General features: G+C 47.6%; 22 protein-coding genes, 2 long non-coding RNA genes and 1 other non-coding gene across 27 annotated transcripts; 12 read left to right on the top strand and 13 right to left on the bottom strand.

The window, feature by feature from the left end:
• Positions 1-1,643: 1,643 nt before the first annotated feature.
• On the top strand, positions 1,644-3,675 carry LOC100828083 (protein translation factor SUI1 homolog). Its single transcript, XM_003568128.4, has 5 exons — positions 1,644-1,802; positions 2,544-2,653; positions 2,916-3,127; positions 3,218-3,271; positions 3,355-3,675. Exons 2-5 carry the CDS (start codon positions 2,617-2,619, stop codon positions 3,397-3,399), a joined length of 348 nt encoding a protein of 115 aa, XP_003568176.1. The 5' UTR covers positions 1,644-1,802; positions 2,544-2,616; the 3' UTR covers positions 3,400-3,675.
• A 1,721-nt stretch (positions 3,676-5,396) lies between these two features.
• On the bottom strand, positions 5,397-6,568 carry LOC104582625 (glutenin, high molecular weight subunit DY10). The gene has a single exon (XM_010232907.3). The coding sequence runs from the start codon at positions 6,351-6,353 to the stop codon at positions 5,469-5,471; it is 885 nt and encodes a 294-aa protein (XP_010231209.3). The 5' UTR covers positions 6,354-6,568; the 3' UTR covers positions 5,397-5,468.
• Positions 6,569-7,260: 692 nt separating this feature from the next.
• LOC100844760 lies at positions 7,261-11,053 on the bottom strand. Its single transcript, XM_003566030.4, has 3 exons — positions 10,223-11,053; positions 9,207-9,311; positions 7,261-9,109 (listed from the first exon to the last, which is right to left on the bottom strand). Exons 1-3 carry the CDS (start codon positions 10,571-10,573, stop codon positions 7,550-7,552), a joined length of 2,016 nt encoding a protein of 671 aa, XP_003566078.3. The 5' UTR covers positions 10,574-11,053; the 3' UTR covers positions 7,261-7,549.
• An 8,453-nt stretch (positions 11,054-19,506) lies between these two features.
• On the bottom strand, positions 19,507-24,113 carry LOC100827773 (B2 protein). Of its 3 annotated transcripts, none has more exons than XM_003568127.4 (6): positions 23,956-24,113; positions 21,560-22,175; positions 21,354-21,454; positions 20,623-20,706; positions 20,434-20,544; positions 19,507-19,959 (listed from the first exon to the last, which is right to left on the bottom strand). In XM_003568127.4, exons 2-6 carry the CDS (start codon positions 22,152-22,154, stop codon positions 19,918-19,920), a joined length of 933 nt encoding a protein of 310 aa, XP_003568175.1. In that variant the 5' UTR covers positions 22,155-22,175; positions 23,956-24,113; the 3' UTR covers positions 19,507-19,917. The 3 variants fall into 3 exon arrangements, with proteins under 3 accessions (XP_003568175.1, XP_014754967.1, XP_010231208.1); XM_014899481.2 differs by having other exon boundaries at positions 21,560-22,171; positions 23,956-24,110; XM_010232906.3 differs by having other exon boundaries at positions 21,560-22,190; positions 23,956-24,109.
• A 3,644-nt stretch (positions 24,114-27,757) lies between these two features.
• Positions 27,758-31,147, top strand: LOC112270622. Its single transcript, XR_002962928.1, has 3 exons — positions 27,758-28,098; positions 30,052-30,171; positions 30,913-31,147. It is a non-coding gene; the product is annotated as an uncharacterized LOC112270622 (long non-coding RNA).
• On the bottom strand, positions 28,814-31,285 carry LOC100844160 (probable serine/threonine-protein kinase PBL7). Its single transcript, XM_014898257.2, has 5 exons — positions 30,810-31,285; positions 30,292-30,473; positions 29,978-30,167; positions 29,473-29,864; positions 28,814-29,308 (listed from the first exon to the last, which is right to left on the bottom strand). The coding sequence occupies exons 1-5, from the start codon at positions 31,252-31,254 to the stop codon at positions 28,994-28,996; spliced, it is 1,524 nt and encodes a 507-aa protein (XP_014753743.1). The 5' UTR covers positions 31,255-31,285; the 3' UTR covers positions 28,814-28,993.
• A 1,734-nt stretch (positions 31,286-33,019) lies between these two features.
• LOC112271258 lies at positions 33,020-33,158 on the top strand. Its single transcript, XR_002964248.1, has one exon. It is a non-coding gene; the product is annotated as a small nucleolar RNA Z247 (small nucleolar RNA).
• Positions 33,159-39,520: 6,362 nt separating this feature from the next.
• LOC104582624 lies at positions 39,521-39,773 on the bottom strand. Its single transcript, XR_002964085.1, has 2 exons — positions 39,662-39,773; positions 39,521-39,554 (listed from the first exon to the last, which is right to left on the bottom strand). It is a non-coding gene; the product is annotated as an uncharacterized LOC104582624 (long non-coding RNA).
• Positions 39,774-47,729: 7,956 nt separating this feature from the next.
• Positions 47,730-49,135, bottom strand: LOC104582623 (19 kDa globulin). Its single transcript, XM_010232904.3, has one exon. It carries the CDS (start codon positions 48,651-48,653, stop codon positions 47,955-47,957), a length of 699 nt encoding a protein of 232 aa, XP_010231206.1. The 5' UTR covers positions 48,654-49,135; the 3' UTR covers positions 47,730-47,954.
• A 3,201-nt stretch (positions 49,136-52,336) lies between these two features.
• On the top strand, positions 52,337-53,888 carry LOC100826228 (peroxidase 1). Its single transcript, XM_010232903.3, has 3 exons — positions 52,337-52,720; positions 52,809-52,994; positions 53,092-53,888. Exons 1-3 carry the CDS (start codon positions 52,514-52,516, stop codon positions 53,677-53,679), a joined length of 981 nt encoding a protein of 326 aa, XP_010231205.1. The 5' UTR covers positions 52,337-52,513; the 3' UTR covers positions 53,680-53,888.
• A 2,224-nt stretch (positions 53,889-56,112) lies between these two features.
• LOC100826852 (peroxidase 1) lies at positions 56,113-57,618 on the top strand. Its single transcript, XM_003568125.4, has 3 exons — positions 56,113-56,418; positions 56,533-56,718; positions 56,810-57,618. Exons 1-3 carry the CDS (start codon positions 56,209-56,211, stop codon positions 57,395-57,397), a joined length of 984 nt encoding a protein of 327 aa, XP_003568173.1. The 5' UTR covers positions 56,113-56,208; the 3' UTR covers positions 57,398-57,618.
• A 1,541-nt stretch (positions 57,619-59,159) lies between these two features.
• On the bottom strand, positions 59,160-60,639 carry LOC100826540 (peroxidase 1). Its single transcript, XM_003568124.4, has 3 exons — positions 60,328-60,639; positions 60,037-60,222; positions 59,160-59,936 (listed from the first exon to the last, which is right to left on the bottom strand). Exons 1-3 carry the CDS (start codon positions 60,523-60,525, stop codon positions 59,346-59,348), a joined length of 975 nt encoding a protein of 324 aa, XP_003568172.1. The 5' UTR covers positions 60,526-60,639; the 3' UTR covers positions 59,160-59,345.
• A 2,185-nt stretch (positions 60,640-62,824) lies between these two features.
• Positions 62,825-64,727, top strand: LOC100825914 (peroxidase 1). The gene is made up of 4 exons (XM_014898331.2): positions 62,825-63,170; positions 63,272-63,457; positions 63,549-63,714; positions 63,831-64,727. The coding sequence occupies exons 1-4, from the start codon at positions 62,928-62,930 to the stop codon at positions 64,259-64,261; spliced, it is 1,026 nt and encodes a 341-aa protein (XP_014753817.1). The 5' UTR covers positions 62,825-62,927; the 3' UTR covers positions 64,262-64,727.
• Positions 64,728-65,172: 445 nt separating this feature from the next.
• LOC100843250 (traB domain-containing protein) lies at positions 65,173-68,713 on the bottom strand. Its single transcript, XM_003566027.4, has 9 exons — positions 68,132-68,713; positions 67,728-67,775; positions 67,522-67,581; positions 67,035-67,121; positions 66,848-66,952; positions 66,117-66,230; positions 65,829-65,929; positions 65,613-65,724; positions 65,173-65,457 (listed from the first exon to the last, which is right to left on the bottom strand). Exons 1-9 carry the CDS (start codon positions 68,702-68,704, stop codon positions 65,332-65,334), a joined length of 1,326 nt encoding a protein of 441 aa, XP_003566075.2. The 5' UTR covers positions 68,705-68,713; the 3' UTR covers positions 65,173-65,331.
• Positions 68,714-69,133: 420 nt separating this feature from the next.
• LOC100842947 (scopoletin glucosyltransferase) lies at positions 69,134-71,086 on the top strand. Its single transcript, XM_003566026.4, has one exon. The coding sequence runs from the start codon at positions 69,220-69,222 to the stop codon at positions 70,702-70,704; it is 1,485 nt and encodes a 494-aa protein (XP_003566074.1). The 5' UTR covers positions 69,134-69,219; the 3' UTR covers positions 70,705-71,086.
• A 253-nt stretch (positions 71,087-71,339) lies between these two features.
• Positions 71,340-72,743, bottom strand: LOC100825293. Its single transcript, XM_003568120.4, has one exon. The coding sequence runs from the start codon at positions 72,663-72,665 to the stop codon at positions 71,625-71,627; it is 1,041 nt and encodes a 346-aa protein (XP_003568168.1). The 5' UTR covers positions 72,666-72,743; the 3' UTR covers positions 71,340-71,624.
• A 1,909-nt stretch (positions 72,744-74,652) lies between these two features.
• LOC100824986 lies at positions 74,653-75,268 on the bottom strand. The gene has a single exon (XM_010232901.3). The coding sequence runs from the start codon at positions 75,174-75,176 to the stop codon at positions 74,871-74,873; it is 306 nt and encodes a 101-aa protein (XP_010231203.2). The 5' UTR covers positions 75,177-75,268; the 3' UTR covers positions 74,653-74,870.
• A 1,864-nt stretch (positions 75,269-77,132) lies between these two features.
• On the top strand, positions 77,133-79,376 carry LOC100824683 (22.3 kDa class VI heat shock protein). Its single transcript, XM_003568119.4, has 2 exons — positions 77,133-77,557; positions 78,536-79,376. The coding sequence occupies exons 1-2, from the start codon at positions 77,239-77,241 to the stop codon at positions 78,784-78,786; spliced, it is 570 nt and encodes a 189-aa protein (XP_003568167.1). The 5' UTR covers positions 77,133-77,238; the 3' UTR covers positions 78,787-79,376.
• Positions 79,377-84,049: 4,673 nt separating this feature from the next.
• On the top strand, positions 84,050-85,809 carry LOC100842640 (scarecrow-like protein 32). The gene has a single exon (XM_003566025.3). The coding sequence runs from the start codon at positions 84,366-84,368 to the stop codon at positions 85,626-85,628; it is 1,263 nt and encodes a 420-aa protein (XP_003566073.1). The 5' UTR covers positions 84,050-84,365; the 3' UTR covers positions 85,629-85,809.
• A 252-nt stretch (positions 85,810-86,061) lies between these two features.
• Positions 86,062-87,436, top strand: LOC100842329. Its single transcript, XM_003566024.4, has one exon. It carries the CDS (start codon positions 86,221-86,223, stop codon positions 86,968-86,970), a length of 750 nt encoding a protein of 249 aa, XP_003566072.1. The 5' UTR covers positions 86,062-86,220; the 3' UTR covers positions 86,971-87,436.
• Positions 87,437-90,233: 2,797 nt separating this feature from the next.
• On the top strand, positions 90,234-90,974 carry LOC104583132. The gene is made up of 2 exons (XM_010234875.1): positions 90,234-90,597; positions 90,643-90,974. Exons 1-2 carry the CDS (start codon positions 90,234-90,236, stop codon positions 90,972-90,974), a joined length of 696 nt encoding a protein of 231 aa, XP_010233177.1.
• A 13,934-nt stretch (positions 90,975-104,908) lies between these two features.
• LOC100841725 (probable indole-3-acetic acid-amido synthetase GH3.4) lies at positions 104,909-107,533 on the bottom strand. Its single transcript, XM_003566023.3, has 3 exons — positions 107,036-107,533; positions 106,043-106,950; positions 104,909-105,956 (listed from the first exon to the last, which is right to left on the bottom strand). Exons 1-3 carry the CDS (start codon positions 107,377-107,379, stop codon positions 105,319-105,321), a joined length of 1,890 nt encoding a protein of 629 aa, XP_003566071.1. The 5' UTR covers positions 107,380-107,533; the 3' UTR covers positions 104,909-105,318.
• A 7,824-nt stretch (positions 107,534-115,357) lies between these two features.
• On the bottom strand, positions 115,358-119,133 carry LOC104582622. The gene is made up of 7 exons (XM_014898552.2): positions 118,897-119,133; positions 117,340-117,513; positions 117,088-117,258; positions 116,868-116,949; positions 116,412-116,479; positions 116,199-116,247; positions 115,358-115,748 (listed from the first exon to the last, which is right to left on the bottom strand). The coding sequence occupies exons 1-7, from the start codon at positions 119,131-119,133 to the stop codon at positions 115,645-115,647; spliced, it is 885 nt and encodes a 294-aa protein (XP_014754038.1). The 3' UTR covers positions 115,358-115,644.
• Positions 119,134-121,693: 2,560 nt separating this feature from the next.
• Positions 121,694-124,510, top strand: LOC100841119 (transcription factor bHLH123). The gene is made up of 7 exons (XM_003566021.4): positions 121,694-122,659; positions 122,779-123,046; positions 123,144-123,287; positions 123,482-123,547; positions 123,724-123,789; positions 123,932-123,994; positions 124,148-124,510. Exons 1-7 carry the CDS (start codon positions 122,460-122,462, stop codon positions 124,295-124,297), a joined length of 957 nt encoding a protein of 318 aa, XP_003566069.1. The 5' UTR covers positions 121,694-122,459; the 3' UTR covers positions 124,298-124,510.
• Positions 124,511-125,891: 1,381 nt separating this feature from the next.
• Positions 125,892-129,249, bottom strand: LOC100824188 (NAD(P)H dehydrogenase (quinone) FQR1). The gene is made up of 3 exons (XM_003568117.4): positions 129,030-129,249; positions 126,839-126,932; positions 125,892-126,640 (listed from the first exon to the last, which is right to left on the bottom strand). Exons 1-3 carry the CDS (start codon positions 129,194-129,196, stop codon positions 126,143-126,145), a joined length of 759 nt encoding a protein of 252 aa, XP_003568165.4. The 5' UTR covers positions 129,197-129,249; the 3' UTR covers positions 125,892-126,142.
• Positions 129,250-134,924: the final 5,675 nt, after the last annotated feature.

The following is a 134,924-nucleotide window of genomic DNA, read 5'->3' as shown; positions in this document are numbered from 1 at the left end:
AAGTTTCCTACACATGCCGACAAATTGTAGGTAAATGTAAATACCCTCATGTAGTTGTATTGCTGTAAGTAAAAAATGCGGGAACGGAGAAGATAGAATGAGCGTGGAGAAGATAGAATGGGCCCTAGGATGGGAAATATCGTGATCCTCAGGATGGCCTGCTCGCTAAGTACTTCTGTGCTTGTGGCATGGGCCTAAGATGCACAGCAGCCCAGTTGCATTGGGTCTTGGCATGGGCGTGTTATCAGTTATAAAAAAAAAGGAAAATTAGTTACGTTACAGCTCACTTGGTACCCATCATTTGAGCTTAGAATTCATGAATTTATTTTGAATTACAGAAACGAACTTGTTTGGTTGGCACAGAATTGGCCACGGGAATTCAATCTCAAATTCCATGAAATTGTACTATAACCAATCCCAATTCCTCTCCAAAAGTCATTATTTCTCTGGAATTGTCTCTCACTCTACAGATCCATTTGGTAGACAAACATGATTTTTGAACAATGAATTCAAATTCAACCAAATAAAATCTTATCAAAAATTGGATTTCATTTCATTTCAACCAAATGAAATGAAAGGATGGTTACCAAACGGGCTGTTATAGAGTATCGATGGACATGTCTTGTGCTGGTTTTGATGATGCAGCGATTCATTGCAGGTACGTCTGGATGATCACATTCCCGATCAAAAAAAAATTAGGGAATTTTTTAACTTCTTTGTCCTCTTCCCTAAATGTATGAAACCAAGAGCCCATTCCCTAAACCCAGAAAAGCTTGCGCGGGAACAAAAAAAGCCGTACGGGCTTTTCCATCTTGACCCGACATCGTGCCGCCGCCCTCCGGCCGCCGCCTGCGACCTATGGCCCTAGAGGCCTATTCCGTGACCACCCCCACCGCGCAAGATGACACAACCTAATTCTGGACCGAAATCGAGGCCAGTGACCACTCGATTCCGGGCCAGAAGCCACTGATCGTTGCCTCTAATTCCGCTGCGTTGCTTATTGGTGCCGCCACCTCATCGAGGGGCACCGTCGTGTCTTCTTGTATGTGTCGACGAACTACCGGTGTCCTGTGTCGTTGTCCGGCAGCCTCCCAACGACCAATGACACAAGAAGAGGACGTAGGGGCTCGGGCACTCTCAGGTGAGAGGCCGCGCCGCAGGGGCTCACGGGCAGCGCGTCTGACAACAGCTCGCTGGGGGCAGGGTGGTGGTTTGCAGGTGTGTGTTGTGTCACGCACAGGCAGAATGACAGGAGGAAGATGAAGGCAAAAAACAGATTAATTGGCTGATATGTGAGTCCCGCGATTGGGAGAAAATATAAGAGACAACTTAAGAACCTGTTGGACATGTACACATTTTTGCAAAAAAAAGTTCTCTCTCCTCTCTTGAGAACTGGTTTTAGAAAATCAATTTTAGAGAACCTGTTAGAAGGTTCAGATGGTATAACTGCGGTGAGTAAGCTGCCCATTGTGATAGCAATATTACAAATATTTTTGCTACAGTACAAATGCCGCAACACGTTCATTCTTCATCCAACGACGCTGAATAGTTGTTGAAAAGAATTTGAGCCCTCTCCTGATATAGTTGTTGAAAAGAAAAGTTCGTCTGGATGGGTAGGCAGTAATCCAGAACCCTAGAGCCGTGTACGGCCTCTGTTGACAAGGCGGTTTACCGGATTATACGTTTTCTCCTTCCTATAACTGGGCGACACCTCCTGCGGTCCGGCCCATAGTTCGTTCTCTCTCGCTCTCCACTCTCCTCGCGTCGCCTCCCTCTCGTCCCGTGCGCTCGACCAGCAAAAGGTAACCATCCCCTTTCCCGGTTTCCCCCCTCCCCGATTAAATCCGTGCGCTAGCCCTAAGATTTGGGGATTTCTAGTACTTCTACCGCGTCGCGTCACGAAATTTCGATCGATCTGCTCTTCCACGGTTAGTGATTTGGGGAAGTTGCGGATCTCGGAGTTGGTCGGGTCGTGGGGAATATTTTTCTATTATGCGGGCGTGGATTAGATGCGATTTGTGTTGGATTTGGTTCTCTCGTCTGAGGAAGGGTAGATCAAGACGCGGCTGGTCTCTTTGTAGTAGCTGAATTCGGTGAAATTTTCATCGCTGATGATAAGAATTTTGGGGGAAATCTACCGAACTCTGTGATTTTTCCCAGATTTGGTGGTGAGACCCTGTGTAGCCTGATTTGATCCGATTCGTTCGTTTCCGTTGCTGCGGATGCGATGATAGGTGGATTCCTCGTCTCTTAGCAGTCGGGAAATGGTTAGATGTGCAGTATCCGTGTACCGAATTATCTTCGGAGAGATCATCTCTATTCATCTATTTCCTGAGGTCGTCTCTATTTAGGAATTCATGAGCCTCGGATCTATCAGTCTGCTTTGGCCGATAAATTTGTCGTCTACTATTCTGCGGTCATGTAGGACTATCGAAGACCTGCTTTGCTTTAAGACTGTACTTCCCAGCTAGTTATTTTTTCTTCCGAACATTTGTTCCTCCCTGAATGGTATGACTGTGGGACTGATATGGTGATTTTTGCAGCGCCCATATAAAAGACCAACAAAGTGAACGCTTGATCTGTTCGGTGCCGGTCAAACCTCAACAACCAAGTTTCATGTCTGATCTCGACGTTACGCTTCCATCTGCCTTCGGTATGCTTCCATACATGTTCTGTTAACTTCTGAAGAAGCATCTCTCTGAAAAAGGAAAATAAGTTCTTAAGAAGTAAATATCAGTCTGAACATTCAAGTCTGACATAGTGACATAACATGTTATTTTGAGCGTCCCAAAATTTGATTGGTCAGTAAGCTCTGTTTATGGTTTTGTGTGTAATCTGTTCCTCTTTCAAGATACTATGAGTTTGCTTGTGCATGAGCTCTCTCATGTTTTCTGATATCGTGTCTTTGTTTGTAGATCCGTTTGCTGAGGCAAATGCTGAGGATGCTGGTGCAGGTCCTGGAGCAAAGGATTACGTGCATGTGCGCATTCAGCAGCGAAACGGCAGGAAGAGTCTGACAACTGTTCAGGGCTTGAAGAAAGAGTTCAGTTACAACAAGATCCTCAAGGATCTCAAGAAGGAATTCTGCTGCAATGGCACAGTAGTCCAGGATCCAGAGCTAGGCCAGGTATGATACGCACGGTGGTGCTTTAATAGTTCTCAATTCTCAATTCTCTGCTGATGTTGGCGTGCTAATTAAATAGCTCACTGGCTTCAGGTCATTCAGCTTCAAGGTGATCAGCGTAAGAATGTTGCTACTTTCCTAGTTCAGGTATTGAAGCTTTCCACAAGATGAACACCTTTTGTCATTCTGTTTAACATTTTTTGCATCTGACGATTTGATCCTCTTGCTAGGCTGGGATTGCGAAGAAGGAGCTGATCAAGATCCACGGCTTCTAAGCAGCCTATAAATGCTTGTATGCATTATATTGTGTGCTACCTGTGATATTGCTGGAAGCCTTGGAAACTTGAACCTGTGATATTGCTGGCTATTACTTTCATCTGTAGTGAAGACATAAGGATATTGTCGCTGTTAAGTGCTTCTTGCTTGATGCAAGTTGTGTTGTCAGACGTCACCTCATTATACTGTACCCGCATATCAGTATGGTGTGTTTGAAATGTTGCCGACTAAATTATATCATCTGCCATTTGACTATAGCTCTTGAGTTTGGCCCATGTTGTTCCTATTGTCACTAGTTATTTAGTTTGTTTGCTGTTCAATTTTCTTTCTGTTACCACTGATTTTCCTGTGCTCCTCGGAAGCGTGAAAGCTTGTACAACTGCCCGAAAAACCATGGATCACGTCGTGTTACTGTCTTCCTGCGCCTCCAAACAGGATAGGAACGAGATCAACCTAGTGTTCAGATGAGCCTGTACAAACGTGCACACTGAAGTGCTTTTCAGGTCCGGTGAAAGAGCGGCATCCGACATTTTATTGAGAGCGTACCATTCAATAACCCTGATCTTGTTCTGTGGTGACTTTTGTATTTGATGATCTCCATAGTCTGGCAAAAGAAGACCCTTCCCGTCGGTGCTTCTCTGTTGTTGAACAAACTTCACCAGAGATAAACCAGTTCACAATTTTCATCGCAGTCTGTTCCGCTCACTGGTGCGCCTGCTCCACGAAAGCCATTTCACTTCCATCTGGTGAATGTGGATAGTTTGGCCCATGTGTCATTGTGGATTTCACGGGATTTCTATAGAATTTTGAGAATTGTAGTTCATATTTTAATTAGAATTCACAAAATTCACTCAAAATCTTGTGAAATCCACCTGTGCCAAACAATCCCTTAGGTTATCAGCAAATCTTCAGTTCAACAAAAGATCATGGTCATATGTAGTACTGACTCCGTTCCATAATTCTTGTCGAAATACTACATGTATCTAGACGTTTTTTAGGAATAGATACATTCATTTTTGGACAAATTTGAGACAAGAATTATGGAACGGAGGGAGTAGGACATAGCAGTATATCCGAATTCAACAACAAATTAAAACAGAGAGAAGTAGCCATTTATAAGAAGATAAATATGATTAAATGGTGCACTGATTGAAAGATACTACATCCGATCCTAAGTTTTTGTCGTGGATTTGTACTAAAACCACGACAAAGATTTAAGATCGGAATACTGCTATTACATCTGATTACACTTAGGTTGTAAAATTTATAAGCAACCTAAGGGGAAAAAAAATAGCGGCAATATCACACTGTCAATTAAGTGCAGATAACGACTATCTCCATTCGGAAATCTGATGCTGCAATGAATTTCAGATCAGGCACCCTCATCACTAGGCAAGATCGCTTCAGAAATGGGGTAGTTGTATTGTGTGATTACGCATACTATATTTTCCGCTTCAATGCTCGACGCAGCTGGAGTTGCTGGACCCTGCGGCCGTTGATTCTCGAGTCCATAAGCTATACCTTCTACTTCAGGTTGTGTGCTTCCGGTGCACCTTGTGGCCATTCTCTAATCTGATCGATGGCAACGAGGCTGCTCCTCTTTCCGTCAGAGGTTCGGACATCATGTTTGGTTAATTTCTCTGTTTAACCGTGGTTAGTTCATTTGGAAAGGTACTGATATCAGTTTGGCTGTCCGAGCAAGTCCAGTCTTGCGGCCGTCTGGTTTTCTAATGCGAAATAGGATCGCTTTCGTTGGCTGCCCGCGAGCTGAGAAATGTAGCACGTACTCCATCCGTCCCATGCTCAAATTTGTTCAAATATGAATGTATCTATACGTAAAAAAAATATAAATACATGTAACAGAAAGTCACTGGAACGGAGAGAGCATATCATATACTCCCTCCGTTCCTAAATACTTTTACACTAAAACCACGACAAGTATTTAGAAACGGAGGGAGTCATTCCATTATTCATCCATTTTGGGTTCTTAAGTATGTTCGCACGAAGAACAGTATGGCAAGACCACACTTTGCTTTTATTTATCTACCTATCTCTAGGATAGGGTGCATTATTTGTGAAAACTGTCTAATACTGGTCGCAAGAAGGCTCCGCGCTCCAGCCCGCACTGCGCCGGCAGCTGCGCCGCGAGCTGCTGTGCCCTCGTCAGCCTCTCGCGGGCTATTTCCTCAGGCAATCCGACAGGAAGAATTCCTCCGATTGGCTGTTGGCGGGCGATGAGCCGGTTCTGGGTGTGCCGGCTGGGACAGCCATGGTGCACTTGTCCTCCCACCTGCGGTGGCTGCTGCTCTGTGGGCTCGCCGGGGGCAGGGAAGCGCTGCCCTGGTATCTGCGGCTGCTGCTTCGCGGGTTCGTCGGGGATGGGGTAGCGCTGCCCTTGTACATGTTGCTGCTGCTTCGCAGGCTCCCCGGCGGCGGGGTAGCACAGCCCTGGTATCTGTGGCTGCTGCTTCGCGGGTTCGCCGGATACGGGGTAGCGCTCCCCTGGTATCTGTGGCTGCCGCTTCGCGGGTTCGTCGGATAGGGGGTAGCGCCGCCCTGTTATCTCTGGCTGCTGCTTCGCGGGCTCGCCGTGGACTGGGTAGACCTGCTGCTGTCCTATCTGTGGCTGCTGCGCGGCCTCAAGATCCTGCTCGTACTTCCTGACGATGCTGCGGACGGCGGCTTCACGGCAACCGCTGCTGATTTGCTGGAGCTGCTGGCAGCACCACATCTTCTGCTCCTGCGGGATCCATGGGGACGGCGACGGACGCTGGGAGATGGCGGGCACCATATTCAGCTGCCGGTCAACGAACTGCTGGCACAGCTCGAGTGAGCTCTCTTGGAGCTCACGCTGACACTGGCACTGCGTGCTCACTGAAGAAGACTCGCCATAGGCTAAGGAGATGGCCACCATGGCCGCGACGACCGCCGCGAAGAAGATCAACTTACCCATTTCTTTGGACTGCTAGTAAACCTCCCTGTACTTGGCTTAGTTTGTTCCCGCTGTTGTTTTGGTGATGATGAGATGGTGGAGATGGGCTGTGTATTTTTAGGACGAGGGAAGGCTCCGGATGATGGTTGTGTGCACGACGAGCTTAGTGTGATTTGGAAGAAATGCAAAAAAGAAGAAGATTAGTTTGAAAAGTGCAGGAATGCTTGGAAGAGAGATAAAGGGATAAGGAGGATTTTGGAGCTTGCCCAACAGAATTATGGACGGTCTGCTAAAGCTACACAATCTGTTTTGGTTAGATGACGCTTTACATTATCTCTCTATCAGGCTCTCACATGAAACTTTATAAGATTGTTCTAGTGTCATGTTGGAGAACAGGGGAAGTGTGCACACTTGTATGCATCCATTGTTTTTATGTGTAAAAGAAATTTTTATGTGTTCTAGAGTCCTGAGGAAGATGTGTTTGTTTTGATCATTACTTTTGCAAATCTATGTGCACTCAAAGCTTCAAGCATATTCAGTAGTGTGCTCGGGAGCACGTAATTAAACAATCATCTTTTCAAGAGCTCCTTTGAGGTTTGTTGCTATCATGTGTTTCTACTTCCAAGTAACGCAAGGCCATGATGTGACACGGGATATCAATCCTTGCCGTTATGCCCTGTCTAGGATACAGGAATTTTAGCGAAAATTCAGATTGAAATCGTTCGATTCAGTAACTTGATCCTAGGTTTTGGAGCATCCAAGATGCCAGTATGGGAGGGGTACACACGGATTTCACAATAGATGCCTGGTCAGTTCAGGTTCAGCAAATTTTCATCATACTAGCATATAACATGTCCGATTTCAACAACAGATGCCGAACTTGGGTCTCAATGAAATTTGGGAACGGGGGCTGTTGCCCCTGATCATCTAAAAAAATTTCAACAACAGAAGCGGGCAGAAGTAGAAATTTATAAGATACTATAAACATGACTAAATAGTGCATCGATTGGAAAAATACGACTATTACATCTGATTACGACTAGGCCGTAAATTTCTAAGAGGCTATTAGAAGTTTAGAACATCAATTAGATACAGCCAATGATTAACAGCCATCAGAGGGGCAATGCTGCAATGATTTCCTCTTCCAGATCAGGCACTCAAACCAGGCAAGATCGTTCTATGTTCAGAATTGGGGTATAACGTGCAAATGTGCCATGCTATATCTTCTGCTTCAATGCTTGACGGAGCTGGACCTTGTGGCCGTCGATACTCGAGTCCAAAAGCTTGAACTTCAGATTGTTCTGGTTGCGTTTCTGTGAACCTTGGGTCCATTCTACGCGCCCTTTCATTGCACGAACTACATGAGGGTTTACCAACTCTGGACTCCACTCTCCTACGCTCGGTGAAACCGTGCACACTCCACTGCTCTTCAGGTCTGGTGAAAGAGCGGCATTCGACATCCTGCCGCTTGAGAGCCTACCATTCAATAACCCTGATCCTGTTCTGTTACGACTTTTGTCATTTGATGATCTCCATAGTCTGGCGAAAGAGGACCCTTTCTTTCGGTACTTTTCTGCTGTTGTTGAACAAACTTCACTGGTCTCACTATTCGACCTGCAGTTTTCACAATTATCATCGCAGTCTGTTCCACTCACTGATGCACCATTTCCTCCACCGCAGCCATTTACTGATGGTTCACTTCCATCTAGCGAATTGCTTGAGCCCCGCTCATCAACATGGCTAACAGTCTCCCATCCACTGTCATCTTCCTCTTCGTTTCTGGCACAGGGTTGATGTGTATATTTCTTTGCTGGTTTTTCCAAGAAGATGTCAGTTTCAGGACTCACTGTATGGATTTTTGTTGCATGACTCGCGGGGGTATCTCCATTACACTGCCCAATTTCCTTCTCATCAGTATCTTCCCTCTGTTTGAGTTCCTCAAATACAGCGAAAATGTCCTCTGAAGGTGGTGGTGGTTTGTAAGAGAACTCCTTAATATCATGAACCTTCACGGAGCAAATTGCTTCCCTGAGCCTTTCTGCATCTCTTACTGTTTCTTTATCAACACTATTGCCTCCGTGGAAACTGAGGAAAGCCTCAATGACAGACTGCAACTCGCTCAGCTGTGAGTACTTGCTGTCTAGTGTCAACTTTGCATCAACAAGCTTCATCTGCACCCTCTCTTCACGCCAAACCTCCGCCATCTGCAACATCTTCCTTTCTTCCTCCACCTCATCTCTCATCTTCATCGATTCACTCTTCAGAGCCTCAACCTCAGCTTTGTCTTCTGCAATCTCCTTTGCTAATTCATCACACACCTCCTCCATGAGCTCCCTGGCCTTTCTCTCCTTTTCATAATCTTGTAAGTACCGCTTTGCTGCTGACTTCAACTCAGACAGCTCACTGGCCAACTTGGAATTAATAATTTCTACCCTTTGTCGATTCTTCCTCTCCCGGTTCAGAGCCTCTTTGACACCATCAAAGATGTCTCGAACCTTGTCATGCTCCCTGCTCCTCCAGGAAGCCTTTTCCTCAGAAAGGTTCCTTAGCATGAGATCAAGCTTCTTCTTCGCAGACCGACTCTCAGCTTCAAGCTCATGAACCCGGTTGTGGGCCTGCATAAGCTCTGCTTTGAGTGCAGCAATTTCTGCATCAGCAGCCACTGGATAATGGTCAAAGGAATCATAGTCAGCATCCCTAAATGTGTCCAGGCACCGACGGTCCCACTTGGTTGCCACTTCTCTTTCAATTCGAGGTGATGGAGAGTAAGCTCCCACCTAATTTAGGATTAAATGCATTCCATTAATAAGACAGGATCAGAACGGAAGGTGTTGGATTATACTCAAACTAATAATTCGTGAACAAGCAATATACCTCATGCTTGATGCCATTGCCAATAGGCTTACTCCCTGTCCTGCCTTCAAGGAAAGCTTTATAGTAATTGCAACGATCTGGTGTATGCAGAGGCTTCGGGCTAGGCTGCAAATTTATTCTGTTTAGCTCACAACCGATACTTAAAAACTAAAAATAAATATTATTACACACTTACAGTGTGCTACAAAATTTACACGCCCAAAATGGAGTTGTTCAAAACCATCCATTTCATGGTCTCCATTACAAAATTGCACTAAACACAGCTATATTTCGGGTCCACGAGAAACCTAATAAGAGTCCTTTAGATGACAATGGAAATATCGGATGTCATATCCCTGGGACCAATTGATAGAGATACAGCAAAATCAAAGCAATCTGGCATAATAAGGAACACCAATTGGATCAACACAGGAAATGGACTTGCTAAATTCTAGCATAAACCCAAAGAAATAGCTATTCCAAATTGACCCACGGATATGGACCCTGCTATCTCTCCCTACACAAAAATCCAAAATTTACTTAATTGGGTCGATAACTTCCTGAACATTCCCAATTTGCGATGCAATAGGGAAAAATGGCAGAATTACACGATGAAACTCCAAGTCAATATAAGCTGTGAGTTTAAGACACTACATTTATGCCCAACATTAAAATCCCACCTCCAGCTCAAATGCTCAAGCAAAATTGCCCCTTCATCCGTCTAATTAATGTGCTTAATAACAACATTGTGACAAAATTGGCACTAAAATCCCTTCACCCATGGATCCGCAGAGACGTAGCTTTCAGAACAATCCAGCGCAGAACTTTTAGAGAAGTTCCAAGTTTCTCACATTATATGACGCGACCTCCGAAAGAAGGACAAAAACGAAGACCACAAAGCACCAAATCACCCAATCCCCAACCACCTCATCGCTGATTCAGCCAAAGCACGGCCACATGAAAGTATGAAACCCTAGAACGCCATAGATGTGACACCACCACAGGAAGATCCACACTGATCTCGAGATGAAGCCTACCTCGAACCGTCGTCGCGCCTCCCCAGACTCCCGCGGCGGCGGCGGCGGCGGCACCTGAGGCGGATGCACCCGCCACAGCGCCGCCGCGATCTTCCTCACGGACGCGGCGGCACCGACACCGCGCGGCGGGACGGCGTCCCCGGGCCACCGGAGCGGCGGGGTGGCCGGCGGCGCGGCGGCCGCTCGGCGCGCGGAGGCGAGGGACGGGCTCTGGACGCGCAGCCGCCGGCGGGGGCGGGGGCGGGAGGCGGGGGAACGAGCCGCGGCGGCATGGGCGCCCGGCTCCTTCGATCTGGGCGGGGACATCGCCTGCGGCGGCGGCCGGCGGGGGCATCCGCCAGAGCGCGCCATGGCAGCGGGTAGCGTGCGTCAGTGGGCGGGCAAGGACGGCGGCGAGGCCAGTGGCATTACCGTGGATAGCGCGGGCGGGCGGTGGAGACACGCGTGCGAGCAGAGCCCTCCCGCGAGATCCAGTACCCGCAGCAGCAGCTAGTAGACAGTGGTGCCCAGTGGTGGCGTGGCTTTGATACGACTGGTACTCCAGCAGTTAGCAGTGGTACGGGTACCCTGTGGAGAAGGGAAAGGGGAAAAGGTAAAGAGATGGAATTATTTGTCTCTGTTTCTTTGCTCCTTTGGTTTCGTGAATCGAGTCGATTTGATTTGATTGTGAACCCTTGAGTTCGTCGGCATGTGACGGTGAAATGGTTTGGTGGTTGGATGAGAAAATTGGAGTGGTTTGAGCAAGTCTTGGCATTGTAGGGGAATTATATATAAGTGAGCGATTAGACTTAAGAGGAAAGGTGCGGTTAGGGCTTTCACCGAGGCACAATTGTGGTTAGATACTATGAGCAATGAAGTAACGGAAAATCTAGCTACCAAACTGTCGCTTGTCGGCCATCATCCGATTTCTTGGAGGAGGAGGTTGTTTGGAGCAAAAATGTCGAAAGTTTTGATCAGACTCTTAAGGAATCCATCAGTGCGGCAACGATGCTCTATCGTAACCCCGGCGACCGGTGATGGTAGTGGACTACTAGATCTGACAAATGGCATCGAAGATATGGAAAGAAAGACAGATGAATTAGCAAGTTCTGTTAAGTGGACATTATGGATGACATGCATCGAGGATTCAGTGAGATACTCGTGGTGATGGCCCGCAAAAATTTGTTATTACAAGGTAGCATAAAGCCTAACTCAATGAAAATCCCCGCGTAAATAGTACAACCATCAGGGAAACTTGCGAAGGTGGATGGAAGAGAAACAAAATACATCATCAAGAATAAGAGTTAAGAGAGGCGATGGGTGGAAATGATTATAGGATAGAGGAAGGAAATAGGCAAAACAATGATGCAAAAGAGGACAGTGGCAAGGACTTGGGCATAATGAATTAAATGTTCCTTTTTATTTGAGCCGTTGTTCTTTTTTAGGCAAGATTATTATGACTAGCTTTATTAAATTTAAACCATAATTACATCATCCACAAGAAAACTAATTGGGAAGAAAGGGGTTTCATCGAAACAGCTACATGAAGGTTTATACTCAAAACAATACGGATTATTAGTTATCCCCTTACGCACCATTTGCTTCTCTCTGCCAATGATTAAACTCAACCTTCCTAGTCACCTCCAGCCATACCTCTAACCCCTGATTTTGCCTTAATCCACCAATTCTTTTTCCTGAAACAACCATTGATCACCTCCAACTCCAACAATCGATTAAGATTTTCTAAGGTATACCCTGCCTCTGCCTTCTCTGCCCATGGACAATGCCACTCTCTGTTGACCTAACCATCATGCCTCCACCGGCCATCTGCCACCTCAGACCATCCCTCTGACCTCAGAGTAGGGTATATGGTTCTTCTCCAACTCTGCTGCCATACACCCTCCTCTCCACCACAAATCTTAATCTAGAAACGCCGAATTCTTTCTTGGCGACCCGTCTTTTAACTCACCTTGGCTGTCCGCACCACGTGTCACCCCGTCTCCGGCTCGGCGTGGTTGACGTCGATTAAGACTTTTAAAAAAAAAACTCAGTGGACTGCCGTGCAACAAAACCGATAAACAAACATTGTACAGCATCGTCGTGCATACACAGGGCATATATAGCGGACACGCCGACGCCGTGGACATGGCCACGCTAGCTGTCTTTGCACGTCGTGTCATGTCGAATTGCTCGTCGAAAAAGAAGAGTTAAAATGGCAGAAGGAGTTTGATACACGCCGATGCACACCACACGTGGTACGATGCAGAATATGGGGACTCGATCGTCCCCTGCATCTGCGTGGTCCTCTGGAACCCCTTTGCTACAGGAGCATTCCTTGGAGCAAAGCCGCAATCAACGTTACATAAACCAGCGTCTGGTGCCAAAGCTACGGCGACAGCCGTAAGCCTACAAGGCTACCGCAGCCTAACGTCGTGGCACATGGTTTCCACTCCTCGGCCCGGCCGGTCAGCTTCAGGAACGGAGACGCTGATACGATCGAGTTCTCAAATCATCAACAGACGTGCCAAGCACCTAACCCAGCTAGCTGCCCGGCGCCCCGGCCGGCCGCTGGTCACGTACACGGAGCTCGTGGCATGTCCCATTTTACTACCAGTACGTATACTCCGTTCTCCACTGTGTTTTTTTCCCGCAGATGAGCAATGTGTTGGCGATTTCCAACCCTCGTACAGTAGAGAAGTGCATGTATCTTTTCTCGCCTGGTGCGGGCGACGGGGGACATGGCACGAGCACGGCGGTGTGGGGGCGGCGTTTCCTTTGGCGCGCGGTCCTGTACTGTGCGCCGTCGGTGTTGATTGGCTGTTTGTGCTCGCGTAAGTTACGGTTGGATCCAACGACCCATCATCGTCGGGTCAAGAACCTCCGCCGATGCACGCGTAGATTCGGACGTTGGGTGTCAAACGGACGAAGGGGGCAACAATTTTATCGTTTCGCAAGGGAAGCGCACGAACGCTGATTCAGTGGAAGACTGGGGCCACGTGGCTCGCGATTTTACGGGAGTATTGATACTTCGCTCGTAATTCTTTCCGGTCACAGATTTGTCAGTGGTGCCGAGAATGGGGTAAGAAACTTAGTTTAGGACATGTAATCCGTGCAATGGTTGGTTGATAAGAATAAGATTGTTTTATCTTATATGTTACATGTCATTTATAAAAGATGGAAAGATAATAAATCAGGTTGCATAATAAGTTATCTTTTAGTGTTATACTCACTCTGATCCTAGATTATTGTTGGAAATTTGTCCAAATATGTATGTATCTATTCTTAAAAAACGTCTAGACAACGAACTGAGCATATCTCAGGTGGTCTGATTTCTTGTGGTGGAAACAGTCACCCAGGTTTAAGTCTTAGACTTGATATGAGTGTCACATTTCCTGGATTATTGCAGGATTTAACCGGCGCTATTCTTTCAGTGGTAGGTGACGTACTTCTCAAGAACTCCCGGATCAGTCTTTCGGAGGTGCTCATAGGGGTAGGGTGTGCGTGTGTGCGTTCATAGGGGTGAGTGTATGCGCGTGTTGTGAGCGTCTGCGTTTGTACTGTGTTCTAAAAAAAGCGTCTAGATACATGACATATTTCGACAACAATTTAGGATAGGAGGGAGTATCTTCAATTAATGTTTAAATGGATAAAATTACTAAATACGGAGTAAATGCTAAGAAAATATGAAATCTAGTAGTACTATGAGAAATTTGTCTTATCTTTCTTGTGAAAAGATCATCTCTTAATTAAAAACCGGCTTGTGCCTTTTCTTCATCGAAGTATCTATTTCTGAGTCGCCTAAGAAATAATTATTTCTCAGTCGACAATCGTAGCCATCGGATGAAGATTTTCTTATACATCGGACCTACATTAATCTTACACGAATCTTAATGATTGATCAAAAGGTTGTCATCATCGACTAAGAAATAGTTATTTCTCGATCGCCAAAGAAATAGCAAAACTATGTCTTCATTCATATCTCTTGCACATCAGATTTTATTGTACGTGGCATCGTTAAGAAAAGGCTGACGCCACCTCATTATACATGCCCTAATTCACTTTCACCGTGGAAGGCCATATAAGTGTTAAAGTCACATATGTATACTTTTCATTTTTATTTATACATTTTTGCCCAAGGTACAAAAATAATACTCCATATTTATTTTCTTGGAAAACTTGCAATACCATACATAAGGCTTGAACTTTTACACTTGTGAATGTCTTCAGATTTTCCATTTTTATATTCATTGGGTTTGCAATCTTCCGGTGGGTGTGCTTAGCACTTTTATTGAGAATGTCATGCCCCAACATTTTTTTAGGTAAGTTGAGCCGCAAGTTGTGAGATGAAAAGTGCAAAGAAACCCACGCAATCATACCTGCCTGCCCACCCCCTTTCTAGCATGATGTTCAATACAGGGAACCCATGCCACAATAAGAAATGATTCCCACTAATGCCCCGCCATTTGCAGCTCTCGCTCACATATCGTTGGTCAAGGCGACCATCATCACGCAACCACGTGCATGATGACACTTGCACATAATCTGCAGCCGGGACATGATATCTTCGCTTAAGATTAGTTGGAAGTTAGAGCTACTAACATAATCTGCAGCTGCAGGGCTTAGAATTGAAGGGGACTGCTAGCTGCAGGTTTTTCAGAAAGTTCGACAGATCTCATCAGTGAGTGTCTTGCCGGGATCTGAGAGCCCTGTTTAGTTTCTTGGTTGGAGCGAAGCAGCAGCGGGTTCAAAGATGGTGAAGTGAGCTCAAGCAGTGCATGTTCTTCTGGCTAGCCCTGTTGTTTTCTCTGAGCTGAACTTTGATCAGTGTGTGATGTACTCTGATGCTTTCTGGGATCGCGTGATGATTAATGCTGCATGGGGATCTCATCAGAAGGGCTTTGCAAAGCTTGAGAAATCTTTTCTCGAGACGGGCAAAGCTTAAATCTCGATGCCCGAGTCGACTATCTCAAACAGGAAAAAGAAGACTAATCCTGACAAGGTTGCAGCAGCACTTGCACTCCTGGTTGCATGGGTGAAAAATGATCACATTGTTTTAACTTTTATGGTCTTATCACTAATCTCTACTAACATATTGGCATATGTGAGCTGTTACATTGCCGGCCTATCAAATATAAATCCACATTAATTTTGACCCAAATGGTCAAAATAATTTGAAAACCATGTGAATTACGTGTTGTCTTATCTCAAAAACTCCGTATTCCTACTTTGGTACTTCCTCCGATTCATAATAAGTGTCTTATATTTAATACAAAGTTAGTATCCAAAAACTTATTATACTTATTATGGATTCGGAGGGAGAGTACTGTGAGATTCTTTGATTTTTTCTCGCAAAAGAATGATTCTTTGAGTTTACTCGTATGCATAACTTCAGCATCCTCGACTTGCGTGATTAGATGAAAAGCGGTTATTCCATGCGAAATGATAATTTGTGTAATACAGGAACAAATCAAAGTTGAAGTGGCGATGGTTAGTACTCCTGCGTAATAGCTAGGCTAGGTTCATCACTGTACGGAATGTACATGTAATACCTAATAACAACCGGTTTTCATTGAGATATGATCGTACTACTACTGATTTTGGATCTGAAGATCTACTTCCTGAAGCTACAATTTTGTAGCAACAGGATCCAGTAGAGTAGTAGTACCAATAAAGAGCCTGATCTTTCTTTTGTTGCTATAACTTGCTTGCACCACATCATCTGAGTTCAAATTTCAAACTTGAAATGCAGCAGTAAGAATGAGTACCTGTCAGTGTACTGATACCACTAATGAATTGGAATAATGATCAATGCTCGAAGCATCAGATGCTGATAAGCTTAACTAAGAAAAGGTGCAGGTTCTTTACCAATTTGGTGACCCTTCCTGGAATAAACAACAGCCTGCCTATTTCAGATGCCACAGGATCGACCGAACAATCTGTTCGTGTGAGCAATAAACTATTGGCGTTTGACATTCTAACAGACAGGAAATGACCAATCAATATATCTTTTGAATCAATACAGTTGTTAAAACTCCAAGGAGGAATCGAAGTAATTAATGGCAGGAGGCCTAATTCAATACACCCCCTCCCCAAACTCAGAAAAGTACGATGGTTTTTTTAAACTTTTTTTTTCTTCCTGCTCTTTACTTCGTCCTGCCTCTTTTCTCTCGAGAGAAATATCCGTTGATTCACGAACTGCTTCGACGATCCCTCCAGTTAGAATGTTCGGAATTGTGTCTTCTATAACGCTTCGAAATTTCATCGCGATCCAACGGTGAAATCTCCGGCCAATACCAAAATACCGAGTGTTATTCGGATTTCTTGAAGCCGTGCGTGATAGTACGATGTTCACATGTTTTCCTCTGATTCGTGCAATGTTTCAACGATCCCTTCGGTAGGATCGTGTAGAATTTTGTCTACTATTACAATGTGAAATTTCATCGTGATCTAACGGTGGAATCTCTAGGAAATTTCGAAACATCGAGTGTTGTTTGAAATTCTCACGACAGTGCGGGACCGCAAGAACATCCTACTTGTTCGCACGTTTCCAGACGCCTTGAGAAGTGTTTCGCCGATCCCTTCGGTGGGATTGTGCGGAATTGTGTCTACCACTACAATACTCCCTCCTTTTCACAAAGAATGACGCCCACGCTTTTCGAGGTCGAACTTTGACCAACGATTAGACCAATTGTATGTAGATTATATGTTACAAATTTTATATTGTTGGAAAGGTTTTTGAAATACGAATCCAATGATATAATTTTTGTAACACATAAACCTTAAATCATTAGTCTAATTGTTGTTGGTCAAAGTAAAATCTTGAAATGCGTGCGTGCCATTCTTTGTGAAATGGAGGGAGTATGAAATTTCATCGCGATCCAGCGGTGCAATCTTTGGAAATGTTCGAAACACCGAGTGATGTTTGGATTTCTCGTGTCCGCGCAGGACAACACGAACATCTGAGTTGTTCGCATGTTTCCCTCTGGCTCAAGAAACTTTTCGCTGATCCGTTCGGTGGGATTGTGCAGAATTGTATCTACTACTATCTCGTGAAATTTCGTGAAGATCTAACGGTGAAATCTCCAGCAAAATCAAAAACACCGAGTGCTGTTCGGAACCAAGCGGAAAAGTGAGAAGGATATATTGTTTAATCTCCATCATGCCTTTTTTATGAAGGGGTACGGAGTGATCTGAACCGTTCTTGTGTTTTTGTAAGAGGAGGGGGTGTATTGAATCAAAGGTGTAATGGCAGACGAGATTATCCCAAATTATGAGCCGAAACCAGCTAGTATCTCAGCTATATGCCAGGTTGGAACAATGCAATTGCAAGTCATTACTGGGCATAGCGAGTACACTACAGTAATGTAGATTCTCGAATTCTCAATGCAGAGAGAAGTTAAGAAGCAGCCAGCCATGTTCATGTGCCTACCATTTTGCCTGTGCCAAACCACAGAGATGGGTGTCAATCAATGGAACTGGAAAACTCGCAGATGCAGACGCAGTATCAGAATTCATGCTTCGATCTCTGAATAATGAAGCATCTGAAGATTTCAGGACGGCGTCCTATGAAGTCAGGATGCCACAGCATGGTATTAACGACGGGTCAGTGACAGCACGGATCAACCAAGGACTAGTGGATCGAATAAAGCGCGAACCCGATTTGAACCTTACAAAAATTCAGATAAAATTAAGGCACCAGTACACTAACTACTTTCATTACCACTTGAATCCTGCATTGATTTCATGAGCTTGCCTCTGCCTATTTAATCTCATCCAAAGTTTAACCTGCACTATAATTCTGGAGTGTAGTAGTACAGTACTATATTCATTCTAGAGTATCATCTCACGCAAACCAAGGTCAAAACAACACATGCACATGCAGTATTAACCACACTACTAATCCGTTGATTAATCAGGCGTGCCCGCATGCGCCATTGGATCCAATCCAAAACATCATCGAAAGCTGTTTGAGCTTTGCAAAAACCCTGGCGTTTTCAGATCCCCATGCAGCATTCATCCTCACAGGCTCACACGATCCCAGAGAGCGTCAGAGCACATACCATACCGATCAAAGCAGAGAGGGGGGCAATAAGATCTCAGCCAGACTGGGATCGGATCTTCTGAAAAACCTGCTGCTCCTTTATCTATCTTTGCAGTAGAACGGCCGTCTCTGTGTCGACATGATCTGGAATTCTGAATGGATTAAATATGCACTCCAAAATAGTACGCACCGTAATCTGTTTTTCTTTTAGCGAACGCACCGTAATCTGTTTATGCTTCAGACATGAGATGCTAGTACCCTCTTGGGCTTTTCTCTTTTCACCGTTTGCATGCCCACGTGTTCTATGGACCAAATGGGCTTGCAAATCTTGTTTGATCCTTTCAGTTTCAGGCTTTCAGCCGACACAAGAATATTGAAACGGGCTTCATTTCTAACTTCACTGGTGGTCTTTTCAGCCCATCTTGAGTCATGCTCACACTTGCTAAAGAGAAGACAGGAATAAATCTCGTTCTACTCAAAATCGAAAATTTGCATAATTTGTGTTGAGAAATGTCCCTAGTTCTGGTAATTTGTGTTGAGAAACCGAAACTTTTGGAAAGTAGTAGGTGCACCAAAGCTCATAGTAGCATTTTCCACATATTATGTCCTACAAGTAAAAAAGCAAAAGAGCCCTTGAACTGGAAAGTTCTCAATATTTCTTATTTTTCCTTCCAAAGGCCATCACATTAAACTGAAAATGACGGCCAAAGCTTATCTGTGGACCTCAGGACCCCACTAGTCGTCGTATTTGTTTTGAACTAGACCTCCCAAAAAAAGATGGGTAGACAATCACATCGTGGTTAGCAATCTCAATTGATATGATATAACTCAGTTTGGCATATCACGGTTGTTCAATGGTTTACAACCACCGCTGGTGAGCTTTCGAGTGCGGCCATGACACCCACTGATGAGCTCAGCATAAATGCAGGTGGCTTCAACTGACTCAACATGCTGAGACAGACCTGCAGGAAAACAGGTGACACTACAATGCCTGCTTGGCCTAAGTTGATGAGAGCAGTTGAACTGATGCAATCGATAGTTCCACGACATGTCAAGGTTTGGTGTAACCTACAGCACAAGTGAACTAATCAACTAATCTATTTTTTCAAACAAGTTCAGTTCATCTTTCAGCTGGGTGCGTCATACATTCAGCTAGTCATTTTTGTGCAAGACGTACAAAATGTGACTTCTAGGCACAGCAAAGCCGGCCAAACTGTCGGCCATTACAAGCAATAACAAATCATAACAATGGAAGGGTAGCATCTGAGTCAAACGCAAGGGTTTAACTTTTAAAACTGGCAGAACAAAAGCAGCATTAAGTTAAATGCAAAGGTCTTAACTTCCCAAGGTACAACACAAACACACACCCAACATCAGATGCCCTCACTTTGGGGCATCATGTTGCATTACAGTATCCCCCATCTTTCGGGGTTCCCCGCTGGGTATTACTGCGACTACAATACATAAATAGCAAAACATACACATCACCAAGATTACGGACAGCACGATACAGACAGGCTCACATCTTTAGAGGCCTTCCCATGTACCAGGTCCTTTGGGGAAAATGCAACCAACAACAGCTTGCGCTTCATGAACAAGAACATCGCGAACTACCTTCCACGACATACAGGGATGATATTTACTAAAACCACAAAGCAACCACCTCTGCAGCGACTCAGACACCTTCGGTCTTGCACAGGTCTAGCAGTGACAGTGTCTGCAGAATTGGGACAAGAATGTTCAGTTAAAATGTCACTTTTTAGAAATACCGTTTACCCTTTCTTATGCAAGCATTTTACATGAAATGTAACATCAGAAGGAGATTCACTATTGGGGAAAAAAGGGTAGGCCCAAAACATTTTACTTTGAGGCATGTCTAGATCTACTTATCCTTGAAAATATCCACATAAATAGATAATGGAAGGCATGAAATTGCAGACTAGATGAACACCATCAAAGCCAGAGTTATGCTCGTAAAGAAAAGAGACAACTGGGCACACTAAAACATGATCGGGCATGTTAGCAGTAAAATTAAACCTAAACAACAAACAATAATAATTATCATGGCCAACAGCATAAACTGCAAAAGTGCTTCTACAGTTCCTCTGGAGATAGCTGTCATTGCATTTGCATGACTCAATAACATATCACATAACAGCATAGACAAACCATGTGAACAACAGCTATATACCTCTGCTATGGAGAGCTCAAGGCGAAATTTAGGACCATCATAGTGGTGCAAGACTGGCCTAAAAGCATCCTCTTCCAAAGCCTTGCAAATCTTTCTGATGCGGATCCTCACCTGATATGTTGAAGATAACTTCAGAGCATGAAAACAAAACCTGAAGGTTCATAAACATACGCCAACTTTGGTCATTACCTGAGCTGGGAATCTGGATTCCCCTTTACACTTCTTATCTTCCCAAGCAGTGGGATCAATGTTAGATCCTCCAAAACTAGCAGCCTGAAAAGCAAAATCTGGTTAGAACACTGAAAGACAAGTCCACAACCTGCTAGATTTCAATTGAGGCAAATGTGCATTTCGAAAATGGAACTTAAAGAACAAGATACAATTCTTAGGTGGCATCGGCAGCAATACAAATGCATGTTTGGCTAGTAGGGTTCTAAATCCTGGACTGCAGGTTCCAACTTAGTAGAAACAGTAGGGCAGCAACAAAAATGAAGGATTGTAACTTAACAAGGAAGCATAGAATACTAGTACATACTACCAACCTGCACTGACACTAACTATAGTGGCCCATTAAAGAGTGCAATGTAACAGAGCCATCAGAAAGTGAGATTGCCTGGAATTCATGATTCTTGGTTACATATGCTAAAGTATCTAGACCATCAGAAATACATTTCCTATTTTAAATGTTGTTTCAAGAAAGTACATATGTAGGCATAAGCATAAAAACAAAGAGAAGGGCTAGACAGCTTAAATAATCCATCTAAAATGGAAGAACACAGTGAAAGCCTGGTATTTATTTTGGTCTCTAAGCTGCATAAATTTTTATCTATTGATACAAGCATTTACGCATGACAAACAAACAACTTTTAAGAAGTTCATACAGAAACCTGTGATTATCAGAAAATCAAATAATCACACACCTCAAACACCCCATGGAGCTGATGGGTAGTGTAATTGTAGAGGAAAAGAGGTAGACCAGGAGTAATAGCCCGGACTGAATCACGATATCTTGCTGGCAAACCTGCAGAAAGTAATAAATGTTGAGATGCTATATAAAAAAGTAACTAGTAATATTTTTCCAAAACGATACAAGAGATAATTTACAAGGATATATAGTAGCACAAACCAAAAAGCTGCCTCTTAAGATCCTCCTGCATGGTATCATTGTTGCAGACAAAGATGTATCCACCAAGAACTTCATTCCGCGGTAGCATCTCACTTGTTGGCAATGTTTTGAAGCGCTTGTCAACAGAACTGTTGTTGCTGTTGCTTCCATTGTTGTTGTTACCACCATTGTGTTTGCCATTTGCCTCTTTCCCATTTGGATTATTTGAATATTTGTTCACCCCAACATTCATCTTGAACGCATTTGCGTTACCATTGCTTCCCTTGGAGTACATCGGATTCATGTTATAGGCCATGTTGCGGAAAGGGTACTTCATGGCAGCCTCATTCATCTTGAGATCATTCATCTTAAGGTCTAGGTTCATGAAGCCAAGATTGAGGTGGTCCATCTTGTTGTCTTCTTGGTGGTAGGGTAGCTTATCCCACTGCTTCACATCAGTGACAGTGTTCATGCGTGCATAGTCAAAGTCATTCATCCTCTCAGCCTTTGACTTTGTTATCTCAGCCAACTTCGAGGTCATGAGAGACCATTGCCGGTCCTCTGCCACCTTTGATTGCCCACGGAACTCATCTCCAAGATGCCATAAGTTGTCCATAGCTCAGTTCAAGCTCTCTGCCTTTTGCAAGAAAGACTTTAACATATCAGTTATCAGTACAAGATCATCCTTTCCAAAATTAAATGCACAGTGGGACACAATGATATTGCATCAACATATCTCCATGCAACATAGAATTTCAAATAATTTTGTGCAACAGTTTATGCTATACATAAACACATTGCAAATATGAAACTTTAGAAGCTGCTAACTAACTTTAGGACCACATTAGACCACTAGTTAATTGCCAAGCTACAAAAGCAAAAAGAAAAAATTAAGTATAGTGACAAGTTTGAAACTGAACTGATGGATCAGACAAACCGATATTACACTATTTTGACGGAACAAGTTTCCAGGAAATTGGCTCTTGCCTTTCCTTCCCATTAATTCAATTGCTGAGAGTACATTAGGTGTACTTGTGTTGCCTGAACTGTTCCGATGCAGCAAAATTTCGATTCCATTTCCCACCCCATTAGTTTCTACCGCTTGATGTAAATAAAAAATGTGCCAGTGCCTTGCTAATCGCCTTATGGTATCTACATCTTACAACCCTAACTACATGTGCATCCTTGCTGAATCTTTATTTTCTCATTTATATCATGCATCGATAGTGTCACACACGACCAGATGATCCATTCCTTCTCAGTTTATCCACGCATCAAGATGCCCACGAGGTGGTGTAAGCAATCTCACAGTCGTAGGCACATAGCAAAAGGGCAAGGGATTAGTTTCTGAACTGAAATTTCGTATCTTGATTGCTGTATGTTATGTATAATTGTTAGCATAACGATCGTTGATCTTTGTATAAATAACGGACTGCTCCTCTCAAAAAATAATAATAACGGATTGCTTACTGAATAAACCAACTGAATTGAGCAAAATATCACTTTGTCAAACCATCCTGATTGTGATTTTAATTTGGTCAATTTGATCCTAATAAACTTATATTTACAGCTCAGTATAGAAAAAAAAAGACCAACAACCAAGCTAGGTGGGTATTTTTTTCAGACAACTTGATGAGAAGAAAAAAAACACAGATCAATCATTTAAGGGCGATCACCCCGACGGTTGAGCTTCAACAGCAACAAGCTGTCAGAAACGCCCCCTGCCGCCTTCCAACTCCTATCTTCCCCACTAGCCCATTGTACTGCTGTCATGACGATAACCCTCTTCTCGTATTCTGCTCCCGTGCTTGTGCGGCTACCATCACTGATGAGGGCCACCGCTGCTGGCGTAGGATTAAAAAAACAGCTACCGAGCAATTTCTGGAACTGTAAACCGCACTTTGATAGATCATAACAAGGTTCCAGTTTGAGAGGAGCCAAAATAGCTAACATTCTATTCAACAATAAAATAGCTTTCAAATCAAAATTGCAACAATTACCTAGATCATAACAAGGTTTCTACTACAAAAAATGGAGCTTCCACTGACCCAACTCGTGTTTATGACCAGTTCCAACTAAAACCGAGCTTTCTACCACACAAATCAGTCTTTCGACCATGCAAACAGAACATTTTGGTACACAATTTCGTCAAAGAACCCCAAATCACAACTTTCAAATAGATCTATCGGGGGGTTCACATTTAAACACAATTTGGTGGAACCCTAATCCCGAAAGCCCAGATCTGCTGCACCGGGCGGGCGGAGGCGCCGCGGGGTGCAGGGGCGCCGAGCGTAGGCGGTGTTGGGCGGAGGATTCCTGGATCCTAACGGAGAAGATGGGGAGATGCGGTTGGGCTGTTGGGGAAGAGCTAAGGAAACAGCGATGGGGAGATGCCGTTAGAGGAGATAGTCGCATACCTTGGTCGATTTGGCCCAGAATTTCGACGGGAAGAAACCTAGATTTGGGGACGAATCAACAACGCTGCGAGGAAGAGAAGAGGAGACTTGGCTGGCTCCCACTTTGCTCCGCCCACAGAGTCCACCGGTCAGAGAAGGTGAGAGGAGATGGAAGGTGAGGTGTCCTCCATGATTTATAGACAGTGGTAGAGAAAAGAGGCCTCCAAGTGCGGGCAATTTACCTATTGTGCCACTGGTGGGGCTGTTTGCTTTGGTTGGTGGTCGGCCTCCATGGTGGTTGTTTCTTGGCTGGGTCGAGCGGATGGCAGTTCAGTGGTGGTACTTGCTAGAAAATACTGGAAACTGTGGTTGGGTCGAGTGGATGGCAATTCAAGGCGGCAGTCATTTTTCTTCAAAAAGGCATACAATTGATGTTAATTACGTTTAATTTATGATGAATGATTCATTTACATATGGATTTGGGTGGTTTTTATAAGTTTTATATTGTTTGTTGTCATCGATATATTTACATATGGATTTTGTGTGCTTTGTATGTTATCTAACCAATAATCGAGATTGCAAGCTCGCATTCACAGAAAGGAGATAACATCAGAAATCTCTGCCAACTTTTCGTTGAAAGTGTTTCTATTCATATGTATGCAATACATATATGAAATATGTATGTGGAGTACGGTAGGAAGGTGGAGAACTACCTCTCTGTGAGGCGACACGTGACTCCGCCTGCCAAAATACATGTATGTATTAAAAAAAACAAGCAATACCGCTATGAGTAGATAGATTGATAAAGATCGACAAACAAATACGTCACCGTTAGATAGATAGATAGATAGATAGATAGATAGATGCTATTGTCGACGTCACATCCGAGTCAGACATCCGAAACAAACAGTCACCACCGCTATATAGATAGACATATACAATCAGTCCAAGTAACACCGCTAGACACGTAGAGATCCAAATCTAGATACACATCACCACTGAATAGATAGAGCCACCGCTATGAGTAAGTGCGCACTACAAAACAAAGATCTTCGAGAGAGAAATGAAACATGACAAATTAGACCGACGAAGCATCGTACACATACCCAGTTATGACATGTTTGGGTAACTAAACGAGGATAGAAAAGGACGTCTTAGACTCCACCGCTGTATTTCCCTTTTACCCTGACTCTCTTACCGTGTCACGTTTGACTTCCACTGTTTAAATACCACATGTGTGTCGCCCTTTTGCATTGCTCTTTTCTAGTGTTTGCTGCCATATATATGTAGTCATCTCACCTTTACGACAGAGGGACCTATGAATTGGCCAAAAGGGATAGATAACAAGCGGCTTCCGCCAAAGAGCCTCTAAAAATGGAACCCATTAGGGAGGAATCACGTTGAGTAGGCACCGCCCGTTATGTGCGTGGTGGTCGGTCCGGTCTACATTCATTCGCGAACATCGTGCATAACAATTGTGTAACATGCTAAAAATGTCGTTAGGATCATAGTTAGGAAATAGTAATGCTTATTAGCAATTAGCTTCTTTGTTTTGGCTTTGTTTTGCCATATCTAAGAGTCAGAGTAGTGTGAAGATAAATGCACCAGTGAATATATTCCATCATATTGTAGGTAAATCCAACTAGAGTGCCGGCCCCTGCTTTCGGGCGACACACAGAGATAGTATTGCTTAATTAGTTTCTACTTTTGCTGCAACGCGTGCATTGCGTATCCATATCCACATACACGATGTGACACTGCATGCAATGCAATGACTCAATGACAATATGTATACGTGCATTTATATAAACTTCTCCCAAATAGGTAAGCAGCCAAGTAAAGTAGGCGCCCTTCAAATTTGAATGCGAACAGCATATATAGGAGTAAGCTGCAGGTAATCGATTTTATATATGTTCTGTTATGGGGATCGAAGAGGTCGGTTTCTCTCACCACTACGCGCCGATCGAGTTCCAGCATGTGTTGAGAATGCATGATGCCGCTCGGCTCTGCAACAAAGGGCCGCACGGCCGTTCTCGTAGATTCCATTTGTCAGCGAGCAGTGACAAATGGAGCACATGGGGCTGTTCTCGTCATCTCCCTGTGTACCGTTTTGTTTCCATTGTTTGAATTTTTGAATTTCGAATAGTGCCCTCTCGTAAGATTCCTCAGTCTTTGGACGGCTTGATTAATTAACAAACTAGGAATATTAATTAATCACCGGGGAATATATACAAAGATCTGCTGGATCCATTCAATGATTCACAGGCTTCCTGCTGTTTCAAAAGAAAAGGGTACATATATAACGGATCACAGGTTTCATCACTCTTGCAAGTTGGAGCACATCACAACCAACGTACTGTACTAATGTGTACATATATATACTCCCTCGATGGATTAGATGTAATGCAAGTGGAGTACTAATCGCATTAGCCAAAGCTATTAGTACAATAAATTAGGATCACATGGATGGAGTGGCCATGTGCAGCGCTTAATACAGTGGGTGAGTACTACCTCCTCACATGAATTAAGTACGGCATTGACCATCACTGGTTCCGAAGGATTCATGTGGCTGCTGCTGCTGCTGGCGGTGGCACATGCATCTGCATCATGTGAAGGGCATAATTAGCGGCGTTAACGTACATACTACTGGAGTGTACCATAAATAAAGAGGATTATGAATACCTATTATTCAATGGGCATTGCAAGGACACGAGGAAACAACGAGAATCCGATGCCAACTCTCTCCCTGAGGCTGATCATAGATCGACAAAGACGTGAGATATTTTTTGCCATTAGGCTGGAGATTTCTTGAAAGGTATTGGAGATCTTTTTTAATACCGGGGTGCAAGTCTAAGTCTGAGAATTAATACTACTTCCTCCGTTCCAAAATAAGTTACGTGTATTTTTATAAGAATTTGAGTAAATTTCGCAAAATCACAGTTTTTTGGTAGTCGTGTCGCTGAACCACAGTTAACAAAAAACCTTTCGCGGAATCACAATTTTTTAGTCAAGTTGTCTCACTCAGCCCGAAGACCAGGTGATTTCGCGGTTTTGCTTGATTTTTTACCGGTGGGGCCCACCTGTTGGACGCTACGTCGGCCCTGAAAACTTGCGGGAGTGAGAAGGAGGCTGAGGGTTTAATCGCGGGCTAACGGATCAGGTCGGGTTGGGCCCAACGTGACGTACAACAGGTGGGTCCACCCGTAAGAAATAAAGCAAAACCGTCAAACCACTCGTTTTCGGGCTGACTGAGACAATTTGACTCAAAATGTGTGGTTTTGTGAACGGTTTTCTGTTAATTATGGTTCAGCGACACGACTGACACAAAAATTGTGATTTTGTGAAATTTACTCTAAGAATTTCTACAAAATCAAGTCAATTATTTCGGAACGGAGAGAGTACAATTATGCGGATAAAACAGTTGTTAAAAATAGAGGGCGAGATAGAGACGGAAATTTATGTACGGAGTACGATTTTTTTAAAGGGATAGAGACGGAAATGATAATCGGGCTGTACGTCGTCATGGGTACCACAAAGCTAGGCTGCGACGCGAAGGCGACGTCTCCTCTGTGTTTCGTGCTCCAGCTTAACTTGGTGACAGCTTACGGTGAGATGTCCTTCTTCCTGCAGCCGCCACGTAGTTTTCCAGCCGTAATTTTCCGATGACAGGCGAGCAGAAAAATAGCAAGAAGGAAAAAAAAAACAGCGCAGAAGAAAGGCCTATTGCTCATGGGCCAGGACAGTTTGAGTTCTCGACTGACGGGCACGGGCCTCTTAGATGGATGGGCCGTCCTGGTATTTTGGGCAGCGCAGCCTTCGTGCAGTAGGTCCAACCACATCATCACTACGGGGCCACCTCTTGGCCCCGCCGCCACTGGCAGCGCACCGGCCGCCGGCAGGGGACCAGATCAGCTTGCTTGTCTCCTCCCCTCGCGCCGCCGGGACAGGGGCACTGCGAGGTACTGTTCCTGCTCGTCGTGGGGGTTACGAACTAGCTCGATTACTGTCTCATTTTTTCCTTCTACCGGCGCGCCGTTTTGGCGGGTGGCCCAGCCATGGCCATGCAGCTCGTCCTTGTTCGCCGGGGTCGCGGTTGCGGCGTTTAGGTATTGCGAGTTGGCTTCCCGTCTCTCGCCATCCTTGCTGCTTCGCCAGCCCTAGCAGGTGCGCTCTGATTTTTCGCTACTGTACTGTGCTGCCAATCCAATGCTGGTGGGGGTTTGGTACTTGAAGCAAGGCAGCAGTTGTGGTGTGATCTTTTACTGATGTTGGGACTTATGCATGCCTGGACTAGTATTTGTTTGATCTGGGATTTTTTGGTCTTGCCATTGTTTATTGTTTTGGATTGCCATACGCCTGCCAATTTACTGGAATTATGTGGTTAATTTCTGATCTAAAAGACTAAAACACATCTTGAAGAGGGACAGCTTTTTTCGGAGAATTTCCTAGCAAAATACTGATCCTGATGTTCATCTGTAGCCTCTTGATGCTAATGTCTGCGAAATGGTTGAGATGGGTGCTCTACTGCTCTGTACAATGGGAATGTGTCTTTCTAGCAGCTTCGTTCTTAAAATGGGAATGCTAAAAATTTACGATCAGTTATCATTAAAGATCCATCTTAAGAATGGAAATATGGCACCACAGCTTTTCTCGCACCACAATTATGTTTGGTAATAGTGCGACTGTAGTGGTTGGTATGTACAGACATGCACCATTTCATCTCATTTTATGAACTCAAATGTGCAATCTTTGAATACCAATTCTATGTTAATTTTGGTATTCTCCGTGCAACTGAAACCATTAAACGTCCACAATTGCAGTTTACCATCAATCACTGCCTCCATTCTTCCACCAGAAATCTCTCTATGCTGCAAAAAGGTTGATTATGCCTAATCGAAGAACATATGTTAATCTCATTCAGGAACATGATATGTTGTTACATCCTTCCTATATAGGCTGTACGTTACAACAGAGATATCATCTATTTCTCCTCCATCTGGTACCTCTACAAACCTTGCTGGCTTGATCCACCATCTGCTCGCTCATCTCAGAAACCATTTCAGTTATCTTCTTCTGTTTTGTGCTGCGATTTTTCTTCACCACATTCATGTTCTCTTCGGCTAATTTCTTGGTCCAAAAAGGGAGCTGATATGGGTAGAGGTTCGATGTCATCTGGGGGATCATAGTTTGGATCGGCAAGAAATGTAAGCGCCGTCACCACATCGCTGATTAGCGGGCGACTGCTTGCTTCTTCTTGTAGGCACATTGATGAGATTGCAAGTGCCTGGTATAGGCCTTTCAGGGGGAACCTATTGTCAAGCAGTGGATCAGCCATCTTGATAAACTTCTTCTTATCCTTGAAGAGAGGCGCCGCCTGCAGATATACATAACACTTAGAAGAACAGCATCTTAATCCCAAACTGTATGGCAAATCTTTATATCGGAAGTATGAACTATTTACTTGGTTACAACCGAATATGACTCCTAAATTGAAAAATCTCAAGGTTATTTTCTTGGTCAACTAGATGTAAATCTCACCCAATGAACAAGAATTTGCTCACGAGTCGGCTTCGTAGTGTCGATTGCTCGCCTCCCAGTGATGAGCTCCAACAGAACTACACCAAAGCAATAGATGTCTGACATCTTTGTTAGCTTGCCAGACATGGCATACTCGGGGGCGCAGTATCCATACGTGCCCATCACCCTTGTGGTGACATGACTTTTGTCGCCGACAGGGCCAAGCTTTGCCAGGCCAAAATCTGACAACTTTGCATTGAAAGTTCCATCCAAGAGAATGTTTGATGCCTTGAGATCACGGTATATCACCGGTGGATTAGCTACCTCATGCAAGTACTCGAGGCCTCTGGCAGCATCGACCGCAATCTTCATCCGTGTATGCCAGGACAGGGGCTGAGATTTTGGTGTAAGATCTGCAGAATTCAAGTGCCAAACGGTATACTGTTATAAAAGTGCGATCATAATTTCTGGTCTTGTAGTTCTGCTAAATATTTTTGAATACAATAACATTGTCGTTCTATATTACCTAGAAGATGATCTTGCAACGATCCGAGGGGCATATACTCATATACTAGAATCTTCTGGTCACATTCGGTGCAGTAGCCAAGCAAGGTAACAAGGTTTGGGTGATGAAGGAGGCTAAGCATCAGCACCTCGACGAGGAATTCACGGTTTCCCTGCAACCCGTCCTTGTCGAGCTGCTTAACTGCTATGACCTAGGTATGTACATCAGTTATTTCGGAAACATGTTGTCCCTGTACGTAACATTGCAATTTGCATCTTCGCCTGCCAAGTTAATGTAACATAGAATAGGAAGCTGTGAGAAGGAATGCTTGTTACCTCCATAGTCTCTGAATTGTATCCTCTATACACCCTTCCAAAGCCACCTTCTCCTAGGAGATTCTCTGGGCTGAAAGAGTTGGTTGCATCAGACAATTGAAGGAACGTAAACACCTTGCTAGGAATGTTGTGGTTGCCGATTCGTAGTATCTCCCCTGCTGCAGCCCTGGCCTTGGGACTATCTGCGTGTAACACTTCCTCTCGGTCAGAAATGCCCACTTAATCCGTTTGTTGTACAAACATGAATTATAGGTAAGAAATTAAAAACTGAAAGTAGGCCCAATTCCAACTAGTGGGCAATGGACAGACAAACTTTCCTGAGCATTATTAATCCTTCAGTTCTATATGTTTGAACAAAAAATTCTCACCCCCATATTTTCAATTGAATAGTTGAATGCCCCCGATATATATCTGTGTTGTGCAGATATTGATCGGTATCTGCATTGCTGAATTTAGTTTCTCTGAAAAGATGGACAGTAAGATGATGGAAGGCATGACCAGAGAATTGAATACATTACTTTTGAGTGAAATCTCTTTCACAAGGGTCGCTAATTGTTCGTTTTTCGGCTTCTTCTTTTTCCAAATTCTGTTCTTGAGCCATTTGCTCTTATCCATCTCCAGGCTCGTTGCTCCATTCTTCCTCTTCTTGTTCGTCTCCGACGTCAATGGCTCCTCAGCTTCATGGGCAGTCTTGCCACCACCGCCACGCCCCCACCCCCACTTCCTCTTTGTTTTCTTTGTCTCTGAAGTTGATGTCTCTTGTGCGGCCTCCTTCTTCTTCCTCCTGCCGCAGACGCCACGGATCCACGAGCAGCAGCCTGCGCAGGTCAGAAGGCTCCTGCATTTGTATCTCACGGCACAAACGCCACGGATCCACGAGCAGCAGCCTGTGCAGGTCAGAAGGCTCCTGCATTTGTATCTCACGGCACAAACGCCACGCACCCAGGAGCAGCAACACCCCATCGAATCGCTGGATCGACGCGAGAGTGGGCGAGCACCCTCGTGCCGATCATTACGGTTGCCGCGGGAGCATTTTCGCAGGCAAGACGAAGGCACGGCACGAGGCAGAGGTAAGCGCGCAATTGATCTTCCGATTTCCTTCTCTGCACCAGCAGGTTTCGTTCCACTCCTTTCTTTGTGGATGTGAATTGGGTTGCTTTTCTTTCCCTTGGAGGCTTTGGATGATGAAAGCTCTCAAGCCAGGAAACCATTTTTGGTCTGTTCGTTTCTCCTTTTAATTGTTGTTAGTTTTAGCCTAGTACTAGCCTTGCCACACCCTGTTTTTTCGCATGCAAGGTGGGGAGTCCCTTCGCACTCATTGGCTGACAATGAGATGAGAAACGCAGCCTATATATAGCACCGGCTGGTTTTTCTCTTTGGGAAGCATTTCATTGTTCATCAATCTTGGGTTCTTATTGTACTGGTTTCCAAGCAACACAAGTGAGGCGACACGCCCACATTTATTTATTTATCTAGGCTATGTTTCATGCCCAAGCAACATGTAAGTTGCGGCAATTTTAGCCTAGTAGTACTGGCCGGTGGATTCCGCCGCTGCTCTCCAGCCGCATATCTGCGGCAGCTGCGCCGCCAGCTGCTGCGCCCACATCAGCCTATCGTGCGCAGCCATGAGGTCGAGCTGTGCCGGGCTGTAGTGTACATTGGACGCCCCCTGCTTTTGCCCTGGCTGGATGGTTATCCCGGGGAGAGCGATTCCATCAGCTTCTGTCGTGCGGCATCTAGATCATGTTCGTACTTCCTGACAAAGTTGTAAATGGCAGCGGCACGACAAAAGCTGCCAACGACTCCGAGCTGCTGGCAACATGGAGCCACGTCCCCGTCGCCAAGCTCAAATTCCACGACTCGCCGGCATGCGTCCAGCGAGCTCTCTTGGAGCCTACGCTGGCACTGCGGGCTCGTTGCGGCCTCGCCTTGGGAGGCGGAGACGGCAACCAGGGCCGCGACGACCACTGCAAAGAAGACCAACTTAGCCATTTCTATGGTCTGCTTCTGTTGAAAGTAGTTGTAACTATCGTAGAATATCTTCAGGTTGTTGTAGATGTTCAGGTAGTTGTAGATGTTCTCCCGGTTAGTTCAAACCGTGTGAGTTGTTGAGGTTGTTGTAATCTAACTCTGTAATCCTTATCTCTTTATCAATATATAAGCATGCGGCCTCTAAGGAGGTAGATACGCTTCACCACATCGTGTTTTACATGGTATCAGAGCCTCCTCCTCCATAATGACGAACGATGCATCCTCTTCCTCTACCGGCGCAGCCATGCCCTCTCTCTTCGGGCAACAGGTGACGGAGAAGCTCACGAGGGACAACTTCCTGTTGTGGAAGGCCCAGGTCCTCCCGCAGATCCGCGGGGCGCAGCTCGACGGCTACCTCGACAGCACGATAGACCTGCCGTGCAAGACCATCCCAGATGGGAAGGACAAGGACAAGGAGGAACCTAACCCCGCTTATGGGTTGTGGAACACTCAGGACCAACAGGTCCTGGGCTATCTGCTCGGAACTCTCTCTCGAGAGGTCCTAGCGCAGGTGGTGAGTCTCACCACAACCGCCGATCTATGGAAGGCGCTGAACGAGATGTTTGCCTCGCAATCTCGCGCGAGGATTATTCAGCTGCGTGGACAGCTGAACCAGATGCGGAAGAACAATCTTTCCGCCACGGCGTACTTCACCAAGATGAAGAGCATCACCGATGAACTTGCCATGGCAGGCAAGAAAATTGATAATGATGATTTGATTTCTGTGATCTTAGCAGGTCTAGACGCCGACTACAACCCGTTCGTCTCATCCGTCTCCGGCAAGGTGGACGAACTTTCACTGAGCGAGATCTATGCTCAGTTCCTGGCGTTCGAGGCACGCCTGGAGAGCCAAAATCCGGCAAACCAGTACCAGCCGTCCGGCAACGCCGTGATTCACGGCGAACGGGGTGGTTTTGGACGTGGCGGTGGCGGCCACAACAATGCTGGCGGTGGACGTGGACGTGGAGACCACAACTCTGGAGGTGGTCGTGGCGGTGGAAACACTCACGGCAACCAGGGCGGCAACAACAACAGCGCTGGCAAACCTCAGTGCCAACTGTGTGAGAAGTTCGGCCACACCGTCCTCAAGTGCTGGAAGCGCTTTGATCGCAACTTCCACGGCATGTCCGAGAAGAATGCAGGCTCCGTTGTTGGGGGCTACGGCGTTGATACCAACTGGTACGTCGACTCCGGTGCAACCGACCACATCACTGGGGAGCAGGACAAGCTGGCGGTGCGTGAGCGGTACAACGGCCAAGATCAAATTCATGCGGCCAATGGTGCAGGGATGGATATCAGTCATAGAGGTCATACCACTATTCGCACCCCTAATTCCAATCTACAATTGAACAGAATTCTTCGTGCTCCTAGTGCTCGTAAAAATCTAGTTTCTGTTCATCGTCTTGCCACTGATAATAATGCCTTCTGTGAATTTCACCCTAAATCTCTCTTTATTAAGGACCGGGAAACGAAGAAACTCCTCTTCCACGGCAGATGTGAAGGAGGCCGTTATCCTTTGAAGCCCATCAATCCTTTGCAGGCGTTTGGAGTAGCCAATCCTTTCCAGGCTTTTGGAATAGCGAAGTCGTCCATCACTCAGTGGCATAGTCGTCTTGGTCATCCTGCATCTAGTATTGTTCAGCAGGTCCTTAGGGAGAATAAAATTCCTTTTATCAAAGAGTCCAAAAAAGCGTCTGTTTGTGATGCATGTCAACAGGGTAAAAGTCACCAGTTACCCTATTCTAGTTCGTCGAGTGTTTCTCGTTTTCCTTTAGAACTTGTGTTTTCTGATGTTTGGGGTCCTGCACCCACATCTGTCGGTCGTAATGATTACTATGTAAGTTTCATTGATGACTATAGCAAGTTTGTGTGGATTTACCTTCTCAAACACAAATCTGAAGTTTTTTTAGAAATTTCATGAATTCCAACAACGTGTTGAAAGGAAATTTAATAGAAAAATCATCTCAATGCAAACTGATTGGGGTGGTGAATATATCAAGCTCAATGATTTCTTTCAGAAAATTGGCATCTCACATCTCGTGTCCTGTCCACATACACACCAACAAAATGGTTCTGCGGAAGCATCGGCACATAGTTGACGTTGGTCTCTCTATCCTAGCTCAAGCTTCTATGCGATTAAAATTCTGGGATGAGGCTTTTCTCACAGCCGTCTATCTGATAAATCATACTCCTAGTAGAGTCATCAACTCGCTTACTCCTATGGAACGTCTGCTAGATGAGAAACCTGACTATAGCTTCTTGCGGATTTTTGGGTGTGCATGTTGGCCCAATTTGCGCCCCTACAATACACGAAAATTATCTTTCCATTCCAAACAGTGTGCTTTCCTAGGATACAGCACCTTCCATAAGGGGCACAAATGTCTGGACATTTCCACCGGTCGGGTCTATATATCATGAGATGTGATCTTTGATGAATCTGTGTTTCCGTTTGCCAATCTTCATCCCAATGCGGGTGCTAGACTCCGTTCTGAAGTTTCTCTTCTGCCACTAGTTCTTCTTAATCCCATATATCTAGGGGGTGCAATAGATGGTATAGATCGTATGACTAATAATCCTGCAGGTGCTACTGATCCTTTGGGTAGCGATTATGTGCACGACGGCGATTTTATGCCAAACAACAATAGCGCTGGCGTCGAGGAGGATTCTCCCGCCTCCGGGATTGGTGCTGATTCGGGAGCAAGCGAATCGCCCGCGGGATCTGTGCCCAATCAATCGGTGGCAGGCGAAAGCGTGTCCGGCGGTGGGAATCTTTCCCCTTCGCGGATCTTCTATGCCGGATGTGGCTCATGGTGATCCCGTTGGATCTCCTGCGCCTGCCACACCGCCCTCGTCCGGATCTTCTGCATCGGATGGATCTCCTACACCACCGCCACCGCCGCCATCACCGCCATGGCTCCGCACCAGGCTGCAACATGGAGTAATCAAGCCGATGAAGCCTACCGATGGAACTATACGGTATGGTAAGCATGGGTTTATGTGCAGCACCGACGGGGAACCAATGACGTTGCAGGATGCGTTGGATAATCCAAAGTGGCGGTCGGCAATGGATGAAGAATACTCTGCGCTAATGAGGAATCAAACCTGGCATCTCATACCCGCTGGTCAAGGTAACAATGTTATTGATTGTAAGTGGGTATATAAAATCAAAAGAAAATCTGACGGCACAGTTGATAGATACAAAGCTCGTTTGGTAGCCAAAGGTTTTCAGCAACTGTATGGAATTGATTATGAAGATACCTTTAGTTCGGTTGTTAAAGCTGCTACTATCAAACTTATTCTCTCTATAGCTGTGTCCGGAGGATGGTGTCTTCGTCAACTTGATGTTCAGAACGCATTTCTTCCTGGTGTTCTGGAGGAGGAAGTGTATATGAAGCAACCACCAGGGTATGAGTTTGTGCAAGTTGGATAAGGCCCTATATGGGTTGAAGTAGGCCCCAACAGCCTGGTATGCTCGGTTGAGCACAAAGTTACAGCAGCTTGGCTTTAGCCCTTCCAAAGCTGATACCTCTCTGTTCTTCTTCAATAAGGAAAATGGCACAATTTATGTTTTTATTTATGTTGATGACATAATTGTGACTAGTTCGTCAGGAGATCCAGTTCAGGCTTTGCTCCGTGATTTGCGTGTTGACTTTGCCCTTAAAGATTTGGGTGACTTGAGTTTCTTCCTTGGCATTGAGGTAAAAAGAAGCAGGGAGGGAATTGTTCTCTCTCAAGAGAAATACACCAAGGATCTGTTGCGCAAGATGGGAATGGAACATTGTAAACCTGTCAACACGCCTATGTGTACTTCTGAGAAGCTGTCCATAGCCGAAGGTGCACCTCTTGGGACAGAGGATTCGAGCAGGTATGGAAGTATTGTTGGTACATTGCAATACCTTACATTGACTCGGCCGGATATCTCCTTTTCTGTCAACAAAGTTTGCCAATTCTTGCATGCACCAACTGATATGCATTGGACAGCGGTTAAATGTATCTTGCGTTATCTGAAGTATACACAGGGTACTGGATTGAGCATCAAGAAATCGGACTCGAGTTTGGTGAGTGCTTTCTCTGATGCAGATTGGGCTGGGTGTCCTGATGATCGACGTTCGATGGGTGGTTTTGCAGTATTCTTTGGCAGTAATCTTGTTTCCTGGAGTGCTCGCAAACACGCCACAGTGTCACGGTCAAGTACCGAGGCTGAATATAAGTCTCTGGCCAATGCTACGGCTGAGATCATATGGGTTCAGACTTTGCTAAAGGAACTCAAAATCAAGCAGCCATAAGCAGCCTCTCTGTGGTGTGATAATCTTGGAGCAACTTATTTATCTGCTAATCCTGTGTTCCATGCAAGGACTAAGCATATTGAGGTGGATTATCACTTTGTTCGAGAGAGAGTATCACAGAAGCTCCTGAATATTCGTTTTGTACCCACTGGTGATCAAGTGGCGGATGGGTTTACAAAACCTCTGTCAGTTCGGCAGTTGACAGCCTTTAGGCACAATCTCAACCTAGATAGGTTTTGATTGAGGGGGAGTGTTGAAAGTAGTTGTACCTACCGTAGAATATCTTCAGGTTGTTGTAGATGTTCTCTCGGTTAGTTCAAACCGTGTGAGTTGTTGAGGTTGTTGTAATCTAACTCTGTAATCCTTATCTCTTTATCAATATATAAGCACGCGGTCTCCAAGGAGGTAGATACGCTTCACCACATCGTGCTTCCGACAGCTGAAGCATAAGGAACATGTTTCATTTGATCAATCTCAATTTGGTTTCTGGGGCATTGAAATGTCCCAAACTTATCGCCCTTGACTACAGGAGCAGGTGAGGAGGAGCACTTGTGCATATTGTATTTCTTCAGTACCCTCTCAAAGTATGCTTTCTGTGATAGTCTCAATGTGCATTTAGACCTATCTCGATGAATCTCAATGTCAAGGACATATGAGGCTTCACCGAGATCTTTCATATCAAAATTGGATGACAGAAAATTCTTGGTTTCATATAGCATATCCTTATCGCTACATGCCAACAATATGTCATCCACATATAGGACTAAAATTGTGAAGCGATTGCCTTTAAATTTGACGTATATGTAGTTGTCCACAACATTTTCTGTAAAACCAAAAGTTCTAATGACTTCATCGAACTTGAGGTACCATCGTCTTGAAGCTTGCTTCAAGCCATAGATCGAAATCTTTAGACGACATGCTAAATGTTCTTTCCTTTCCACGACAAAACCTTCCGGTTGAGTCATGTATACATCTTCATTTAAATCGTCATTTAGGAATGCCGTTTTAACGTCCATTTGATGTAGCTCTAGATCATAATGAGCCACTAATGCCATAACGATTCTAAAAGAATCCTTGGATGACACGGGAGAAAAAGTCTCGTTGTAATCGATTCCCTCTCACCGTGTAAACCCTTTGGCGACAAGCCTTGCTTTAAATCTTTCGACATTCCCTTTGGAGTCATATTTAGTTTTGTAGACCCACTTGCGACCTACCCTTTTAGCTCCATCGGGAATTTCTACCAAGTCCCAAACATTATTTCTGTCCATAGATTTCAACTCGTCCTCCATGGCAGTTACCCACTTAGACGAGTTTTCGCTTTTGATCGCCTCCTTATATGAGGATGGGTCCTCCACCTTTCCAACATCATTTATATCCTCACTCATAAAAGTGACATAATCATCTAGGATGGCCTTCTTTCTTTCACGTTGTGATCTACTCACAGGAGGTGATGGTGGAGGGTCATTTTCTGGTTGAGGATCCTCATTTTCTTGGTCTCCAGTTGGCTGGGAACCTTCTTCGGTTTCAGGATCTCCATTTCGTTGAGTGCCTGAGCGACGAACCTCGGGTTCAACCTAATATTTCGTATTGGGAGATAAATCTCTTGGATGGCCGGGGATGGGACACATACCCGTTTCTCCTCAAGATCAATTTCCCTTATTTCCGTGACTTCATTAGTCTCAAAAAATACCGCTTGTCGGGTCTCTACAAATTAGTGGTGTGACCCGGACAATAAAAACGGTATCCCTTTCCCCTATGAGGGTATCCAATAAAATGGCAACTTATCGTTTTTGGATCTAATTTCTTAAGTTGTGGATTGAAAATTCTTGCTTCTGCAGGGCAGCCCCACACACGCAAATAGTTTAAACTCGGCTTCTTTCCCGTCCACATCTCATAAGGTGTGTTCGGTGCTGACTTTGTTGGAGCGAGATTTAATATGTGCGCAGCTGTCTTTAGAGCCTCCATCCATAGACAAACCGGCAAACTTGCATGACTGAACATACTTCGCACCATATCCATGAGTGTGCGATTGTGACGCTCAACCACACCATTTTGCTGAGGTTCACCAGGCATTGAATATCGGGCAACAATCCCATTTTCAGATAGAAATTTTGCAAAAGGTCCTGGAATTTGCTCATAAGGAGCGTGCCTTCCATAATATTCTCCCCCACGATCAGAACGTACAACTTTGATCTTTTCATTCAATTGATTTTCAACTTCGGCTTTAAATATCTTAAATTTGTCCAAACCTTCCGATCGTTCGCGTATGGGGTAAATATATCCGTAACGGGAAAAATCGTCCGTGAACATGATGAATGAATCAAACCCGTCTACAGACTTAATATTTAAGGGTCCGCATATGTCAGTATGAATTAATTCAAGGACCCGTGAGGCTCTTGTAGCTCCCTTCTTAATCGTTTTTGCGTATTTTCCTTTAATGCAGTCAATACATTTGTCTGCATCTGAGAAGTCTAATGGGAGAAAAATTTCATTTTTAATAAGACGTTACATTCTCCCCTTCGAAATGTGGCCTAAGTGACGATGCCACAATTTTGAAGAAGTATTTGTGTTTTCCCATTTCTTCTCAGCATTACATTCATCATTCAAAACATTAACATCGCTCACATTTAAAACATTAACCAAAGAATTAAGCATTAACATATATAATTTGTCTCGTCTGACACCGAGGCCAACATCATTATTACAATGTTTGATAACGCATCGTTGATTTCCAAACAAACATGCAATAGAAATATCGTCCAAGCAAGAAACTGAAATTAAATTCCTACTCAATGTAGGTACGTAAAGGACATTATTCAAATGTAGATGAAAGCCGGTGTGCAGCTCCAATGTAAGAGTCTCCACGGCTTCAACATCGGCTTCCTTCCCATTGGCGACTTTAATGCTTCTTGTTTTTGCCTTTATGGTGCGGATCAAACTTAATCCCTGCAAGGAGTTTGCAACATGAACGGTTGCACCTGAGTCAATCCACCATGTATTTCGAGAAAAATCAACATACAATGATTAATCAACGAAAGTAACTTCATCGTTACCTCTCTTTAACATCCACTTGAGGAATCCAGGGCAATTCTTCCGGAAATGGCCTATCTCCTTGCAAAAATGGCAAGCATTCTTCACATCTCCAGTAGAGGTGCTGGCGGCATGACCCTTGCCCTTTGGAGCAGACTGAGTATCATTTTGAATGAATTGCTTCTTTGGGGCCTTTGAGGAAGATGCCTGGCCGTCATGCTTTCTCTTGGAAGAGCCAACATGAAAAGCCTGGTCCTTTGCCTGTTTCATGATTCTCTGTTCCTCCTCAACAACTAGAGGAGTCATCTCCGCGAGCGACCATTTTTCTTTCAGGGAATTTTAATTGATCTTAAACTGATCAAATTCTGGAGGGAGAGACTCTAATATCAATAGGATTAGGATATTTTCATTAAGGACAAACTCCAAAGCCTTAAGCTTCGAAGTTGCATTCACCATCCTCAAGATATAACCTCTTACATTTCCTTCAATCACATGCTTCTCAAGAAGCTCTCAAGAATATACCTTTTCTGAACTTTTGAATTGTTCTTCAACTGCTTTAAGAAATTCTTTAGCAGTGCCCTTGTCAGGGAGAGCCCCGATGATATTAGGGGAGATTGAAGTTTTCATAACAAGAAAGGCGACATGATTTGAATTGTCCCACTTCTCCAGCTTTATTTCATAAGCTTTCATAAGTTCATCATACCTAGCAACTTCAGGAGCTGCAGGCTGAGGTTTCTCTTCCCTGAGAGCATAATCGAGTCCATTGACCCCAAACTCATTTCGACATGGGACTTCCAATTCTGGAAGTTGCTCCCCGTTAGTACCTCAATGTTGTCATAACGCATCAATGTAGCGGCTGTCATTATAACATAAGAAAATCATAAGTTAAATTGCATGATTAAAAATTTACGTTGGTATATTAATAAACATGCAGGAGTATACAATTCTAAGTCATATCACCGTTGGGCAGAAAAGACAAAGAATTGTAGCAAACATAATGTGGTAGCTCATAAATTAAAACAACGTTGGTCATAATTAATATTAGAGCCAAAATTTTACCAAATTAGACATCAAAAATATACATTAGAATTTTAATCATTAATTGATGCCTAAAAGGTAAACATCGTAGAACAAATAAAATATTCTAAATGAAGTATCTCTCAAGATGGCAATGGATAGTCAAAATGTTGATATCCATGGATATCCAGCCCATGGATCGGGTTTTCGATCCATGTATATCCACGCATGGATACCCGCCAACTTGTGGAGCGGGCACGGATATCATATTTGATCCATGGATATCCATGGATATCCGGTATTTATTAAAATAAATAAATTACTGACATGTGGATCCACTGCTCGATAGATGTACTCTTCCGTTACTGCAATAAAGTACTCCCTCCATCCCGAAATAATTGACGTGAATTTGTATATCGTTACTTAATTATTTTGGGACGGAGGGAGTATTTTGTAAGTTTATATGTAAGTTTATATGGTCTTTTGGTTAATATAGATTATAAACCGGTGATCGGTCATCCACGTAAGTTTCATCTATTAAGGTATTTATTCGGGCGGGGAGGACATATACACCTATACCCCGAATAGTTGATAGAATATATAGTTGATAGAATATCATTTGATTTGAATATGATTCAAAAAAATATATTAATAAAAAATTAATATAAGTAATCAAAAATAATGAAAAATATTAAATCTTAAGAGCCATCGTTAGCATGTATTAGGCATATAAGACCCATCATCAGCATCCAAGATCACAAATGCATGGGATCCTATGATTTATGGTGTGCAGACGAAGAATAGTCAAGGAAGCAGACAGTAAGGCTGCAGTGTGTCGTAGACACTATCATTAAAACACAAGACTACTCCCAAGATGAAGGAAGCCACGTTCGTATGCAACCAAAGAAAAGTGGCAGGCCAAAAGACCCCTTATCACCATGCATGCATGCATCCAAAGGCTATAAAAGAAGCCTAGGACCTATAAAGACCTATAAAGGAGATGCATCATGGACATGGAGAAAGGTGAGGTAAATAATGCAAGAGAGCACTATTTGAGCCAGCCATGGTGCCTATATAAGGAGGCTCTTTGCAGCATTGGAGGAGACACAACCATCGAGCACAACACAAGCCTTCAGAACAGCAAGTAGTTCAGGGCAGTTAGCCAGAAAACTATCTGCTTTCTAGTAGTAGTAGTACCACTTCCCACTGTAATAAAGCCTGTATAATCAAGGCATTTGTAACATAAGACTGGGAAGGTAGTAAGGTAATTTCTTTATCTTTGTGTGAACCCTTCGGGGGTTCCCGAAAGGGAAAACCGTATATAAGCTATATTGTGAAATGAAGTAGTTTTGTTTTTCCCTCGGTCTTTTTAGCATGTTTATACGGGTGGGTGCTTATGCTAGGGATCCTATAGGAGAAACCTCTGCGTGTAGTTCTCTGTTAAGCCGTGTGTGTGTGGCGTTGAAATGAGAACCTTGTAACCGTAGAGAAGTGTTTCCTTCGGGTGGAACTGCCTGGGAAGACGATAAGAAATCACCCATATAAACCTGACTAAAGACGCTTAGGGAAATAAACTTACCTACTCCTGAAGCAATATAGTAATAAATACGGTGAGTACTGAGTAGGATTATTACATCACTGCGAAAACCGTCGGTAGTTCCGTTGGCCTCACCAGCCTTATAAGATCCTGCAAAAGATAATCATAATTTACCATATAACCTAATATTAGCCGAAATAATTTGAATATTAATGTATCTAATATCTATTTATATATATTATTCGTGGTGAGGATATTGCATGGATATGGATAATCCATGGATACCCGGATACTTGGTGGATATGGATATGGATGTTGTTTTGCATCCACGGATATTTTCGTGGATGGATAGTTGGTCCGGCGATGGATATGGATATGGATTTGGTCGACCCGTCCAGACCCGACCCGTTGCCATCCTGAAGTATCTCGTTGGATCAACCTCATTTAGAATAATTAAGTGTCCAATTTCAGTCAGCAAGAATAAATTTCGGCTATTTTCCATTAATTAACAGTGCAAAACATATTTAAATGAACATCTTTTTTTTTGACCGAGAAAACGGCAGGAGAGGCTCCTACCGCACAAGTATATTAGTGGTTAGAAAGGAAAAAAGAGAAAAATAGCAGCACTGTGAGGACAGCCCCTCAGGTTACAATGCAAGTTGCTGGAGAAGTTGTTCTAGGTTAGTTTGAAACAGCTCTTTAGTAGAGCGATAAACTAGAAGCTTCAGCTCAGCCCTAAGAAGGGCTCTCCAGGTGGATTTCAGAGGAATGGTGTTGTCAAAAAGCTTGGCGTTGCGTATTTTCCAAATGGCCCAAGTCGCTAGCACGAGGATCTCCCAAAACAGCCCACTCCGCCAGGTTGACTTTGCATGAAGGAGACGATCCATCAGGGTCAGATTCATTCTCCAATGAATGCCAAAATCATCCTAGCAGTCCCGACTGAAGGGGCACGAAAAAAAGAGGTGATCAAGATCCTCTTCCGGCGGCGAGGGGCAAAGCAAGCAGTTCCACCCAGAGTTGATGGTGTAATTCCTACGCCTCAACATGTTCCTGGTATTTAGCCTATCCATCACTAGAAGCCAAGCAAAAACCTTATGTTTCATGACACATTTGGATTTCCACACCTGCATCAGGACCGGGTGCTTCGGCAAAGTGTCAAAATAGTGATTATAACAGCGACCTCCTGAGAAAGGTTTCTGCCAATGGTAATGCCAAGCATCAGTATCATTAGGCTGTAGAACAATCTGCTCCAAATATTGTCACAGGTCCGTAAACTCAGCAAAAGCAAGAGCCGACAGGGGAGCTTGCAGCGAAGATGCATGCGGCATATCGGCCAGGAAATTCTGAACAGAAATGTCCTCCTGGAGTCGGGTAATCCTCGGACAGAATGTGATCATTCCAAAGATCTTTCCAGAAAGAACAACTGTCACCGATCGAAACAACGCAATTAGAGAAACCTCTGAATATAGGATTCAGCTTGAAGATGTCCCTCCACCAAAAGGAGCCGCAAGGAGCAACAGCATGGGGAACTGCAGAGGTGTAGTATGAATTCCACAAGAGATGGACCCACGGCAGATCACGTTATTGTAAAATCTATCAAGGTGTTTCAGAAGCAGGGCCTTGTTCTGAATTGAACATCTTATAGGGTAAATACACAAGCAGTTTGATCTCAGCCAACTCTGAGATGCGTCAACGGTCTTATCCTGAGCACATGGCGCAAAGTAAAGCAGCGCTCCTTTATCACGGGAAAGCAGTCGTTGCTCACGTCGCGCTGCCAGGCGACCGCACAGTAAAGCCCCGAAGAAGGACCGATGACGAAGGCCGGCACGTGGCTACAATGCGCGCCGCCTGGTGCTAAGAAAAGTAAAACTGTTTTGTCCCCTGCCGTGCAACCTGGAGGGAACCATGGGGCGTACCCGACGGGCCCCATAGAAGATAGGGTTAGCTTTTGGCCCACATGTCAGTGTGACATCGGCAGCCTATAAATAGGAGCACCACCCCTCACAGAAGAGGGGTCCTTCACTTAGTCATCTAGGGTTTTCCCCTTCTTCTTCTTCTTCCTCAAGAAACAGCTCAAGGAGCTTCTTTGTAATCCTCGGTATCTCGGGAAATACCACAAAGCAGGAGTAGGAGTTTTACCTCATCTAGAGGGCTCCGAACCTGAGTAAAACTGTGTGAGTTCTTGCGCGGTGCATGGTTCTAATCACGTCCTCCCTCCTCCGGTTCCTCCATCGTCCATCGGCCCTAACTTAAGCCATCTTATACTATCTGCCGTGACACCACCACGACAATGATCATTAGGTTAAACCTAAACATGCACTGGCCATCAAAAGAGCACTAACAGAAGAGAGATTAGAGAAGATATAGTCATACGTGCGATGGAGGAGGACGCCATGGTCGGAATGCCGTAGAGGAGGTAGTCGTACGATGGAGGTAACGGCGTCCCTCCGGCCTGTATCGGCACTGGGTCTTCCCGAGCACTCCAGCGTCTCCCAGATCGGTAGGGTGAACAAGAGTTGTTGGGATTAGACGAGATCTCACGCGAACTTAGGTCGTGGTGAGAGGGCCGGCTGATCCCCTTTTATATGGCACTATGTGACGGGGGGCCAGAACCATGAGTTGGTTATCGCCCCCGATCAGGGCATGATCAGTTCGGGATAAGGCTCACCAACGTTGGTTCGTGGGCCTTCCCCTGTCCGTTTGTTTTGGTCAAAGCCGAGATCAACCAACAGGGCTGGGTTTTTATAGGACGAGGCGAATGCTCCAGACGGGTGGCTGTGTGCACGGCGAGCTTAGCATGGTTTAGAAGAAATGCGATTAGTTGGAAAAGGTGCAGGAGTGCAGTGCCCGGAAGAGTTAAAGGGCTAAGCCGCTAAGGAGGATTTGAAGCTAGCAAAACAGAATTTTGGACGGTCTGCCAAACTTATATAATCGGTTTTGGCAAGATGAAACTTCACACTGTCTCAGCTCTCACATGGACACTTTTTATGAGATTGTTCTAGTGCTCTGTTGGAGAAGTGTGCACAGTTGTATTTTATCCATTCCTTTCATCTATAACAAAGCCACTTTATTTTTTTGACGGGAATGGCAGGTGCACTGCTTTTTTAATTAAAAAAAGGCACTCCAGGATTTGGGGTTTTGCGGATGACGAAGTGTGCTGCTCATTGTTATTACAAATCTGTGTGCACTCAAAGCCATCCTGAAGCATGCGAGTAGTAGTGTGCACGGAAATATGCAATTTGACGATCATCTTTTCAAAAGTTCCTTTGAGGCTTGTAGTTATCATGTAGTTTCTAGCTCCTTTTGGTTTTATTGTTATCGTGTAGTTTCCACATCCAAGTAACACAAATCCATGCTGTGACGCACGATATCAATCCATGCTGCGATGCACCGTGTATACTTTGGTCCAGTTTTGAACATAGATCAGCATCCTCTTTCATTAACAAATCTCAGTTATAATATTTGTCGGGGCCTTCTAAAATGTAGGAATCATGAAACATTTAGCCTGTTTGGTTGCTGCCCTGACCAACATGTCTGACAAATTTTGATGCCTCAAAATACCCTGAGAATTTGATAATCTAAAGCCTGGCCAGGCATGAGCAAAATTAGTTGTTTGGTTGAAATCATATGACTGAGGCAACACGTAAAGTGAATATTAAACATTCAACTTGAAAAAACGTAAAACAGAGGAATACGCTTTGCTCAATCCCTTTCCCTTTCCCAGATTGATTTCAGTTTCACGATTCACCAACGGAATCACCTCATCTCATCTCGTCCTCTTTGTGAAATTAACAAGCACAACTCTTCAATTGCAGCCACAACATGCGGAACTGACCATGAGCAACACAAGAGCAAATATGTTACACGGTACGGGGATACGAATATGGGGATACGGATACGGAGATACACGAAAACGGCATTTTCTAAAATTCACTAACGGGGATACAGCAAGTGTATATATAAAAAGTTTAAAAATGCACATGTATACTATATTATATAGGGTAACAAAATTGAGATGGCACTGGATTTGATCGCTTGCATGCAGATGTGAAGGCGCCAAACCTCCCGGTACGCTGCATGGCATTTGCACCTACCGTATATACCAACCACCTGTCCTCCCCTTTCCTTAATTCTCTTTTTCTTTTCCTTAATTCTCTGCCCATCCCATCTAATTAGCAGTCGGTCCCAGCTTCCCTCTCTCCTCTGTACGTCCCCTCCAATCGATCCTCTTCCCAGGAACCTGTTCATCTCTTCCTGGCCGGCAGTAGGTTTGGCCGCCGCCGTCCAACTCCGGCGACCACATCGTCCCGCGTCCGCCCCTGCCGCCACGGAGAGCTCTGTCCCGAGCTTCTCCGCGGAGAGCTCCCGTCCCGGTGATTTTGCTGTGATTTTTGATTTTGATTTTTGGTGTACCATGTGAATTTTTATTTTGGATCCATCGTGTACCATGATTTTGTGTTGTGATTTTGGAGTACCATCATGTATCATGTGATTTTGGAATATCATCATGTACCATGTGACTTTTGAATCTTTGTGGTTTCCTATTTAAATGTTCGTGATTTGATATTTGAGTACCATCATGTACCCATGGTACATGACGAGGTACTAGTTATTTATGAATGTTTGTGTTCTAATTTTGTCCCGGTACATGATGTAATTTATCGTTGATGTGGTACTTGTTAATTGTATCTGTGATGTACCTTCACGTACTCATCATATACCTTCATGTACTTGTCATGTGCACGAGGTACTTACAAATTGTTAAGGTAAATGTGATGTACCATACGATATACCCGTATCATAAATTCATGTATAGGAGATATTTAAAAACTGTTAAGGTACAATACATATATCATAATGTACTAAATATGTACTTAAAAAATATGTCATGTACCATAATATTCTTAAAATGGGAGAGAGAAAGAAAAAGAGCAAAAGGTTGTCAGTGGTTAGACTGTTAAACCTCTCTAATTTAAAGTGGAGAGAGAGAAAAAATGAGACAAAAAGACAAACTTATGGCTAGCAGGGTGGGTGCAAATGGTACAGAGGGCACCGCCTCCGCGTTAATGTGAAGGCAAGCTGGCCGCCGAGGAGAACTCCGCAGCTTTGCGTTCACGATCTGCAACACCCTAATGCGTGAGAGTCGATGGTGCACTCGTGCACTCGTGCGTGAGACTCAAGTAGGCTTCCTAATGGGCTGCGGAGCCAGTAGTAATTGGCCTGCTGATGACCCGTGTGTACCCCAGCCCTTTTTTAATTTTTTAATTCGGAAAAGTGAACTAATCGGGAAACACGAATATCCCATGCTATCTCCGCGTATCCCCGTTTTATGCCGTATCCTGCACAGATACGGCAGGTCTTGGACGTATCCATGCAAGCAATCATGCGGACATAGATTAATGGATACTGCAAGCGCAAAACTCCAATTGATCATGGGGCTTTGGCATCCAAGAAGAAAGCCATACATGCATCCTTACAAGAAGCTGAAGGGTCGTAGGCTGCAGTTACCACCATGGTCGGAGGCGGCGGCTGCACCGCATCGTCGCAGCGACGACAACAACGACAGGACTTGGAGGCGGTGACAGGGGCATGAAATCGTTGTTGTCACACGAAGAAATTACCGGGTGTGTACGCGCCCAGTAAATCCCCATTTCATTATTCAATTCCTTATTACTAGTGCCACATGCAAGAATGTGACCACACTTATATACTACACTACGATCAAAGGCGCTCACACACAGTGCATGCATACGAGTCGGCTGCTAGCTAGTATAGCCTAGCTTAGTGCTGGTCATCGACTCATCGGGGGAGAAGACGCCGCATTCCATGGGCTCGATCTGGCACATGGTCGGCAGCCCTGCCATGTATCGCCGCGCCTTGATCAACCCCACGCGACTGACCTTCTGCTCCGGCTCCTGCTCCATCAGATCCCAATCATAGATCACTGATCCTGCCCGACTGATCCCAGCCGTCCCGCCGTAGACGAGCCCCTCTCCTCCTTGCTGACACCTCGCCGTCTCACCGGCGCCGTAGAACCCGCCTTCTCCCTGCCGCCGCTCATCGCCGCAGCGCCGCCCTGCTTGCCCTTGCTCTTCCGTCATGCAGCCAGGAGATGAGTAGTGCGACCCTTGGTCCAGCGGCGCCGGCATGCTCTGCTCGTAGCCTCTCACCATGCCGCGGATGGCGGCGCAGCGGCACGGGAGGCTGACGGCCTGGAGCTGCTCGCAGCACCGGTCCCTGGCGCCCCACTGGACGCCGGCGAGGCCCCCGGGCGCGCGGCCGGTCAGATGCCGGTGCAGGATCTGCCGGCACGCGTCCAGCGGGTTCTGCTGGACCTCGAGCCGGCACCGCGCGTCTCCGAGTACACCCTCCTGCTGCTCGGAGGACGACGACATGCCTCTTCCTTGGACGACGGAGAGGGACACCAGGAACGCCGCGAAGAATAAGATGAACTTACCCATATTAGTTTTCGCTGCTGGTTTTGCCTGATTTCCTTTCTTGTTTCTGATGTTCTTGGTGGTGACCGATCAATGAGATTATATTGTGTTGTGGCGATAGAACTGGCGATCAGTGTTGGGTTTTATACACAGTGATGCATATGTTAGAGGACATGGTTGTGTGCACGGATGCACGCACGCTGAGATTGGGATCAAAAAAGAAGAAACGTGAGAGGGAGAACAAGGGTTAGGTGAGGAACTTTGAAGATTGAAAAGGTGCAGGAGCGCAAATGCTTGGAAGATTGAAATGGTGCAATATGGTTTGGAACTTTGAAGATCGCAAATGCGTTTGTTTTCTTGTAGCGTACATGGTTTGTTAGTGGAAGTATATGGAGGTGTCTGCCTACAAAGTGTGCCATACTTGTGTGTATCGGTTGATGAACTAGGGATTATGGAAATGTGAAGAAGACAAAGGTTTGTTAGAGGGGAGTGGGATGGTTTGAGTGACAAGCTAGTGAACTAAATTGGAGCTTGCTAAACAGACTTCTGCTGGCAGAGTGCACGTAATTGGGCTTGAAAGTTGCCTTTTAGTGCCAACCTTGTCTATCCGCAAAAAAAAAAAAGTGCCAGCCTTGTCATTGTATATGGATGTGATCAGCATGGAACGTCTTTTGCTCTAGTCATGATGATGGTGCCAATCATTTCTTTACTTATCCATCTTCTAATTTGCAAGGCTTTACAGAAACCGTGCACGTCTTTTTTTTCGAAGCCAAGACGCTGTGTCTATTCCTTGTACTTTTGTGTACCTATCGGTAGTCTTATCTCTCTTTTTTCACGAGGCATCAATGTGTGTGGGATTGGACTTTTGTTGAAAAGCTCCTTCACAAGCACTCCTGGCTCATATTTGTTGGATATGTTCATATAGGCCATGGCCCAATTTGTTACTCCGACGCTCCGGCCTTGCTGATTAGACAGATAACTATATAGGCCATGGCCCAATTTCTTGCTGATTAGCCCATATGCAAATACCTCGTAGTGACGAGTCTCGTGGCCCAACCTGGGAGAAGATCGATCTATGAGTTGTTTAAAAAAACACTTTTGAAGCGAAAGTAGGCTATCCTCGTCTAACAGACTAGTACTTCTAGCACTTGGTCAAAAAAAGACTAGTACTTCTAGCATGAAACACGTGAACTGAACTAGCATGCTCAGTGCTCTGAATGTTAAAACTAGCAAGATTTAGTATTTGGTATTTCAGAAACCACGGTTCCAGGCATCTATCTAAGGATGCAAGTCGTCTCGCGAAAAAAAAAAAGAATAAGAAAAAGTAAGATCCAAGTGAGATCTCACATGTGTCTCGTTTCTAGAACAACTTTCAAATTTCAAGTAATATTTCAAAATATCAAGTCCTTGATAGCTTAGAAGCGGAACATAAGCGGGATCTTGTTGCATTCGTACATCCAGCAATACCTACGTCAAACCCGGCATCCTGATCCGACGGTTTTAAAATTTGATGTGGGGTCTCGCTAGCCCTTTTTTTATGCTTGCTAGAAATAGAAGACAATTGTCGGATAGTGACGAGATTGAGATGTGCAACACCTTGGTCGTCGAAGGTGAAATCACAATCTTCGATGCGAAAGGAGCTGTCGAGCTTACTCAATGTTGGGTTTTCTTTTTCGTTCTCGTTGGTTGCGTGGGCACATTGGCGTATGCATAAACGTGAACATAATAATTTAAACACAAGTGAGAACCTATCATTAGTTGGACGATTAGTGTGGTTATGCTCCGAACCCATAGGGGATCAAACTTTAGATTTGATGTCTTGTTTTTCAGATGACGCACCCGTCGACGGTGTGACTCCGGTAGTGACTTGGTCGATCTTAAAACGTTCGGTAAGCCCGTGTTGTGGTATGCATGAGTGTGTGCGTGCGTAATCATTGTTTTTCTCAAAAAGAAAACGATGACTGGGGTCATGCCCTGCCCTCGGCCCTTCGTAGTTCTACGGTTCCACCGTTTTGTGGTTTTCATGGCTGGCAGAGTAACACACATTAACACGCTCCGACAAAGACTCAACTAGGAGAGGACCCAAAGTCCAAAGCCAGCATTTTCAAGAACCCCAATCGCTTTAATCATCTGCACTCGAAAGGTGAAATCTCCCTGTCGATCCCGCAGCCGATTGCCGCAGAATTCGCGCGTAGTATATCCAGGCAAGCAAACAGGGGGTCGGTCGGCCGGGCCGGCCACATGCATGCCCCGGCCGGCCCCGTCATCAGCTACTACAAGCTTTGATTAGAACTTAAGAATCCGGAGCTAGCTGCCACCGTTCAAGGGACAGCTCAGCTCCCCTATCAGTTCATCCCAGTCATTCATTTCATCCCCCATTAATAATGCTCGAAAACCTTGGAGCTCTAGCTGCCCCATGTGGCCTCCTCGATGCCTTTGTGTGCTGTTGGTGCCCCCCTTCCTACCGTGTACTGTGGCTGGCCGGCCGGCCGGCCATGCAGATACGGCCACATTCCTTCCTGGGCCATTCATGAAAGGGTGTTGTTGCATGCGGCTGGCTGGCTGGTGATTATTGATTCAAGCGTCGACGCCGCCCGGACTGCCGGTGTCATATAATTGGGGGAGAGCTTGAGCTTCTCTTGCCCCGGAATCCCGCCGCACATGCGTCCATCGGCTTCTGCTGGCGCTTGCGTGCAGTCTTGGTTGTTGCTTGCTGTACTCTGGTCTTAAGCTTTCAGGTGAAAAATTCGAGCTGGATAGAACGTTCTCCTCCCTTCCCTCTGATGATTGCAGCAGAATCATGCAATTACAGTTTTGATCTACTTGGCTCCTGGCTGGCCCTCCGTATGTATGTATGTGTGTAGTTTACACTGCTGTTCTGTAGACGTACAGTCCTCACTCGTTAATTAGCGTTTGCGTGCGATGAAGGGCTTCATCAGGTGTTAATTGAGATCGAGAAGGCTGCACTTGGACTCCACTGTATGCTCCGACGGACCGAGCACCCAACAGATGAACAAACCAACGGTACTTCTGCTTAAAGCAGAGGGAGCATGTGCTTGATTTCCGCTCTACTACTCCTGTTCTGCCGCAGACTTTTCTTTTCCTTCTTTCCCTGCAAATTTGCTTCAAGACACCACATGCATGACTGGTACGTCCTACCGGTTATTTTTCTGCAAACAAACACCCAAAAGAACATACCGGCAGCGGTAGCGACAAGATACGAACTAATTAATCGACGTATTCATCTACGTAAATATTGTATGCTACTAGTACTGTACAACATATGAGACGAGACAGGAAAAAATACTTAATAAAGCGTATGCGGCGCGTACTGAAACAATAAATGAGATTTCAACTGTTCAAGAGGACAACTCTACGGATGACGCATGCGTTATTTTTCCGTCGATGCGAACTACCAGTGGGTGGGCATTGACAGACACAGACACTCGCCCGGCGGAGCTAGCCTCTGCTCCTTGCTTGATTTTTTTTGTTTGTTTGATTGGAACTTGACAACAAAATGATCTCCGTGACTAATAACTGAACTGACGTTTATGTGCTTCACACACTGCAGGGCTGCCTGCCTGATACGCTGGCCCGTGCTGTGTGTACGTACCTGCTACAGAAATTAAAAGAGATTCCGATGAAGTGCGAACGACGACGAACCACTCATGCAGGGAGCCATGCAAAACTAAAGCAAGCTGCTCCCCGAAGACAGCCTACCCACATGCACGCGTTGGCCGGGCACGGAGCACGGTCCTGTCCGCCGCTATAAATTCTTGGTAGCCGATTCCGTCCAGCAACAACACAGCCGCGATCAAGCTAGAGCTAGCTTCTCCTGATTAGCCAAAGAGGCGAGTTTGACACAGCTGAAGCTTCTGGTGATCATGGCGTCGAGGGCTCTGATGATGGCGCTGCTGCTCGCGGCGGTGGCCGTGGGGTGCGCCCGGGCGCAGCTGCAGGAGAAGTTCTACAGCGAGACTTGCCCCAGCGTGGAGGAAGTCGTCAGGAAGGAGATGGTGAGGGCTCTCTCCGTGGCGCCCAGCCTCGCCGGGCCTTTGCTCAGGATGCATTTCCATGACTGCTTCGTCAGGGTAAGCAACGTGCATTCGCCATCGAATGTTCAGTGGCCGGCCGTGTATGTTCAGTGGCCTGAGAATTGTGAATGAGTGATGAATGCAGGGTTGCGACGGGTCGGTTCTGCTGGACTCGGCGAACAAGACGGCGGAGAAGGACGCGTTGCCCAACCAGACGCTGCGCGGGTTCGGCTTCGTCGAGCGGGTGAAGGCCGCCGTGGAGAAGGCCTGCCCCGACACCGTCTCCTGCGCCGACGTGCTCGCCCTCATGGCCAGGGACGCGGTCTGGCTGGTCAGTAGCACAACCCACATTGCTTTGATGACATCCAACATTCCAAACTGTGCAACAAAAATTCTCAATGCTGCTCGATTCTGTTCTTTTTTTCCAGAGCAAGGGGCCATTCTGGGAAGTTCCTCTGGGCCGGAGAGACGGCAGCGTGTCCATCTCCAACGAGACCGACCAGCTGCCACCCCCGACCGCCAACTTCACCGTGCTGACCCAGCTCTTCGCCGCCAAGAACCTCGACATCAAGGACCTCGTGGTCCTCTCCGCCGGGCACACCATCGGGACATCCCATTGCTTCTCCTTCTCCGACCGCCTCTTCAACTTCACCGGCAGGGTCAACCCGCAAGACGTCGACCCGACGCTGGACTCGGAGTACATGGCCAAGCTCAAGGGCAAGTGCGCCAGCCTCAACGACAACACGACGCTGGTGGAGATGGACCCCGGGAGCTTCAAGACCTTCGACCTGGACTACTTCACCATCGTGGCCAAGCGGAGGGGGCTCTTCCACTCCGACGGCGCCCTGCTCACCAACGCCTTCACCCGCGCCTACGTGCAGCGCCATGCTGGCGGCGCCTTCAAGGAGGAGTTCTTCGCCGACTTCGCCGCCTCCATGATCAAGATGGGCAACGCCGACGTGCTCACCGGCAGCCAGGGCGAGATCAGGAAGAAGTGCTCCGTGCCTAATCAGTAACTGAGGTAGAAAAGGGCCCGTTCACAGTATGATCGACTACGGGTTTGACGATGATTTTTCTGTTTGTGACCATCTTTTTCCGTGTAGATTATGTCCTTTCTCCCCGCCGATTTTCTGTTTATTAATTGATTATTTTGTTACATCCGTGCATGTAAAGTTTGCTACAACAACTCACGATCATAATAAACTTTGTTTTTTCATGTTGCGAATTGCGATATATATATGGTCCTGAGTTGACATTTCTAAGGATCAAATCCCTATAGCGTTGTGTTTGCTTCATGTATTATAGTATTGCTCTGCCTTTGTTGGTACCTCGTTTTATATCGAGGAGCAAATCGCAACAAACCTTTCGATTACTAATTTGCCCTTGGAGTTAAAGTGACGGCGAGTGCTTTTAGATTTGTACAAAAGTTTGAGCAAAAGCATAGAAGCGTTTTTGTCTCTAGCCAAGGGCGAAGCCAGAAAAATACACCATTGGGGTCGCTCTTTAGAATTCACTGGTGTCATTGCATATTTTTAAGAGCATCTATCCATTTCTAAGAAGGATTAGCAATTGGATATATGCTAGCTCCGCCCCTTCATGTCTCTAGCACTTTTATTATGAGAAAACAAGAGAATAGTTAGCAGCAACAGCTGCTGCCAGCAAATTAAGATTTATATGCTTGCTAGTCAGTACAAACAAAAACATCTAAACATACAAAATAATATCTAAATACCTGTATTTTGCTACGGATAAAACAAATTTGACTATTCACTATAGATAAATTAGACTAAAAACCACTATTACTACTCCATCCATTCCACAAAACAAACTCATATATATTTTTTCTCATTTGTTCCACGGTACACCTCACTTTTCTCTTGACTCCCGCACCTAGCCACTCACATCCATTTAATTTTGATTCAATAGGAATGGTTAGGCAGTAGAAACGAGAGCTTCCTTGATCCAAGTGAACAAATCTATATGAGGTGTATCGTGGAATGGAGAGAGTATATATTAGTTGCACTGTCTAGTAATCATCACCGTCTCAATCTTTTGCAATAGGTTTTGTCATTTGAATTAAAAGAGGGTAGTTCTTTTAAAATGTAGGGGGATGTGAGCATGGGCGCGAAAGACCTTCAAGCTGAATGAAACCGATACAATAATGATCTCATACTTGGAATTTTGGAAGTCGAGACAAACTCCTCTAAATGTTTTTCCGAACATGGACTTTTGAATTTATTAAATCAACAAAACTTTATTATGAACATGTGCAATTGTTGTATTGGAGAAGCAAATCCCTAATTAAAATTTTAATTTTGCCTTTTCAATTTTTTGAATTTTTAAAAATTAACCTTCTATTTGCTTGTTCACTTTTCACCACATGACCTCCTCTTGTGGTTAAAACGGCCCTTTAAGTGCCACATCATCAAAACCACTCCTGCAAACCGTATTGACTCGTTTTACTGTTTAAAAAGGTTAAGTATACCTTTCGTTCCTCGACTTTTGCGAAAGTGTAAACTTCATCTCTCAACTATTTGTTGGTACTAATTATATCCCTCCATTTTTAATACCAGGTAAACTTCATCTTCTTGCCGATTTAGGGTGGTTAAACCGGGTTTCCACGGTTTGACCTGATGTGATAGATTTATGATTGGTTTTTCTTTCCCACGTGGCCGCGTCTTGTGGCAATTTTCATGGACTTCACCCTCCAATTACATGAACTGTGGTTAGGAATGAGTGTTATGACACATGTAGTTGGATTGTCAACAATGCGAGGATTATGAACTGCATGAGGCCCACCGGTCTCTTTTTTGTCTGATAGGTGCTCGGAAAATTTCACTAAATGTCGTGTATGCTCTTATAAAAATGGAATGAGTGAGTACTATTTTTAGAAAGAAAAACTCTGTCGGGCTCTTGGATCAGGACTTCGGCCCAAAAATCAGCACCTAGGACAGGGCCCAGTCGTGCTCGGGCCAGGCCACCTGTGATCATTTACGGGGTAGATGGTGTACAAACACTCTGTACTACGGGTAGATGTTAGTACAGAGTCTACAGACACTCAAGTATACGGGGCGGGAAGGGATAGCATCCTGGCACCAATACAAATATACGGATCAAGAGATTTCCATCTCCCCTCTACGAACTACCAGTAGGTGCTAAGGTGCATTGACTCTTGTCCGGAGCCTTTGCTGATTAAAACTCGGCAACAGCAGTTCGTTCCGTGACCAATTAGTTAACGAGAGAGTTGATCCATTGATTTGCTTCCGTCTGGCTGGCCTTGGCCGCCTCCATTATACGGTGGCCCGTGCACCTGCTACACAAAAGATTCCCGCAAAGTGCAAAAACCAATGAACAAACCCATAATTAAGCCACGCGATTTACCTGCTGTCTGGGCAGACAGCCTACCACATGCAGGCGTCTGGACACTCCCGGCCGCTATATATTTCTTCCCTGGCACCAATTCAGCAGAAGCAGAAGCAGCAGCAGTCCAAAGCAACGTTAGCTTCTCCTGATTTGGTAGCTAATCGAGCTTCTTGTCGTGGAAGATGGCGTCAAGGGCTGCGATGATGCAGGCGCTGCTGCTGGCCGCGTTGGCGGTGGGGAGCGCGCGGGCGCAGCTGCACGAGAAGTTCTACAGCGAGTCGTGCCCCAGCGTGGAGGCCATCGTCAGGAAGGAGCTGGTGAGCGCGCTCTCGACCACGCCTAACCTCGCCGCCGCGCTCCTCAGGATGCACTTCCATGACTGCTTCGTCAGGGTAAGTTTACTAAGTACTCTGTCCAGTTTAAGTTCTAAACCCAAAATATTTCAGAGGCCGTTCCCTGGCCCCTGGGCAGTCTCCTGATGTGAATGAACGAATGTATCAATGAAGGGGTGCGACGGGTCGGTTCTGCTGGACTCAGCGAACAAGACGGCGGAGAAGGACGCGGTGCCCAACCAGACGCTGCGCGGATTCGGCTTCGTCGACAGGGTGAAGGCCGCCGTGGAGAAGGCCTGCCCCGACACCGTCTCCTGCGCCGACGTGCTCGCCATCTTGGCCAGAGACTCAGTCTGGCTGGTGAGTGTTATCGTAGTACTAAGCAAAGTTGCAAATGACAATATGTACATGTATTGTATGTAGCTTAATGCTCTGCTCATGGTTCTATCAGACCAAGGGCCCATTCTGGGAAGTTCCTCTCGGGCGGCGAGACGGCAGCGTGTCCATCTCCAACGAGACCGACCAGCTCCCACCCCCTACCGCCAACTTCACCGTGCTGACGCAGCTCTTCGCCGCCAAGAACCTCGACGCCAAGGACCTCGTCGTCCTCTCGGCCGGCCACACCATCGGGATCTCGCATTGCTTCTCCTTCACCGACCGCCTCTTCAACTTCACCGGCAAGGTCAACCCCACCGACATCGACCCCACGCTCGACACGGAGTACATGGCCAAGCTCAGGGGCAAGTGCAGGAGCCTCAACGACAACACCACCGTCGTCGAGATGGACCCCGGCAGCTTCAAGACCTTCGATCTCGACTACTTCACCGTCGTGGCCAAGCGGAGGGGACTCTTCCACTCCGACGGCGCGCTGCTCACCAACGACTTCACCCGCGCCTACGTGCAGCGCCACGCTGGTGGTGCCTTCAAGGAGGAGTTCTTCGCCGACTTCGCCGCGTCCATGGTCAAGATGGGCAACGCCGACGTGCTCACCGGTAGCCAGGGCGAGATCAGGAAGAAGTGCTCCGTGCCTAATCATTAGTTTACAGAGCAAGTATGGGCTGGCAAAAGGATCTTGATTTGTGACCGTCTTTTTTTCCTGTAGATTTACTGTAAAGTTTCAGTTTTTTTACTTCCTTACCCATCTCCCCACTCCCCACCCCAAATTTTCTGTTTGTTCAATTGATTGTTTTGTCACAGTTATGTAAAGTTTCCACCAAGAACTCTGGATCATATAATATATTTTGTTTTCTTGTTGAAATATAAAATTGCCGGATCACTGCTGGCTCTGTCTGAGCAGATGCAATCATGCAGTATCCAAATTGCAACGGATACTAAAGTGGATTGATTCACTGCACCGGTGGTTACGCACTTAAGCAGACCACATGCATTGCGTATTAGACGACATGTTGATCTGCAGTTGACGACTATGTAATTGAAGGCAAGGTACATATGGTCAAGAAAGGGCTCATTTTTTATGCAGCCATGACCTGTGTTCTTCCGACCCCTCTCAGTGTCAGCAGCCCCACAGACTCTCTGGCACTAACACACACATCCGGGCCGGCGTGCAACGATCTCCTGGATGTTTAGTACAAAAGGGAAACATTTATTTAAGTAGCTTCCCACATGTCATGAACAATAATGTATTGCTTGTTTGTTGATGCCAACCCTCACCAAACCAAAAGCTTTCTGCAACTCTGCTAACACTTGCAATGCTACACCTACTACGTCTACGTGTACGTGTGCCAAAAAGAAAACGTATATTTAGTAAAAACAAATTAACTCAAATTTGGTGGATTTTTATTTCTAGATTCAAGCAGCATGTCATTGTCGTTAAAAGAGTCCAAATTTTTAAAAGTTTTTGGTTTTTATTAATTCACCAAGCTTCTCTTCAAAATTCATTTTTTCTTAGGGAAACTAAAAATAGAAGTACTATATATAAGATGATAAAAAATGTCATTTTTCATAGAAATTTATAGTTAATTATATTTTTTTCCCAGCACAACTTGAAGTTTAATTAGAAAATTTGAAGTTTCTCCTTGTAACTCTGAATACCGTCGTTTCTAAATTCACCATAATTTGAAGTTTAATTATATTTTCTAGTTCTAAAAAAATGATACTGACAGCTAAGTGATTTGCATCATCTAACCATACTTTAGCAGGAAGTTAGCATGCAAAATTAAGTATATGCATGATACCTTTTGTATTCTATTGTTTTTTAAATACAAAAGGTTGCATGCATACTTAAATTTAATTTGCATGCTAACTTCATGCTACTACCTTTTTTATTAACCATTGACCCTTGTATTATACCAATTCCAATACAAACTTTAAGCATGTGAGGCATTCCAAAGAAAAATAGGGCGGCCGAGTTTTTTTTTACACGAATAGGGCGGCCGAGTTAGTTGTGGTTTCTTTCCCAAAAAAAAAGGTTAGTTATGGGCTCTTTACACTTCGGGTGCCATTTAGCACTAGACCCAATGCAAAAGGGCCCGTGGCCCGTCCCCGAACTTCTGCACAAGTTTAGGGGTACTCGACGGGCTGAGTTTGGGTAGCCCACAACAGCACAGCCTTTTCGAAGCCCTTTAGTTAGCAACAGACGAGAGAGCCTGCGCAACCAACGAAACAAGGCGAGAACCAGCAAGCCCAATTACAGGCAGGATTTTTCTCAAAAAGAAAAAAATACAGGCAGGATTAAGCATTTTTCGGCTAAATCCTAGAGTGGTCTGACTCTGTTCTCAGAATGATTAGGCACGGAGCTCCAAATAATCTACCGCAAACACGCATGCAGACTGCAGAGGCAATGGGGGAAAAGACAGAGTTTATTATCACGGTGAATTTCTGGGAGATACTTTACATGGACGTAATGTAACAAAATAACCAATAAATAAACAAAAAACATTGGGGGCGCAGAAAGGATGTAATGTACATGAAAAAAAAAAGATGGCCACAAATGAAAATCATCGTACGTACGTCAACCCGTAGGTTAACTAATGATGATTAGGCACGGAGCACTTCTTCCTGATCTCGCCCTGGGTACCGGTGAGCACGTCGACATTGCCCATCTTGATCATGGACGCGGCGAAGTCGGCGAAGAACTCCTCCTTGAAGGCGCCGCCCGCGTGGCGCTGCACGTAGGCGCGGGTGAAGTCGTCGGTGAGCAGGGCGCCGTCGGAGTGGAAGAGGCCCCTCCGCTTGGCCACGACGGTGAAGTAGTCGAGGTCGAAGGTCTTGAAGCTCCCCGGGTCCATCTCCACCAGCGTCGTGTTGTCGTTGAGGCTGGTGCACTTGCCCTTGAGCTTGTCCATGTACTCCGAGTCGAGCGTCGGGTCGACGTCGGTGGGGTTGACCCTGCCGGTGAAGTTGAAGAGGCGGTCGGTGAAGGAGACGCAGTGCGAGGTCCCGATGGTGTGGCCGGCGGAGAGGACGACGAGGTCCTTGGCGTCGAGGTTCTTGGCGGCGAAGAGCTGGGTCAGCACGGTGAAGTTGGAGGTCGGGGGCGGGAGCTGGTCGGTCTCGTTGGAGATGGACACGCTGCCGTCTCGCCGGCCCAGAGGAACTTCCCAGAATGGCCCCTTGGTCTGAAACAAAACAAAAAAAACCACGATCGAGCAGCATTAAGAACTTTGGTTGTTCAGCTTGGAATGTTGGATGTCAAAGCGATGTCCGTGTTGTGCTGACCAGCCAGACTGCGTCCCTGGCCATGAGGGCGAGCACGTCGGCGCAGGAGACGGTGTCGGGGCACGCCTTCTCCACGGCGGCCTTCACCGTATCGACGAAGCCGAACCCGCGCAGGGTCTGGTTGGGCTGCCCGTCCTTCTCCGCCGTCTTGTTCGCCGAGTCCAGCAGAACCGACCCGTCGCACCCCTGCATGTATATATCCATTCATTCACTGCTGTCAGGGCCACTGAACATAAACGGCCAGCCACTGAATTTTGCAACGATTGTTGAGGATGAATGCGCATTGCTTACCCGGACGAAGCAGTCGTGGAAGTGCATCCTGAGGATCGGCGCGGCGAGGCTGCGAGGCGCCCTCATCATCTCCTTCCTCACGACTTCCTCCACGCTGGGGCAGGACTCGCTGTAGAACTTCTCGCGCAGCTGCGCCCGCGCGCACCCCACGGCCACCGCCGCGAGCAGCAGCGCCACCATCAGAGCCCTCGACGCCATCTTGAAGCCAAGAAACTTAATTGCTTCTTCTTTGGCAAGGAGACGCCGATGGCTAGCTAATCAGTGAGAAGCTTGAACTGCTGCTGCTGCTTCTGAATTGGTGTCCGGCCCGGAAATATATAGCGCCGGGAGTGTCCCCACGCCTGCATGTGGTAGGCTGTCTTGGGAAGCAGCAGGTAAATCGCATGGCTTGAATGAGTTGTTCATTGGTTGCACTTGGCGGGAATCTTTCGCGTAGCAGGTAGTACACGGGATACCGTATAATGGAGGCGGCCGGCCGGACAGCCAGACGGACGCACATCAGCAGATGAACTTAACTAATTGGTCTCGGAACGGAAATTCGTTACCACGTTTTAATCAAACTTGCTCCGGACAAGAGTTAATGTGCCACCTACTGGTTGTTTGCATGAGCAACATATCCATCGGTGCCAATATGCTACTCCAAGGTGTACTTTGGTGCTTCGTCCTTCTACACTTGGCTTATTAGTTTTTTCACATAACCTTAATTAATCGGATTATTAATTGCAATTGACAACGAATCTAACAGGTCGGATCCACAGGTAAGGTGTCGCGCGTGTGGCTAAATTGACCGGTCTATCCACATCACCCGTGCTTTCCCAATCTCCTTCCGGCGGACGAGGGTGGTTTGTGCGACGCCATTGCTGCCTGACCGTTCACTTCCCGGACCTGAACCTATTACTTCCGCCTCTTCTCTATAGAGGTTTGGGAGTGTGCCAATAAGCCCGTCCATTAACCCATCTGGCAGCACCAGCGTCCCCCGGCCGCCACGCCCGCCGCCGGACCCACACTCGTACCCTTCTTCTTCATCGTCGTTGAGGCCTACTTTCCCAAAAGGTGTGCATGGGCACGTTCCGCATTACGTTTCCACCATATGGCTGGATCTGTCCTCCACCCACACTGAAACTTCACCCAATCATATCCCCGCAAACCAAACATGAGAGGAACGGCCTCCCCAGCCGTGAGGCAACAGTAGGCCACAAACGAATTTACCACCACTTGCCACACCAGTTTGTTCCCCTCCGCATACAAACCCAGCCCACCATACCATAGCGCCTCGATCCCCTTAACTTTAGAGACGAGCATCCGGACGGAGGTGGAGTACTGTGCGGGGCGGACGACGAGTCATCCTACTTCACCATGCCAGAGGATGACCTGGGGGTGCTCGTCTTCATGGTCCAAGGCGCGCTACGACAGCGACATTAGCATGAACGTTTCAGTCATTGGCGGAAGGGGATTGAGAAAGTACGGCTCACATGTACAAGTGGACCGGTCAATTTAGCTACCTGTCACCTTACATGTGGACCCAACCCGTCAGATTCATTGGAAATGTCTTAGTTCGGTAGATTAGGATTATGTTAAAAAGTTAGCCCTGCAGGCGTGGCACACCCGCCGAGAAAACCCCATCGATCATGCCCACGTGAAACCTTAATTTCAAAAAGTATGTTTTTGTGAAATGTATTTGTATCTATAGGAATTTCTGTGCGTTAAGAATTACGTACTTATTTTCTGAAAATTTGATACCGTGTTCATTAATCCGATGCTTCTCTTTTTCCAAGAGACATTGATTTGATGCTTGATTATTTATTATCATTTTTCGTAATCACCGTAAATTGAGTTGTTGCGTAGTTTGTTTTCTAGCACTAAAAAAGGATACAGGCGGCTAAGTGGTATACATCAGCCAACAATACTCTAGAACGAAGTTAGCAGGAAAAATGAAGTGTGCGTCGCATCTTCTGTTTGTACTCTACCACCGGCACAGACTTTTTGCATGTGAGGTTCCACGTAGTGGAGACTCCACGGCCGAGCAGAGCTCTTTTTTTTTTCGGTGGAGGGTGACTGCCCTTAGTTATGGCCTTATGGGCTCTGTGCACTTTGTCACTAGACCTATGTGCCAATTGAGCCGGGCCTAGCCCGCAATAGCGCACCGACGAGCCTAGCTTCTGGCCTGGTACAGTACGGCCCACGAGATGTGGCTAGAGCCCAACATCATACTTCAGCTCGGAACGCTTAGGACAGTTTCTCAAAACAAAAAAAAAGAGAGCAAGGACAAGACGACGAACACGAACCTCACCAGCTCACCCGACGCGACGAGTGTTCGAGATTCCCAGCCGACGCGCGCGCCCAACCACACGCACCCACCAACCAACCAACCAAACCCGAGGCAAAATGCAAAGCAAACACAAAGCCTCGAGGCGGGGGGAGGAGTCGGTCCTACTCCATCCATGTCTCTTCTCGTCTCGTCACCACACTGTGCGAAAAGCACGTCACAACCACAACCCTTTGACCTTTTTTGCCGATCCTGCAGCTCTGTTCCGTGCATATACCCCACGGGGTCCGTTCATTTCCACGCTAGTCGTTATTCGTCACTAGTTGTCGTCCTCATGTCCAGGAAGCCGCGGCTTCTCCTGGTGGCCTGCCTGGTGCTGCTGATCGGTGCGGCCCTGCCGAAGGGTTCGCGTGCGGAGGAGCCAGGCGGCGCCGCCGGGCTGCGGTTCGGGTTCTACAATGCGACGTGCCCGGCCGCGGAGGACGTCGTGTTCGCGGAGATGCACGCCATCCTCCGCGAGGACCCCACGCTCGCGCCCTCCCTGCTCCGGATGCACTACCACGACTGCTTCGTCCAGGTTTAACCCAGATCGAGATCGAATGCCTTATTTCAGCGTGTTTGGTTTGGGCGGCCAAGCCTTAATTAGATCGTGCGTGGTGGGGTGTTAATTGAGATCAGGGATGCGACGGATCGATCATGCTGAGGTCGAGGAGCGGGACGGCGGAGAGGGACGCGACGCCGAACCGGAGCATGCGCGGGTACGGCGCGATCGAGAGGATCAAGGCGAGGCTGGAGTCGGTCTGCCCGCTCACCGTCTCCTGTGCCGACATCATAGCCATGGCCGCCAGAGACGCCGTCTACCTGGTAAAAAGGAAAATTCACAATCGAGACCATCCCTCTCAAGCTGCTAGCTAAATTTGCTGACTGATTCGGCCGGCTGCTTTTCTGTTTGCAGAGCAAAGGGCCGTGGTACGCCGTGGAGACCGGGAGGCGGGACGGCAACGAGACCCTGGCCGAGTACGCCGAGACCGACCTGGCGCCGCCGGACTCCAACATCGTCGACGTCAAGACCTTCTTCAGCGTCAAGTCCCTCAACTCCAAGGACATCGCCGTCCTCTTCGGTATAACTCTACCTACCTTACCTTCGCGCCCACTCCCCACACCTTAATTTCCTTTTGCTTCGATCTCCGCGTGAACGAACGACAACAACAGCTTAACAGCCTTGGTTTCTCGTCAGGGTGCCACAGCATCGGGACATCGCACTGCGAGGCGTTCGAGAAGCGGCTGTACAACTTCAGCGCCGACACGGAGCAGGACCCGTCGCTGGACGCCGTCTACGCGGCCAAGCTCAAGAAGCTCTGCCCGCGCGGCGCTCTGCACGCCCACGGCGGCTGGGCGACCAAGGTGCCCATGGACCCCGGCAGCGGCTTCACCTTCGGCCTGAGCTACTACCGCCACGTGGTCGCCGGGAGGGGCCTCTTCCAGTCCGACGGCGGCCTCCTCCACGACCCCGCCACCAAAGTCTACGTCGACAGGATGGCCGCCGCGTCATCGCCCGACGAGTATTTCGAGGACTTCGCGGCGGCCATGGTCAAGATGGGACGCACCGACGTGCTCCTCGGCTGTCTCGGCGAGGTTAGGGCCACCTGTGGCATTTTTGTGGACTAACTAGCTAGAGGTCCAGGGTTGTACATATACACATACATGCACTGGTTGATCTGTATGGATCGGTGTTTATACGTGTCCTGGTATTTTTGGTTCAGAACTTCAGATTGAGCAAAAATGCAAAACAGACTGGAAGTAACTTGTGCACCTTTGCTGAGGAGATCATCAGTTTCACTTGAAAAACAAGTGGTGTCCTTGCTACGCATGACCATCGTTGACCACGAATCATGCATGCATGGGTTATTTCTTTGGTAGTTTAACCAACCATTAGTTTGGTCAGCCACAATTCAACTTGGTCACCGATCCCTTGTGCGAGTAAACTTTTGATCCGTGTTCATAGAAAACACTCGTATACTCCCTCTCTCCAAAATTAAGTGACGTGACCACGTCACTTATTTGTAAGTATATGTTTGTACACAAAACTCAAGGAGTGTCTATTTGTAAGTCAAATGAGAAGTTCTTATTTCTAGGTCGACTGTCCTGAGAAGTGATTCTGATCCAACGTAAATTGAGTAGCAGCATAAGTTTACAAATTATGTGCAGTCTGTGGTAAAACACAAATGTGCAACTTGGTCAGAATTTGAACTATTTCCCACTAACTTAGAAATAGCAAACAAACATGTAAACTAAATATCTATATACACGGGCAGAGATGCACACAAAAAACATAGCAATGCATTAGAATAAAAAACAAAGCTAAATTTGAGAAACTACGGCAATTTACGGGTTAAAATTTCCTCAAAAGTAACTTGCAGGTTAGAATGGGTGGTGCATATATAATTTTTGCTCTCGATAAAAAATCAGGATCAAACCATCTTTATATTTTAAAATTTACATTTAAATGTGTCACTAGAGTTTAGAAAAGCACAACCCTAGCAAAACAGAAAAGCTTTGAAAGAGCCACATCCTAGAACAATGCAGTAAAATTGTTCTTTCATTTGTATAGCTTTAATTTCAGAATTTATGCCTATTGTAAAATCAAAAGTGCAAGTAAGAACTAAATAGTACTAATACTTCTTTATTAGAAACTACAAATGCTGAACAGAATGCTTGACACATTGATTCATACATTGTTATTTTTTACCCCATATATAGACTCCAGTTGCTATTACTACACCGCTTAATACTCCAACTGATGCCAAAATTTTCATCTTGGAAGCACCTTGCTTAACCACTGGTAATTCCAATAAAGTTTGTACCTGCAAGAAAAATCGAAAATTAAAGTTGCAGTATAAAAAAATCTTTCTTTCTGAGAAAGCAATGGATAACCAAGATGAGTATCTAAAATTATTAATGAATGTCATGGTCCTAAAAAGTATAAATACATATTGAATATCTTGTAGAAAAATCTAACCTCAATTGGCTGTTGCCAATTTTTCTTTATTCCAGAAACATGCCCTTTTCCCACAACTGCCACCACTGAAGAATGTTCCCTTGCTACCTTCAATAATTTGGAAGACATATACCTACAAACAAATTTGCAATAGTTAAATCTCAAAAATTAATGTACCAGTGAGAATGACAGCACAAACTGCTTTATAGAAAGTAAAGTAACTTGAAAGGAGCTCACATATCACGTTCGTGTAGAAGTGTCTCCATCAAACTAGGAAACGCCTTACTCATCTCTTGAATGACAAGTGTTAGCATGTCAACATCATCCATGTCCTTTAACTGAATAGACAAGCATTCACATTTCTATGTAAATTTAGTGAAATAAAAATTTCTTGCAGATCTGGTGTAAAGCCTCAAAAGTACCAAAGTATGTTAATTCTTAAATATGATCATTCAGAGCATTTACAGCAATAAGAAGGAAATGACAATAGAACTGCCCATTGTATGGAAACCTAGGACAGCGTACCATTTTATTAAGGTCCTCTGAGCTTGGTAAAAATAAGGACTGGGAAACGATGTAGTACAGAAATTTGGTCCTGTGCCACAATGACATTTTCCCCCAAGTTCTCCTCAAAGTGATCTTGAAAAACAAAGTATGGCATTAGTTCATTGTTAATAAAAAATTAAACATCAAGTAAATTTCCTCTTCTGCAACCAATAAGACTTGCTGAATGTAAATAATATGATGCCAACAAGTAGAAGAGGCAAAGAGCAATCCAACGAGTAGAAGCGGCAAAGAGCAACAATAATCATCATAAGCCATCTTTTATCCCTCAAAGCAAATCCTACTATAGCACAACGCGTGACAAGTAGACGAATATAACCATTTCGGTCAAATATACAGAAGCAACCTCATAAGTTTACGGCACACCACAATATTAGATTGAGATTAAGAGTTTAAAACAGCAGGACACAAACAAGCAGTGCCAAGTGCCAACCATCTTTTAAGAAATCAAAGAAGACAGATGTGAAGATCAACTTGATAACAATGTATATTGTCCTTCCTGACATCAGAAGTTGTATCAGTATGCTCACATTGATATCAACTTCCAAATTAATGGCATGTGAAGTGGAAAAAAAATGGTGTGTAGAAATCACTACATGTGGATGATTGATTTGAACATAATTGTATTAGATTCACAAAAAAACAGCAAAAATAAATAGCAAGAACCAAACTCACACTACTAGGTTGCCTACCTGGACAGGGCGATCCCCAAGGATAACTTTGCCGCCATAATTCATCGCTTCCTCAAATGCCACTCGAAACTCAGCTCCAGGTAACACATCAAGTTGGCTAGCAACCTTGGGTACCAAAAGCAGCATCAATATCAGCTACCATGACACTTTTAATAGTACTGACTGCAAAACAAGAAGGAATGCATACCTGTGCAAGAAACCAGCTATAGAGTATCCCAAAAGTATTCATCTTCTTCTTCTTCCACATGTCAAGCATTTCGTTCATAGTAGGAACCTATGGCCAAACAAAGATTGAGTGATGGACTAGAAGAATATACTTACGAGAATTACAATTCATTCATGAACAAGCACAAGTACCCAACCTTACAACGATCTAGAAATCAGCCAAGATATACCATAAATATGATTTATCTAACAGTATTTCGCATGAGAGGTATCCATGCGATAATTGACATCCACATCCACAATTTGAAGCCCAATATCAATTAACTTGAGTAGGTCGAATTCTGAACTGAAGTTTTTTTTTTTTTACCAATAATTTCCTAACAATTTTTTCTCTAGCAAACTTCAATCGTGTTTTTGGTATTTCACAAGTGCAATAGCTTCAATGTAACAATGATTATAGAAAACATATATTTCCTCCTGCAGTGTTAAGACATGCCGAATGTTCATACCTGAAGGTTTTGCGGTGTCAGAATGGAAACCCTGCTGGAACAGAGTTCCAAGAAAACAGCCTGCATTTTCCAATGGGGTCCAATAAATTAGTAGAGAATCTCCGAGATCAATTACAAAATACAAAACATTCCCAAGCAGGCAGCCAACCTCCCTGGTGATCCACCAATTAGTGCAAATATTGCTGATGATAAAGAGAGGAAGAAACCTGAGGTTTCAGGTAGTTGATGACGGCTTTCACTTGATCACATGATTCCTAGAATGAAATCAACAGTCAAATTATCAAGACATGACTGATGCGGTTCTTTCAGCACATAACGCACATTCAAATCAAACCACTGGGTAGTAGATCGCAGCTATGATTTACTGCTAAGCCCAAAAATAGAGGCGACTGCAAGCCTTAGATCGACAGAACTTCCTTTGCTGCAAAAGTACAATTATTCCGAAACTGGAACAAATGCTCGCAGACAGTGGTGTCTAAACCCAATGCATTGGCCACAGAGAGAAGCAGAACATCTGACACAATCCGAATGGCAAACCTGCCATTCACTCTCGAAATCGAGGTTGGAATTGGGTGCGAGGGGTCAAGAGGGCAGGGCGAGGCGAGCTGACCTGCGAAACATGGGCTGTGCCGACGACGTAGACGCGGCAGGTGCCGCGTTCTCCCGCCTCCACCGCCTGGGCCGAAGTCGCGCACTCGAGGCACACCACCCCCTTGGCGAGCTCCTCGGGCAGCTCCTTGGGCGGCTCGTAGCCCCCCGCCGTCACCCGAGGCTCCGCGTCCTCTCCCCCCACTCCCGCGTCCGCGAACTCCGCGGCGTCCACGTAGGCAACAGCATCTCCGTTTGTCTCGGCGTCGGCGTCCGCTCCCGCCGATGGCGGGGCCGGATCCATCAGCAGGCCGAGTGGCGCGAGGCGCCGGGCCGGGGCTAGGGTTTGGGCCGCCAGGCAGGCGGAGAGCGGGGAGCGGCGGGGGCGAGGCGGGCTTGGGAGGGGGGTCCGGTGGATCGGCGAGTTGGGGAGGAAGAGGCGACGCGGGCGGATCATGCGGCGTGGTGGGCGTCGATTTGGGGGCGGATCACCTCGTCCTGTGGAGCGTGCCAGGGAGGGACACTCGTGACGTGGAACCCACGGGCGAACGGCTGGGATCTCTCTACCGGCAAAGGGTAGCAGGATCTTAGCCATCCGATCCACGTCGGTTAGTCCTTTCGCTGGACCGCGGACGAGCGGCAGGCACCCGCGCACGGCCACAGCAGCCAGCACTTGCATTCCATCGTCGTCGTGCTCTCTTCTCCGGATCCAGGAGCTTAAGTAAGTAGTCACATGCAAAGAACTCGGCGATTCTCTCGGATCGGAGACGCCAGGCACATACGTCTGGTTGTAGCCCGGATCGTGAGATATACCTCTACCAGATCGATAATTACTCTCTCCAATTCATCATAATAAGTTTCTCGAGTTTAGCATACAACCTTGTGTATCATTTCATCTGATGATCGGCACCTTCTAATAATTTAAATCACAGCCGTGGAAAACCTCGTGGCTTCTTGTCATTGTCAAGCCTACAATGCTACTGTACATAGTTGAGCGTCGTTCGCATCAGCTCAACCACAAGCTTCTTCCGCTGTCTGCCTGAGAGGAATATAGAGCACTCACACTCCATTATTTGCCGCCGACACACCAAAGCCAGGAAGTCACGAAGCATGGCCTCGGCCGCGCCAGTGCAGAGCAAGAAGCTGCAGATCCTCTTCATCCCCTTCTTCGCCACCAGCCACATCGGCCCACACGCCGACTTCGCCGTCCGCCTCGCCGCGGCCAGGCCAGACGCCGTCGAGCCCACAATCGCCGTCACCCCGGCCAATCTCCCGGTCGCCCGATCCGCGCTCGAGCGGCACGGCCCCATCGGAAGCAGCGCCGTCAAGATCGCCGCCTACCCGTTCCCGGACGTGGACGGCCTCCCGCCGGGCGTCGAGAACCTGTCCGCTGCCGCCGGCAGCGGCGACGCGTGGCGCGTCGACGCCGCGGCCATCGACGAGGCGCTGACGCGGCCCGCGCAGGAGGCGCTCATCAGGGCGCGGTCGCCCGATGTCGTAATCTCAGATTTCCACTTCTTCTGGAACTCCACCATCGCCCAAGAACTCGGCGTGCCGTGCGTCACGTTCAGCGTCGTCGGCTCCTTCTCGATGCTCGCCATGCGGCACCTCAGCAGCGGCATAGTGGAAAGCAGCGGCTCCGATGGCCAGGACCTGGAGGTGACCGTTCCTGGGTTTCCAGGCCCTGGGATACGGATCCCGAGGACAGAGCTGCCGGAGTTCTTGAGGTGCCAACAGAAGCACGACCGATCCAACCCGCGCTTGGCGGCCTCGGCGCGAGTACCAAGCTGCTTCGGCCTCGCCGTCAACACTTTCTTGGACCTGGAGCAGCCGTACTGTGAGTTCTTCGCGCGCCAGGGATACGTGAGGCGCGCCTACTTCCTAGGCCCGTTGTTTCTACCGTTACCGCAGGCCGGAGCAAACACCGGCGAGTCACCACCATGCATCCGTTGGCTGGGCTCCATGCCGAGTTGTTCTGTGCTGTACGTGTGCTTTGGCACTTACGCTTCCATCTCCAGAACCCAACTTCAGGAGCTGGCTCTTGGGCTGGAGAACTCCGGCAAGCCGTTCTTGTGGGTACTGAGGGCCGACGGATGGGCGCCGCCGGAGGGGTGGGAGGCGCGGGTCAAAAACAAAGGAATGCTCGTCAGAGAATGGGCCCCGCAGACTGCGATCCTGTCCCATCCGGCTGTCGGGGCGTTCCTGACGCACTGTGGGTGGAGCTCGACGCTGGAGGCGGCGGCGGCAGGCGTGCCGATGCTGACATGGCCACTAGTGTTCGACCAGTTCATCGGGGAGAGGCTGGTCACGGACGTTCTCAGGATAGGCGAGAGGGTGTGGGACGGGCCACGGAGCACGAGGTACGAGGAGAAGGAGACTGTCCCGGCGGAGGCGGTAGCGCGTGCCGTGGCGGGGTTCTTGGAGCCCGGAGGAACAGGGGAGGCTGCAAGGGGCAGAGCACGGGAGCTCGCCGTGAAGGCTCGGGCAGCAGTGGTAGAAGGCGGATCATCGTACCGCGATCTGCGCCGTCTGATCGATGATCTTGTAGAAGCAAGGGCGGCCAACGGTGGCGCAGCCGCGACATCGTACCCATGAACATCGGTGGCAGAAGCTGTGCCGGTGCCAGCGCGATCATGCCTTGAGTTTAATCCTGAGTAATTACATTGGCCATCATGAAGTTATGCTGTAGAAGTTCAGTTCATTTTTTTTTTGTGTGTGTGAAACCTGAGTGTCAATTTGATGCTTTTGACAACTGCTGGTTTGGATCTGATAATCGAATATTGGTACAATAACCGTCAGGATGCATAGTTCGTCGATCATAGGTACCATCTTACTTGAATATGGGACAGAAGTGTCTGTCGATATGGAACGGATGGATAGTTGCTATTGGCAGTCCTGCCTGTTGGTGATTTATTTTCGGAAACAGAATTAGTGGCAATTATGCATATCATCTTTGCAACATGTTTCTTAGTGACTACTCCCTCTCATAATTCTCTCAAATTTGCCCAAATATGGATGTATCTATTCCTAAAAAATGTCTGGATACATGTAATATTTCGATAAAAATTATAGAACGGAGCGAGTACTCCGTATTACTTACACCGCCTCATGATGTTGCAATATTCAGTTGCTAGCAGAAGTGATCTGAACTCTGAAGCCTACAGCTATGGCAACTGCGTTCAGGTTGATCAGTCTGCCGTGATCATCAGAGAGCAGTTCAGGAAGTTTGATTTCCGTAGAAGAGACGAAGGAATGCAACGTCTGATTTCGGTAGGAGGGAAAATTCAAAAGGTGCAAAGGAGCGCATCCGACTGACTCCCAGTTAGCACTTAGCAGTGCATCCCGTGTTTCTGAAGATGTTCTGCAAATGCATCCTAAATTGGAAAATCAGAACTGCTGCTACACCACAACACAGCTACCTCAGCTCTTTGTTTTTCAGGCAATTTGGACAGAAAAACTGAAATTCAGAAGAAGGCCGTGACACACACAAATCCAGCGCAAAGCAGTAGGCTCGCTCATTGCTTCTTTCCTGTCACATTGGACACGAGCTCCCTGAGGAACCTGGCGGACTTGGTCACCGGCGAGTTGGCGGCCATGAGGTTATACATCATGTTCTCCACCTCGCCGATCGTCGGCCGCCGCTTCAGCCGGGACACGACCTTGAACCCCGACGGAGCCTCTTCGTCCTCCACCATGAGCACCCAGCTCTCCCCGCCGGACCTCCCGCTCCCGCCGTCGACGCGCCGGAGTAGCACGCCCTTCTTCTTGCTCAGCAGGCCCCTCACCTCCAGCCCCGTGAAGGAGTACACCACGTCGAAGGACGCCACGAAGCCCTTGGCCACGGCGCCGCCGAACCACTCCTCTTCGTCCTCGAACCCCCACGCCGGGTTGAACAGCACGACCGGCTTCGGGTCCAGCGCGCTGGCGGCCGCCCTCAGCTTCTCCGCCTGCGACCGCGCCGGCGCCAGGAACACGGCGGCGTCGCTGGCCGCCGCGTCCGTGGACGACGACACCGAGTCCAGGTCCGCGTGCGCCAATGTCGTGTCCCCCCACTTCTCGAACTCCCGCAGGGCTTCGCTCAGATCCTCGGAGGAAGGCCACACGAGGAGGAGCCTCGCGGGGGACCCCCCCTTGGTGGAGACGCCGAGTCCCGAGAAGACGTCGAACGCGAGCCGCGCCAGGGATCCCGGGGAGGACTCGTCGACGACGGGGATCTCCGCGCGGAACCGGGCCTGCCGCTGCTGTTTGTTCTTGGGCTTTTTGTTGCGGGCCGGGAGCGAGTTGCTGAGCGGCTTGCGCAGCGCCGTTGCGAGGCAGGACCTCGCCTGCGCGACGGCCTCATCCCTCGATGACGGCGGCGAAGGGACGCCGCCGTCTGTCGACGGGGACGACGAGGACTGGACGACGCGTCGTGGCGGCGGGCTGCGGACGAGGAGGGCCAGGTGGAGAGGAGAGCGGTGCGGTGGCGAGAAGAGGGACGGAGGCTTCCGAAGAGGTGGGACTGGAGCGTTAAGGGCGAGTTTGGAGGGAGGAGGGTTCAAGAGGCTGGATGCCATTGGCGCGAGAACTAGAGAAGACGATAAGGTGTTGTGCAGGACGCGAGCTGCTGGAGGTGGAATGGGGCTATGGAACTGCTGACGCTGACAGGGTGTCCCCACCGCCCAGAAGAAGCTGCTTGATATTTATTGGAACTGCAGGTGGTTATGTGCAAGATCCGGGCTCAGAATGCCATATATTGCAACGACTTCAGTCTTCAGGAGTAAGTATTTCATTTAGACCAACTAATTTGACCTGTATAAGTTTGCTTTGCGATGGAAGTCACCGGAGCTCATCCTGCCTCCATGTTAGATCTGGAAACGGACCCCACCTTTGGGCAGAAAATGAACCAGTGTGCACAAAGTGGCTCACACCACGGCAGCAGAAACATATTACAACCGATAATTTGCAACTGAATATCACAGTTCAATTAGATGGCATACTGCCAAGAACATACTGTAAAAATATTACGACCCAAACAAAAGGGGGAGATCCACAACAAAATGACACAATACAACATGATCATAAGTGATAATGCACCGAAGTTTTCAGATCACATATACATGTTGATTCTTACAGCTCACAAGCTACAGATCTTCTCCAACACTAGTTAACGAAGTTATGATGAGCCGCCAAGCTGCTCCTGGATCAGGAACACAAATTTTGTAATATTTTGAGCATGCTGATTGTGTTTCACCTCTCAGTTCAAATAAAAAGATATCAAGATTTCAGCAAGAGCACATGTTCAAGCTGGCACTCCAGGCAGTGCTTCTTGTGAAGGTAAAGTGACAGGCATCTGATACATACAAATGTACTATCTTTTCTTGGCTGCTAAATGATTTGAGGTTACAATTTGGTAATCAATCTGAAGTTACTGTGCATCTTATGGACATACATGCCGGTAGTCTTCAGAGACGGTCAACAGTTGTAGCAACATTATCTGCTAACAACTATCTTCTTGACTGTTTCTTATCAGTGTAGAAACTTGGTGTCTCCTGTCCTGGCCAACCAAAGTTACAACTTACAAGAGGAATTCGTCACAATTTACCAGGTCCCTTGTCATATTGGAAGCAGCTTACTGCACTACTACTAATACATCAACACTGGTTTGACTCACTGACTCTAGTACTATCTTAATAATGATATAATAACAACATAAATTGTGAGCTGGTTCAGGGATATAAGTTATAAGATCACAAATTGCAAGCTAGTTCAGGGATAAATTTTCAGAAGTTAAGGGCATGAAGCTATTCCATTCAACATTAATAAAGCAAACCATAGCGGAGAATTATGATCAGACAGTTGTTTCAGAGTCACCCTGACCAACTAAAATGGGCTCAAAAGCCTAACATTCTGAAATCAAAAGGCATGGAAAGATGGATCACTGATAAGCCAGAATCAAGTCCATGAGTAAAAATATTTTAGCACTAGCCAACAACTCTTCCAATTGACACGAATCACATAAGGATTTTAGATCTTTACAGATGTGCTATTAATTAAAAGTCTTAACCCAGGTAAGTACAGCACCAAAAAGGTGGTGCAGAACATATAGGCTGCATATGCATAGATCGATAAGGGAACTATTTCATCGACACTCGTGGTCACATGCTTATCATCCCCATTGGTCACAGAAGCAATTAAAGTATAGGTTCACTGCTCGATAAGATGATAACTTTTGGTCTCTCCTAAACACTTAACGAAGGCAACTATCTCACAAATACAGAAACTCATGCCTTATGTAATAATACAAAACCACATATACTCTGACATCTTCCAATGAGCAGAATTCCATAACATTATGAAGTTGCAACCTCCCCTATGCCCTGTAAGTTTGGGTTTGCATCTTGGTTATTATCACAATAATAATTTCAGTGGGTGTTAAACAATTTCAGTGGTTGTTAGCACTTAATACATCCTGAAGCCAAAAGTTCACTCATTTGAAATTCCTATGCTTCTCTGCATAAATTGGCTAATTTATTCATCAGAAGTAACTCATCATCGCAACCATTAGCGGATTAGCATACCATAGCGGATAAGCATACCATGGCGAATTAAGATCCACAAGGATGTTATTAACAAACCCATCAATATCTCAAGTTTTATTTCAAGAAATGCTAGTACCAGTATACAACCGAAGATCACACCTTTTATACCTATGGAACCTGGTACAGCCCAAGATACCAAGACGGCACGTGCCGCAACATAGGGGTGCTCGCTCCTCGTGCTCAGAACACGATGCGGAATTGCGGCGCGCCCTCGCCGGCCGCCGGCACTAGCTCCCAGCGGCACGGCTCGAGCTCGTCGGAGACGGGGCAGTAACCCGCGAGAGTCACGGCGGCGCCGGACTCGGCCGCCGACCCGAACTCGAAGACCGTCGCGTCCACCTGCCGCTGCCGCCGCACCTCCATCGCCCCGTGGGTGCCGGCGGCGGCTACCTGGGTCGCCGCGCCGCCTTCTCCCTTCGCCGGCTGCTGGTTCGACGGCTCCGGTGAGCCGCGGCGGGGCCCCCGCCACCACGAGAAGAGCCCCATCGAAGACGTGGAAAACCTGGAGACTGGATTACGATTTTAGGGTTTTGATGGGGAACAATCTAGGACAGAGGTTTGGCCTTTGGCTTTTGGGAATTTCAGAAGAGATTGGAAATATCATTACATCGTGGGCCCAACATGCCAGCCGGTTTGTAAAGATTTTAGTACGAGTAATATTGTGGCGTATTTTTGTTACCATGCACACCGAACATTCCAAGTGAGGTAAAGAAATGTGCGACTATTATTCACACGACTCTATTTTTACTAAGCGACTTTGAGAAGACGACGAGGATGGATCTGAAATCGCAACCCAGCTCTTGCGAGTCGTAAACTCGTAATTGGCATTGGCAAATGCGTGGCAAATGAGAGGATAGTGTATTTGTATGTGTTGTTGTTTTAAGGTAAAAGACCGTAAGGGAAACACCTAAAGTATAAGTGGATTTGAACCCACCATCACATCAAGAGGTGTTTTTCTCGAATGTGTTGTTTTGATATGCTGCAAGCCCGTATGTTATTTGTTATGTACACGAGCGACATACACATATTTGCATGAAACATAATCATGTCTTTCTTTAATAAACAAAAAGAAAATACATTTGGTCCCATCATGCAAAGAGCAGTTGAGTTAGGCTATCAATTTACTAGTGAACTTTTCTTCCGTCCGGCCATGTTTTGGCAAAACCATCGGACACGAGATGTTGCGTGCGAGTCAAAATTTCAATGCCAATCCAAATAACGGTCACATGTCATGGGCTAGCCAACTTTTTGACAGGGTCATCATTGGTTGTATTTTCTTAACCATACACACCCCAACAGCCCACTACATTTAGCGGTTCTCTAGTTCCATTCTTTTTTCAAAGGTCACATGATTGCAATTTTATTCGCTTATTCATGGGAGTGGTCCCCTAGACCTTTTACCATGAGTCAAGAGGTTGTCAGACAACATATGTCCACGACCTATGGACATATGACTCAAAAGTGGCTATCCATTTCTGGCAATTGTGCAAAAGAGGCATCACGAGGCCATCATGGATGGTTAAAATCGTGCCATGTATCTAGATGAAGGGCATCAAGTCAAATGCCCCGTAGACATGGTTTGTTATTTTACCCTAATTGGGCGGACCATTGACGCTGATAAGCTCGGCGGTCAATTTCTTATGCTTCGGTCCGATTATCTCGACGAGGTTGGCAGTCAATACTCATATTTCTATAAGAGAAAGCTATTGAATAGAGAATTTTTTTTGGTTATTCCTCTCGGTTGAAGCGGGTATTCTGGCCAACCTAGGATGGTCTTGCCACTTACTTTGCCATATAGACCGACAAAGTCAGTGTCATGGTTTGTTGGACACTTAGGGTTAGAGTTATGTTTGAGGGTGGCAAGGTGACGGCTTGACGATGCAAATTGAGGGATAAAATTGCGCCTTACTTTTTTTTTCTCCATACGATCTATTGATCGGGTTCCATTATCGAGATAACGGAACAACCCAAGTTCACACAAGGTCACAGAGTTGTACACACACTTGTTGCCAACAGCAATCAAGAACACACGTCAGGTCTGTTTTAACAGCATACATCAAAATTTGCCGCAAAACCACTTCGAACAGGACGAATATCCAAATTTGTTTTGACTTTTTGAATGGGGGGTTGTCTAGATAAAAATTAAGGACCAGCCCTACACTTTTATGCCAATCAAAGATTGGAAAATACATATTTCTCTTTCTGTGCCAAAGTATTCACCACGTGTGCCGCATGGTATGATTTTTTTAGAGGGCCTGGTAGGCCAATTTAGCTAAGGTAACAAAGTAGCCGGTTTAACTGATGAACTTGTTAAACAATCCGACCTCCGGAGAAATCTCTAGACAAATGAAAAAGGCGGGAATCACACCACACCGCAAAGCCAGCCAAACCATCTCCAAACGGAACCCACTCCTCCCCTCCCATCCTCTGCTTTCGGCAAAAGGCCCACCACCACCGTCCCCCCTATATACCTGAGAGCACCTCGCTCAATTCCTCCCTAGCTCGTGCCCGCCCCCACACACAAACACCAGCTCACCAGCTAGCAGCAATGGCGCCGCGGCGGGCGATCGAGGTGGTCCGGCAGCAGGCCGCGGAGTGCGCGGAGGCGCCCAAGTGGCGCATGTCGCTGCTGGAGAACGCCTTCACCTCGTTCATCCAGTGTTCCCCCGAGCCCGCAAAGGTCGTGTTTGGAGAGGGGTCCTTGTTCAGCCCTTACCTGCTCGGCAAGTTCTTCGACCCGGCCGACGCCTTCCCGCTGTGGGAGTTCGAGTCGGACGTGCTCCTCGCCGGGCTCCGGCGGAGCGGCAGGACGACCGTCGACTGGGCCGAGAATGACTGCGAGTATTGCCTCAGAGCCGACATGCCTGGTTAGATTTCCCCCCTGCTTTTATTGATTTGTTCCTCCATTTATTTTCCCAAAGAGAAAAGTAATTTTTTCGTACCTCAACTCGTCGGAAAGTTCATTTTTCGTCTCTCAAAAACATTTCGTATTTTTTTCGTCCCTCCAAAACATGACACTTTTAGTCCATCCAAAGTGGTTTTCATAGCCACGTGTCTGATTTTCGCATAGTTTTTTCACTTATTTTTTTTTCAATTAAGATATGAATGATGCAGATGGAGGAGAAGTATAACCAGTGCCTGGACGAGATCCAGAGCACAACGACGGGCAATTTCAACGGTCTCGACGGTTACGGGATTAAGTACAAACCGGAGGGACGAAAAAAATACGAATTGTTTTTTAGGGACAAGAAATGAACTTTCTGACAAGCTGAGGGACGAAAAAATAGTTTTCTCTTTCACAGATTCAGAGTAAACAAAACCATGAGCTGCTTGCTGCTTGCCTGTGCAAACGGCACCGAAATTCCTGGCACCGACCCTCCAAAAATATCCTTGCGTCGAACAGACACCGAGAGACACGTCCTAATTTGAACTCGGGACTTAGGAGCAGGTGTTGATTAGAAGTAGGAACGTCGTGTTGATAGATCATCGATGCAGCGACAAGTTTAAGCATGCATAGATTCGCCGGAAAAGAAACACCAGTGCTAACTCTGCTGTCTGTCAATCAACACCGTCCCCTGTCCCCAGGGAGTCTGTCAGATGCCACGACGACTTCTTGCTGGAATCAAACACCTTTGCATCTTTGCCAAAGTTGCCCCCCCACCCCCCTCGCAAATATTCGTTGCGTCTGCCTGACTGCGTGTGGTGCGGGAGTGAGGCACCACTTTGATGATCCCCCGCCGTGGGAAAGAAAGAATGAAAGATTGTAGCAGACGATTGCCGGAACCAGGAAAGCTAAGCACACACTTGCAACATGCAGTACTAAAGCTAGTTTGGTTTCTCTTCAGGTGGAAGGAAGTGCGACGTGGAGGTGAGCGGCGACTGCGGGCGGGTGCTGGACGTGAGCGGGCTCTGGCGGGCGGCGGCGCCACCCGACGGCCGGGACTGGCGCGCCGGCAAGTGGTGGGAGCACGGCTTCGTCCGGCGCGTGGAGCTGCCGGAGGACGCGGACGGGGCCAGAGTGGAGGCCTACTTCGACGACGGCGACGGGTCGCTGGAGATCAAGGTGCCCAAGAAGAAGGGCGGCGACGCCGCCTGAGAATCGGAACCTCGCCGCCCGCGCAATTTGATTAGAGAGGATCGCATGCATCTGCCGCCTTGCCCGGGGAGGGGAATTATTCTTCTCCGATGGAGACTGAAAAGACGGCGTGATCTTGTAGAAATTCGCAAAATATATGATATGGAGGAGAGCAAAAGATATGATATGGGACGGGAGAGCAAAAGCAGCAAATTACAGTACCTATATCTATGGCGCGCATCTTATGAATGAACCAAATGTAGTGTGTTCTTCAGTTCAGTGTTCGTTGCCCTGTTAAACGGCTGGTGATTAGCAGCGTCGCTGTCGGTTTTCTCTGCCGTCGATCCAATTGGGCGTCGAGCTCAGATCATAAATGTGATTCCAGATTTGTAGATGAGTATGTATAAAAGTCGCGGCTTTTGGAAAGGGCGGATTCTTCCGTTTCTTTCGGCACGACGTAACTGTATTAACCCCCGTCCCTTTAGCTCGGAGTGGGCCTCGAGAGCATCGGAGCTGTACGAAAGCTTTGGTGTCTCTTTCAGCCAATGATTCTTCAGAGCAGCACATTGGCCAGATGACATTCTATGATTTCAAGCACTGGATTTGTTTTAGATTTGTTGTAAAATAAGCTCTCCTTTTTCTAGAGAATACTCAGGAGATTCGCGCGCCATTGATGCCAATGAAATACTCTACCAAAACATTTTGTGATGCTCACCGGGCATGTGAACCTTAGTGCGATTCTCGTACGGGTGAAATTTGCCTGCAGCTCACTTCTCAGTTCACTCTCTCCAGCACAATCACACACAATAGTTCAGACACAAGGTTCTACGTAGCTGTAAGAAAAAGAAACAAGAAACGGGTCCGAGAGAGAGACAAAGGTATTTTACGGTACCGAGTAAATTGCGCAGAATCACCACATTTCAGACAGTTGTTGCGAAAAACACCGTTTTTCCTAATTTTCGCGTAAAACCACCGCTATTCAGTGAAGTTGTTGCACGTAGCACTGATTCTGTCGATGACGGCGTATAAGCGCGTTTGTGATCGACCGGGCCCACATGTCAGGTTGACCGGGCCGAGCCGACGTTACTTCCTCTGTTAGCCAGGTTTGTCCAAGCGTTTCTCTTCTCCCACTGACACGGGCCCCACCATCCTCCTCCTCCTCCTATTTCTGCATCCCCGCCACTGCTCCCCATCAGCACCGGCTCCCCAGTACCGGCAGCCCTGAGCGCGCCTCCGCTGCCGCCTGCCGCGCCGCCGCGAGTGCACGGCTCTTCGTCCCCCGCACGTTCACCCGGCTGCTGCGGAACGCCGCGGATAAGAAGGGCGGCGGGGTGCAGCAGCACCACACGTCGCCGCAGGTGGTTGTGCCGGCCGCCGCCGCGGACTCCCTCCTCGCGAATCTCTTTGCCGGTGTCTCGGGAGTGAAGAAGGAGAGCGTCATCGGCTCTGAATCGACGTCTAAGTCCTCCTGGCGAAAGGAATTAGTCTGGGTACGACTACAACGACCGCATGAACGACTCCTTCGTCTAAGGCTGCCGCCGCTTCTCCGACGAAATTCCGGTGTCTCATCCTTGGGAAGCTCATCATCTTCCTCCTGCAGTATCTACGTGAGCTCCTCTCTCTCCTGCTTCTTTCCGTTTGCGAATCGGTGCACCATGGCGTTCTGTCCGTGATGCGCGTGCTCTGGCCGCCGCCGGCGAGCTGCTGCCCCTCGTCGCATCGTTGCGTCTCTAAGGAACCTGCGATGGCCTTCACGTCATCTAGATCCCCATCTCTCGCTCGTGCGGCATGGAGCAGCAGGCGGAGGCACGAGCGACAGGCGGAGCACCGCAGAGAGCTCGCGGTGGGTTAGGGCACGCACGGCAGGCGGCGGAGCGGCGCGCGGGGTGGCACGGAGAGCTGGGCACTCGCGGTGGCGGAGCAGCAGTGGCGGGGCGCAGTTGAAAGAGAAGGGCTCATAGGGAGCCGGATGGTGGGCTCGACGGGCGCGAAGAGTGACCGGAGGAGGCGGGCGTCACGCTCGCCGGCTTGGAGAGGGACGGCGGCAACGCGGGGCGGCTCGAGTTGTGCAAACTCCGGGGCGAGGGCACCAGCGGCTTCGCGGCGTCCTTGCGGTCTTTCAGAGGCCGGTGGAGAGGCACGGGAGGTCGCGGGCGCGCAGATTGACGCGGGCAACCCGTTCCGTCAGTCTTGGGGAAGACGAGTGCGAGTAGGGGCTTCGACGCGCGACGGCGTCCATGCGGTGCAGAGGAGGAGCGGGGAGGCGGTGTGGTGCGCCCAGGGCAGGTAGAGAGGGTGGCGGCTAGAGAAGGGTTCGGGAGAGCTCGCCGGAGCAGAGCAGAGGAGGGGAGGCCTACTACCTATGCCGGATGGGCCAGACGTTGCTCGCGCGCCGCCCGTGCTCTGGTTGTCGTTGAGGCCGTCAAGCCCACCCCGAGGCCGCCCTCGCGCTGCACTGACGCTGCTAACGGTGCTTCTAATGTCAGCTCCGCCCGATCAACCCGACATGTGGGCCTGACCGGTCAGAAATACGTTTATGCGCCCCCAAACGACAGAATCAGTGATACGTGCGACAAGTTCACTGAATCGCGGTGGTTCTGTGCAAAAATTAGCGAAACCTGTAGTTTTCGTTACAATAGTCTCAAACGTAGTGGTTCCGTGCAATTTACTCTACGGTACCTTTTGAGTGCAGAGAGAGCCAGAGCCCAGAGGTAGAAGGAGTCGCCGCCTTCGGCTGTGAGGCGGAGCTGGGCCCCGGGAAAACTGGGCCGTGGCCCGGGATGTGGGAAAATTCGTAGACTTTTGCGCAAAACAAAAATGGGTAATTCATAGCCTAATATAGTTACGTTTTGGGCTTGGCCCGGCCCGTCAAGAAAAACGAAATGGGCTGCAACTCAGGGACTGACTAACGTGGTATCACTGACTAACCTTGAGTTCTTGACCGACAAGTGACAAAGAACTCAAGAAGGAATGAAGGATGTGAGCATTAGCACACCTCTGGCTCCTATTCCTATCAACCGATGCAAGAACCACACCCCGTGACCAATCCTTCGTCATGAGCAATACAAACGATACGACAAAGCAGGGAAACAAACATGCGCCCAATTTGGTTCCGATCAAAGGTCACAGCGACAGCAACTGCTTCTTAAATCCCCATGAGATGCTCGCACATGTGGATTGCTCTCCGGCCTTACTCTCCTTGTTCTATTCTAGGAGGGACCGTCGTCTCCGAGAGAGAGAGAAAAGAAAATGGAGCGCCGCCGAGAGCGACAAAGATCGAGGCGTGTTTTGTTATGAAATATTTGGCCCCGTGCTCTGACGGACAAGAGAGTCCGGGCGGCCATGGCTGCTTCCGCGGTCGCCTTCTCGGCGGGTCTTAAACTCTTAGCTAATGTACGGAGTAGTTTATCTTTAACAATGGAGGCGCTGCTGTTAGCGCAAGTAGAACGTAGTTGCTGATTAAGCTGGCTCGTTTGAACAGGAATTCAGTCTGCTGATAGTGAACTTTGGTATTCCGTGGGTGAGTTTCGTTTTTCCACATTGAGTATCAGCTATGGTCAGTAAATTAAGTTTTGGCAAGACTAATATAGGAACCCTCTACCTATCAAGATACTCCGTCCCACCGTAAATGGTTGTCGAAATATTATATGCATCTTGACGCTTTTTAAGAATAGATACATCCATATTGTTAGAATTTGTGTTGTGGGCCTGATCAGCCCAAGCCCAATTTTAATAAATTCTGAAAAATCTCAAAGACCCATTCATGAAGTGGGATGAGGTGAGTGCGAAGAGAATAGCCTCACCTTACTAGTTTAGAGTGAGTGAGACCAACATATAAGAGATGTTGTTTCTCACCTATTGAGCTAGTGAACAAGGGAAATCTCCACGCGCGCTCCTCCTCCTCCTCCGCTCGCCTGGTCGCGAAGCGCACGTGCGAACGGGCGGGCGGGCGGGGGCCGCGTTTCGTGGATCGATTTCGAGTTCGAACCGGGTCGGTGCGGGTCCGGGCCTCTTATCCTTTTGTCACGCGCGCGAGGTATTTTTGAAATCTGTTACGGACGCGTGCAAAGTCGGTTCAGGTTTCCTAAACTGAACCGACCTATACCTGCGTGACTATATATACAGCCATCCGTCCCTCCGATCGGTACATAACACAACCGCGCTAGGGTTTCGTCAGGCTCTCGTTTTTGCGCCGTCGTCGTAGTCTACCTCATCCTGAGAGCTGGCGTGCACGGCGATCGGGAGAGCAGGTCTCCGAAACCTTTCGTCTTTGTGATCCTTTACGGGAGAGGGCGAATAAGGTTTTTGGGAAGCGCTCCGCGCGACTGCTCGCTTTCCTGCAACCACGGGTCGTCTGCCTTCTCGATTCGGCGGGTGCGCGACGCGCCGCCGTCTTCTTTGTCAACAACTTCGTCAAGCGAATGTAACAGCAACGGCTTCCTCTCCACCGCAACAGTACGTACATTGTGATTCGATCTGTTGTTTAGTTATGATCTGCGAGTTCATATTGCTGTTCGTTGGGCTGTTTAATACTTCTAGTATTTTCGCGATGTATCTGCTAGTTGCTACTGTCGTCATGATTTATATTCTGGAATTATTCATTGAATTGTTATTCTTGAAATTGCTTAATTTTTCAACACATATTTGGACAAATTTGAGTCAAAAATTTAGAATCAGAGGGAGTATCTGGTTGGTACAGTATCTTTCTTTACCATGTCCACTCGGAGCTATGGCCGAAATTCGACAGTTTTGCTCCTTCCACGCGTGTTGCCAGAAGAGTGTACGTTCGAACATTGAAACTTCTGAAGAAGAATACTCTCTCCGATCCTAAATTGTTGTCGAAATATTAAATGTATCTCGACGCTTTTTAAAAATAGATACATCCATATTTGGGCAAATTTGAGACAAGAATTTAGGATCCAAGCGAGTAGGGTTTGTTTTGTTTTTTTGAAGGAGAAGAAGAATAACTTCGGAAAAGGGGATTTGCTGAGAAGGAATTTCGGCAAGGAGTTGTTTTAGCTGAATTGCAACCAACTGATTAAACATCCAACCACTGATGGCCCTCCAAAGCTCATAGACTGAAGGAATTTCGGGAAGGAGTTGTTTTAGCTGAATTCCAACCAACTGATTAAACATACAACCACAGAACCACTGATGACCCTCCAAAGCTCAGACTAATCACAGTTGAGACACAATAAGACAAATCAAGGCGTCAATAATGATATCACATTGTCCTTTCCCTCGTGGAAAGAGTCAAAACTGTGATCCCAATTAGTCTCCATGGAAACGCAAGAGGATCTTTCACACAGGTCCTATATATAGGGCCAAGCCGTTCCAACAAGCAAACCAAAACAACCTACAATAATCGGCTGATCCTATACCAATTAGCAGTAGTACCAGTTACCCAAATCCTCTAGGGATAGCCCCTGTTCTGTTTCCACACCTGTGATCGAAAAGGTCAAAACTCAAAACTCTAGCAGCAGGATGATCTCAGCCAGCCCAATGCGAGCCTGACACGTGTCTGAATCACAGCCGTCAGTCCCTAGGTGTCTCGTTTGTCTCCGAATCCTCTCTTGTGTAGTTGCGCCAGTGCGATCACTATGGAGCAGGAGCTGAGGAGCGGCGGTCCGGCGCTGCCGAGGCCGCACAGCGGCAGCGGCGGCTCCATCTGCTTCTCCGGCGCGGCGGCGCTGGTGGACGGGCCCCGGATCCAGCAGCTGCTGCTCCACTGCGCGGCGGCCCTGGAGTCCAAGGACGTGACGCTGGCGCAGCAGGCCATGTGGGTGCTCAACAACATCGTGGGCTCCTCCCAGGGCGACACCCCCAACAGCCGCCTCACCTCGGCCCTCCTCCGCGGCCTCGTCGCGCGGGCCTGCCGCACCTGCGTCTCCCCGGGCTCCTCCGCCGAGGCCGCCGCTGGGCCGGGCCGATCACGGGCCGGCGGCAACGGCATTTCCGCGACGGAGCTGGCCGAGTACGTGGACCTGACCCCGTGGCACCGGTTCGGCTTCACGGCCTCCAACGGCGCCATCCTGCGGGCCGCCGCCGGCCGGCCGGCGCTGCACGTCGTGGACCTCAGCGTCACCCACTGCATGCAGTGGCCCACGCTCATCGACGCGCTCTCCAAGCGGGCCGGCGGCCCACCGGCCCTCCGCATCTCCGTCCCGCGAGCCCGGCCCGCCGTCCCTCCCCTCCTCGCCGCGTCCGACGCGGCGCTCCTCGGCCCACGCCTCGCCAACTTCGCCAAGTCCAGAGGCGTCCGCCTCGACTTCCACGTCATCGACGTCAAGAACGCCGAGCTGGCGTCCGTGCTGTCGGACAGGGAAGCCCTGGAGCTGCGGGACGGGGAAGCGCTCGTGGTGAACTGCCACAGCTGGCTCCGTCACGTGGCGCCGGGGCGCAGGGACGGGCTCCTGGACGCCGTCCGGGCGCTGGAGCCGTGCCTGGTGACGGTCACCGACGAGGACGCTGACCTGGACTCGCCGAGCCTGGCGTCGCGCATCGCGGGGTGCCTGGAGTTCCACTGGATCCTCTTCGACGCGCTGGACACGTGCGCGCCAAGGGACAGCACCCGGCGCGCGGAGCAGGAGGCGGCGCTGGCGCAGAAGATCGAGAGCGTCGTCGCCGGGGACGATGGCGGTGGCGCGGCGGCCGAGCGGTCGGAGTGCGGCGCGAGGCTGTCGGAGCGGATGCGGCGGAGAGGGTTCGATGGCGTCGGGTTTGGCGAGGAGGTCGCGGCGGAGGTAAGGCGGCTGCTTGGTGAGCACGCCAATGGGTGGGGCGTGAAGACGGAGGAGGACATGATGGTGCTCACGTGGAAAGGGCATGGCGCCGTGTTCACCACTGCTTGGGCGCCCAGCTAGCTAGGGTTTGATCCATTTCCATTAGCGACTAAAACTGCTGTTAGGATGCATGCCACTATGATTATTGCTGATGCTCACATTGTCCAACGGAGTACTAGTTTTAGCCTGATAGGTGTTCGTTGTGTAGCTTAGAAAGCATCAGAATGACATGACGCATAATTGGTACGTGCGTCTTCATTAATCATTGTTCGAAGTAGAAACTAACGGAGGCCTTCTTGCCTTCGTAGTTGGCTTAAGCAGCTTACACTTTTACTCATAATTCAGTTCAATGCTCATAAATCAGGGAACGGAAAGACCTCCCTGTTTTTCAAGAGACTGATTTTTCTAGGGGAGATCGACAATGTCAATGTCTTTTTTTTTTTGAGAAAGTGAATGTCTATGATGATCCAAAAGGGAAGTGCTATTAGGCCTTCAATAGTTGGGCTGCAAGTCCGTTCGGTATAAAGGCTCAATTGCAACATGGCCCATAATGTTGCCTATCTAAGATTCGCGAAACCCAATCCCAATCGGCCGGTGACGACCACGATCCAATCTGCCACGCTCAACTCAGCTGTCAACAAAAAAAAAAAAAAAAACTGAGCTCCGTTGACCCATGGCCGATTCCACCGGAAACCAGCCACCGGCGACGGACCGGCGACTCCAGAGCCTGGCCAGCCGCGTCTCCATCGCACTTGCCGCCGTGTCCACGATCTTCCTCCTCTACCTCCTCCGCCACGCCTCCACCTCCTCCTGCTTCCCCGCGCCCCTCACCCTCACCCTCTCGCTCGCTCCGTTTCCCCGCACCTCATGCGACGCCGCGTCCCGCCGAATCCTCCGCCCGGACCGCCGCCTCGCTAAGCTCCGCTCCTCCTCTCGCTGGCGCCGCCGCTCCAAGGCCCTGTCCTCCTCTGCCTTCCCCCGGCTCCGCGACCTCCGACTCCTCGCCGGATCCTCCCGCGTCCTCTGCCTCGCCGCGGGGGCCGGCAACGCCGTCGACGCGCTCCACGCCGCGGGGGTCGCCGACGTCACCGGGATCGACCTCGTCGACTTCCCGCCGCTCGTCCGTCGCGCCGACCCGCATCGCCTCCCCTTCTCCGACGGCGCATTCGACCTCGTCTTCTCCGACGACCCGGCGGGGTTCACCGGCGCGCTCTTCCCGTCTCGATTCGCCTCCGAGGCCGAGCGCGCTGTCCGCCCAGGCGGTGCCATCGCGCTCGCCGTCGAACGGCACTTGGACCCCGCCGCCGTCGCTGTGCTGTTCAGAAGGTCGCGCGCCGTGGAAATCAGGGATGTCACCTTGGATGGCTCCCAGGTCAGGATTCTAATCTTTCAGACTAACGGCACTACCCTGAAGCCGCACTGATTCTGTACCATTTCATGTACTGTTCATGTTCGTGTCTTGTTGTTCTGTACTTCAGCTAGGTTGAATACTGGAGTACATTTTAGGGAGCTATAAGTTTGTAATCTGTGCATAGAATTAAACTGTAGCTCTGTAGATTAATGATCAAGAAAAATGGAAGATTGTTAACTCGCCGATTGTGCTAACTACAAGCTGCTATCATCGTTCTTTCTCCATGAAACAAGTGCTGGAGATAGCTTCGTTACAGAGCGCTATAAAGTTCGGTTTGTATCGTGTCACAGCCGCTCAGCCTAAAAATAATGATCCTTGTGTAATGCATTGTCTTCCTAGCTATGGCTCGTAGGGATTAGGACCAACATCTATCTGTTCCTCTCCAAGGACTAAGCTTTGTCGAACTTGACCTATGCTTGTATTTCATAACGCTACTGATCACTTGATATTTGAATTATTAAATTTAAGATGTTCTTTATAGATGCTAGCAGATTAGTTCTGTAACTGTGGCAGACACAGTTGGCTAAACATTGCTATTTATTGCTGTTAGTATTCAAACTCACACTTTTTACTCATACTTGGAAAGAAAAAACGCCACAAAGTACTTGCAACAATCAGCCATCTTGAAATATTGTCGGGGGCATGACCCCGGGTAGAGTCATGGAGACACAACTCTAGCCGACATAATGAAGGCAAAGCCGGCATCATAAAGTTAAACTAACGATAAGCCGGCATCCCGGGCGTATGCCGGCATAGTTTTCTTATCTTGTAAGTTTACAGGATAAGGACGAGCCCCTTGACCTCAGCGGTGCCGAGATCCTTCAACGGTCTTATCCTGACCACCGGTGCAAAGTAAAACAGTGCCATCATCATCTCAGAAAAGCAGTCAGCGCCTGTGTACCGATGTCAGGTGACCACGCTAGAGAAGCATCGAAAGAGAATCTATGACGGAAGCCTGCAGAGGATAGTTGTACCCGTTGCAGGCTGGCAGGAAAAAGTAAAGTTGTCTTGTCCCCTGCGGTACTGCCTGGAGGGAACCGAGCCGCGTGCCCGGCGGGGCTCAAGGAAGGTGACGTTAGACTCGGCCTGCATGTCAGTGTGGCATGCCTGGCCCATAAATAAAGCACTACACCTCCCTGGAGAGGACATCGAGCACTTAGATATTTTAGGGTTTCCCCTTCTTCTTCTTCTTCCTCAAGAATACAGCTCAAAGAGTGCCATTGTAGAGCTTGCCTATCTCAGCTAATACAACAAAGTAGGAGTAGAAGTCTTACCTCACAAGAGAGCTCCGAATCTGGGTAAATCTGTGTGTTCTCGTGTGAATCGTGCGTGTTCTTCTTCACGTCCTCCCTCCTCCGGTTTCTCCTTCGTCCATCGGTCCCAAGTTAAACCATCCTATGGTACCATAACCATCTCTGGCAATTACAAGCGTTCAATTGAATGCGCGGCGGCAGGATCTGCTCTAGCCGAGTCACTGGTCATCGCTGGCGAGAAGACGAAATTACAAGAAGCTGTTGCGATGGCGCATGCGGCACAAGTTGGCCTGCCGGTTATGACCAATCCCCATGAAAGTGTGGCCTTTCAGGCAACCAAGGAGACAAAGAAGATACAGGTCGACAGCGAGTTCCCGGACCGCACCGTCATCATTGGTGCCGGCCTGGGGGAGAAATAGGAAGGCGAGCTCAGCAGCTTACTCCGTGAGAATCGGGATATCTTTGCATGGTCAACTCAAGACCTGCCAGGTGTGCCGAGGGAGTTAGCTGAGCACTCATTGCATGTCAGACCAGACGCAAGACCGGTGAAGCAGCCCCTTCGACGCTTCGCTGACGACAGAAGGAAAGTCATATCGGAAGAGGTATCCCGGCTTCTAGCTGCCGGCTTCATCATGGAGGTGTTGCATCCCGACTGGCTGGCAAACCCGGTCATGGTTGAGAAGAAAAAAGACGACCCAACTGCTGCCAAGGTGTGGCGCATGTGTATCGATTACACCAGCCTCAACAAGGCATGTCCCAAAGATCCGTTTGCATTACCTCGGATCGATCAAGTGATCGACTCCACTGCCGGGTGTGAGTTGTTGTCTTTTGTGGATGCGTACTCTGGTTTTCATCAGATACCGCTGAACCCTAATGATTGAATAAAGACATCATTTATCACCCCGTTCGGGGCTTATTGCTATCGCACTATGCCGTTTGGTTTGAGAAATGCAAGAGCTACCTATCAAAGGTGCATGCAGAAGTGCTTACATGATCAACTCGGCAAAAATGTGCAGGTATATGTCGACGATGTCGTCATAAAAACCAAGAAGAGCGCCACGCTCCGGGATGATATCCGGGAAACATTCGCAAATCTGCGGAGGTTCCGAATGAAACTGAACCCGGCCAAGTGCACATTCGGTGTGCCGGCAGGAAAGTTGCTCGGTTTCCTGGTATCAAGCCGAGGCATAGAAACGAATCATGTGAAAATTGCTGCTATAGAAAGAATGAAACTACCGAGTGCCTCAAAGATGTGCAGAAATTCACGGGATGCCTAGCGTCGCTGAGTCGTTTCGTGAGTCGGCTAGCTAAAAGGCTATGCCCTTATACCAGCTGATGAAGAAAACCGACAAATTTGTGTGGACACCACAGACGGACCTAGCTTTACAAGAGCTGAAAAAGATGATTGCTACGACACCAATATTAGCTTCGCCGATGGAGTAGGAGCCTATGTTGTTATACATTGCAGCGATAAATCGAGTTGTCAGTGCTGTCATTGTAGTGGAAAGGAATGAAAATTGCAAATTGGTGCAGAGGCCAGTATATTACTTGAGCGAGGTGTTATCGTCGTCCAAGCAAAATTATCCTCACTACCAAAAGATGGCTTATGGCGTATATATAGTGGCAAAGAAGCTAAACCATTACTTTGAGGCACATCAGATCCGAGTTATATGTGAGGCGCCCGTCTCGGAAATCATGAGTAACAAATACGCGAGCGGCCGAGTGGCAAAATGGGCTGTCGAGTTGGCACCCTATGCGCTGCAGTACGACAGACGGGATGCCGTGAAATCTCAGGCTTTGGCGGATTTCTTGCTGGATTGGGCCGAAATGGAGTATGAACCACCGCCCCCAGAAACTAACTACTGGAAATTACACTTTGATGGCTCTAAGATGAAAAGTGGACTTGGTGCCGGCATAGTTCTGACCTCGCCAAAGCGTGACCAACTTAAGTACGTATTGCAAATTCACTTCGCAGCATCCAACAATGTTGCCGAGTATGAGGCACTTGTGCACGGATTGAAAATGGCGAAAGAAATTGGAGTCCGCCGGATTCAGTGCTTTGGTGATTCCGACCTGGTCGTCCAACAAGTTTCTGGTTATTGGGATGCATTGGATGCCAACATGGCATTATACCGTTTCCATGTCCAGAAGATCAGTAGCCATTTTGAAGGGTGTGAATTTCATCATATACCTCGGGCGGAAAATGAAGCAGCCGACACATTGTCGAAACTTGGCTCGACACGACAGGCTATTCCAACTGGGGAGGTGATAGAGCATTTACGCAAACCGTCCATGAAACCCTCACCAGAATCAGAGTCGATATTTATCCCGGCGAGCTCAGAAGCCGACGTCACTCCCATGGACATTGACAATGGCAATGGTTCCGGTAACCTGGGGACTGAGCACCTTAACTCAGCATAAACAATGGCAGTTGAGCCAATGGAGATAGACGAGCCGGATGAGCCAATCTTCACCACTCGTCTTGTGTCGGTTTGGGTGCAACCGATAATGTCTTACCTCAAAGATGGGAGTCTCCCGGAAGAGGAACTGTCGGCAAGACAAATCCAGAGAAGAGCAAAAGCGTACACCATCATCAATGACGAGCTTTACAAGAGGAGCGTCACTAACGTCCTACAGCGGTGCGTCGAGCCGGAGGAAGGACAAGAAATACTTCGGGATATTCATCAAGGAGAACGCAAGTGGGCAAAGATTTCCGACATGGTTTTTACTAGCCAAGTGCACTACAAGAAGCAGAAGACATAGTCAGCAAGTGCAACAGCTGCCAGAGATATGCCAGCAAGATTCATACGTCGGCATCCGAATCACTTGGCCTTTTGCCATCTGGTGTTTGGATATGGTAGGATCCGTTCAAGCGGGCACAAGGAGGCATGACACATATCCTGGTCATGGTCGACAAATTCACCAAATGGATTGAGGTCAAGCCAATAAAGAAGTGTGATGGCAAAACCGCGGTGTCATTTCTGAAATATATCATCTTGAGATATTGGTACCCGCATAGTATCATCACGGATAATGGAACGAACTTCGCGGAGGGACCTTTCGCGCGATTTTGTGCTGAAAAGAAAATCCGGCTGGATGTTGCTTCCGTAGCACATTCTCAATTCAATGGGCAAGTTGAAAGGGCGAACGGCATGGTTTTGGAGGCATAAAACCCCAGCTAATCGAACCATTGGAGCGTACTCCGGGATGCTGGTTGGATGAAGTCCCGGCAGTGCTATGGAGTCTCAGGACGACTCCCAATCGTTCTACAGGCTACACGCCATTCTTCCTTGTGAACGGGGCGGAAGTTGTCCTACCAGCCGACATTGAACATGACTCTTCACGAGTAACCATGTATACGGAGGCCGAGGTGAAAGAGGCCCGAGAAAATGATGTCGACCTTCTCGAAGAAGCACGGGAATTGGCTCTGTTTCGGTCGGCCATCTATCAACAGCACCTAAGGCGTTATCACAGCCGAAAGGTTAGCTCGCGAGTATTCTGGGAAGGAGATCTTGTCCTCCGACTTGTGTAGCGCACAGCCGGCATGCACAAACTGTCACCTCCGTGGGAAGGACCCTTCATTGTGAGCAAAGTGCTTCACAATGATTCCTACTATGTTATAGATGCACAAGATCCAAAGGCGAACATGATGGACTGGTCAGGCGAGGAAACCAAGAAGCCATGGAATGTAGCGTTGCTCCGTCCGTTTTATACTTGAGAGCTGAGTATTTGTATCGTTTTTCCTTATGTTGAATGTTTTAATTAAGACAACGAAATTATCCGCCGGGTTCTTAAAAGAAACTCGGGGACTCCATATCATTTAAATGCCATGTTACAATTCTCTTTTGTACGTCGGCATGGCTTAATTGCGTAATCTTACGTTAATCTAGTTGTGTGTCGGTATTGACAAAACCCCTCTATGATTTCGCTGCTGTCCGCAACCCGGCTTCATGGCAAGCTAGAGATGGATATAAAATAACCGAACACATGAAAAATGACTACGGAAACAAGTAAAGAGGCGATCCGAGATACATGTTATCTTAAATCGGCATCTCTTTTTAACTCGGTTATTGCCGAGCGAATTCTTTGAGTTACTTTTTTCGCGAGAGTGGTTTTATTACTTTGCGATTCATTCGTCGAACGCCGACAAGGCAGACAAAGGAACCGAAGTTGTAAAATTTCACTAAGAGAAAAAATGAACTCGGGGACTCGGTCGGGAATTTGATAAACAAAAGACTTAATTAAATTACGAGCATAATACTTGGCAAACAAGAGTATGTCGGTTACATTTGCACTCGGCATTCCGGGGATCTAATGTTTCTAAAGTTATCTCTAAGCTAGGAAGAGACAGAGGGGTTGGCGCCGGAACTCGGCGCATCCGCCGCAGTGGAAGCCGACTCCACAACAGCTTCTTTGTCCGCCGCTTCTTCGTCGTCGTCCGTCAGCTCGGCTTCGGCGTCAAAGGTTGGGCCTTCTACAAACGTATGCACGTCGACATACTGAATGAAGGAGTAGGACCGCTCCTTGGGCTTGGCCACCAACTCCGGATCCGTCAGATAGGGGGAGCCGGCCCGCATCGACTGCATAACGTCGAGGTTAATGCCGTCGTACCATGATAGTACGAAAGGCAACGCCTCGTCGGCGCCGATGCGCGCAGCCGACTCCCTGCAGTCGTTCAGCCAGGACTCCGTCTCCAGCAGGCGCTTCGCCAGGTCTGTCGGATACCGACGTTCAGCATGTCGACGCCGAACGACTTGAGTGGCTTCACCAGCTCGCGATGCTCACTAGGTGGTCCACCAAGTCCCATTCGAAGGGCTCCCCCGTCGCTACTGCCGGATTTCTCTTCCGGCAGACGATCTTCAAGGTCTCTTGAGCATGCTCAACAGATGTGGCGAAGAACTCTGGCAGAGATCGAAGAGTGGTAGTGAGTCTCGGCATGTTAGTGCTACTATTCAAACGAGTAACCAAATGAGGAAATTCAACTTACTCATCAGCATGCTGTCGATCTTGACGACGTCACGCCGGACAACCCTGAGCAGGGCAGACTTCTCGGCATCCTCCAACTCGGCGGAGGTGGCGCGAGTCTCGAGCTAGGCAGCGAGGGCCTTGCCCTTCTTCACCTCGTCTTCTAGGCGGATTTTCTCATCGGCCTGGGAAGAGAGGGCCGAGGTGAGTCGGTTCACCTCGGTCTTGTGTGCCTCAGCCTGCGCCTCAATCTGCGCTTGCAGCCGGGTAATTTATTCCCGGTGCTGATCGGCCAACCGAATCTTCTCGTCTGTTTAAACGGATGTAGGTTACAGAGGCTGACATTTAATATGAATGGAACCCGGACTGAGGATGAAATGTTACCTTGAACCTTGGCGACGCGCTTCAACAGCTCCGCTACTTGAGCGTTGTCCCCGGCTGTGAACAAGAATAAGTGTTAGTGTGTGTAGAATACTGATACTCGGACAGAGATCTTATCTCGGTAGGATATACTTACTCTGGCTCTCGCGCTCAGCCTTCAGAGCCCTGTGCTCCGCCTCCAACTTCTTGTACTTTGCGAGCAAAGTCATGAAGATGGCGGTGCGCTTATTCATGCAAAGCTGCAAAACAGTGATTCACAACTAAGATTACTGCAGCAAGAAGTTAAGACCTGAATCTCGGGGAATAAGTGTTTGATGTATTCTAAGCTTCAGGCCGACTATTCTAAACCCGACCTGAATCTCAGGGAATAAGTTTTTGAAGTATTCTAAGCTTTAGGCCGACTATTCTAAAACCCGGCCTGAATCTCAGGGAATAATGGTTTGAAGTTTCTAAGGTTCAGGCCGACTATTCTAAAACCCGACCTGAATCTCGGGGAATAAGTGCTTGAAGCTTCTAAGCTTCAGGCCGACTATTCTAAACTCGACCTGAATCTCGAGGAATAAGTGTTTGAAGTTCTGCGAGATAAGCTTCAGGCCGACTAATTCTTACTCGCCCTGAACCTCGGGGACTACGAGTATGGATACTATACTGGAAATAAGACTATACTGGAAATAAGAGTTAGAGTTTTCTAAAGGATTGTTCAAACCTCGGTGGCTCGTCCGGCCTCGAACAAGGTCACCCGGGCTTGGTACATCCGAGTCGAGATCGACTCCGGAGTCGCTGCCGGCGGTGGCCCCACCAAGGGGCTCTGCCGCGCCGATTGCACGCTGCTGGAGGTCACTTTATAGTGATCACCATTGTTCCAGTCCATGACAGACTGGCCCAATGACCCCCAGCTGTGCCCACTGTTTGTCCGATGCGGAACCTCCTGCGGCCGGCCGGAATGACGCGGGCCAGCGGATCCCGGAGCCGTCGACCCTACCGCGCCAGCAAGGTCTTTAGCCTTCGCGGCCCGAGTAGCAGCAGCTTGGGCATCCTCTTTCGGCCGCGACAGAGATGGAGGTGGCGTCGGAGTTGGCTGCGGCTCTTGGGGTTCCTAAGGACCGAAGAGGAGTTTTTGACATAGAAAAAGGTCTTGAGCCATTTTTTACATGACTCAAGACCCTGGATCCTTGGGAAAGCCGAGTTACGGGCTAGGGACGATGGTGGCGGCGCCGCATTGGGTCATCGGCTTTGCGGCGTCGGGATTATCTCTGTCTGGGAGAACCTGTGGCCGGAACATGAAGTACCGGGACCACAGGTCGATGGATGGCCAGAGGCCGAGATAACCCTCACAGCAGGTGACGAATGCCGAGAGGGTGAGAATGGCATTCGCCGGAAGATGGTGCGGCCGGAGGCCAAAGAAATCTAGAAAAGTTCTAAAGAAATCGCTAGCGGGGAGAGCAAAACCGCGCTCGAAGTGTGAGAGGAAGACGACGCACTCACTGGCTTCGGGAGTCGGCACGATTTCTCCGCCGGGAACCCGGCACTCGACCTCCTCCGGGACTCGCCGAGAGCGGCGGAGCCACTCGATATCCGCCAGGGTTACGTCGGAGCCCTCCCAGGCTGCGCGCTCGGAGCTGGTCCTCTCCTCCGCCTGAGCAGCAGGGTCCACGGCTGGGTTGCGAGAAGAAGACGCCATTGAAGGGAAACAGATCTAGGGTTTGGAGCTTCGGTGGGGAAGTGCCTGCGTGAGGCTTGAGCTAGCAAGCTAGTGCGGCGGAGGCCTAGGTGGCTGCGAGCGAAGCGGCGGCTGCGAGCTCAGAGGCGAGAAACCGCGGTGGCGAGGATGCTCGGAGTTAGCAGATGGCGGCGAAGTGCGCGAGGAGCAGAGGAGAACGAAGGGGCGAAGAGAGCGAGGAGTGCGAAGGGTTTTATGCCCACGCCCTCCTCCTCCTTTTATATACAAGGCGAAGTAATGGGGTGCGCGTTTCCCGTGCCACCACCTTAGTGGCTAACGGGAAGATTGCGCACGATTTGGACAGTTATGCTCATCAAGGCGCACGCTCGGTTACTGCGCGGCGTGCCGCCAAAAATCCCGCGAGATCCGGAGGATAAGTGTTTGCGTGGGAACCGAAGTTCTATCCTTAAAGGCTCTGTCGGCCTTACTGTCCGACGCGACAGCGCGCTCGCCTCAAAAAGTGTGGTGGCAGTAACTCAAGCCTTATCCTCCCGTTGGTGGCGGTTTTGTCGGCAGAAGTAAGTTTTTAATTGTCCGTCATGGAGAAGAAAGAATCTCGGCTAAGGGCTGGATAAGCACGCCAACCCGGAGTCCCGGAACGAATTGATCTCGGCTAGGAGGACCTGGAGTTGTCTCAGCATTCCTCTCGGCTGGACCCAAGTAGGTGTCAGTGGTCTGTCTATGGGAAACTGTCGCAGCCCGACATACTTTTATGCCGAACCACAACAGCTTCGGGGACTAGTGTCGGGGGGATGACCCCGGGTAGGATCATGGCGACACAACTCTAGCCGAGATAACGGAGGCAAAGCCGGCATAGCAACGTATGCCGGCATCATAAAGTTAAACTAACGATAAGCCGGCATCCCGGGCGTATGCCGGCATAGTTTTCTTATCTTGTAAGTTTGCAGGATAAGAACGAGTCCCTTGACCTCGGCGGTGTCGAGATCCTTCAACGGTCTTATCCTGACCACGCGGTGCAAAGTAAAGCAACGCCATCATCATCTCAGAAAAGCAGTCAGCGCCTGCGTACCGATGTCAGGTGACCACGTTAGAGAAGCACCGAAAGGGAATCTATGACGGAAGCCTGCAGAGGATAGCTGTACCCGTTGCGGGTTGGCAGGGAAAAGTAAAGTTGTCTTGTCCCCTGCGGTACTGCCTGGAGGGAACCGAGCCGCGTGCCCGGCGGGGCCCAAGGAAGGTGACGTTAGACTCGGCCCGCATGTCAGTGTGACATGCCTGACCCATAAATAGAGCACTACACCTCTCTGGAGAGAAAATCGAGCACTTAGATATTTTAGGGTTTCCCCTTCTTCTTCTTCTTCCTAAAAAATACAGCTCAAGGAGCGCCATTGTAGAGCTCGCCTATCTCGGCTAATACAGCAAAGCATGAGTAGGAGTTTTACCTCGACAAGAGGGCTCCGAACCTGGGTAAATCTGTGTGTTCTCGTGTGAATCGTGCGTGTTCTTCTTCACGTCCTCCCTCCTCCGGTTCCTTTTTCGTCCATCGGCCTCAAGTTAAACCATCCTATGGTATCTGCCGTGACACTACCATGACAAATATTGTGCCATCTTATCAACATTTTCATGAGGTAGACTGTTGACATCATTATCGAATGGGATGATTGGTCAAGGTAAACATAACTAAATAGAAAGCAGATTATTTCCATCTTACAAAGAAGCATAGCTAATATGTTTCACTGTCTCATTTTTAGCGAACCAACTGATCCTCCTAGATTTACTTGTAGACAGCATCACGGTGTCTATTTCCAAGAACAGAAGAAAGGTTGTAATTCATATTTCCCATTCATGCAACCTTCATTTTTTGTACTGGATTCAAATATGATGACGACGATTTAGAGGTGATTGCTTGTCTACCCCTTTATTTGATAGTGTCATGCTATTTGCTTTCTCTTCTGTTGCTTGTTCTTGTGATCTTTATCACTTCTTGTCTTCTTTTGTTTTTTGCCGATGGTTATCACTTATCACTGCTTGTCTACTACTCCCTTTGTTCTAAGTTACAATATGTTCTAGCTTTGTCCTTTGTCAAACTTCTTAAAGTTTGGCCAAGTTCAGAGAAAAATCTATGAACATCTATAACTCTAAGTTAGTTTTATTAAATTCGTTATTATATACTCATAGTATACTTTTTTGATATTGTGGATAGTACTATACTTTTGAAAAAAGTTTTTACTTATCAGGACAAGGCTATAACCTTTCATAATTTAAAACGTAGGAAAACCCTTTATTTTTAGGGTATGACTATTTCTCAGGCGCTTGATTTTAAGCAAAAGTCTTAAATCTCAGTTGACGCATCATAGCCGCTAGATTAAGATATTAGATGTCATCTCCACTCTCCACTTTTCACGTGCTGCCGTTGCATTAAGATTACAAATCCAAACAGGTCGACTGATCTATTATAAAAATTGATGGCTTCTCGATAGCAAAAGTTTCACAGTATGAGGATAAGTTCTGCATGGTCACCACAGCACGAATCCCCGGAAGAAAATCTTGCAGCAGAAACTTAGAATGATTGGGCTTATCTTATATGAGTGACACGACATCAGCTAATGTCTTTTCAACTATTCACCATTGACAAACTGCGGTGAATGTTTATTCTTGCCGGCCTATGCTGATCAGCCGATGGGCGACATCTGAAGGCCCAGTGGCCAATCTTGGGCACAATGGCCTACAAATGGTACAGTACGGATGCACTGGCTCGTATAAGCGCTAGGCTAGACCAAGAAATAAAAGTCGCCCACTCAGACTAGAACAAAGAAGGATCACCACCTAGTAATGACACATACTAGGGAGTTTGTGAAAATTGAGTTTCAGCATGTGCCACGAGCTTTCATTTCACGAGTCGTGCCGCCCAGCCCTGGTCTTTTATAATCTGCAAGCCAGTCATGCCGGTAAAGGCATATTTATCTGGGATGCAAAATGTTGCGAAAACAGACAGCTCATACTTAAACTAGTACCCGAGATAGATCGAAAGAGGCGGAAATGTACTTGGGATCCCCAAAGACATACTTACATCCCAGTGCGCCATGTCTTCTTAGCTTACGGGAGAAAGTGGCCACCTTAGTACACAGCACTTCACTTCCCTGTCCAATAATGTTATCTGCATGCTTACCTTTGTGCAAAGCAAAGCCCTCCAGCAGCATGCTGCGATGTTGGAGCAGTACGTAGACAGGTGAATCTAGCATAATTGTAGTTCTTGTACGGTTGCGCTGTCGTAGTTGCAGATAGTAGCAATTAATCGTGCGCTCCTGGCTAGTGGCTGCTGAAAGCCACTACAGTAGGCTACTAAAGCTAAGCTAAGCTAAGCTAAGCACATGAGTGTAGCGATGTCAAGGACAAGAAACTTTCCATGGCGCGCGCGCGTGTGAGTGAGTGAGTGAGTGAATAACTGAATGCACATATGCGAAGCATGTGCTACAATCCTACGGCTAGCTGCCAAAGGCGGCCACTGTGCCGGCCTGCAGCCCGGCCTCCCCTATCGATCGTGCACCTGTCGGCTTCTCGAAACCCCACTTTAATTACCTGGTGATCCATACATGAGAATATATCAATGTAATCCTGAGCTGTGTTGGCTGTCGTTAGGTGCAATGGCGATCGGACGGGCGACCGGGATCCCTTGGCCAGATCGGAATGTTCCCCGTCGCACCTCGCACGAGCGTCTCCGTCGTCTCGATCAGGCGCCGTGCTACACATATCTGCACAGTGCATCGATCGATCTGGACGTGCATCTCCGGTACGTGTTGCGTTGAGTTGCATTGGAGTCCAGACGTACGTGCTCGATCGGTCGATCGGGTCAGGATCGACAAGAAGCAAAGGACACGCGCCGAGTAGGTAGGTGCCCTTCCCCCTACCACCCGTGCACCAATAGCGCAGGAGATATACGGCTGCAGGGACACAACCCCCCACATGTCCCTGTCTGCTCCCCTCCTGCACGTGTGCACGAATGGAGGATCATGGATGTGTGCTACGCAGCTGGCTCTATCGGTCGATCGATCTCCCCTGGTCCCTGCAATTAATCGATGGGTGATATCAACATCCATCGTGCACATCTCCAACAAGTTGCTCGAGTACCCTGTGCCCGTCTAGTGTTACTGCTGTAGATAAACTGTTCCGTCGTAGACTCGTAGCTATTGTGTACTGTAGTAATTGATCATGAGACATGAGTGTACTAGCTTGGCACACGAAGAAATTAGAAACCGACACGCAAGGATTAGCACTGTAACCATTAACATGTGTCGACGTACAACGCATGTCGTCCAAACATTTGGAGAAGTTAAAGGGAAAACGCCGGCGGACTCCGACGCATGTACTCCAAAAAACTTGACACGGTTTTAAATTAGACCTAGTCCAAAGTCACGTCAGTCCTTATGAAACGGAGTTTAAAGTCACGCCGATCTTTATGAAACAGCAGCTTGTTGGTTGAACAGAGCACGTAGATTCACAAGGAAACTGGAACAGATAGTCAGACGACATCATGAACGCTAGCTAGCTTTGGTTGTCGTCCTCTGTAGCTTTCTGGTGCACGCTAAGCATCGAGTACGTGCATGCATATTCCTACGTAACGGCGTGCAATGCGTCACACTGTAGTATGTTAGCGCGCACGTACGTACGAAGGTTCAAAGCGATCGAAAAGAGAAACGAACTGCGGTACGTAGAAGTAAAGAAAAGGCGTGAATGTGGAAACCAGGAACAGGAAGATAATGCAAAAACTTTTTCCCGTGGCGAAATCAAGATAAAATCAGATCCGGGAGGTTCGCCGCGTCGATCTGGGCGGCCCGGCCCCGGCCGCGTAGCCATAGCCAGCCCATAGCCTCGACCTCTGTTCTACTCCTACTGGATGGGTACGTGGATTGTGGATAAAGCCTCGATCTCCCCTGCTCCTCTCTCGTCACGGTCAGTACGGACCCCTGACCCAAAGCTACGGCTAGGCCAATAGGCGCCTCTGGCCTGTTGCTCGTAGAGTCGTAGGTGCGTACTAGGCTGCTGAAAAACTTGTCCATCTTTTGGTGGCTAGCTAGCTAGAGCATAATTTCATTTCCCCTGCAACGACCTGACTTGAGTGAGTGAGTGGAGCTAGCGACTGACTGACCAACCAGTGCATTGTTTCTCCCCGATCGATCGATCGATCGTCAGCTTGTCAGGAATCTGCCTCTTTTTCCCTGCATTCACCGGCGATCGATCGACGCTTTGGCCGTGCTTTGCCTTTGCGTGCGTGCATCGCCGCTTTTAAGTCTTGTTTTTCACACGCAGATGCTCGGAAGTCGGATGCTCCCATGCATGCACTTGGGCGCTTGGCGCTATGCACTTTCGCCAGTGCGCCGTGGCACCGCAAAGTACTGAGGACACAGCGGGTGAGGGGTGACGGTTCGGGGGTTCCCGGAAAAGAGAGCGGAAAAGAGAGGACACGGGGGAAACAGCGAGAAAGGCAAGGAGAAGCTTTGCTTCAGAACGGGGACGAGGACGTACTACGAATCAAATGATCAAATCACATCAAATGATCAAATGTAATATTTTGGTATTTCGGCGTGGGTTACTTCTTCCACACAAACACACTAAACCACTATATTTACATTGGTTGAAGTTTTCTTTGTTCCAAAAACAGGGTAAGAAGTAGTGTTAATTAATTAACAAACAAAAGATGTACTCCAACCTCCCTCTTGAAGATAGTAATTTCTTTGGTGTTGCATGTCGAGTTGTCACTGCCTGCTGGCTGGATCTAGAAACAAATACTAAGATGCAGTAGAGATCTGGAGTAGTAAAAACTCCAGATCCAATCTTCACCGGTTTTGTCAATTTATTTCCTATTGTGAGCTAATATTTGTTAGCCTTGGAGCCTTTGGCATCAATTGGAAGAAATTTGAAGGTTTTGCATATGTATCAAACTTTCGGGCAAATGTAGTAACTAGTACAGTCTTTCTCTATTTAAATCGCCTGATTTTTTAGTTATAGATAAGTTGATTCCACACCGTTGGATATGTTTAATGCTTTAAGATTGAAATGAACGATAGAAAAAGAAGAAGACAAATGGCATCTAGATACTAGTCCAACGATTCCAATTCATGAACTTAGATTTAATCATTTTGCTTAAAAATCGTCACCGGTGTGGCTATTTCTCAATCGAGCTGATTTTAAGCAAAAGATCTTTAATCTCAGTTGACATATCAGAGCCGTTGGATTAAGATCTGAGGATCATCCCACTCTCTCATCTCCCACATGCTATCGTTGGATTGAGATCCGATGGTCAAACTCGTCGACAGATCTCTAGCCAAAAGACATGAGGCTTCTCAATAGCAAAACAGATATAGACAACGTGTATTAATACGGTCTCACACGATTAAGCTCCTAGAGGTGTTAAACAAGGGATCAATGTAGGTAGCACTGGTTTGTTGGGAGTCATAAACTCAAAACCATTTGTATCTAAAATCTAATTAAAGTAGCAGAAATTCTACGGTCTAAATTTTGCAGAAGTTATCGTACAGCCCATATTAATCAGACATATTACAGAAATTTCGATAATATGAAAAAGAAGTATGGAAACAACCCATAAAAAATCTCGATTAAAAACTCAAGAGACCAATTCGGTATGGAAGCCAAGACAGACTCAGACACGGACACCGATAAGTAATACTAATTGATAAGTTCCCGTCAAAAACAAAAAAATACTACTCCGTGTTTCATAAGGTATGAGAAAGGGCGTAGATATGGATTCTCTTCCGGAACGGAAGGCTTCGCTGGATCAATCGGCCAGGGCGTGATTCAAGCTTTGGCTGCGTTGCTTTGACTGGCTTGCTTCGGGTGGAATTGCAGCATGTTGGCGTTCGTAGTGCCGGCCGCGCCGCGAGTCTCACGACGCCGAGACGCCGCCTCGCTGCTGTAGTCGCACGGCCGCGCCGCATCGCTGCTGCAGCCGGGCCTCCGCCGGTACGCCATGCTGCCGCACCGCAGCCGTTTCGAACCCGCGGCTGCGGCCGTCGTCACCTCGCCGCCGGTATTCCTCGAATGCCACAGCTGCAACGACCCAGCCTAACTCTGTTGGAGCCGCCGTCGCGCGGGAGCCGTTTCTGCCCTCGATGCCGCTGAGATCCGTCTGTTTCTCTTCTTCCGATATTGCAAACGGTTTTTCTAAATGCTATCAACATGTTTTTTTTACATACGCGGAGGCATTATGTTACAACAGATTTTGGGTTGGCGTGAAGGGATTTTCTTCGATACTAGTCTTCCGTCCTATATTAATTGATGAAATATAACATGTATGTAGACGCTTTTTGGATATAGGTACATCTATATTTAAACAAATTTGAATCACTTAATATGAGATGGAGGGATCACAAATGTTGCATTCAGCATTTTTTATGTTGGGTGAGATCAATATTTAGAAAAAAAAAATGCTACATACAAGATTTTTTATGTTCCCAAAAAACAATTTGAATCTACAACCACGACCGTAAACGGACACCCAAACATCTCTCGCTACCGGCCGCCAAAAGCAACAACATCATCAGAAACAACATCATGAAATAATCGGAAAAGTCAACGGACACCCAAACATCTCTCGCTACCGGCCGCCAAAAGCAACAACAGCACCAGAAACAACATCACGAAATAATCGAAAAAGTCATAGAGGCCAATGGATGATGCCCTAATAGATACAAATTGGCCAGATAAAATTGATGCTTACTGCATCATCCGTACAAAAATAATTAAGAAAAAAATCTAAACGTATATGATAAATGTCTAAAACTAAACTTTTCGGATATATAAAATAAATGCAACAAAAATCACATACGTTGCCCGTAGAAGCTCAACACTTTTGTATTGCACACGATATTAATAAGCTAAACTTTGTAATGATTGCCTAATCTATACTAATGTATAGTGAATTTAAGCCCATCCAAGCATTTAGAAAGTTAGTCTTATCGTTCACAAGATTTATATCAACAAAAACAAGAAACGTCAGATGGCACGATGCTACTCGGAGCTAGCCCTCCTTGGGCAGGCCGATAAGCTGCTCCGGACCGTGCATATATGGGCGCGGAGCCGGGAGATGCCATGCGACCTCGGCAGTCGACGAGTGGAAGAATGGAGTAGACAACGAGGCAGCAGAGGCTGACAAGAGACAGCTAGGGGAAGCCATGAGGCAGCGACAACGTCGGCAGATGGTCGGCAAGCGGCGGCGACGGAACCGCAGAGGCGGAAGCAGTAGGTGAGTGCTGAGGATAATAGATCAGTCATGTGCAACGCTAGGTGACGGATGAGAAGAACCGATAAGTCCCGTTGGTGATTATTTTTTTAAAATACGAAAGTCGGTGCTATTATTGATGCCTAAAAAAATTAGAATGCAACAGGCGAGCGGTGGCGGCGATAAATGAAAGGCATCAACTCACAAGGAAGGGAGGCCGGGAGGCAGGAGCTGCCGGATGACGGTGAGAATCAAACAGGCGGAGACTGACGCGGCAACGCGGTGAAGAATGAAGCGGAAAATTTAATCTATCAAGTCCTATAGGAAAATAAAATATTTTCTGAAAATATAAAAAATGTCGAGGAATAGAGGCAGAATACGTGTCAACCGTAGCCGAGCTGACCGTATTGGACACCGGTACGCGGCCTAATCTCTTGGTAAAACATGTAGTGACTACACAAGGTATAATATACCTCTAATGTGAAGCGTCTGCGTCTGTACCATGTTTCTGGAACAAAATAAAAGAATTCCACATAACTGCTAAAACATGTAATGATTATCTAATCTATAATATAGTGTGATGAATTCTAACCATTCAAAACATTCAGTCTTATCATGAGATGATTTGTGTGTGTGTGTGTATAAAAAATAAACTATACAGTTGGTTAGATAAAAAATATAACAAACATAATGTTCCAAAGAAAAATGAACTATTCCAAATACATTGCTCCCTCCATTTTCTTATACAAGGCGTGTAACATCTTGCGCGAATATTGACGCAACTAAACTGACAAACGTCGTGAGCACGCTCCGCATGGCAACTGCGATGGACGGTGTGTTTGCATGTACCGGACAAGCAATGCGCGCATTACAATTCAGAAAACAGGAAAAAAAAAATATACGTACGCCTTATAATAAAAAAACAAAGAGAGTACATCTTTGCATATAATAGAAATCTAGCGATGGGTCATCCTGCTAGTTGAATATATCGTGGAAAGATGAGCAATAGTACATTTCTGCGCTACTCAAATTAGTAGAACTACTTTAACAAACTAGTGCTACTAATTGTGCCGGACGGATGTTTATTTCTGCACAAGAGCCCACTAAACAAGGTTAACTACACACCGCAGAGCACACCTGAACAGAATGGATTTGCATGGCATTGTACTCCGTCTATTTGGAAAGGGAGAAATATCGGTGACAGAAGGAGAGACAGACTAGTACTCGACGATATGCAAGTGGCCCGGGTGGAGATCTGGATTGATCGAAAGTAAATGTAGAATAAACTAAGTGCAAGTAGGCAGGCAATGATATACATGCATCGGATCGATTGCTCCACGCGGGCTGAAATTCAGCTCAAATCGAAATGATCGATCACATCAGTAAATTAAGAGGATTTCTTGTGGTCCCTGCAGCTACGATATGTTGGTGATATGCAAGTACGATTCTCGAGCTTCAATAATTCCTCGAAAGTAATGGGAAGCATTGGCAGCAACATAAAATTGGTAGCACGGAGACCTCCCAAAAATGACAAAGAAACAAGAGACAAGAAGGTCACTTCTCAGCTGCCACTACTCCACTACTTTATCACACATGCAGAAGAAGGGGGGGAAGAAGAAACAAAAGCCCATAGATACGGCACCCTAACCATGATTAGCTAAACACAGACATTAATAAACGCGGCTCAGCTCCTTATCAAGTCTCCCAATGCACAGAGTAGTACTATACTTCTCTCTGTCGATCACTCTCTTAATTAACTAGCCGCTTGATCAGACGTGACTTAACTTAGCTCGATCATCATCATCCGGAAGCCATGCAAGTATGCAACTCCATTGACGGATTAATTAACTGGTGTTGCTCATCGTCTTGGCGTTGTTGTTGGTGGCGGCGGCCCACTGCTTGTTCCCGGGGTTCCACTTGGGGCATTTGGGGCTGAAGTACCTCTCTTCAACCCTGCCGTCCAGAAGCTCCACGACGGGCCCCGGGCGCACGCAGCGCGGCGCCTTGTACTGGTTAATGGAAGCGCCACGGCTGAGCGCGTAGTCCATGAGCTTGTCGAAGGTCCCCGCCGCCACGACGCGGATCTCGAGAGGGCCGACAGAGCGGTCGGCGACGCGGCACTGCCTGTAGACGCTGTTGAGCGACTCCTCCATGGCCAGGCAGCAGTCCTCGAACACCGATGCCGGGACCGGCATCGGCGTCGGCGTCCCGGAGGCGCGGAGCCGGAGCTCCCAGAAGAGCACGTAGTGGCCAGGGGATGTCCCCGCCGTGTCCGCGTAGCTCGTGTACTCCACTAAAGACGCCCCGAACGGCTCCAGGTGCTGCACGGCGGCGCTCACGGCCGCGTGCAGCTCCGCCTCGTCCGTCTTGTCAGCGTCGATGCTCAGCGCCACGTTCTTGCGCCGCACGAAGTTGAAACTCGGCGCCGCGTTCTTGAACCCCGCCACCCGCAGCACGTCGCCCACACGATAACGATACAGCCCTGAATAAAACAGTACACGATCAGTCTATCTGATCGACATTGATCGATCACGGCAGCATCAAAGTAGAGTGCACCGTGTTACGTACCGGAGTAAGTGGTGACGACGAGCTCGTACTCGTGGCCGAGCTTGACGTCGGCTAGGCCGACCAGGTCGCGGTGGTCAGGCTCTTCGCCGGTCTCTGCGTTGGATTGGACGGGGAGGAACTCAAAGAAGCACATTGTGGGGATGAGCGTGTAGGCGACCTCGGCGGGGTCGCAGATCGGGTTCAGGTTCAACCCAAAATAACACTCGGAAGAGGCGTACATGGTGCACGCCAACGGCAAACCCCCGCCGTAGTGCTCCAGGGTGGGGATGTACTGCGCCATGGCGCCCGTGACGATGACATCGATGTACTTGGTGTTGGGCCACACCTTCCGTATGATCCCCTGCCACGACGCGCCCGCGCAGGCGTCCTCCACGGCGTCGGCCAACGCCGGGTCCGGCGCCCGGAGCACGCGCTCCACCGCGCCGCGCACGGCACGGTCCGTGATGACCCCGGCGTCCACGGCGCCGGTCCGGATGTCATGGCACAGCCGCGGCCAGTGCTGGCGGAGGAAGTCGATGGCGCGTAGGAACCCGGACGCGAAGACGGCGCCCACGCGGAGCACGTCGGCGCGGTGCACGAGGCCGCAGAGCAGCTGCGCGTACATGCTCTGGTGCGCGTCCACGCACAGGATGGCCTCGTCGGGGCTCGTGTGCACCGTAAAAGGGTCGTGGGCGCGCTCCCGGAAATGGCGGCTCTTGTAGTAGCTGGTGAGCACGGGGCGCGCGGGCAGGCCGCCCGGGGTGCGCGACTCCGCCTTGACGAAGTAGAGGTACATGGCCTTGCCCTTGTCCAGCCCCGGCACCGCCTGGCTCATCACCGGCATCAGCAGGCTGTACAGCAGGCTCCGCCGCTCCATCTCCTCCGCGATGCTCGGCATCAGCTTCCTCTCCCCTCCCGACGTCCCCGAGCTATACAACCCAAGAAACCGCACAAACGTCACAAAATTTTCACATATAACTAAGTAGGAATGAAGATGAAAGATCGATGTGATACCTGGTGAGGAACTCGCGGATGGGCCTGCCGGAGAGGATGGGGGAGGAGTCGCCGTTGGCGATGCGGGTGACGAAGGGGAGGATGTCCTCGTAGGTGACGAGCGGGGCCAGGCGGCGGAAGTCCTCGGCGGCGCCGGGCGAGGCGCCGGACACGCCCACGATGCGGCGCAGGTACTCGGCCGGCGCGTTCTGCTGCAGGATCTCCTTCAGCACGAGCTGCTGCGTCTCCGCCGGGTACGTCGTCAGGTGCTCGATCAGGTCCAGCGTCTTGCGGTGCGCGTCCTCCCAGTCCCAGGACGCCGATGCCGCCTCTGGCATCGGCGCCGTTGGCGGCGCTTCCGGCATGGCTACTACTGATCTCTGTGCAGTGGGGTTTTGCGGCGCTGCCTACTGATGAAAGGAAGCTCTACTACTGTCTACTGCTAGTGTGCGTGCTCTTCTGCGGCCTGGCTCTTATCGATCAGCTACTGATGAGATAAGCGAAGGCGTCTGTGAGATTTGTGGTGGAAGCAAGTTCGGGGAAGGGGGGTATTTATAGCCTGGGCTAGCCGAGGGCAGTGTCGTCTTTTCGCGCTCCGACGGTGTACTGCTGCCCGCCCCGTACGTACGAAGAGGAAATCGTATAGACAGGTTGGTAGGGGGTTCGTATTTGGTTTTATTTCTCTTTTCGCCTCGTTTCTTCCTGCGTGGGTTTCATATATGCGGACGAGGCGTGGTTCATATGATGAGTCACATAAATGATGTGGAGGCTGCAAGTGGCAAACGGTTGGTTCCATGTTGCTCAGGACCTTGGGGCATACGATTTGCATGATCCTCTTTGATTAATCTCTCCTATTTTATTTTTTGCAAAAGACATTTTTTTTGTGTGGTGTTTTTAATAAGAACCTTAATACAGTAATTGTTTTTGGGCATGGAGACGCGCGCGTGATTGATTCAACAAATCTCTGTGAAAAGAATATATGGAGTTGTAACTTGTAAAATGCGATCGAGCAGCTTAAGCTTCAATCATTGCTGCCGCTGGCTCGTCCGGTTTGTGTGCCGCAAGTGTTGGAGGTGAGATGACCCCAAGGAAAGAAGAACGAAATTAGTTTTTATTTATTTATGATGATGTATATGCGGGTGCTACAGAATATAGAGCTCCCCCCGTGCTCCCCCTGGCCTTGGCAAAGGATCAATTTTGTATTTCGTTCAACGCCTCTCCACTAACACTTTAAGTTTCGGGCCTTGAGCACCGGATAAGTCCATTATTCTAGATAAAGTCTCTTACTTTTGAGAAAAGCGTACCAGGACAAATATGATTCCGAATTTTGTGTGAAAGTGATGAAACTTATTCCTTCAGGTGATATTATAATCTTTCTAGAACATTTGGGAAAAGTGTTGTCAAGTTTTGGACATATTATTTCGAAACATGTTTGAGATTCTCAAAGCATGTTTAAAAATTGATAGACTCTATGATCTGGCATAAATATCCTTTGAAATCACATTCGAAAATCTTTATAAATTGATGTCAATGGAGATGGAAAGAGAGATAAACTAAATTCATTTCACAGATCCACATGATATGTCACAAAGTTATACATACACAATTTGCTCACAAAAGGGAAATACTCTACCAATGTACTCGTAATGCATGTGTAGGCACATGTGTAATTAAACATTTATCTCCGACGGTACAGCTTTCATTATCAGATACTGTATCCGGCGCCTAGCTTACGGATTTGTGCCCCAACCAGCAACCTTTGTTTGGTGAACTGAAATCAATCCCCAGAAAGGGGTGCCCCCGCGTGTTCTTGCCACCAGCGGTAAACACGCAAGGCGACATGAGCCGGAGATAATAAATGTTTAATTGCGCGCAACAGCCAATGTATATACGGCCGGAGTACGTACGTACGTACAGCTGCACGGACGCACCGGCCGGCAGACACGGCGGGGGAACAGGACTACTCAGGACGGCCTTTGCGTCCGCGATGGCGCGTACGTGCCTGGCCGACAGTATCAGCTCCCGCGTGTCAAGAAAACAAGCATGTATACTTTCCCCTGGCTACACGTCCTGCGTTGCACGTCAAAGAAAAGCATATATATCATGGGATGTGCTCTTCTTTGTCCTGTCTGCAAATATAATGCAATTACTCACGCAGCACACTACAGTACATGTGCCCAACTGTACTTCGTGCTCACGGAACCATTGTAGTCTTTTGAGAGGATTTCTGTAATGCGCTACCACGGTACGTAGATCGCCTGGCTTATTTTAGTTTTCTCGAAATAGAGAGCGATCCGCGCAAGCAAAAGCATTGATGCTACTGACACGTTACTACGTGACATCCAACCCCAGCCGTGCGTGCATACAGGGGCTGTTTGATCGGTGGGAACTAGCCTGGCCTGGATACAGCCGGAAGTTAGCATTTGACTTGTTTGCTTGGTGCTTGAAAATCTCTCTGGCTCAGGCCTATGAAATTGGAGGCCTGAGCTCAAGCACGTGTGGATTGCTATAGTACTGCAACAAGGCAGCTTGCTCAGGCACAACTTTTAACCAAACAACTATTTTTCATCTTGCCTGTATAAAGAAAAGACACAAAACTCTAGGTTCCACACAGGCAGCAGTTTTGCTCAGGCATACTGCTCAGGGTTCCATATGCACACAAACAGGAGGCAAGAACAAACATGCCTGCCGTGGATACGACTCTAATGGTGTAACTGTGTCCAATGAACAGTAAACCCATCTCTGTATCACGCATTGCGATCGAAGGTATGAGAAATAAATAGATCATACATATCGTGTGACTAAACAGCAGAGCGCATGATGGAGTCCCCTGGGCAACATGTGTTGTCATTTTTACTGCATATAGAAGCAGGAAAGAGGAGAAGGGCATTTGGTTGCGAGCTGAATTACTGTCCGAGTCTCCCGTGTGCAGCAAGCCCACGTGCCGCTCCTTCGTCGTCCTGCTTTGCACAAGCAGAGAAGAATGCAAACGCGAAACACCGTCCTGCTCCTTCCCCAAACGGAGAAGGAAAGCAGATAAGAACAGGAGTATGTGTAGTGTATCATCCATCCATCTCTCTTTCCGAAATAGAAAGGAAGACATTTGTGAGAGTTGCATCCTCCTGTCGTGCGTGCCCAAACCTAGGAAATTAAAGCAGCAGCGAAACATGCTGAGCTGCGTGTATATCTCCATTTCCGATCTCTGGAGTGTCGTAGCGTCTCTGTGGTTTTGCCAAGTCGGACCGGATGGATGAACATGCCACCAACCTTGCCTAACTTCTCGCAGCGCAATTAATAATGGGCGTGTCATCGGCGAGAGTTTCTTCACTGATTAATTAATCCAAGTGCAATTCTATTTTTGGTTTTTCTAAGTGCTACTCAGCTGGCATTGCAAGATTCTCAGGTGAAGATAAAGGGAGAAAGAAAAAGGAAAGAACAAAAAGGCTGCAGACGTGCCGTTCGTACGTCGTACTACCGGATAGCCAGCTCCACGGAATTGCGAGAGGGTAAGCGAGGCAGAGAAGCAATACAATCTTCTTTTGATGCAGGTTATTCATTAGTCAATGCTTTTCCGCGGCTTGGTTGTCCCCCGTAACCTCGCCCTTAACCTCGCATTAGGGCCGTCGTGGCCACTAGTAAATCCAACTTAACTTAAGCTTGTTTGTCTCCCTGATCCTAGTACGTACGTCGCGTCTAATTCCAAGTGTCTCCACCATGTGCATGGCTCCGTAAACAGAGACTCGTAATGGCATCAGCAGCCAGTGCTTGCAGATTCAGTCTTTTGTCGCTTCCAGACAGGTCCGTTTCACATCTGGCATTCGGTAGTTTTAAAGATATTTTTCACGGGGAATTCAATTCTTGTAGTGCCAAATCGCAGAGGATCCTGTTCGGTCGTGGGAGCGATCGGAATTAAACAATACAAATGCTTGCCAATCCAGTCAAGTCAAAATCAAGCAGCATCAAGGAGGAGGAGAGGAACGTCGTTGTTCGTTAAAGCGCAGCAAAGCCGATTAGCTAAAAAGCGAAGATGGCGGTTCTGACTTGCGAAAGGTGTATATATATATACCGCGCGTGATGACCGCGATCGAATCAGTTCAATCCGTGTCTCCTACGTGGTGAGGCAAGTGGGGTACTGTAAAAGCCAAGTAGTAGTGCTGACCGGAATCGCATTTTATCTGCTCCCCGGCCCGTCGGTCTATACATCGTTTCGGACATACATTCAGTGAGTGCGAGGACGCTTTTGGAGGAAAGATACGTGCACGGTCCATGTCCGTGCCGTCCCACAATCCAAAGGATCCGACATGGTCCTTTACGGAGCGGTCACTGGTGTTTCCAATGCCAATTCTAGTCGGGTGAAGTGGCCATGCATTATCTGTTCTGCGTTTTTGTTTTTCTGGGGATTCTGTTCTGTAGATGTTCCATCCGTGTGTCAAAAACGCGAGCAACTTGTATAAATGGGCCAGTGCCGCTGCTTCCGAGTTAGCTGAGCAACATTTGAATGGAAAGGAGTCACAGAATTTTGTGAAGGAAGATCTGCAAGTTCAGTTAGAGTGGTAGCCTTGTGCAGGGAAGAAAAATGCAAGTTCAGTTAGAGTGGTAGCCTTGTGCAGAGAAGAAGCGTGTCACGAATGTACTGTAGCAAACTAATCACGATCTCAATAGGTTATCCTCCATTATTTTCGAAAGAAAACAAAAACTCGATCCCGACATGCGAGCTTGATATCCCGAATACCCAGAGAGGTAGCTTCTAGCCTAGTCAAACGACACTAACTAGCGGCAAACAAATTAACATCTTGATTTTACTTTTTGTGGCTTGGGATAATAATGATTACCCAGCTTTTTAGCAAATCCTGCCTTTTTTCCCTAAATGGCCTCCATATCGCGCGGCCGTGTCTTGTTAAGCACATCGATCACTGCTTGAAGCAGACCGGGATTTTGCAGATAGGTGCTGCAACGTACGATAGGTGCTGCAACGTACGTACGGCTAACGGCACTGCACGGCCGGGAAATTAATCATGCGTTCCACGACTTCCGTTTCGCATCGCTTTCCTTTTGCTTTTTCTCCCTCCACCAGTGCATGCATCGTTCTAAGCTAGCCCCTTCTGCCGTAACCTAAGATTAAGGCCCCCTTCTTTCTTTTCAGCTCCCAGATACCAGCCAGCTGAAACAGAAAAGAAAAGAAAATTTCGCTAGGTCTGAAATTAGAAGCACATCTCAACTCACGTGTAAAAGGACCTGCTGGAATAAATCGTCCGAGACCAGCTTCCTGAGCTTCTCCGCACCAGCATTCCGACTATGTCCCCGCGACGAACCCTTATTACGGCAAAAATGCCACCGTCGAGTTCACTGCAAAGAACACCCACCCAATCCCCTCACGCTCGACGCCTCCCCATCGACAAACCCTAGTGGAGCTCCACTGTAGCCGCTGCTCCGATGGCCGCCTCGCTTCCTCCCCACCGTTTGCCGCCTTCTCCACCCCCCACCCACCCCCCAACCGGCACCTGCACCACCTTCTCGGGATCCGCCGCCGGCCTCCCCTTCTCCCATGTAGCAGACGCCTCCCACACCTCCTTCCACCAGCCGCTAGCATTCTTAGCCCTTCCCTCCGTGAGCCGCCAGCCGCCATTCTGCCGGCGGCCTTCCGGCCAGGAGCCGTCGCCGCCAACCCCATCTTCCCGGATCGCCACCCTGCCGGAGCAGTTCCGTTCTCCGTCCGCCGCCATCTGCCACGACATCGCCAACCAGACGAGGTCAACGTCCTCTCCGAACCACCGGTGGAACAGGTCCCCGTCCTCACCAACGTCCTGATCTTCTCATCGCATAAGTGTCAACACTCAATTTTTGCATTTGCTTCAATGAGAAAAATCTGAAGGTTTTCATGTGTGTATGAAGTGTCAGAAGCTCTGAAGATGGCATCTGTACAGTCTGATGATTTCTGAAGATGGCATCTGTACAGTCTGATAATTTCTGAAGATGGCAACAGTTGATTTAGTTTTTAAAATTTTCATCACGTTCTTGCATTATCATAAAAAATTGACGTGTAGTGTTTAGCAACGTTTTCAGTTATTACAGAGATATGAAACTTTGCGACGACTAAGGTATATAAAATATATCACTTTATTATGTTCAATTTCATCTCAATTGTCATTTATGTGGTAAAGAAATCCAAAATACTCCTTCCGTTTCATAATTCTTGTCGAAATATTACATGTATTTAGATGCTTTTTAAGAATAGATACATCTATTTTTTTGCAAATTTGAGATAAGAATTATGAAACGGACGTAGTAATATACTAATAACAAAACATGACATGATTGATATTTAGAGGCATTATAGACTTTTCCTAGTCGAATCAGACAACAAGCTGCATTTCGAAAAACTAAAAGAAGGAAACAGGGTAACTTCTTGAGGATTCGTGAGGCAACAGTTTCTCTCTGAAGCTGGTTTCTGAAAAGCTGCGGCCGAAAAGAAGGTGGCCGACAGCCGGCACACATGTGGTGATCGATGAATGTACGTGTAGGTACGCATCACAAAATCAGTTAAGCATAGTGGAGTACCTATGAGTTACGACGCGGGCGTACGTGCCCACAGTTCGCTGCCGTACGCCGACGCATGCACAGGCGCTACATACGGGCGAGTCAGGTCAGTCCATGCTGCGCCTGACTCCGGCGCATGGACGCAGAGAGCTACCGAGCCAGCTAGAGGCCACGGCCGGCCGGGTCGGTTCGATTCGATTCGTCGGTAGAGTTAATGGGACATGGCCGTACGTGGACCGGTCGACGTCGCGGCCCGCACCGCACGCACGCACGCATCGTAGGACCTGGCCATCATCACCCAAATGCTGTACTTAATGACTTTCTGTACAAACGACCTTGCAAAGAATTCTTCACCCAAATGCTGTTAATGACTTAATTAATTAACCTGTGAGTGCATGTCATGGCATGCAACGGTGACGCAGCAGCGAGCGAGACGGGCCCAAGCAGGTAATTAACCCCAGCAGCTAGCTAGCATGCATCGAGCATCCATGGATCGTCGGTCTATCAATCAGTCCTGCGCCGGTACGAACTGTGTGATCTAAAGGGGCACGGTCAAAAGGCACACGCCTGCTTCGAATATTGCGCCGATCCATGCATATATATCCAGCTAGCCGGCAAAATCTCTGGGGGCTCGGCTAGCTGTGCGCCACCATTTCCACGTCACCCCGGCCGATCTAGCTTTTCCCGCACAGACGACAATCAATGGTTCTGCAAGTGGCGCGCACAGTCGCCTACTTCTACTAGCCAGCTAGCTGCGCTAGCACGACGCATCGCTCGTCCTAGCCGGCTAGCCCTCGCATATAACTTAGCATCGATGACGGATCGCATCGTCTGGAAATATGCTATTTTGTCGAGAATAATTGCTGCCAGGCCAATGAGATTTTTAGAGTGTATGTAGAAAATAGTACCCGAACAGTACAGAATATATTTCCTACTTGGACATACAACGTCGTCCTTGACCGTTCGAGTTGTACACATGTGTGCCTATGTAGATGCCGTCCCGGCACGTTAGAGGAGCCAATTTTGTCGAGACCTACCAGACGTGACGACATGGCGCAATGGAGCCTGCAGTGCTCCACTACTGTAGCGCCTAGCTCTGGTAGCGAATAATGCGCGCACGCCGATGATGCATGGCTCATGGCTGGCAGGAGCGAGCTGAGAGACAGGTGCCGACACACGGCCGGGCAGGCATCTGTAAAGAACAGAGAAGGCCTGCGCCGCACTGCACTGCACAGACAGCCCGGTCGGCCGATCGATCACGTCGCTTGTCCGCGCCCGGCGACATGTCGGGACATTCCTTTCCGCCCCGGACGGACACACGTACGCCTCCGGTCCCTGCAGCTAGCCCACCCTGACTCCCTCCCCTGTGCCGCGGCCGGCACATGGCTGCCACGCTCGGTTCGCCGGCTAGCCATTTATTCCCACTCTCCGGCCCCCACGCGACACAGATCCAGTCTTCTTCCCGACCAGGCGGCCCGACCGACGGGAATGTCCGAACGTGCACGCCGAGTCGATCGGCCCGAACGGGAATGTTCGCCTCTCGTGCGGTCCAGTCTCTCGGCCGGACCGGCCTTTTTCCGATACCATTATTCTCTGCCGACAAAACTAATTTATGATCCAGCGGTGCGTGACGTGCGATGCGCCGCGATGACCGATTCATGGCTGAAATATATCGTCTGGTTAATTCGGAATGTGATCTAAGCATGCGTCGATCCAAATGTATAGTGGTTTTAGCACCCGACCGGTGCAAGAGAAAAAATCACTTACTGGCCAAGTGCCCGTGCGTTGTAACAGAGAGACAAAAACAACAATAATGTATACATGATTCGAGATTTCGCAGACAACAATAATGTGTACATGATTAGAGATTTGCGGTTGGTGAATATGAAGAGAATCATTTTCAACAAAATTATGCATCAATAGCTAGATATAAAAGATTCGTACATTCGTGCACTTTTCTAGATACATTTTGCATTTGCTCCGGACATCTTTCAGTTTCCTGCGGTGGAAGGCTGAAAAGATGAACTCATCAAGGCTTTACATATGACAACCAACCAGATTGAGATCTCAGTGGCTTTATTGCAAATATGTTTTCACCATGACTCATATAATGCATCTTGGAATATTATATCATTCTTGCTAGAGTGACCACCTCTTTTTTTCGTAGCCCAGACCTCTCCTTCACCAGCATGATGACCTGGAAGCATAATGCAGAGCCAAATAAAATGCAAAATCAATGCATGTTCTCACATTCATCATAAAAGCTTTACCCAATTATAGCAGTAGTTTTGGTATGATAGAAACCCTGACAGAGCATGTTTAATTGCAGATGTAACTACTGCTAAGTAGTTCTTATTGGTCCACAACCAAGTGGATTTTGGCAGCAACATGGAGTATATGTCAATGACCTGCTCAGGAAGGTTATTAGAGAGAAAAATTAAGGCAATGAAAATATGGTAATATGGTCCACAACCAAGGAACATATTGCTTCATATGCAAAATAACAACTCCCAACTTTTTCATAATGGTTCAGTTGGAACAACAATCACATTCAGATCTTATAGGTCTGCTAGAACGCCACAAGCCCACAACCCTTCAATCATCAAACGTGCTGCCTGAAGATATGAGTAAAACAGAGAAACCTTACCTTTTAGATACTTCCATGTTGTTCGCTGCGACACATAACGAACCGTAATCTGAAATGTAGAACAGAAGAACAAGCAAGGACTTTTACCTTGGATAGGAGAAACAAAATAGCAAGTAAAGGTCTTCTAGGCCAAGCTTTAAACTTGTACAATATTTAGGTTAGGTTTCCATTTAGGAGCGTAGTAACTGCATAAACGCCCTCAAGTCACGTCACCTTATTTGGGGCTCCTGGTGCAAAGCTGAATAGGCTTACAGGATAGGCCAGGAAGCCCGGGGGGTGTTCTGTGATGCAAAGAGTTCCCCGTAAGCCATATAAATGAAAAATGAATATAACAATAAATTAAATCTCTACATCTTGGATTGAAATAAAAAAGAGTTGATCAAAGTCGCTGAAAATGAAAATCACAGCAAAAATAGAAACATGCACATCAGATTTGCTATCAATTTGTACCAGAAATAAAAATAGGCCATGTTGAAAGCAACTTATTGAAAATCTTGTAGCAACACAGACAAAGTTGTATTAATCAGAGCACTCTTTCTTTTCATCTATGTCTGTATTGCAAGGGGTAGGAAGGAAAATGGCAGATCATATAGAGAGAAAATAGACCACAAAAGAGAGAATAATTAGATTGAGATGTCCTACTACAGAATGGGCAAAACTTAGACGCACTGCATATGGACTTCTGTTGAAGCGATGCATACGTCCTGCACTTGGCAAGTCCATGCGCTGGGCGATTCCAACTAACTAACACCTAAATACATAAAGCAATTGCAAGTAGCAGAACATAAGATGATTTTGCAAGTGCCTAAATACCTAAGTACCTTAGAAATTGGAACATCAGTTGAGAGCTCAGGCATCGTCGCAGGCATGTCAATTAACGAAGCCACACCTGAATCATCCCCACGAGCTCGTCGTCAGACTTCTCCTGTGCCCTTGTCACTGCAGCCGCAGCCGCGTCCGCGTCTTCCCCCTCGTCGATAGACACGAGGCGGAGGCCCTTAGAAATGGACTCCAGGTCGGTGCCGTCGTCCACAACGGACCCATCAGCCTCCACCACGATCTGCACGGGCAGTCACCACTCTGCATCAGCAGCACGCTCGGATGATCCCGGAAAGGAGGAGCGGTCGAGGAGGGAGCGAACCTTCTGGAGGTCGGGCGAGACGGAGGTGAGGGAGAAGATCTGGAAGTGGAGGACGTCGAGGCTGTCCTCCGTGTCGTACTCGACCGCGTGCTCCTCGGCCTCCCACTCGCCGCCGGGGGCCTGCCGGACCACGAACCTGCGCGCTACCCTCACGTTGCCTCTCGGTGGACCTACCTACCTACGGTTGGGGGCTGAGGGGAGGCGGAGGATAGCAGGGGCCGGGACGACGCGACGGCGGAGGAGAGGGGGCTGCGGGCACGATGCGAGCGGTGGCGGCTCGGGGATGGGGGAGAGAGAGATGGGATCGTGTAGGGGAGAGAGAAATCGAAAGTTTTTTTTAGGGAATCAGAGGGGATGCGGGCGCGATTGATTCGGTAAGCCCACCAAGGGAATCGGTAGGGAATCGGTAGTAAGAGGGATTCGCTCGTGCGAGGGAGGAGGAGGATGTACATGCACTAACATAGTAAAAGAATAGTAAAGACACGTACACCAATGGTAGTCTCCCCACGCTTGATATGACTTTCCTTGTGCATGGAGGCGTCGCGCAGACAGCAGACGAGGATCGATGTCGTCAGCTAAATTACACGCGCGTTCGTTGGGACAAGTGTGTGCGTGCACGAACGAGCGAGTGTCCCCTCCGCGGCGTGCATGTGCCAAACAGCTTTGTACGTACGCTAATTGCTTCGGTATCGAAAAGGGCAATTATACACGTTTCCGCTTCTACCCTTTTGCGGCAGCTTTGTACGTGTACGTTCGTGCGACGATTCTTTTGGCAAGTTCGTCCAAGAAGCAAGATGAAGTTGGATGTAAAAAGCGTTCCCGTTTGGGTGGTATAATTCATCCGCCGTCGTCATCAGGCTCTACTTGCATATTCGTGGCTTTTGTTTTTGCAAAACAAAACAAAATCACGGCCTTGCTTTTTTAAACGAACACACATATTATTCTCGATAAAACTGAAAACTCCATCTTGCTTCTTCGACGAAGTTGCTAAAAATCATGCTTGCACGAGCTGCGACGTAGGTTTTGAAAAGCCGTTGAGCCGTCCACCTCTGTTAGTGAGAACTAAGTTCGTAGGACGCAACATGGCCAGGACACACCATGCAAGAGAAGCTATAGAAACACCTCTCCATCGTTGAATTGCAAGGAAAAAACAAACACAAGAAAACATGTCACGAGAACCACTCACTCCATGTAATATGTCGCAACACCTACACCAAGACGATGACAGAGCCTGGACACCAATCTTCTACATGACGCCGTCCCTCTCGCCGAGACGTCACCGTCAAGAACACACCAAGCTAACGAAAAATGTAGCAAAACTTTACCAGACGTTGATCCATAGTTTCCGGTATCTCAATGCCAAATTGTTTGTCAAAGACGAAGCTTCTGCCTGGCTAAGGTTTAACTTCATGTGGCGGCTCTCAGCAAATTTTGGCCTAGCTTAGAAGATTTTTTTTTTTGTTTTGAAGAGGAGCTCCGAATGATCTTTTGGTCGATCACAATTCACACGGTACTGCACGATCTACTTTTTTTTTGAGGGGGTACTGCACGATCTACTGGGTCGCGCTCGCGCGACGCCTGCTGCCTCTGGGCGATCCGGCATGAGCAGCGGGTCGCCTGCGTTATGCAGGACCGCTTTGATGGGCCAACTCCAGCGAACGGGAGCCCCAGACGCTGGGCCGTCGAGCTCCACTCCAATCCAGGACGGTGCGTGCTCTCAAAGAAAGAAAGACAAAATCCAGGATTGGAGTGGAGCTTCGCGCGCGCGTCTGTCCTGAGGCTTTTGGGCTGCATGCGTAGTTGTGACAAGAGCTTATTCGCTGTGGCCTATTGGGCTGCAAGAAGAAGAATATCGAGCCAGTGCGCGGTGGCCTATTGGGCTGCAAGAAGAAGAATATCGAGCCAGTGCGCGGTGGCCTATTGGGCTGCAAGAAGAAGAATACCCAGCTTGTGCGAGGCCCCAATCGCAGCAGCGGGAAGGGTAGAAATGTTTTTATTTTTACCAGTGCTTAAAATCAACAAATGACTTGCTTTCCCCCGATTTCAGGACCAGGAGAATGGCATCTAATCAGCAGGGAACGTGTTCGTCTGCAGAGAAGGAGCACGCATGCTGAAGTTCCGTCCACATCTTCATCTACAGCCGTTGACTAGCTATCTGGCCAGGCGCCCAGGCAGGTCCTGCTCCCTTGCATGTCCATGGAACCAGAGCTTTTGTTAAAGGACAATCGCGGACAATCTGGTCAAATCTCTTTCAGTTTCAGGGAGTGGTAGTCGGGCTCAATAAGCTCTGAAAGGATCTTTGGAAGGACCAATACTTGGTTTTCGTTGATTTCCCTCGTTGACCTAGGCAGAGGTTTTGCACTACTTCGCCGACCAACTTTTTGTTGTTTCCTGCTACACATGGACATGGTCCGTCTACGAAAATATCTCGTACGCGTCGCAGAGTTGACAACTTGAGATGGATGGCTGGCCAAGACTGAAAGTCACTAATGAGTCAAAGGGTCAGATTTAGCTCTGGTAAAGTGTTGGGGATTAATTAATTAAGTAAAACCGTCAGAAAAGAACAGTCCTGTCAATTAAGTGATTGCGTCACCGAAGGAGACCTGGTTGATGAACTTGTTGTCGACTTCTTAATAGCTACATAGAGGCACGGTGCAAGGTTTATTTGTTGCCAGGTCTTTACTGGAGTACTTCAGAAACAGGGTTCTGAAAGTCGACCTTATAGTTTCATAACGTGCTAAAGGTACTACTACTAACAGACATCCCCAAACTAATTTTGTTGAACTTTTCATCTAGTAATCTCTTACGGAGTACTCCTTCCGTTCCATAATTCTTGTCGAAATATTACATGTATCTAGACGGTTTTAGAAATAGATACATTCATTTTTGAGCAAATTTAAGACAAGAATTATGAAACGGAGAGAGCAGTACATTACAGTACTGCGATCCCTTCCTCTGTGTGCTAATAATTCAGTAACAAGGAAAGTCGGTGCTGTGGCTGGGAGATCCTTACGTAATGTCCACAGCTAGAGAGAGACATGTCGAGCTTCGTAGGTGGAAGACGAGATGCGTCTTTGCCTTAGTTAAACAGGCCGCAAAGTCTAAACCAGCCGAAGGTTTCCTCGCAGTCGCAATGCAGCGGTTGCTTCCTACTAGCTCCGAACCACCGCTGTCCATATCCTAATGGACTTGCGAGTGGTTATTAGAGTCTTCTTGCCAAAGGTGACACGCGCTCCTCAACCAGTTCGATATCCTAGTTCTGCGTATGCAAATTAAACTGCCCCTGCCTGCCTCCGAGATCCTCCGGCTAGCTTCCAGACTCCCAATTAAGTCATCAAACTGAACCAGCGAGCTTGCTGTTCAAGCCGGTGGTGTCTGCCTGCAGGTGATCTATATTGACGCGAGACAAAGGTCAAAAAAAGAAAAGGTCAGATGTACAGGAGCTAGGAGGAGGAGCACTGTATATCAAGCAACAGGAGAAAGATGCGAATCGCGAATGGACTATACGGGTGGCGCAGGCAGAGCGGTGGCGGTCGATTTCGGTGCCGGCTTTGACTCCATCCGGCCGGGAAACCAACCAATCGGTCGGCCGTCCCACGTACGTATACACGGTCACGGCGCGTGGTGCCCACGACATCCTGAGTCGCCATTACAGCGTGGACTTGTGGCCGTGCGTTCTTCTGACTAATCTGAGATGAATAATCGCTTTTCAGGATTATTCCCGGGCCCCGGCCGGCTACGTATAATAGTGCGTTTAGGGTGCACGTTTGTCTGCAGAGATTTGATCGAATCAGCTAGAAGCTGAGCTGACTAGCTAGCAGCTGCGTGGCCATAACTAATGGCCGTTGCTTTACACTTAAAAAACACACACAGCGCGTTCCTGCTTTACTTGCTCGCGAACAATGCAATGATGTCGCGTCCGGAGAGGAAGATTACACGCTCCAATGATCGATGCCTCGATGGCTGCTTGAAACCAGCAATGGTCGTCCAGAAAAAAGGGAATCGTCCTACCATTTTCTTCCTCCAACAAGGCAACAATTTTTGTCCTCCAATTTTCAAAGCCGGTCAATTTTCGTCCTCCAACTTTCTAAACCGGACATTTTTAATTAGTTACTCCGGTCGGTCCGAAGCAGTATCTTTGTCCACGTGGCCGGTTTTACTTCTTCTTCTCCAATGGGGCACCTTCATTTTCCATTCAAGTGAAGTCGTTGCCGTTGCTCCACCCATCATACCGCTCCGCGATCCCGCCCGCATTCGGCATCTTCGCTTGAGGTGTGGGCCTCTCTTTCCAACTCTGGTGGCCGCGCTGCCCTTGAAGCCTCCCCGCCTCACTAACGCCACCGCCCATGCCTTGGCACCCACACCTAGAGCCTCCCCGCGACGGAGCTTGACGCCGCCAGCCGCCCATCATCGTCGTTCTGGCTCCTCCAATGGCCGAGGCAATGGCCCCGGCCCACTCAGATTCACCCGTGTACGTAGCTCGCCACCAAGTAGCCAACCACCACCGCGGCAATCCCTCACCGTCGCCGGAATGGACAAAGAAGGTGGTGCAGTTGAGATGAGTAAAACCGGACACGTGGACAGAAAAACCACTTCAGGTTGACGGAGGGACGGAAATTGTCCGGTTTTGAAAGTTAGAGGACGAAAAAAGTACGTTTTTTTAAGGGACGGAAAACGAACATTTCGACAAGCCGAGGGACGTGTACTTTTCTGGACGGACTCTTTTCCTGCTAGATGGCTCTTTTTTCTGCTAGTTAGACTAATTTCAACTCTCAGGTCAGCAAGGGTCCAAGGATTTCTCTAGCATCAGCACTGCTCAAGGACGCAGTGCGCATGCCTGTTCCTTGACTTCGGGGCCTCCGGCCACGCGAGAGCTAGCTAAGTATTCTACTCTAATCAAAGTCAAGAAATCAACGGAAAGAGAGGCCCTGAACGACCATATATAAACTAGCCACTGCACTTCAGCCCCATCGACTCAAAGGTCAGAACTCACAAGTCAATATAGTCATCAGAAGTCCGAATCCCCTCGTGCCCCCGAGTTCACTAATATTCGCAGTCTGCCATAAACACCGGCGCGCGATCGATCGATCCGTTTAGCTTGATCGATCTATTCGATCACCATGGCAGAGGAGTGGTGGAGCGGTGCACGCACCGGCGGCGGCGCGCCGGCGTGCTCCAGGACGGCGCCGGCGCCGGCCACCGAGTCACCGACCAGTAGGAATTCGGTGGCTTCGTCCCAGCCTGCAGGTTTCCCTGTCGATCACACCGCCGCGTCCTTCGCCCTCGCTGATCCAGACATGGATTGGACGCGAGCCTTCATGTAACTAAGTGCAGAAATCATTCAAGCTATAATCCACCTCGATTGGTCCCCAGTTCTCCATAATTCCATCAATTAAGCTTTTGATGTATCTTTGGTTCCATGCATGGCGCGGCTAGCAGGGACGGGAAAGCAGCGGAATCCGAGCAGCACCCCACGAGCTTCAACGCGCTGCTCGGCCTCCAAGGCGACGCCAGCCGCCAATTCCTGCTCGATCAAGCAGCGTTGTTGCAGCAGCCCGGCGTGTCGTCCCTGCAATACGCGGACAGCCGGCCGTCGATGACGCCGTTCTGCTCGCAGCAGCAGCAGTTGCCGGGCGGCGGCTTCTTCATCAGCTCGTCGTCGGGGATCTTCGGATCATCTCCTGGGCCGCCGCCCGAACACATCAAGGTCTTACTTACAGTGACCAGCCAGCCTGATCTAATCGAGATTGCAAGGTTGCAGAACGTATCAATTAACTAGGGTTTTCTGATTGAATCTCATGCAGTCCAATACCGGGCCTGCAGCTGTTCAGGTTCATCAGGACGCTTGCTCGTCGTCGGCCACGAAGAGAAATGGCGCCGGCGCTGGCTCGCCCGTGGCATCGAAGAAGCCACGGATCGACACGCCGTCGCCGTTGCCGACTTTCAAGGTACTCACTAGCCGAGCGATCAGATTTTCCCCTTCTGAATTACAATTTCCGCCCTTCGATCTGAATTACATTTTCCACCTTAATTTAAATTAAAATATTATCACCCGCAATTTTTTTTTAAAATATTATCATGCTCTAGCCTCTGGCGTCAAGGCGTCAACTGGATTATGATTGCTTTCGATTCTCATCGGCAGGTGAGGAAAGAGAAGCTCGGGGACAGAATCACTGCGCTCCAGCAACTCGTCTCGCCTTTCGGGAAGGTATATATCCACCGGGCCATTTTTCCTTTGTTTTCCTGCACGCCCTACTAGTACTTTGTATTAATATTTTTCTCTCCCTTTTCACTTCTGTTTGTAGTTTATACTCTGATGAAATAATACATCTGTAAGTTGGTGAGTATATTAACCTTTTGTATCCTTTTCGATCGACCCTTTAGACGGACACCGCATCGGTTCTTCACGAGGCCATCGGGTACATCAAGTTCCTTCACGATCAAGTCGCCGTGAGTACCCCGATTCCCTATTGAGATCGATGCTCCAAGAGAAATTTATGCTATTGTGCTACTAGCATTTGATTCCCAAAAGGCACAAGTTGTCTCTCATGATGATGAATTAACACGTAAGCCGTTGGGTTTATCTCTGCAGTCTTTGAGCTCTCCGTACTTGAGCAGCTGTGGCCGCGCCCTGCAGGACCAGCACCAACTGCAGGTATGTAGTATGCATACATGTACTAAAAAAGTGGAGTATACTAATTATTTGAGAGTTCAATCAGCAATTACTTCAGATTGTGTTTTGTTACTCCGCTGTGTTGGGTTTCCTTGCAATAACAAATCAACAATTGCATTTTTTCTCATGAGCTAGGGTTCCATTAAAGTCGACGGGAAGGCGAAGGAGGACCTGCGGAGCCGAGGCCTGTGCCTCGTCCCGGTGGCGAGCACTTACACGGTGGCGAACGAGGCGGCGCCAGAGTTCTGGAACCCTACCTTCGGAGTTGGAGGCACATTTCGATAGCCATTCATGATTCATGTAGTAGCTAGCATGCATGTAGCTAGAGGTATATGCGTGTGTAGTGTGTGTGCTAAGTTAAGCAATGTGTACTCATGCCAGTAAATCAGTACAGCTAGTGTTTAATCAAAAGCAACCAGCAGTGTGTTGTATAAGTGAAATAAATGTCTAGATCATTTAATGGAAGAAAAGCAAGAGCAGCAGTAAAAATAGGGGAGATATATATACTTGAAAGAGAATTTTAATTACGTGCTAGGAGTAGGAAGGCAAGTCTTCAAAGACAGGTCAATTTAATTAACATCAAGGATATGTTTGTTGGGACTGGCAGCCTGGTAGAGAAGAACCATATGCCACCGTATATATAAGATAACAAGAGCAACTTTCCGAAGGAATAATGCCATACTAGTATTGTATTGGCAAGTTAATTGTGGTGGGAGGGGAATGTTGGAACAGGTGCAAACATTTGAAAGAAATTGGAGGGTTTGGTTTTGGATGCAGCCTGAGCAGTTGATGATAATAAAGTAAACTCTAATGTCAATTTCTTCAACAACAACAAAAGAACAATAGAAGTGTACCCTCGTGTTTAAGTTCTAGAATTACCAAGTGAGGCCATCTGCTCCTTTTTATTTGTCTCAAACTTTCATAACAGTTGGTTTCGTTAGTGAATTCAGAGAACTAATTTTGTGAAAATAAAAGATTAGTTGGTGTAGCTCGTACAAGGTTTTCTCTGCATGACGCACTGGAAACATATTTGCTAGCTTCCAAATATTTGATTTGTTTGGCTGTGTTTCGATGCAGAGGCTGGGAAGGCCCCTTTTCGAGTTTTTTTATTTGTGCTTCTGAAGCTCTTCAGAAATAACATGTCAATGGATATATAATGTGATATGTCCCTTTAAAACAGAGCAATTTCTCCTCATTTCTGTATTGCAGATCTGCTACTACTCCTACTTACGTCATTAAGCAACGCAGTCTTGGTATAGCATCTAGGATCGTTCGTTAATTCTTTCACGAAAAGATTGCATCCTTGACTACAATGCACTAGCGTCCTCTTTTGAGTAGTACTACTACTAACTAAACTAAGTAGCTAGGAGCCTAGGACGTCTTCCACAGATGTTACTATCTCCTGATGTGTCTCCTAATTTTTTTTCTTCATTGTCTCTGCATGCAAGTCAAAGAGGGTAAACATGCATTGATCCCATCAAATGCAATAATGCCCCATCAGAAATACAGAGGCATATTAACTTCTACATGGCCAACCACATCTTTGACTTACTTTTCCTTCAGCTGCCTGTCCAGAGAGTGCGCCGGCTTGGGCCATATGGTTGGTTTGGCACCACATGATTCCACATAAAAACACTCATGGACCCTCGAGTACGTCTTAATCCTCCTCTTAATATCAAATCATACAATCATGGAACATTTAACCTCGTTGGTCAACTACGTGCTGTCAATCTTGTCAATTGCCACTGGCTTGGGCCATGAGCAGGGCCATCAAAACAAAGCTTCAGCAAGCCTTGCAAGGGGAGTTTTAACGCAACAACGATTTCGGCCCATAATAAGCTTTATACGGTGCTTATGGGATTTAATTAAGCCTGTCGACTAAGGCGCATCAACGAGCTCCAAATCTTTATTCAGTTCAGAATCATCACTGGATTATACCCAGAATACATTACTAACATGATATGGTATAGATTATATAGAAGCACAAAATTCACTTACAAACTTTACAACCAGTTCAATCAAAGCCAATCACATCGACCCGCATCACGCATGTTGCAAAGTAAGTTCCACAGATACAGATAACAGCAGCAGCAGCAGACAGCGGCGAAGGAGCTGCAGCTGATCAAACATTCAAGCGGAGGAACCCTTGAGCTTCTTGGTGATGCCGGCGAAGTACTTGCCCTGGTGGAAGGCGTGCTCCAGCTCCATCTCCGTCGGCCACCTGGACCCGTCCCCGGCGAACGTGCCGGCGCCGTACGGGCTGCCGCCCTGCACCTTGTCCATGTCGAACAGCTTGGCGCCGAACGTGTACCCGACCGGCACGAACACCATCCCGTGGTGCGTCAGCTGGGTCACCGCCGTCAATGGGGTGGTCTCCTGCCCGCCGCCCTGGGTGCCCGTGCTGTAGAAGACGCCGGCCGGCTTGCCCGCGAGGCTCTGCTCGCGCCACAGGCCGCCCGTCGCGTCGAAGAAGGCCTTCATCTGCGACGCCATCATGCCGAACCTCGTCGGGAACCCGAAGAGCACGCCGTCGGCCTCGGCAAGCTCTTGCGGCGTGATTGTCGGCACGTCGGTCTTTGGAGGAGCGCCCATCTTGCCGAGCACTTCCTCAGAGAGGATTTCAGGGACCTGTCGAGTGGTGAAGTGAATATATATGAGTTCGAGTGGTGTTCATGAAATTTATGCACAATAAATTTCGATTGCATAAATTAGATGTGACTTCAGACTCTGTAGTACACTAATTCTTGGAACTCACAGTGAGAGATCACATCGTTTCAAGTTTCAACTGATTAACTGAGCCTGAGCTACAAGGTTGCTGAGACTGACCTGCCACACTTTAACTTCTACGCCTTCAACAGAGGAGGCACCTTTCTTGATCTCATCAGCTAGTTTAGCAACATGACCATACATGGAGTAATACCTGTCAGAAATTTGGTAATCATTATACTCCTTTCTTTATCGATGCACAAGAAGCAAGACACAATGATATGTCTTGTCTGATAAAACATCAATCTCTATGACTTTCTGTTATGCGCATTTGAGGGAACTTTAGGAACAGCGTCAGGCTTACGGAGAGAGAATGAGGACATCATGCACCAACTTGCATATTATGCGGAAATGTAAATCACTTAAACAACAAAGACACCTATGCGCAGAACTTCCACACAATTATATAGTTCAACTACAACTACTTCAGTAAAAGTTATGGCTGCAAGTTACTGTAGATGATGAAAGAGTTTGCTCCCAGACACCGAGTAAACAGAATACCATGTGTGGTAGTACAAATTATGACCTTGACAACGATGTAAAAAATGTTACTCCGTACTAATGATTTGCTTTCAGTTGTCAAGTATGCACAAAGTTTTAATAAAATAATCCTAGTGTTTCCCATCTTTTATTCAAAGGCTTCTAGATGCTTACTTTTGGTAGTTGGGCAATCCCATTCAGCCAGCAAAAAGAAAAAAAAACATGGCTCAGTTATAGTTTATGTTAGACAATGATAGGGTGGTTAGTTATGTGCTTAAGCATTCCTATAGATGTGACTTCAATAAAAGACGAGTGATGTGTACTGACACATAAAATGGTGTTTGCCAATAGCAGGATGCATGCATTGCACTAAGCACTGAACACTCAAATATGCTTGAGGACACTACTAATTTTCTGTTGGTCAAGAGCGACATCCTCAAAATGGTCATGCAGGTTCTCATTCTTTCAGGACAGGTTGTATTTACAGCCTATATATATTGAGAAACCCACTGGACTACCTGGTCATACTGTTGCATATATTAATTATTACGCATTGCCTGATTTCGTGGTTCAAATAAGCTTTGTTAAGACATGCATAAGTTTAGAAAAGGTGTCCATGTTGGTAGTCAGGTAGTGTAGCACTGAACTAGCAGCAAACATCCAGAACAGGGGACAGTTGGGTTGTAGTGCAAAATCCACTTGAACAGAAAATGGCATTTTTATTGCAGTGCTGTATTTGACAATTTTGTGTTTGTAAACTGAAAGAAGGTCATCAAAAGTTTAATTAAGTGAAAATAATAATATACAACATATTTATTCATGTACATACAAATCGCATTAGTCCTAGAAAAACTTGCAAGTTGCCCTTTTCTGAGCACTTCAAGCAGTGGCTGTCCTAAATAGTTTGTGGGAACAGGCGAATTGTTAAAGATATGGCATATTCTGGTTGTCATATAGGAAATCTTTCCCAAAGCAGCAGAACTTGTGGTGGTAGTAATCAAGGTTCTGTTCATCAGAAAGATATTAACCAAGGTGCTGATCGCATCCACTATCACTAGTAACCGCAAATGCACTGCAATCTCTACGCGTAAACTTTTGAAAAATTGTACTCCTACAATACAAGTACAGAAGTACTTCCTCCGATCCATAAAAAGTGTCGTCCACTTAGTACTCGGTACAAAATGGGCGACACTTTTTATGGATCGGAAGGAATAATAGAGAACCCAAATCATTGCAAAAACGCTGGTGAAGTCGCGGATGTCAGCCGCAGTGCAGACAACACGGATGTGCATTTCCCACGGCAAAGAGGGGGGAAATTTCAGGTAAAGGGAACAGTTCACGATTAGTGCAGGATCAGGTCCCCATCAGTTTCGGCATCGACCCCATCCTATGCAAGGACCACCACCAATCCACCATGGATACATGTCCTCACAGGCACAGCTAATAATTGATCTATAACAACTGCAAAAGTTATTCGCGACTAAATACTCTCTCAGTCTCCCCTCCACTAGTTTCAGTTCATTGAACCTAGACTCTCTGTGATCGAAACAGGATTCGCGCTAGATGCATCGACCGATGAACGTGAGCATTGCGAGAAGAAAATTTGAACACGGGTTATACGTTTCGATAAGAACAAAAGTAGGCACAGGATCATCAGCCATGTGTGATAAACATCAGTAGTATAAATGAATCAGTTAACATTCAGTTTCACATGCACGGGTGTAGTGGGGGGCAATAGCGAGGCGGTTCCAAGTAGGGAGTGGGTGCTTACACGACGTAGACCTTGACCGCCATTGGAGGCGCGCCGGAGCTCCGCGGATCTGAGATCTGGTCGGAGGAGGAGGACGGAGGGGTCAGTCTCAGGATGTTTAATGAGTTCGAGGAGGAGGATGGGGCAGGAGACAGTGTGGGGGTTGGAGAGGGGAGGATCGGGAGCATTTATAGGCCGGCTGGCCAGGCGGGGGTCTTGCCGTGCTTGGTTTTGGTTGACCTCCGAGGTCATCCAACCAAGTGCTGCCAAGCGGATCCGGGCACCCTGGTCGTGCCATTTGTGCAGTTGTGCTGCGTCACGCGCTGCTCGTCAGCAGAGTGTCCAGAGTTTTTTTTTTCGGGGAAGAGTGTCCGGAGTTATATGCTGCTGACAAGGGAAAAACCATAAAAATAAATTACGGGTACTACTCGGTCTCATATTAACTATCGAAATATTACATGTATATAGACGTATTTCAGTATATAGATACGTCTATTTTTAAATAGATTTGAATCAATTAATATGTGACGGATTGAGTATTACTCCTATATAAGTTAACTAAATGGTAGCAGGAAAAATGATACTCACTTCAGCCGGAATTACTTGTCAAAATATTAAATGCATCTAGACGCTTTTTACACATAGATACATCCGTATTTGGGCAAATTTGAGACAAGTAATACCGATCGGAGGGAGTAACAAAATGAAATGTTGATTTCGAGTCAAAACACTAATACCAGGATAAAAAATGGCTTCATGTATTCAAAACAATTAACATCATAGATTAAGAAGGAGGACAGTTGGGAGAGATGCCTTGTAATCCTGAATTTCAAAAAATTGAAGAAGGACCCTATAAACGTGGAGGAAGAGAGTATTATGTCCGTGTTCTTGTTAGCCTTGTACGACAAGTATGTTTAAGACCTAGGTGAATCACATTTGTTTCATCATTTGTCGCCAAAAAGGTCGCGTGGATTTTTATTTTTTTGGTATGAACTGTTATGTCATGTGTCTTCAGAAAAAAATCCCGAAAAAGATGTGTCTTAATTTATGGTTGAAGTAGATACAAATTGAGTTCTTACGTAATTGTGTTGTGTGCAAACGACCCTCTTTGTTGCACTTGGGTCCGCACTTGCTAAGACATGCATCAGGATCGACCCCTTGCTGGACCGCATGATGTCACAACAGTGAATTGTGATAGTATCATCTAATTGAACTAGCATGGTGTTCCGCACAATTTTAATCATCTTAATTTTCTAGCCGAATATATGTATTTTTTTTTTATTTATACGATATGTCGTTACGAAAAGATGATTAATCAACCCAAATATATGTAGAAAAGTAGAACTAATTAATCTTAGGACCCCTAAAAGTATTATGTTTTTAATTTACTTTATATTAAAATATATAACTAAACGTTAGATCACGTGTCAGATGATTGATCAACCTAGCTTATTATTTAATATTTTCATGACATGTGAAGAAAAATAATGAAAAATAATGTTGAAATGTCATCGCGTAACAGAGTATGTTATGTTTGGCACCATATAAACAAATATAACTTAATTATCATCGATTATAACATATTGGACCTATTTGGGCCTAAAATCATTTTCATGTTTATTATAGCTCATCAGATATACCTCTAATTATCGCTAATTCTACAAAACCGGGCCTACATGGGCCACTTTAATGTTTAGAGATAGCCCATTAAACATTCCTTCCATTAAATCTGGACCGTTAGATGTAAAATCCAACGGCCAGAATAATTGGGGTGACGTGGATCAACGTGGAGCCTCCCTTCCACTAGTACAAAACAGGCTATACGCGACCCCCACCAGTGTCGTGTGCAGAGGGCACGACACTGATAGATAACTATTAGTGGCGGGTGCAAAAGGACACGCCATTGATGGACTGACGATGGTCCATGTCTCGTCCCGCGGGTCATCCATTAGTGGCGGTCGGCCAGGAAACCGCCATTGATAGTCAGGTATCAGTGGCGGTGGTTATTAGTGGCGGTTTTCCAGTTTGAACCGACACTGATAGGTGGTTTATCAGTGGCGTGTTCCAAACCTGAAAACGTCACTGATGGTTCGATATTATCAGTGGTGGGTTCTGCTTGTTGTCCACCACTGATAGGTTGGCCATATAAATAGGCCCAATGGCCGCTGATGGTCGCGCGCTGCGCGTCTTCTTGACTAGCTGCGGCCGCCATCCTCCTCCTTGACGGCGGAGCTCTGCCGCGGAATGGCAACCACCAGGTAATAATCCTCCTCTCCTTCTTCTTCCTCCCCCGGCCCTCCTCTTCTCCTTCCTCCCCTTCTTCTTCCTCTGCCCGGCCCCCCCTTCTCTCCCCCTGGATCTGGTCTCGCCCCCCCAGGCACCGCCGCCGGCCGGCCAGCTGGCCCCTGCCCTTCTCTCTGCCCCATCTTCTTCCTCTCCCCTCTAGCTCTCTCCCGCAGCAGGCAGCGGCGGTACAGGCTCTCGATCCCCATTAATTTGGCCCCCACGCCCTCCCCACTGCCCACACTGAGGCCGGTCAAATTCCAGGCAGCACGCCGCAACATTCCACCTACTCTATGCAATGTGTTTTCAATTCATACCCGGTGATGTAATCTGTGACTAATTGCTTCAATTTCTTCTATGTTTTCTTAGCTCGTCTCACCGTGGTTGGATGTATGAGGAGAGATTGTCGACTTCTTGGGTTGCAAAATGGGCCACATTTTATGATTTCGCGGTAGCTGATATGAAGAGTAGGGGCAATGTAAAGATGTGTTGTCCATGTGACAGATGTCGTAACACAGTGATGCACCTGCCAGTGGATGTTGAGATGCATGTAATGGCAAATGGATTCGTAGAAGGTTATTTTTGCTGGACTTCGCACGGGGAGGTTGCGGTAGAAGTGGGTAGTGGCTTTGAAGAAGAACACATAGAGTTTGACCAAAGTGGTGAAGAATATCGTGGTGACGACGCCATGGATGAAGAAACACCGGTCGATGAAGCTCTGCGTGGTCGGATGGGGGAAATGCTAGATGACGTGCACTTACAGAATCAACTGAAGGATCCCGACAATGCCAAAGATGAGAAGAAGTTTCAGAAGCTAGTCGAGGACGCAAACACACCAGTGTATGACAATGCCGGCATCAACAATAATGTCCTAGAAGTGACACTTGAACTTCTTAGGATAAAGGAAAAATTTGGGCTTTCTGACAAGGGCTTCACGGAGATGTTGAGTTACCTTGCCTCTTTCCAAAGGGCAACTAATTGCCTAAGAGAACATACGAGGCGAAGAAGATTACCTGCCCGCTTGGATTAGACGTTGTGAAATATCATGCATGTCCACTGGACTGCATTGTATACACGGGACCGCACAAAAACAAGGACAAATGCCCAATATGTGGTACTTCACGATACAAGAAGAAAGATGGCAATCACAACGAAGTCGACGAGGAAGAAGTGAGGAAAGGTCGGCCGGCGAAGATCGTCTGGTATCTTCCGATGGGTAGTCGTTTGAGCGTTGGTTTCAGAACTTGAAGGATGCGGTGAGACTGGTCTGTCACGATCCGCGTGAGAAGATGTATGATCCAAATGGAGAGTACCGTACAGACAATACTGAAGCTGGGATCCTCAAACACCCAGCCGATGCGGCTCAATGGAGGACCTTGGACGCGGAATTCCCAGATTTCGCCAATGATCCCAGGAACCTAAGGCTAGGGCTGAGCACTGACGGAATCAATCCATTCAGCAACATGAGCAGCACGCATAGCACATGGCCAGTGATCATATTTGTGTACAACCTTCCTCCATGGTTAATCATGAAGAAGAAGTACATCCACCTGTGTATGCTCATACAAGGCCCAAAGCAACCCGGAGCTGACCTAAATGTTTATCTTCAGCTAGTGAAGGATGAGCTTGCTGAACTTTGGAATACAGGCAGAAAGGTTTGGGACGCTCGCAGGGAGGAGTACTTCACCCTTAGAGCAGCGTTGTTGACTTGTGTGCATGACTACCCAGCAAACGGTAATACATCATGCCAGTGCACAAAAGGGTACAAGGCATGTACAAAGTGTGCGGAGAATACAATATCGGAGATGTTGCCCACATCATGCAAAATTGTGTACATGGGACACCGACGGTGTTTGCACCCTAAAGACCCGTGGAGGCTTGATGCGGAGAGCTTCAACGGAAAGGAAGAGCACGAGGGTAAACCTAGGGAAAAGTCTAGCTTTGAAATCTACGATATTGTCAAGGATTTGGAGGTTAGGCCTGGGAAAGCAGAAAATGTCAAAGATAAGGACGGCCCGGACACCTCCGTGTGGAAGAGGAGGTCTGTATTCTAGGGCCTGCCATACTGGCCACACTTGCGATGCCGACACGACATTGATGTGATGCACGTCGAGAATATGTATGTGACAACGTGTTGGGATTGCTGACGAACATCCCTGACAAGACGAAAGACGGACCGAAGGTAAGGAAAGACTTGGAAATTTTGAAGATACGGAAAGAACTGTGGGCAGAAGAAGAAGAGTCACCGGAAGACAAAAATGATTTCGTGACGGTGACTACACGTTTTAATCCTGCTTGTTACAATCTGAGCAAGGACGAGTTGCATAGAGTGTGCGAGTGCTTTCGAGGCATCAAAGTCCCTTTGAACTACTCCTCCAACATCAAGTGGCTCGTTGACATGAAGAGTCACAAGCTAGTTGGTATGAAGTCTCACGACTGCCATGTGATTATCACGCAGTTACTCCCAGTTGCAATCAGGGGTGCCATGGAGCCTCGGGTAAGAGAGACAATGATGAAGCTTTGTGACTTTTTTGACACGATCTCACAAAAGTCAATTACCGTGAAGCGTTGTCTCTTACTGCAACCTATGATGGTACAAATATTGTGTGAATTTTAGAAGTACTTCCCTCCGACATTCTTCGATGTCATGGTCCATTTAATGGTCCATATCGTTGACGAGATATTGTGCCTAGGGCCATCTTTTTTGCATAACATGTATGGGCCCGAACGATACAACGGGGTTTTGAAGCGCTATGTTCGTAACCGAGGGCGTCCTGAAGGTAGCATCCTCCAAGGCTACCTGGTAGAAAGAGTGCGTCGAGTTTTGCACAGATTGGTTAGCGGATCAGAAAGCAATAGGCGTGCCGGAATCAAGTCACAAGGGCATGCTAGCTGGCCAAGGACTTTTTGGGCAAAAGTATATCGAAGTACATTCAAAGAGGAGAGCAGCTGACTTTAACGGAGCACATTTGGTGGTGCTTCAACACATTGATGCGGTCCGGCCTTACCAGGAAATGCACATGCAAGAGCTTCAAAACAACAACCCTATCAGAGGACAAATTTGGATCCATAGAGAGCACAATAAACACGCTGAGTGGCTAAAAGAGTATTGGTATGAGAGGGAGCCAATAGATGAAAACGAAAAGGTGGTGCTAAGGTTGTCGCGGGAACCAGCTTACAACGTCGCCACATGGCAAGCCTACGCTATTAACGGGTACACGTACTACACAAAATCTCAGGATTGTAAAAGTCAATATCAAAATAGCGGTGTAGTATTGGTTTCCGAAACTGCAACTGATAGCCAAGCCAAGACTAAAGCATTCGATGGAGTGATTGAGGAGATCTGGGACCTGGACCCACTTTTTCGTGTGAGATGGGCTACAAATGAGAAACCTGATGGCCATAGATTCACAACCATGATGCTACCACCTGAGATCTCTAATGACCAAGTTAACGTCGAAGCAATCCCAACAACCCAAGAACCATGGGTATTTGCGAACCAATGCAAGCAAGTATTTTTCATAGAAGATCTGTCGTACCAGTGGCCCACGGGGTCCCACTGATACGGGACGCGTGGGTCGCCAGTGACAAAGTCCCATCAGGAAGGACTCCCGGGAAGCGATGACCCCGGGA

The sequence above is a fragment of the Brachypodium distachyon genome, chromosome 2, assembly GCF_000005505.3.
Source record: "Brachypodium distachyon strain Bd21 chromosome 2, Brachypodium_distachyon_v3.0, whole genome shotgun sequence".
Taxonomy (NCBI): domain Eukaryota; kingdom Viridiplantae; phylum Streptophyta; class Magnoliopsida; order Poales; family Poaceae; genus Brachypodium; species Brachypodium distachyon.
This window is presented reverse-complemented; position numbering and strand designations above follow the sequence as displayed.

Coding starts and splice junctions, on each gene's coding strand:
- LOC100827773 (XM_003568127.4), bottom strand. CDS start 22,154: ATGGACAACTTATGGCATCTTGGAGATGAGTTCCGTGGGCAATCAAAG. Junction 20,707..21,353: donor AGCTCCATGGGGTGTTTGAG/GTGTGTGATTAT, acceptor TTTGCTTTTCAG/GCTGCTAGTTTTGGAGGATC. Junction 19,960..20,433: donor TTGAGCTCTCCATAGCAGAG/GTATATAGCTGT, acceptor CCAATTCTGCAG/ACACTGTCACTGCTAGACCT.
- LOC100824683 (XM_003568119.4), top strand. CDS start 77,239: ATGGCGCCGCGGCGGGCGATCGAGGTGGTCCGGCAGCAGGCCGCGGAG. Junction 77,558..78,535: donor CCTCAGAGCCGACATGCCTG/GTTAGATTTCCC, acceptor GTTTCTCTTCAG/GTGGAAGGAAGTGCGACGTG.
- LOC100824986 (XM_010232901.3), bottom strand. CDS start 75,176: ATGGGGCTCTTCTCGTGGTGGCGGGGGCCCCGCCGCGGCTCACCGGAG.
- LOC104582623 (XM_010232904.3), bottom strand. CDS start 48,653: ATGGGTAAGTTCATCTTATTCTTCGCGGCGTTCCTGGTGTCCCTCTCC.
- LOC100843250 (XM_003566027.4), bottom strand. CDS start 68,704: ATGGCTAAGATCCTGCTACCCTTTGCCGGTAGAGAGATCCCAGCCGTT. Junction 66,953..67,034: donor ATAGCTGGTTTCTTGCACAG/GTATGCATTCCT, acceptor TTGGTACCCAAG/GTTGCTAGCCAACTTGATGT. Junction 65,458..65,612: donor ATTGGCAACAGCCAATTGAG/GTTAGATTTTTC, acceptor TTTTTCTTGCAG/GTACAAACTTTATTGGAATT.
- LOC100841119 (XM_003566021.4), top strand. CDS start 122,460: ATGGCAGAGGAGTGGTGGAGCGGTGCACGCACCGGCGGCGGCGCGCCG. Junction 123,047..123,143: donor CGCCGCCCGAACACATCAAG/GTCTTACTTACA, acceptor AATCTCATGCAG/TCCAATACCGGGCCTGCAGC. Junction 123,995..124,147: donor AGGACCAGCACCAACTGCAG/GTATGTAGTATG, acceptor CTCATGAGCTAG/GGTTCCATTAAAGTCGACGG.
- LOC104583132 (XM_010234875.1), top strand. CDS start 90,234: ATGGCGAAAGAAATTGGAGTCCGCCGGATTCAGTGCTTTGGTGATTCC. Junction 90,598..90,642: donor TGACAATGGCAATGGTTCCG/GTAACCTGGGGA, acceptor AAACAATGGCAG/TTGAGCCAATGGAGATAGAC.
- LOC100842947 (XM_003566026.4), top strand. CDS start 69,220: ATGGCCTCGGCCGCGCCAGTGCAGAGCAAGAAGCTGCAGATCCTCTTC.
- LOC104582625 (XM_010232907.3), bottom strand. CDS start 6,353: ATGGGTAAGTTGATCTTCTTCGCGGCGGTCGTCGCGGCCATGGTGGCC.
- LOC100828083 (XM_003568128.4), top strand. CDS start 2,617: ATGTCTGATCTCGACGTTACGCTTCCATCTGCCTTCG. Junction 2,654..2,915: donor TACGCTTCCATCTGCCTTCG/GTATGCTTCCAT, acceptor CTTTGTTTGTAG/ATCCGTTTGCTGAGGCAAAT. Junction 3,272..3,354: donor TTGCTACTTTCCTAGTTCAG/GTATTGAAGCTT, acceptor TCCTCTTGCTAG/GCTGGGATTGCGAAGAAGGA.
- LOC100826228 (XM_010232903.3), top strand. CDS start 52,514: ATGGCGTCGAGGGCTCTGATGATGGCGCTGCTGCTCGCGGCGGTGGCC. Junction 52,721..52,808: donor TCCATGACTGCTTCGTCAGG/GTAAGCAACGTG, acceptor TGATGAATGCAG/GGTTGCGACGGGTCGGTTCT. Junction 52,995..53,091: donor CCAGGGACGCGGTCTGGCTG/GTCAGTAGCACA, acceptor CTTTTTTTCCAG/AGCAAGGGGCCATTCTGGGA.
- LOC100825293 (XM_003568120.4), bottom strand. CDS start 72,665: ATGGCATCCAGCCTCTTGAACCCTCCTCCCTCCAAACTCGCCCTTAAC.
- LOC100842640 (XM_003566025.3), top strand. CDS start 84,366: ATGGAGCAGGAGCTGAGGAGCGGCGGTCCGGCGCTGCCGAGGCCGCAC.
- LOC100844760 (XM_003566030.4), bottom strand. CDS start 10,573: ATGGCGCGCTCTGGCGGATGCCCCCGCCGGCCGCCGCCGCAGGCGATG. Junction 9,312..10,222: donor AGGCGCGACGACGGTTCGAG/GTAGGCTTCATC, acceptor ATAAATTTGCAG/CCTAGCCCGAAGCCTCTGCA. Junction 9,110..9,206: donor GCAATGGCATCAAGCATGAG/GTATATTGCTTG, acceptor ATCCTAAATTAG/GTGGGAGCTTACTCTCCATC.
- LOC100844160 (XM_014898257.2), bottom strand. CDS start 31,254: ATGGGGTGTTGCTGCTCCTGGGTGCGTGGCGTTTGTGCCGTGAGATAC. Junction 29,865..29,977: donor GTTGCAAGATCATCTTCTAG/GTAATATAGAAC, acceptor TGAATTCTGCAG/ATCTTACACCAAAATCTCAG. Junction 29,309..29,472: donor AGCAAATTCTTGTTCATTGG/GTGAGATTTACA, acceptor GTATATCTGCAG/GCGGCGCCTCTCTTCAAGGA.
- LOC100825914 (XM_014898331.2), top strand. CDS start 62,928: ATGTCCAGGAAGCCGCGGCTTCTCCTGGTGGCCTGCCTGGTGCTGCTG. Junction 63,171..63,271: donor ACCACGACTGCTTCGTCCAG/GTTTAACCCAGA, acceptor AATTGAGATCAG/GGATGCGACGGATCGATCAT. Junction 63,458..63,548: donor CCAGAGACGCCGTCTACCTG/GTAAAAAGGAAA, acceptor TTCTGTTTGCAG/AGCAAAGGGCCGTGGTACGC.
- LOC104582622 (XM_014898552.2), bottom strand. CDS start 119,133: ATGCAGCCCAAAAGCCTCAGGACAGACGCGCGCGCGAAGCTCCACTCC. Junction 117,259..117,339: donor TCTCGCCCGACCTCCAGAAG/GTTCGCTCCCTC, acceptor CTGCCCGTGCAG/ATCGTGGTGGAGGCTGATGG. Junction 116,480..116,867: donor TCAACAGAAGTCCATATGCA/GTGCGTCTAAGT, acceptor TTTGCATCACAG/AACACCCCCCGGGCTTCCTG.
- LOC100826852 (XM_003568125.4), top strand. CDS start 56,209: ATGGCGTCAAGGGCTGCGATGATGCAGGCGCTGCTGCTGGCCGCGTTG. Junction 56,419..56,532: donor TCCATGACTGCTTCGTCAGG/GTAAGTTTACTA, acceptor GTATCAATGAAG/GGGTGCGACGGGTCGGTTCT. Junction 56,719..56,809: donor CCAGAGACTCAGTCTGGCTG/GTGAGTGTTATC, acceptor TGGTTCTATCAG/ACCAAGGGCCCATTCTGGGA.
- LOC100841725 (XM_003566023.3), bottom strand. CDS start 107,379: ATGCCGGAAGCGCCGCCAACGGCGCCGATGCCAGAGGCGGCATCGGCG. Junction 106,951..107,035: donor ATCCGCGAGTTCCTCACCAG/GTATCACATCGA, acceptor TGGGTTGTATAG/CTCGGGGACGTCGGGAGGGG. Junction 105,957..106,042: donor CGTCGTCACCACTTACTCCG/GTACGTAACACG, acceptor TGTTTTATTCAG/GGCTGTATCGTTATCGTGTG.
- LOC100842329 (XM_003566024.4), top strand. CDS start 86,221: ATGGCCGATTCCACCGGAAACCAGCCACCGGCGACGGACCGGCGACTC.
- LOC100824188 (XM_003568117.4), bottom strand. CDS start 129,196: ATGCTCCCGATCCTCCCCTCTCCAACCCCCACACTGTCTCCTGCCCCA. Junction 126,933..129,029: donor GCGGTCAAGGTCTACGTCGT/GTAAGCACCCAC, acceptor AATTTCTGACAG/GTATTACTCCATGTATGGTC. Junction 126,641..126,838: donor TAGAAGTTAAAGTGTGGCAG/GTCAGTCTCAGC, acceptor ACCACTCGACAG/GTCCCTGAAATCCTCTCTGA.
- LOC100826540 (XM_003568124.4), bottom strand. CDS start 60,525: ATGGCGTCGAGGGCTCTGATGGTGGCGCTGCTGCTCGCGGCGGTGGCC. Junction 60,223..60,327: donor TCCACGACTGCTTCGTCCGG/GTAAGCAATGCG, acceptor ATATACATGCAG/GGGTGCGACGGGTCGGTTCT. Junction 59,937..60,036: donor CCAGGGACGCAGTCTGGCTG/GTCAGCACAACA, acceptor GTTTTGTTTCAG/ACCAAGGGGCCATTCTGGGA.